The sequence below is a fragment of the Leptosomus discolor genome, chromosome 7 (genome assembly GCF_034619465.1).
Source record: "Leptosomus discolor isolate bLepDis1 chromosome 7, bLepDis1.hap2, whole genome shotgun sequence".
Lineage (NCBI taxonomy): Eukaryota > Metazoa > Chordata > Aves > Leptosomiformes > Leptosomidae > Leptosomus > Leptosomus discolor.
In genome coordinates, this window is record NC_141397.1 from 6,106,708 (window position 1) to 6,219,183 (window position 112,476).

Genomic DNA, 112,476 nt, shown 5'->3' on the forward strand with positions numbered 1-112,476 from the left:
GGAGGTGGCCCTGCCATGGCAGGGGGGTTGGAGCTAGAGGACCTTTGAGGTCCCTCCCAACCCAAACCGTTCTGGGATTCTTGACTTCCCGAGGGACAGCAGGGCTCTCCCGCTTTCCCCCAGCCGCCGCCGTCCCGGGGCCTCCCGCAGGGACGCCCGGCCACCTCCCCGAGCGGCCATCCCTCGCCCTCCACCTCCTGCCCCCGACACGAAGCCCCGTCTTGATTAACGCCCAGGTTCGGGCCGCCCAGCAGAGGCTCTGGCGCCCGTTTCGGTGTTCGAGCGGTGCCGCCGTTTCTAAGGGACGCGCTCCTTCCCGCCGGCCGCCGAGCAACGGGACTCTAAAATGGCGGCGGCCGCCAGCGCCGGCGGGCAGGTGAGCGGAGCGGCGGCCTCCCCCCCGCCCCCGAAGCCGCGGCCGCCCCTGGCGCGGGCCCTCGCAGCCCGCCCGCCCCCGCAGCGCCCCCGGCCCAGCCCCGCAGGCGGGCGGCGCCGGTATCGCCCCCTCGCTCTGCTGCGCCGGGGGCGCGGAGGAGAGGGGCCGGCTCGCTGCCGCCCACCGAGCGAAGGCGGGCTCGGTTCTCCCGCCGCCGCGGAGGAAGGCGCGAAGCTCCCCCGCTCGCCCTGGCAGCGCGGGCCGCCTCCGGCACCCCCATGTGCGCCCCGGGGCGGCAGCGGGCGGCTCGGTTCCTCCGGGAGAGCCGGCCCCAGCCCCTGCGCGGCAGCCTGGGAAGGGTTTGGCCCGGAGGAGCCGCGCACCTGAGCTCTGCGGGAGCGGCTGCGGGCCCTGCCGGGGCCTGGGGCGGCGGGGTGGTGTGGTGGAGAGCCGGGGCTGAGTGGGGAGGGGGCTCCCCGGGTGAGGAGAGGATGGGATCTCGAGTAATGGAGTTTGAGAAATACAAAATAGCTCCCCTGTGAGGGCAGGCTGAGAGAGTTGGGGTTGTTCAGCCTGGAGAGGAGAAGGTGCCGGCGAGACCTTACAGCGGCCTTCCAGTGCTGAAAGGGGCTGCAGGAGAGATGGAGAGGGACTCTTGATCAGGGAGGGTAGGATAGGACAAGAGGTAACGGTTTCAAACTCAGAGAGGGGAGATTCAGATTAGATATTAGGACGAAGTTCTTCCCTGTGAGGGCGGTGAGGCCCTGGCCCAGGCTGCCCAGAGCAGCTGTGGCTGCACCCTCCCTGGCAGGGCTCAAGGCCAGGCTGGATGGGGCTGGGAGCGACCTGGTCTGGTGGGAGGTGTCCCTGCCCAGGGCAGGGGGGTTGGAACTGGAGATGCTCTTTATGGCCCCTTCCAACCCAAACTGTTCTATGATTCTGTGAAATCCTGCGGCGCAGTCATCTTAGCTGTCGAACGCAGCACGAGGGATTTCTGTTCCCTGAAGTAGGTGTGCATTTGTGCATTCCCCGTTGGTGTGTCCGGCAGCCGTGTGCTCTCTGCAGTCCCAGGGACGGTCATCAACACACTCGGAGCTGTCGCGCAGCTGCTTTTCTGCAGATTGCACATCTTGTTCCTCCTGTAGATTTTGTCTGTGTAGGAAGAAAAATACAGCCGTTTATCCCAGACCTTTTCCTCTACCTGACAGCCGCAGTCGGGCCGTATCGAGTTCGTGGGCAAATGCCCACTGTCCCAACATCAGCTGCGTGGAGTAAGCGGCTAGTGCGCACTGCGAGTCCCGCGAGCTCCTCGCTTGCTCTGCTCAGAAAGTGCCACAGGGCCGGCACACTTACAGGCACACCCAGAACTGGTTTTATGTATATTTAATTTGCCCGTTGGAGCGATGGTGCAGCCAACGCAGGCCGCTCTAGACGTGCCCGTCGGTGCTTCCAAGCCGTTTTGTATTTGTAAAGTTGTACCAGGTTTGTGTTTTAAATGACAGTGATCTTAATGATGTTGGGCATAATGACTTGTGTACCAAACCCATTTTTTTTCTGATAGATATTTTACTTTTTGTCAGCCACTAGTAACTGAGATCCGGAAGCCTCGTGTTATGGGGATTCATTGCTTTTACAAACTGTAGGGCATCAGTAATATACTCTGAAAAACAAAACAGCATCTGCATTTTTCAACATTATAAGCAGAGTTCTCTGCATGCATGGTTTTAAAACGTTGTGGGCATAAAATAAAGTTGCAACCGTATTGCAAGGTAAGCATTTTCTTGTTGAACCCTGTACTGGGTTGGCTGACCTGAGTGAGAAGCCCATTCTCCAGTCAATGTACATTTTTTTTTCACTCCGTGTCTATGAACTATGATTCTCCACAGGAAAAGAAAATTAGCGTAAGTGTAATATAATTGTTGGAGTGTTTTTATCCATTGAAAACAGATAATTTAATGTCTCTTTATCTCTCTTAGACTGTGTTACAGTTTGTGAGGTGCTGTAATGCATATATTAATTTTGGTGGGCATATTAATTTAGACACTGAGTATGCATACGTTATAATGTAATGAATCTATAATTATGGAGTATGTTATGCTGACAAATGTACCGTATGCTGTCAGGCAATAGAAAACCAGCTGAAGATCTGTGGCTTTAAGAGGAATGTGGATGTCTTGGTATTGTACCTGGCTGGACAGTAAGTAAAATGTTTCTTGGTTTGGCTTTTATAAAAGCAGAGCACCCAGTAAATGGTAACTTTTCATAATGCTTTCTGTATCGGATACTCTTTGAACATCATTTATATGTGAAATGTCAGTAAATCGTATTTATACCTCGTCCATACATGTTGTGAAGGAAGAAACAGTGAAGATAACGCTGACATACGCAGCAGAGCTACGCTCACAGTCAACTGCCTCAGCCCCTGATACACGATCCTTCTCCAGCAACCCAGAATCGCTCGAGGGGCTGTAAGTTCACAGAGTTGTGCATGAACTTCTACCACAGGGAGCAGAGGAGTGAGGCTTCATGGGCTGATCCCTGCCTGTCCTAACTGGCTCGTAAGGCTGGGTGGAAAGAGGCGGCAAATGAAAAAAACACAGGACCTGCCCAGTCTAAGAAGTGCCAAATTTCTGACCTCCCTGAAGAAATCTGTTATTGCAACAGCAGAACTCGCTGGTAGCCCCTTTGAAATGACCAGCATCTCCGCTGTTAAGCACTGATGGGAGGGCAGGGCACCATGAGGCGAGTACCAGAGCACTTGTCTGGGGCTGGCAGGGCTGATGGGAGAACTGATCTCCTCTGAGAGCGTGATGAACCAGCCTGAGATGTAGGGCAGATGAGGAGAAGAAAGCACGCTGAGTGAAGGAAGGCAAAGCTTTCATGAACCCGTGGGTGATCTCGGTTGGGAGAGGTGTACGTTGCAGGGTGAACATGCTAAGAGGCTACTATAGAAAGACGGATACATGACGGGGCACACTTCAAAGTTTTTGGAAAGCATACTTTGAATTTCTGGCCAGGGCATAGTTCCAAGTGTTGCATACCTGTCTGCAGCCTCACGACTACATCTGCTGTTTGTATGGTTGATATCATACCTAAAGAACTAATGTAGTTTAATAATGCAGGGACAAGGTTTTCAAGGTCTTTAGGTCTTATGAATGCAAAAAAAAAAAAATAGGGTGTTGAGAGATTTCATTGTTGTCTAGCCTGGTTTTAGTGGGAAGCGGGTGGTCTTGAAAATCTAAATGTGCCCGCTAGTATCTTTAAATTCTTTAGCACATCTGATGTACAGCAAGAAAGTATTTGATGCTTTGTGAAAAGAAAATGTAAAACTTATAGTTTCTGTCAAAATTATTGAAGTATGTATTTGAGAAAGGAGAGAACATACATAAAATCTAAGGGAGAAGTTTAAATAATGAGAATTACAAGATATTTTCTAAACAATACAATTATTGTAATGTGTATGTGTAAAAGAACTAAGTCCGTGTACAGTCTTAATAGGCACATTTTCTGATTTTAAATACTTAAATGTGTGACCTCACTGGCTTTGAATTTTTTTTTGGTATGGAATAAAAAGAAATGTTCAGATGGCAGATATAGAAGTGATCTGTCTTCCCATTAAACCGTCTTGAGAAAGGTGATGCAAGCTGCCTGATGATTGGAGAGACGCGAGTTCCTTTTATTCCATACCAATTGATATAAACCTTGAACCTCAGCCAACCTCAGTATCAGATCGTGCCTCCTTAACTGTTGGTTTGACATCATTTTCTGCTGGCTGAAGTAAAAAAAAAAAAAAAAGAAAAAATAATGATTAAAGTCAATGAAATAAGAAGGAATGAGTTTATATTTTTAAACTGCTCCTATAAAAGGGACATGAAGAAATGTACTTTTGGACACCGAAAGCTGTCGTCCGGGGGAAGCTGATTAACTTAGCAGTAGGTAGGAAAAGAGTTGCTGCAGGCCAAAACGGATCAGCTTGTAAGAGACAGGGCAGGCGTGCAGAAAGGGACAGGCGCTTTTAAAATGTTAGAGGAATTAAGCTCTACCTGGGGCAAATTAAATGCCTTAATACCAGAAAAAAAAACAACAGATCAAGGCTTGGAGATAGTCAAGGCTCTAACGAGGGAGTAAAGCCAATTAAAACGTAAACCTGTAAACTAGGTATAGAACAGCAGTGACAAAGAATGCGAGGGAAATTTTGGCTTTGCTGCCTGAGGAATAGTTCAGGGGTGTTCAGGTAGAACTAGACAGAGGAATCGGGTAGTAGCTCTGGAAGAGCTTTGTACGTCCCGTCAGCAGTCACCTGCTTGCACCTAGCTTGCATTTTGTGCTAAAGCTCGTGACAGTATTTGCAGGGTTCGTTTCTACGGACTGTTTGAGGAAGCCAAATAAACATTTTAACAGAGTAACAGCGTGGGATAATCTGATTTGCAGAAATAGAAGAGGATAAAAGTGCAGCGCCTCAACTCCGTAGGGTTTGCTCTGAACAGATGATTATTTTTTCAAACGCAAGATCAGAAAAGGCGTCTGCTCCCCCTTTGTCTGTACCTGGAGGGTTTGTTGAAAAAGAAACAACAAGCCCATGGGAAGCTAGAGCCTAGGCTGCACAGTTGGAAAACAAGCAGATCACTTTAGGCTGATGATGTGAGGTTGATTTTTATCAACCCTGTTAGTTCTCTCTGAAACACAGTCCCTAGTCTTGCAGCACGCTAAAATCCACGACGAAAGTTTTATTACGTCAATTAAAATTTGTCGTGTAAACGTCATCTGGAATTATTCTAGTGGAAATCAAGAACATTTATTTAAAGCGATGAAAAATAAGGAGGAGCAATTAGTGAAAATTACTCGGCAGCTCACTAATATGCTCTGGTTAGTAGGTAATTTGTTATTTATGGGACGCCAGCGAGCTCCGAGTGCTCGACACACAGCTAAACAAAAACCCTACCGGCACGTAGGAGTCAGTTCCAGCGTCAGTGGATGCGCGGTTTGTTTTAAAACAGGACTGTTAATGGATGTGACTAAATGCTAAGTTTATATGAGGACAGGAGAGCAGAAGGTTGAAAAAAGGGCAGAAGATTTCACAATATGCACTAATAGGAAAGGTAATAAGAACTGTACGGGGGTGCGCTCGGTGTCTGCCTTCTGCCGGTTTCTTTGGTGCTGCAGCTGGACCATCCACGCTGCACCTTCAAAGCAGTTTTCCTTTTAGATTTGTGGCCCCAGAACGCCAAACTTCTCCTCCTGTGTTCCGAGCGGTGCTACAGACTGCAAAGCACATGGGACTCATAGTCCCTGGGAAAATAAATGCTGTTATGGGAAAAAAAATTAATGTATCACTTAGTTTGTTCCCATTTCTTTACGCCAGCTGGTTTGTTATGCTTTCACGTGTGTAGGATGCTTACACTGTCTCTGCCATCGTGTTCTTTGCATCTTTCTCTGCTATGATTTCTGCAGCAGTGTGGCTTTTTAGTGCTTGTACAGTATGATTTATAAAAAGTTCAACTCTTTATAAAGTGGTTAAGCACCATTCATGTTAAGAGATGTGTTACTCTTTTTTCTTTTTCTTCCACCAGAGGACTAAGAAGTATCCCGAGTCTGTCACGGTTTCGTAGGTTAAGGTATTTGTGGATTAACAACAATAAGGTAATAAGCTATTCCTTTAAAGAGCAGAGCAATGCATCTGTACTCCCTGATTATTATTTCCTAATTTTTTTAACATAAAGTATTATATAATTGTCAAGCTAACAAATTATTTTTAATTTCCAGGCGAATCTAACTGATTTAAATACAACAGTTTTGAAGAAGCGGTATTTTGTTTTACATCACAGAGTATAAGCTGATTTTTTTTCCTTTAGATTCACAACCCATTTATAAATGTTGTGTATTTAAGAAGCTGAGTTTTTATGCTAATACCTTAGCAACAAAAAGAAAGATTGAGTGTATTTAGAACTAAGTGATTGGCAGAATTGCCTGATAGCCTCCTGACACCTGAGGTCTGGGACAGCGGTTTCCAGCGTGGCTCATGGCAAGTGTCCCCTGCCCACCAGAGCAGGCAGCCCTTGGAACAGACCGAAGGGTGACACGGCCGTGAGGTATTCGTGTAACAGCTCTGGGCTTCCTGGGTTTTCAGGAAAGGGAGTGGACCCCAGGAGCTGCGTGGCTCCTTTTCTAGGCCCTTGCAGACATGCATCGTTTATTTCCTGGCAGGCTGGTGATGGAGGTGGGACTCCTTTTTCCCCTCGTGCACACAAGAGTGACATAGAACTCGAGTGTGCTGCTCCCTGGGCGCAGGGAGGGTTAAGACAACACTCTGTCAAAATCTCTGGACACTACAGGTTCCAGCCCAGTCTAAGCACGTTGTGTCTTGCATAAAATCATCTCCTTGACATTAGAATTATCTGATTTAGAAATCTCCAGATACGTAGCCGACCATTATTAAATGGTTGAATTGGATCCAAACCTTTACCATTAGCCACTGGTAATTAAAAAGCAAGAAAAGTGATAAAAACCATGAATCTTTAACCTGCTTTTAAGTATCTTACTGTCTAATAGCTTACATGATTTTCACAATGGGCTCAAGTTCTTAAAACACCAGAATTGCTTCCTCAGGTAAATAAGTAGCTCTGTGAGCAGCAGAAAAAATAAATTGACATACCATGTCACTTGGGAGTGTGTGCATACCTGCTGCCCCAGGCTAACATCAATTGTCTAGCATCTTCTGTTGACTTCTTTGAGAGACCTGTGGTTATCCAACTGTGTTCAAAAAAAAGGCAAAAATATGGATACACTAAAAGGTTGAACCACGATCACAGGTATAATAAGGCTTTCCCTTGTATTTCTGAAGGACACTAAAGAATAAGAAGAAATGGCCTGATGACTGAGCAGAACTGGTCTTGCTGACCATACAAGATAAATAAAGCTGATTTTTGCACAGATCTCACTTTCCTACCTAAGCAGTAGCAAAGAGCCTTCTTCAGTTGTTCTATATAACTTGCGTGGAAATGTTGTTTTCTCTGTAGGTCATGTGGAGAAGCCGCTCAGTGGCTTTTCTTAGGAGAAGTCTCAGCTAAATGCCTATTTCAAATGTGAATAGAAGTAAAAGAAAATGTGAAGGCCAGTAGCTCAGTGAAATCTGTCTCCAAATACGAATATTAAATTTGTAGTTCAAAAGATTACGTAAGGCTGTACTACACGTCTTTGATGTGCAGTTAGTATTTCTAATGAAGGTTCAGCCGTCAAGAGAATCTGGACAGAAACACGGAGCTACCTATAAAGAGGTTTCAAGAGGCTGTGTTTATACTTCTCCAAAGTTACATTTAGACTGCCATATAACGGGTTTCCTAACTCTAATTTCAGATCCAAGATTTAACATTCTTGATCAAAAACTATTGCTTGACTGAACTCTATCTCAACCATAATGAGCTGACAGACGTATCAGGTACGGAGCTTCCCTTTCTAGGTTGTTGAGCAGAGGCCTGTGCTTGCTTGGCGGGGTGTTGGCATTCACTTTTATCGTCGTGGATGACAGCAAGTAACTTAACGACTGAAAGCTCCTATGTGTGCATAACAATACGTGGTAATTATTAGAGATTTAATTGTTCCAGCATGCTTGGGTGGCAATAAGGTGATCTGCTTATCTAAGGGATGAAATGTCATTCACTTTAGTGTCAGGCGTTTGTAAAATATTGTTGATCTTACATGACGATATTTCATATTGAAAATGGACCTGCAAAGCTCCTTTTACATGATGATTTGTAGTCCTCTTGCTGTACTCCATAAGCTGATAGAAGTACCTTTTGAGAGCCATTTGTGTGTGGGTGATGAAAAGCTGATAGCAATGCCGACAGACTTTACAGGGAAATAAAAAAGTAATAAATTAATAACTTGTCCCACTTGTAGGGTAGTCACTAAGGTTCTGCAGCTTCTTCATGATATGGTGACATTTATAATCAGAAGTATTTTGCAAAGTTACTGCAAAACTGTTTTATTGTAAAATTGCCTTACACTTCTGTTTCAGTTTTGGTTGCTCTTGTAGATTACAGTGGCTGCACCAGACTAGTGAGTTTGTGAATGAAAAAGCCAAAGCATATTGTGCATATCTCAGAAATCTTAAGTGTTAATATTTTACTTTTCTCTGTCCCTATAAAATGCTGGGGTGAGAAATGCTCTTGATTTGTTTCTGTGAGATTTTGAGAAAAATGAATGTTTGAAAGAAAGAAACATGAGTATGAGAGACAGCACGGGAGAGAACAAAATAGGGGTAAACGGAAGGGCAAGTATCATCGGTAGAGAAACGTGGGTGAGAAATACTGTACAGAATTTGGAGAATGAGATGTCTGGGCCTGATGTGGTGTGAGGATGTGAACACATGGTCTGGGTCAGCCACAGCAATATTTTGCAATAACTTTTTAATGCATTAATAATTATTTGAAATGGAACGATTTTCTAAGGAATTCACTGTTTATTGCTTGCGAGGCAAAGGTAGTATTAGGGATATACTACTGTTCGTGAGGCAAAGGTAATGCTAGGTCAGGGTAAAAGGAAGTGAGGACAAATTGATCAGGGATTACTGGGATATAGGAGGAAGGAAGGGAGGAAGAAGAGATGTTGATTTGTTGAGGCAAGGGTGGTGGGGACAAATGGAAGGAACTGGAATGCAAAAGGGCATCTGTTCAAAGGATGTGACTGGAAAGATGAAAGTGATATTGAAATCCCTGATAACTTTTTTTTTTTTTACTAATCTCATGCAAGGTGTTACCAAAAGGCAGGCATAGATGAGTAATTAGAATATCAAATCTGGTGTGCAGCATAACAAAATAATTATGGAATAAAGGCAGTCAGGTATGGTGAGAATAATTCATTATTTTTCATTTTATTTCAGGTGCTCTGAAACACTTGCGTGCATTACAGATTCTGTTGCTTCACAACAACCAGTTAAAACAACTTGGCAAAACAGTGAAGGAACTGAGAGGAATGATAAGCTTGCAGACCCTGAGTAATACCTTATTTTTATTTTGCAGAACAGCGAGCAGTAGTGTTTAGTGTTTCTTATCAGGATGTTTCTTGTCTGTTTCCACATCATTTGCCAATAGCTTTTGAAGCTAATTATCAATTTCAACCAAATTTGACAGAAGAAAGAGATCTCTAAGACATGAAAATCCCACAGGGAGTACTCCAACTAAGAAAAAACCTGCCAGATGAGTTCAGTAGTTAACTCTTTTGGCTGCTGGCTACCCACTCTCCTGGCTGAGTAGCTTGGAGGCAGTCAAAGCAGTTTGCTGCTGCCTTTTTGTGAGAGAACATGGGAGTGCAGTGAGATTGTCACAGAGCTGCAGGGAGCTGAGAAACGGGTGTTCTTGCTGTTAGGAGCATGATTGGTGGGTTGTAGAACCCCAACTCCTGTCTCATTAATTCTGTTGCTCATAGAACTTCCCTTCTGCGTCATTTTGGCAGACGGTGGGTGTCTAGAGTCTGAGAATAAATACACTTTAGATATTAAGTGTGACAATACCTGTTAAGTAGCATACTTTTTGATAACACTGGCTGTAAATTAAAGTAGCCTAGGCTCTGAAATTTCGAATTAACTTATATGAGACAGTGTTGGCGCCACTCAGTCACAATGTAAGAAGTAGCCTCCAGGGAAAGTAGGCTTATAGGCTATTAACCTATTGAAAATGGAAATCTAAGCAGTCTTTTTCCGTGGTTCCTAAAAGAATGTCATCGTAGGTCATGGCAAACGCTCAGTACTTTGAGAAAACAGTTTCGTGTCTTAGTGACACAGTTAATGGGGGTGAATGTCGCCAAGCCATACCTCCTCATGCGCTGGGAAAACTGAATGTCTGATTGCGGGAAAGGAATATATGGCTTGAAAAGTGCACTTCTAATCGAACCTGACACTGGGCCAAAATTAAAAAACAAATCAAGTGTTTAGGAAGACAACATACCAGCCAAATTATTGTAATTTTGCCAGTTATGCAAATATTTTGTAATAATGCCAATCTCATCCTGGGCTGCCTCAAGAGAATTGTGACCAGCAGGTCGAGGGAAGTGATTCTCCCCCTCTGCTCCGCTCTGGTGAGACCCCACCTGCAGTGCTGTGTCCAGCTCTGGGGACCCTGGTCCAGGAAAGACACAGACCTGCTCAAGCAGGTCCAGAGGAGGCCACGAAGATGCTCAGGGGGCTGGAGCAGCTCCCCTGTGAGGGCAGCCTGAGAGAGTTGGGGTTGTTCAGCCTGGGGAAGAGAAGGCTCCGGGGAGACCTTACAGCGGCTTCCAGTGCTGAGAGGGGGCTGCAGGAGAGGTGGGGAGGGACTCTTCATCAGGGGGTTTGGGAACAGGATGAGAGGTAACGGTTTCAAACTGAAAGAGGGGAGATTTAGACGAGATATTGGGAAGAAACTCTTCCCTGTGAGGGCGGTGAGGCACTGGCACAGGCTGCCCAGAGCAGCTCTGGCTGCCCCCTCCCTGGCAGTGCTCAAGGCCAGGCTGGATGGGGCTGGGAGCAACCTGGTCTGGTGGGAGGTGTCCCTGCCCATGGCAGGGGGTTGGACTAGATGATCTTTATGGTCTCTTCCAATCCAAACTGTTCTGTGATTCTATTCTATGATAATTTTTTTCATTTTATGCAAGACTGAGAAATCATCTGTTTAAAATGCAGCTCAGAAAGTGAAAACTGGGTGGACTGGCCACCACCGTAGAAAAGCAAGTGTTCATAAGAGCTATCAAACAATATATAGAATATACCAATCTGCTCTGATAAAAAAATCATTCTTTAGTTCAAAGATATGAGAGTAAATGCTAACTAGTGGAAGAAACTTAACAACCTTATCTTTACAGTCTTCCTTTTTGACCTCTGCAGACATTAAAGCATTGGCACTGGGTTTGTTTCAAAGAGATTTTATAATAACGAGCCCTCAAATTAACAGGACTCGATTGGTTTAGTAAAAGGCGCTGTCATATTTGAAGTAAATTACAGCAGTAAATGAGCAAAATAATTTTTTAAGTCATACCCTTTATATCCTGTCGTGCTACTGTATCATACGCCTCTCCGTGATACTAAGAAACGTGAAATGGGTGCAGACTTTGCACTGTGTGGCTTTGAAAAGGGCTGGGCCCATAACTCATGTTTCTAAAAGAAAAACTGTTTTGGCAATGGGAGAGTCCTCACTGCTGTGAGGTACGTCTTCTCTATTGCCGGACAACAGCGCTGCCGGGTGCATAATAACACTTTGTTAGTTTGTGGCTCTTGGGGACATTAGAACTGTGGCCTGGGGCAGGCTGGTACGCTGCTATCCTTCGCTTCAGGGGTTGCATCCAGCTGCCAAAACGTTGCGTTTCTCTTCCTTAAGGCATTCTTGTCATCTTTAGCTGCTGCCTTGCACTGGGCTTGTAGCGTAACACCGTCCTTCATCAGGCCTTGAGGGAAGACACTCAGCTTCTGAAGATTTACTGGATGGGCTGCTCCCAACGGCAGCCTTTTGGGAGATACGGAGGGTTTCTTTACGGGCTCACCTTGTGCTCCCATCTCCCCTCTGGAATCCAAGATTTTTGTTGTGTACTCTGTAAATTGCCTCAACTGATTTATTATCCGCAGCTGATAACATCTTGCTGCTAGACCTCAGAAAACTCTTTTTGTTCTTCACCATGTTTCTACCGCAGTAGTTCCTTTCTGCCCCATGTGGGATAGGCACACTGTTTTGCTACACTCCAAATAGAGAAAACAGGCAAAACTGTGGAGGAAGAAAGCATTATCCCTAATTTGTAGATGTAAAATTGCATGACCTTGACAAGAAGGTACGTAGCAGAGCCAAGAATTGATCCCAGATGTTCTGTAAAATAAGACCATCTTGATCCACACAACAGTTGGATTTATTGTAAGAATGAGTAGTAGAAAAATTCATGTACGCTAAAGCAAACCTACAAATCAGTGTTGCTGAGGAGGGACGTGCTCCGAGTAGCATCCAGATTCAGAAGTATTTAGTATCAACCCCGGTTTGTGCCTTGGAAAAATCTCTCTTGGATCTTCATTCCATTCCACTACCTGCTTTCAGAGACCTTGCTGAAACATTTTTCTCTCTGGAATGCTATCACGTATTTTCTTGACTCGAGAGCAGGCTTATCAGCTATATACCTAATATTCTTTCTGATTAACCCTTTCTAGTGAAAATAGCTGCATACTGCTTTGTTCCGTAAAAATGGAACCTTCTTTTGCTGCCACCTTGTGGGTCTTTTACTACTTCTGAGTACAGTGATTCTTTAAAATTTATTAAAGAATTAAAATATTTCAAGTTCTCCTCTGAATACATGAACAGGTGTTTTCTGTGTAAGAGACACCAAATGCCCATTCCAGCCTTACTGCACCCTCCAAATAACTGCTAAATCGCATCAGGCACCGAGCCCTCTTTGGCAGTCACACTTACCCTGAAGAACAGGAAACGGCATCTTGTAGTTTGCAAATCTGTGTGGAATATTTCCAGACTTTTTTCTTCTTCTAGTACCTCTTACTTGCTTCCCTAACACCATCTTTCCCTCCCTAACTGCTAAAATTACATATAACAGGATTTTTTACCCTAGAGTGAATATTAGCCACAGCCTTTCCTGCACAGACCAGTATAGACCTTGGTAGAAGTTGTCAAAATTATTAATTTCAGATTTTTTTTTCTCTATTCTCATCTCAAGGTGGCAGCCTCCTGATTATTTTTACTGTCTCAGAAGAACAGCATTTGTATGAGGAGAAAAGTGGCATGATTATGTTTTTCATTTAGAAAAAACCCACACCCAACACCACTTGTTTGTTTGTTTGTTTGCTTGCTTATCTGAGAAAGAGCCAATTTCTCTTTTGATCCGCCTCAGACACCACTCACATGGAACAACCTCTTTGGGCCTGTCAGCTAGGCAGATGTTCCACCTCTGGCCAAGCAGCAGCACAGCACTGGTACCTGTCTGTGTCTTGCAAAGCTTTGGTTGGTGGGGGAACGTCAACCTGAGCTGGGTGTTTCAGTTGAGTTGCCGACGGGCTTTTGGTGCTCAGTACCTCCAGTCTCAATGAAAGTTAGCGGGACCCAGGTTCTCAGGTGCTTTTAAACATTTTACTCTTTAAGTTTCTTGAGTTTTTCAACTCATCATCTGTCAAAGCATCAGGAGACTGCGTATTTACATTTTATACGGTGTCCATGAGATAGATAAAGACTTTTATCAGCTGTGAGGGTGCCTTAGGTGTCCTAAAGCCCATCTGGTCATAGTAACGCTCTCCTTCCAAATTCTGTGTCTTGCCTTTAAGCTGTCACACCTCAAAGACTATTTGTATTTAAAATAGGCATCACCTAACGATACCTAAAAGAAAACCAAAGGCAAACACGTAGTAGTTTTGTCTGTATATCTTAAAAAATAGGAAAAAAAAAACAACTCCAACGGTTTGAAGCGCACGGTGGCACCCGGACTCGGCTCTGCCTGGGGTATTTCGCGTGCTCCACAACAAGCCGGTTCGTGCAGTCCGTGCTGAGCTGAGCCGTTCTGCATGTGTGAAGAGCCTGCGCTTTGCTAGCCCGGCATGCAAACAGGTTGAATTTGATAATATTCTGTACAAAATCTGTGGCTACTAGTGATCTTTAATTTTCCTGCCTCGCTAGGTCAGTTGTTCCTCTGCGGCTGGGTTTGGGTTGTTGTGACGTTGTTTGGTTTTTCTGTGTGCGTTTTGCAGACCTGTTCCATAACCCTCTGGCACAAGACCCAAACTACCGGCTTTGTGTGATACACTCCCTTCCTTCGGTACAGCTCCTCGACAGGAAGCGTAAGGATTGCTTTCCTCTGCTCACAAAGCATTGACAGTTGCTTTTGATTTTAATCGGTTTGGAAAAGTAGGTGAATTCATCTTGCCTGTTCTTTTACATGGGTTTTTTGATATAGCGAAAGATCTAACAAACAGGTGCCCATTTTTTGCAAGATCTGTCAAGCAAATAGAGTTTGCGTGGCATAAACAGTGTACTTTGCCAAATGCTTTTCATTTCTGTCTTTTTCTTTTGAAATTTTATCTTGTATCTTGGTATATATATTTTGGTTAAGACAGATAAAAGCCTGTGCTTAGAAACGTGTACCTACGTTTGTGCTACGGTTGTGTTCAAACCGGTATATTCACACGGGTGAGTGTGTTTACTTAGATATGGATAATATCCTCAGCCATCTGCATGTTTCTGTAGAGTTTAAATAGATATATGCTTATTTCTCCATGAGGTACATGCTGACCAAGCTTTCAAACATAGACCTTCATAAATCATCAAGAGATCTTTCACAACTTGCCTAGTGTAAATTCTACAGGGACAAAAAAAATTGTCTTAAGAACAGCCAGCTGGTAAACCAGTCAATCCATAAACATGCCACAGCAGACCCAGAAAATCAACTTTGGTCATTTTTGTCAGTGGTGTTTGGAGAGCTGTGTGGTTGACAGGAGGACCGGGAAGTGCTGGAGAGGGCTGAGAAAGGTGTTGATTCCTACCCCAGCTCTACCTTACAAGAAAGTAGCAAGGAAAACCAGTGTCATCTTGAACTCCTGCTCTAGGAGGATCGGGCCGCAGGATTGAGCCAGGCAGCCACAGGACACGTGCAGGTGCTGGCAGACTGCAGCTCTGTCGTGGAGGAAGGCTGGTGGATGGTGTCAGGGCGTGATGAGGAGCTGCTGGACCCAGCCGCGTGGCCGTTTGCTTACGCGTTTGTTTTGCACTGGTACCTCCCGTCGCTCGAATGTTCGGTCTTGCGTCACACCTGCGCTTAGCGCCTCGGCCAGACTGGTTCGCCAATGATGGTTTTTGACTGGGAGCGCTGGCTGAAGCTTAACGTGCTGGGAAATAACGTGTTGCATTTGCAGCTCTAGAAACACTTCCCTAAAGCTTCCTGGGCCTCATCTCCTCCGTGCAGTTATACTGACATCAGCCCTGGATTAAGACCCGAGGCGTTGACTGATACCAGGCCGTACCCTGGGCTGCCTCTGTAGCCGGCTCGTTCTCTGATGTTACAAACCTTCTTCACCACCTGTGGAACATCACCGCAGCGCGGTCCTGGCTGTCTCCTTGAGTGCTCAGGCTTCTGTTACCTCCAGGCACGACCACTGCCGTTCCTTCCTAACTGGTCCCCAAACACCACGACTTAAAAACTTCCCTGAAGTCAAAATGCTTCCGCCACAGTTCTAAGCCTTTAGCTCGCTTCTGTGCCGTAGCTGAAGCACCAGATGAGTATCCCCGAAATTAACATCCCTTATTTGACTTAACAGTCTCAAGCTCTTTGTTTAAAATTTAAAGTTATTTTTGAGCTCAAGTACAAAACAGGGAAAATTTGAAGCTTTTCTTTTGATTGCGCTCCGATGGTTTTCTCTGTAATTAAGCAGTGGGAATTGCACTGACCTTGAACCAGGACTTGGTTTTGCTGTTCATAAAGAAACTTCCAAATCTTTACTGACTGCTGTCGTAGATTTAAGCGGTATGAACAGTCTTGTCTTCTAGTTTCTTGGTTTATAACTTCTGGTCCTACTGCACTCAAAAGAAAAAACATTATTTTAGTGGACAGGGCTTCACCCTTTGGAAGTATCCCTCCCTGTTCCCATTTTGAATTGCGAAATCGCGCAGATTTGCACCGCTGTTGTTACCAAATTGAGCACAAAAAAAGAGGTGAATCACCTTCTGCATGCAGATGGATAATACCAGCCTTTTCCGTTGGTAGAAAAAATGAAATTTTTATATCCCTTTGAACAGCAGTTACGCAACGAGAAAGGGAGTCAGCGCTTCATCTCTATAACCACGAAAGGTCTTGTGTCGTGCAGACGATAGCTTTTGGAATGAGAGTAAACGCACCCCTGGGGACTGCGGTGGGATCTAGCGGGTGTGCTCAGCCAGCCAGGAGACCGATGATGCCCCCAGGTATTTATAATCGTGTCAAGAAAATCATACATTTGTGGGTGATTTGAATTAGAAAAAGTTCATTCATCTGATAAGAAGTTGTTGGTTTTACTAATGAAGTATATAAATGCATCAGGAACTCAACCACGTTGCGCCATGTAGTAGCAGCAACAGGCAACAAGTGGATCCTTCTACTGAGGGTATTGTGGCAAGTAAGTTCCAGTCACTCCCTGTAGTTAGAGAGTTGTCTTTAAAGATAGCTGAACAGACAAGACTTCATTATTTTTTTAATATGTGTCTTCTGAGTGGTTTGTTTGAGCTTTACTTAATTAAAAGCATGTCGATACACTTCTAGGCTGGTCTCAGACGGTGATCAGCATCGTAGAGTTTTGATGCCCTCTAGTGCTTTTATAAACTCATCTTGCAGAAAGGATTTTCTTCCGGTGTTTTAAATTGCACATATCCTGCTTAGCTTTGTAAGCAGATTCTTTTTTATGCTTTCCAAGCTGAGAATTTTTTAGTGATGTCTTATAATAGCATATAAAGTAACTTTTAGAGTCTTAAAACATTCAGATCTGGAAGACAGCAGGATCCTGACACAGGGAAGCAGGTGACAACCACCTGGAACCTTGTGACCTGGGCAGCGTGACAGCCCGGAACAAACCTCGAAATCCCAGACGATCTTGTCTGCTGTGGTGATGTTTTAAAGAAAAACAGTTTTGTGTGTATATGACTGAAATGGTTGCGTTTTAAACATTAAACATCTGCAGTAGTGTAGAGGAAGTTTGGAACAATAAAGAAATAACTGATTTATTTTAAATGTAGATATCACAATAGTAAACCTGAAAGCAGAACAATAACTTTGAAAAAGTTGGGAAAAAAGGGATAGTTTAATAATATTTAGTAATGTATTTGTTTTACTGATAACTATCAAAGTAGGCATACAGTTGTCTTTACCACGCAACCATTCACATATGTAGACAGTGGCATCATTTTCCTGTGGAAGGAAAAAAAAAAATGCTTGGAAACATGTGTCTATGGGAAATCAAATACAAGAACAACTACATAAACTCAAAAAGAACCCCAGCTTCTTTCCACAGGAATTTAATAAAGGATGGCCTTGAGCATTTCAAATCATCTGCTGGTTGTCAGGCCAGCTGAACAGGGGATTTAGGCACGGGGAGGTAACCCTCAGCTAATCAAAACGCTGTACAGCCGTTAATGTCCTCACTGGAACTTTTCGTTACAGGTTGTGAGTTTGGGGATCACACAAATAAGTAAGTAAGGTTTTGGACTTTTTATTTTCTTTTGCATCTCTCAGCCATTTACTTGATTTCCTCTTTTCATGCCTAAAACCATGCCCTAACCAGGGAAAACGTCCAGTAAAAATGAGCTTTTGAAAAACGTTCTGGTCTTTCGTGCTGAGTTGCAACTCTACCCTGTTCTGATGAGACAACCTACCCACTGCTGTCTGAAGTTTAATATTGAAAGGTATTCCGCATTTGGAAATGGGTATATAAAAATGCTATTTATTTATAAGATCAAATACTGATCACTAGAAAAAGCATGTTTTAAATATTAAGGCATCAGCATAGCTGTTCTATATTATGGCCCAGGCAACTTTCTCCCGACTGGCTGCTCAAAAATACATTCTCTCTGGAAAATATTATTGACTTGTAGAATGAAACTTCTTCAGTCTGTGCTTCATGTTACTTTTACTCTGTTTGGTTTCAAAATCCTAGAAATAAATGTAAAACTGATCTCTGGTCTCTCGGAGTCCGGACTGAGGCAGTGTAAAGGTGGCATTTGAACGCGATGACATTTTTAGATGCTGTCTGAAATTACAAACTTCAGATATCAGGCTTGTTTATGCTTTCTAGCTTTACCTATGCATATATTTCAAAGACTTATTAAAGGAAATAATAAAAACTTGCATATGATGGTATCCTTTAACAATGTGATTCTATATAGCCACTCACTGTGAGTACAGCTCTTTACCATCAAGCTATTTCATGATTAAAAGTGAATTCTTTCCTGCTTTGATGCAGTGGATGCACAGCTTCCTCTCCAGCTTACTTGTGCAGGTGCTTGGGCTTTGCAAGGTACCTGAGCCCGTGACAAAGTGTGTTATACTCGCTGGAAACAGTCACATAGTTTATGTTTGGTGTGTGTTTTAAATGTATTTTAAATAATTTATAGCATGATTTTTTTCCCTTGGCATCCTGCGATTCTGACCTTTTCTCATTCTGTTTTGCTTGCTTAAATTTGGTAGAAGAAGGAAACCTTCTGAAAAATTAACATTTTCAAATCCTGCTGCTAGTGTCATCATGACTTGTAACTTCACCTCTGCACAGAGCTGCGTGGTGACCGAGCTCGCTGCAGTTCAGAGCCGTCCGGGCAACAGGCGTTTGCTGGTTGTTTTGCAGGGTGCCCTTTGAGAACCCCGAAGATGCCGTTTTGCTGCGGGCAATGGCAAGATCTCTAATGGAGTTTTCCTCTGTTGACTGGAACAAAGTAGCCACCTGCCAAGAAAGGCGGCTCGAAAACAAAGCAGCAGAACCCCATGAGAAGCTGACAGTCCGATTTAGATGAGTGCTTCTTGCCTGCAGAAAAAACCACATTCCTCTCTCCAGTGTGGTGCTAAGCCTGTTATGTAAGTTCATCTCTCTATAAAACACGTACACTGGAACATGCACCTAATTAAATGAACTTCCAGCAAAAAAAAGTGTTGGTGTAACGTTCCTTTTATCATCAGATATGTAATATGGAGGGTGAAGAAGAAAACAAATGATAAATAGTGGCAACGTTACAATAAAAGTTGCTTGAAATGCAGTTCTTGCTCTACTTTTGTTGTGAGAAATGATTAAAGCTAAACTGCAAGTTAATTTTTCAGAAAGTAAGGATAAAGGCTTTCATTCCTTGTAGTTTCTGCCGGAGAATTAGACTTACCGTGTTCACTAGCAGTAACTGGTCTTCCTCCATCAAAATAAAGATAGGAGAAAGCAACCATGAAGCTTTTCTCATTTCTGAGAGGGATTCAAGTTTCGATTTGCTGATTTGTGTGCTGCAGGAACGCGCTGAAAACTCTTCGTTTTATGAGGATGCTCATTTGGCGCCCACACAGCGGAACCCCACGCCCTTAAGGACGCCGCTCTCCAGCTGCTGCCTGCGGCTGCTGATACTCTCCCAGGATGCAGGTTTTAGGCTTCTTTTGGAGGGACAGGACTTGCCATAACCCCTGCGCCGCCCCAGGACTGCTGACTGGGCCTGACACCCCCTCTCATACCCGCGTGGGTGACGCAGGGCTGTGGCACTACACCGGACGCTTTCGGCTCCTCAAGCCCGCTCCCGCTAAGGAAGCTGGTGGGGGATGCGCATACGGGCGGGGAGTAACACGTTGCCTCACCTTCCTCCTTCCATCCTGCCCAAGGCCTAAAGGCGGTGCTGGCTGACGTACCAGGGCCCTTCTTCAGCCTGTGACTTCTCTTCTGAGGTCCTTCTTTCGCTCCTGAGTTAGCGCAGAGTCACAGGACGGTCGAGGTTGGCAGGGAGCTCTGGAGCTTGTCTAGTCCGACCTTGCCGGTGAGAGCAGGGTTGAGACGAGGTTACCCAGCGCCCTGTCGAGGCAAGTCAGACGCTTCCAGTGGAGGTGCCGCTCCAGGGAGGCGCCACCACTTCTCGATGAGTGTTCAGTTGCACTCCAGAGCATTTGTCTTCTATCCAGCTGGAATTCCACCTGCAGCAGCTTGGGCCTGGGGGCTATTTGCTGTCCTGTCACGGCGCATCCCCATCGACCTCTGGGGATCGTAAGCCTGTGATGAGACCTCCCCGCGTCTTCTTTCCTCTGGGCTGAACAAACCAAATTCCTCCAGCCCTCTGATCCTCATGCTGGCACCCTCGCTGGACCTCTCTTGTTTTTTGATGTGTCTCTCGAACCGAGTTGACCAAAAACGGGACACGGGGTTCCAGACGTGCCCTCGCGACTGCCAGCTCAAGGGGAATAGTTACGTTTTCCATCTTCTGGCTGGACTGCACTTTCGCCTTCACCGTGGCACGGCACCACGTACCTTGGGTGCTGCCAGGGCGCGCTGCTGGCTCCAGGTGAGCTTGCTGCCTACCATGACTCCCAGGTCTGTACTGCTGCTTGGCATTACCCCATCCCAGATACGGGCCTTTGTTAAATCTCCCAGTTCCTTTCACCCTTTGGACGTGAGATTCCTTCCCTTTTTATTTCAGCTTCCCTATTTTTCTTCCTTAAAGTTCCATGCATTGTGCAGGTGACCTGAAATTATGGTTTCAAAAGGTAGCTCAAGACCTTGGTTTCAGTTGGCTTTCAGGAATGTTGACTTTCTCAGGTCGAATCAGTGTACAGAGAGGCTCGACCAAACGAAGCTTCGGCTGTCATGTTTTCCTAAAGAGGCCCCCTCTCAGTGACTGTCCATTAGGATTCAGTAAGCGTAATCCCTAGTTTGCCTTGAGTCTTCTGCACTCTGACAGCTGACTACGCTCATGGACATGGTCTATGATGTAATCATTGCCCAGCAGCAATTTCACAGACCCAGAATCTGTAGATCTTACATGTTGTAATAGACATGAAAAAGGCTGAATTTAAGAGATTTTCTCCGAATGCAGACTGGATCCCATTTGGAACTTGAAGCTAGGCTAAGGTCGTAAGCAATGTCATTTCAGAGTAAATGTCATTGATTTCAAATTTTGGATAAAATTAGAGGCATGGTATTTCTGGCCTGGAATATTTTTCTGCCCCTCTCTTCTTTTGAGTAAAGAAAAATTAAGGTGAAGCGCAGAATTGGTTCAGCTTTCTGCTCAAAGAATGTGCAATGCAATATTTCAACGTAAAGAATTTTATTACAGAATCTTTTTTAACATTTTCCCCAAAGAATATAGAATTTGAAAAGAACATACACATTTTACAGGAGTAACTGTTAAGTACTTTAAGTTCCTTATAAGTAACATGTCACAAGATGTTTCCCCTGATTCACGATTGGGCCAGAGCTCGTCATTACCCCAGGTTTAGGCAGGACCTATTGGCCGTGACCTTCCCATGGAAGAGCTGTCCCAGCTCAAGCCGAGGAAGGCGGAGGCAGCCCCGGAGCCCCAGTGCGCCCCGGGACCCTAACCTGGAGCGCGGTGGCTCTCCTCCGAGACTCGCTGCCGCCTCTGCCTTTTCACGTGACCATGAGAACAAGCGCGACTCCATTGTCTGCGTCAACAACCCCACGCTTGCACCTATTTCCAATGTTCCTACTTTCCCCTGTTCCTTGGGCAGGAAAAGCAGGATTGGTGCTGGGGATTTCACCACGCTTCTGAAATCCCAAATAATTTGTCCTAAAGGGCTAGCGTTTTCAAAGAGACTTTGAAGAGCAACGCATCCCCCTGAGCCCCAAGTGCTACGTGTGGAATCCGGAACCAGCCACACTCCTGCACCCCCAGATCCCAGAGCGGACGGTGACCACATCGTGCCTCCACACCCACGTTCCAGGCACGCACCTCTCGCCAACCGTCGGGAAATTAAACCTGTGCACCCGCACTACGGGAGGCCCACGCATGTGGAATGTCACCGTGTGTCCCCAGGGGCACGAACAGATGCAGTAAACACAACTGCCACACCGCTCCCTGCTTTTAAAAAACTTCCCTTTATTCCTCACAGTTTGCTAATCCTTGAAATGAAAACACAGGTGCATCCCCTGCACGGGTGTACTGACGTATCCTCACTCTTACAGCTTTCAGAACAGGAAACAAAACCTTTCAATATATTAAATAGTAAAAAATTAATAGTACTTCTCCTCGGTTATGAGGGTGGTTCCTACTCCTCGAAGTCGAAGGATATTGCCTTGTACAAAACACCAGCTACTCATCGGGCGGTGCAGAGAATCTCCACCTTTGCCACCCTCGTGCAGCAAGCGGTACTTCTGGTTGTGGCGTTCCCACGGACGTCATGAGACACGGCAGGAAATGGGAGCGACACCAACGCAGTTAAGGGAAGCTTTTTTCCCGAAATGGCATTTAGTCAAAAGACCAAGTGAAATCCCACTTGTACCGACACACACACACGGATTTCCCCGTCTATCTCACTGTGACCAGGTTCAGCGTGAACAATATTAAGCATCTTTTCTGTTTATGAAGTAATTCATAAGCAACATCCCAGTGTGCCCAACGGCATCCTTACCTAAAAGCTGAGAGTTAGAAACCGTTATTCTTGTCAATCGAGATATTTTAAGTCATTCTGGTCTTCCCTTCAGTAGACTTTGATAAACTTGGAATATTTTTGACCAAACCAATAGTGAAATAATTCTCTTGAAACACACATTTCACAGTCGGCTTGAGACATCTGCAACAGCAGTATCATTTAATAAAATTGCCACAAAATAGACAGTAATGTTGTGCACTCACTCGTCAAAAATAGTTACAGCAATGTCATGAAAAGTTGAGAATTCCGACAAGTATCTTCAGAAGCTTAACGGCTGCTGAATTCCTTCAGATAAAGCTTTGTAAAGTGGTGTAAAAAAGCCATTTCACAGTTGGGTTTCCAATGCTTTTAACTACAGTTCTGTCGACTTGCAGAAAAACATATTTAAATCACAATTAAAATAGATTTTAGGTTCTGAAAACAGGAATAATCCAAATCAAATGCTTTTTCTTTTTCACCAAGTGGCTGATTAACCACTGATACTCATCGATTTTTACTATGCTTACCGCTGGTAGACGTACGGATGGGTCTATGCCACTCTAGTCTTTATCAGATAGTTAGTACCTACTTGGACAATCTACAACAGCACCTGAAGTATTTCTAGACAGATTAGCCAGGACTTCAACTCAGGAGGAACACAGACGTGCTGTCTTTCAAAGGGAGTCTTGCATAAGCCGTGCTGCAAGAACTCACACGTGGTCAGCATCAAAAGTACTTCAGGACCCCTGAGGTGCAGGGCCACAGCCAGAACTCTTGTCCCTTCCCACCCCGCCTCTTACTCCTCAGCATCCTGAATTTTTTGAAGAGCAATGTCAGCCAAGCGAGTCTCACTTTCCAGTGGACCCTCAGGGTGCAGGGCCAGTGCCTCCGTCGCTTTGGTCAATTCAGGTTCTTCCGTGCGGTCAGCAGCGTCATTTGGATCCACTTCTTTGGTAGCTTCTGGGCCAGGGTCTGGCTGCTCTTCGCTTGGAGAATGACCCTCGAGTAGTCGCGCTTCATCTGAACAGAAGAGAAATCGCATCGTCAGAAAACGCTGAACTCATCGGCCAGGAAACAGCTTTATTCTTCAAGAAGAATAAACACCAGGAAACTTGCCATCCCTGACAAAAGGGATTAATTTAACCAAGATCTAAGACACTCGAGTTCTGCTTAAGTTGGCGTAAGATTCCTCTGAAACTAACCCTACTCAAAGCTCATTCATTTACCTCCAATTGAGCCATGCTCCTTTTTAATACAGAGGGGCAGAGTGGGGCACTGCAGCTATTTTAACGATCGGTTCAAACACGCTTCACTGACGCTGTGCTGGCAGTCAGCTTGCCAAAGCCTGGCTGCAGGCCGGTTACACAGAAGAGTACGGGTGGGTTTTGCTTTTTGTTTTTCAAAAAAAAAAAAACAACCCCACCCCCCAAACCCCAGAGAGGCACGTACGTGGTGACACAGGAAGCATTTTTGCATACAGCAGACTGAAGCAATTATTTGCTAATGAACAGCTGACCACAACGAACTTTGGTTGAAGTGAGACATCCTAAAATGTAGGGCCTGGCTGCATGGAACAGAACCGGCTGTCGCACCTGTACTTTTCAAGCAATGTTTTCACAGAATAAAAAAAAAAAAAAGTTAAATAACTTTTTGCCCTGATTCTGCTAAGTAGGGGTTGTGTGCTGGCAATTCCGGAAAGGAAGAGGGGAAAGGCTATTTGGGAGCCCAGGCACCTTTAGAAGTAGTTCATCTTGGCTTCTTGTTCTCCGTTATGATTGACAGCCAGCTAAAACCATGCCCCAGCCCCACCAGGGTCTCCTTTGGCTACAGAGCCAACCGCCTTCGGCACAGGCTGAAGCACAGACTTCCTTAGCACTGGCCTGTGTACAGCGGAAGCTCTGAAACTCTTACTTGTAGTTGCAGCTGTGGATTTTTTTTTTTTAATTTTTATGTTTATTTTTTATTCCTGATGTTGAGGATTTCTAGGGGTGTTTATTAGCTTTTTGAAATAAAACTGCTGTTGGTACGAAGGGCTTCGCTACAGCACCACTCACAAGGTGACCCGAAGCCAAGATGAATTCCCTCCCTTGCTAACAACACACCATCTGATCAAGTCTACGGCGCGTTGGCCACGCATCTGAAGAAGTTCATGAAGATTAACGGGTAGGTAGGGCAGCAACGAAATGTGAGCTTCCCTTGCTGCGGAGGGAGGGAGAAGAGCCATCCACCGCGATCCTGTCTCTCCCTCCGAAGAGGCCAGGCCCTGGCCACCGGCTTGGCCCCTGCAGGCGAGCGTGTCTGTCCCCACGGGAGGCAGCGCCCTGCCCACTGCTTGCTGCGCTTCGCTGCGTGGGTGTGACACACCCAGGGACCTCCCGCGTCCTTGCCTCCAGCCTCCACCATCATCCTCATCCCACGTGCCAGCGGTTGGGGCTGGGGACACTAACGAATGACAGATGCTCTCTGTTAACCCCAGCAACGCTTGTTGTAACGGCATCACCACAGGAAGCCATTGGAAACTTTAGCAATTACTAATTTATTACTAATTTGTAGCCTGCTTTTAGATTCTAGAGTCCAGCTGACGTGAAGAATACTTCCCTTGTAAGACAAGGGCGATTTGTCCAGTGCACATCCTTAAAACAAGGGAAGGGGAATCTAGTGAGCTGTAAAAAAGTGGTTTCACCCCCAATTTTCCTATTATTTCACTCGCAGAAACATCGTATCAGGGTAAGCTGGGGTAGGGGTGGTGATAAGGTGTTTTTTCTGTTATTATTTGCTTACTGAAGGGAGAAAAACACGAACAGTGTAAAGACAAACGCTCGCTTCCTTCACACGCAAAGTATACAACGCGATTAACTCGATACTGTGATTATGAAAGAGGAAGCAGGACAGAGAGTTAACGCCCCCGTTAACCTTTGCAACCGGGAGGAGCGGGCTGCTTGCCGATTATCCAACTTGATAATAACAAAACTCATTACCCTGACGCCTCCCACGGAAGGCAGAGTACCGTGAAACTTCTGCACGGGCTGGATTTTGCACCAGCGCGGCGTAGTTCAGGATGCTGTAGCTGCAGAGACCTGCGCCACTCTGGCGCCAAACACCAGGCTTCAGAACACGCCCGGCACCGGCAAACCAGAAGACGGGGACTCCAGCAACCGCAGGTGTGCCCTTGCGTTACAACAAACCTCTCTTTCAACCTCTGACAACAGGTTGTCTGACCTGTTACTGCTGCTCCTTGTGGCGCCGTTAACGCAGCGCTAGTTTCAGCAAGCGAACTCTAGATCCTGACCTTTCTTTTGCCTTTTTTCTTGTTTCCTTTTTTCTTTGGCAGCTTCTAGTTCTTGTTTCTCGTGAATTTCCTTCAGGGTCTTGCAGACTTTTTTGTGGGTAAACCAGTGTATTTTCTGGCAGTTCTGGTCGCAGTACATCACCTGGAAGTTACCAGAGGGATCAATTCACCTTTGTGTACTAAAAAAATATACAATATTGTTGCATTTCTTAGTGTACTGAGTTAAATCTCCCTATGTATAATACTTAATGGTATTTTTAAGACATTTGCAAGGTCTATGGAGTGATTCTAAGCTATATAAAAAATCTATAAAGAACAGTTTGTTTTGTTAACTCCAAACATACAGAAATTTTGCTCTTTCTTTGTTCACAAACACACGCACTTGGAAATTCAAGTGCTCCTACTGGGGAGTTTCAGGCATCTCTCCCAGAAGTAGATGGCTGACACGCCGCTGGTGTCGGCGTGCATGCCATTCCCCCTACGGCGGCTACACAGCGAAGCATTCAAACCCCTCAGCACCTCAGTGGCGCTGGTTTTTGTGGTTCGTTACGACTACTGATGGGTTCTTACCATTTTACATACTGAACATCGTTTGTCTGCTCCCTTTCCCCCACAAGTCGTACAGAATTCGGCATCCACAAACCCCACCTGGCCAGTAATGGCTTGGGTAAGGACAGAGAAAGCTGTTGGATCAGAGCCCTGAAAGGCAAGACAAGAGGTGGCAAAGGGATCAAAACCCGACACCGTCCTGAAGCGGAATGCACCAGAGAAAAACCAACCCGGCCGCGCAAGCTGCCGACCGCAGCCTCGCTGAAGACGCCAGAGCAGCCAGAGCAGAGCACTAAACCACAGAACCCCAACTAACACCCTCAGCTTAACATTTATACGGTGAGATACCTTTTTGTGTATTAAGTCAACTTCGTCCTTAGCTTCTGTAGAAGGGAGGATAAAAATTATCATGTTTTTACTCTGTAAATTATGAGGAACACTATTAGGGAGCTCAGTGTTCTTTGCACACCGTCACCCGCCCGTAGCTCGTACGAGCGGACTCGTCTCCGCGCTGGCGCACAGAAAGGCGTCTCACAGTCGCCGACACGCTGTTGGGCTCAGCGTGCTGAGGCGCTACAGACCAAGTCGTCAGAACTCAAAAGCTTCAAACCAATTACTGGCATGTTATTGTCTGGATATCGTTTGCAGTATCTTTCCCATGCAATACAAGCACTGAGATTTAGTGCATTTTACCAATAACCATAAATTAAGATTATTCTTTTGGGCAATGACATAAAACATTAGAGGAAAAAAAATGCCAAGTTGCTCCAGCTCTAAGTAAATCCTTAAACTGTTCAGCTTCCATGGCATATGCACGAGCGGTACCGCTGCGACAACGCCGAGATGCCCAGCCTGACTCCAAGCAACCGGGCACGCCGAAGGCCAAAGGCTTCCAGCCAAATCAACACGTGCAGCATCTCCCCCCTTCCCGTTCTGCGGAACGCAGAGACCCACCTTAGCAACCCGCACTTGTTTAAAGGCAGAAGAGCCTGCGAGCTCTTCCGAGGGAAAAGGGACAGGAAGGAAAACGTCTCCTAATGCAGCGCGATGGCTGACGTTTTCACACTGCGCTCGTTTCCCTGGCTCGGACAAACAGTGGGGGCTGCATGAAGCCTCAGGACATTTTAGACTCAGAGCCACTTAAGACGGAGGCTATTTTTGATTCACTCAGCATAATCCAAGCACATCACAGAAATGGTCCCACTTCCCCAGCGTTAGCGCACACAGCTCTCGGAGACCAGAACGGACATTCTTAAAAAAGCACAGTCAGCATTTCTTGTGTAGATTTACTCTGAACTAATTAGTAGTGCTGTAACGAAGAGTGTGTAAGCAAAGGCGTAGGAAGAAAACTGAAGGGAGATTTTTTTATTTGTAACTTTGATTTCCTAACGTAGATACGCATTTTGCTCTGTACTGCATCATCTTGCCTCTCCCTGTGAAAAAAGGAGCTTCACAGAATGTTTCTTCTCTTCCTACCACCACGTATTACCAACTTTCTGTGTACGCCCGAAATAACGAATGCATGAAATCTAGGAAATGAGTCGATCTTAAATTGAGTTTAGACATTGTGGAAAAAAAAGGGCGTGAAATGAGTTTCATCTGTGTCTGAATCTACAATTTGTAAAAGTGAATTGGCAAAGAAAACCCGAGCAGACATCCCAGAGCAGGAAAAGAAAGCTCCGACAGAGAAACGAATCGATTCAATTGTCTGTAAAAAGCTGAGGTATTTAAGCATTCATTATGGGCACAGGAAAAAACTCCTCATTAAAGTATTTTAGAGCATTTTCCTGCAACGTGTAAAATAAAATTCCAGTTTGCCAGAGGGTTCAGGGACATCAAAACCCTTTGCTTAATATAACGCCCTGCAGAAGCTGAGAAACAGAAAGATGGCTTAGCTTAAACTGAACTGACCATGCAAGTTGCTTAGGAAGTATTTTCTTGGTAGGAAAAACTTACTATTTCAACAGGAGCAATACTTCTCACGAGCTGCTGGAGCAACGTAGCTTCACAGTAAGGGAACTTTCGGATACTTTCTCGAATTAGCTTCTCTTGATATACAGGGAAACCATCTTTCTCTCTCCCTTTCAGGAGACTAAATTTTTTAAATTGAAATCAAAGAAGAAATCACACAGTAAGTGTTCAAGAACAAATACACAGCACGCTGTACTCTTGTCCTCTTTCAAATTATAGAGGAGAATTAGAATTCAAAATAATTTGGCAACTTTATACATAAAAGTGTTCAAAATGCAAATGAAATTATTTTTATTCTAAGGCACATTCATTACGAAATATAAAATAACTAAATGCATGCTCTGAAAGTGCCAGTTACGAATTCAACCACACATCTACAGGTAGACTAGTACCTACATCCGACTAAAGCAGCAAATGCTTTGTTGTGTTTAAAAATGAGCATTGTACAACCCCACGCTGAAGGTGGCACACCCCTAAAATCCAAATTCTGCTCTACTGACGTGCCATATCGTGTCAAAGCCCTGACACCTCTGCATGTCTCTAGCTGGCTCCCACTCTTTTCTGCGGATCACTGATGAACTGTTTGATTTCAGACCGTGAAAGCCGACTTTGTAATTTATTTCCAGTATCACGCAGCAATCCATGGAGGTCTAGGGGGAAAGTCACCCTTCCAAAAGCCAGGCCGCTTTGGCACTGAAGATCAGGCAGCTGGTTTGCTGGTTTTGTAACTCCAAGTGGGTTCTGAAGATCTGTCTAAGTGATTTAAGAGTCCAAGTCTCACCCAGAGCCGGTGGGATCTGCAGTTTGCGGTTGCTTCAGTGTTTTTGAAAAGAATCTCACCCTGTATGACTGCCGGAGAGCAAAACGGCAAGAGAAACGTTCCCAGATGATCCCTATCAGGCATTGGGAAATTCTCTTTTCAAGCCTATCACTCCCCTTTTTCTCCACCACATGTTGCTCTTTGCTGCTTCGCAGCGTCTGTGGGATTGCCAAGCTCTAACCAGTTCCAGCAGGGAGCAGAAACTCTAGGAATGTTTCCTTTGCACCCCAGGAAAGGACAATGCCACTTCAGACAGAAAACAGGGAGTCGGTGCCGCCCTGAAGTGACTGCAGCTGGGATGATTTCAAAACGTACTTGGCACAGCCTTTACCCAAGACAGCCCAATCTGCCGTTACAGTTGTCTGTGAAGCTGGTCGGCACACGCGCCCTCAGCCCTCCCTGCACAAACACGTACCTTTTGATAAATCCGTCTAGTTTATCCTCTCGCTCTTTTAAAAACGTAATGCATTTCTGGAAGAGGCAACTGATGTAGTGCATTTTCATAGCCAGTACTTCATTCATATCTTTCTGCTTCATGCATTTCTCACAAATCAGATCCAGAACCCTGTAACATTTCTGCAGTGCTTCTACTTCGGCCAATAGAGGGTTCTCTTTTACCAGCATCACAATCTAGGAGAAAGATTGAAGACAATGTGAGCCAATCAGGAACTCTTAAACTTGTGCTTTAGCATTTATACAGGTTATATAGCTCATCGTGGCTAAATTTCAGTGCAGTTTCTACTATTTCTCTACTTCCATCTTCTTTTCTCAGTCACTATTTAGTATGACTATTTTATATACTGTAATCCACAGTTCCCAGACAAGACATTTAAAGTTCAGACTGCTATAAAAGCAGTAAGGATTTTGTTCAGAATAAGAACCTGAAGAATCAAAACCATTTCCAAATAAAACAGTTACAGAAACTCCCACACACTGTCCTAAAAATCTCTTTCCTTTTGAGCACCTACAATAAACTGGACTTGTATGATTTAAGCAGCTCCACAGAACACACCACCGCCTCGGAGTACTTCAGGGAGACCAGTAAAGCACCGAACTAACCAGTTTAAGAGGAAACCGATTACTCTGCTCACTAAACCAGCTGCCACCGGTGCACTACTGTTTGTATGTACTGCAGATGCCCGCCTGGCAACTCCTGACACATTCCTGCCTTATAACGGCAAGCCCAAGGAACTTGTCTTTGAATTTAGGTATATTAATTTCTCCAAACTGCACTGGAGGAATAAACCATAAGAGACATTATTTTCAGCAAATGTGCTGGGAAATACGTGTCTCTTGCCCATACTGTCAGAAACAGCAGCAGCAGTAGATGTGACTGTGGTGAATCAGGGATGAAGGCAGGAAGATACATGCCGAGACAAGCATTGAGAGAACAATGAGATTTTGTTAAGATAGGAAATGAGTTTATGTTTCCACTTCAAGTGGGGCTAGGAAAAAAAGCCAAAAAAGAAAGCTGTTTATGGTTATCAATGTAAAAAACAAGAATCTCTCCACTTAAAGGTGTTAGTTCAACAATCTGGTGTAAATAAGCACTGAAATAGCTTAATTTTTTAATCACATCTAAATGTTGAGCCTGATTCTCTCTCATTTTCAGAAGCATCTGAATTAACGCATAACACTTTTGATCTCAGCTGGACCCTCAGAGGAGCTGAACACTTTCTGACACGAAGAAACAGTTCCCACGCCAACACACACACACACGAGTTACGTGTTACCCCACCTTAACAGGATGCATGTTAGTCGTAGTAATAATTTTGTGTAGGGGCCCAGCTAATTTTACTGGCAGCTTTGGTTCTTTATCCAAGCCTTGTGGTTTAGTATAGTAGTCCAGCCTTTCCCGTGGAAAGAAGTTGTTGATGACGGTCACACAGTCATGTTGGCCTAAAGGCACACAAGAAAAAAAGAAAATCACCAATGAAATGAAAGAAAACACAAAAAAAGACCTAAACCCAAATCAAATATAAGCAATACAGGTGAGAATCACCCCCGGAGGGGCTTTGCACGGTAACGCTCTGCACTGGTCACAGAAAGCTCTTGCCACTCTTTTGTGTGTCTCTTGTACGTTCTGCCAGTGCCACTTGCTGATCCCAGCAGGGCAGGACTTTTGTTTTGAGAACTCCGTCCCCTTCCCGTACCCTCTTTCCCTGGTAATCCAAAACTAAGCGAACGGGTATTATCCCCAAAGTTACACTACACAGCAGTCTCATACTGGTGTTAAAATTTTTCAAGAGAAGCTCTCTCCACTTTGGACTTGCAAAAATTAATGACATTTGCATGGAGAATTGTAAGTTTTCAGACCTGAAACAGATAGTAGTGTGTTAACTAAAACAGAAGAAATTAAAAGAACAGAACATGCTCAAAATTTACCAAAAAAAAAAAAAAAAAAAAAGAGGACTGTGTTGAAGTAACAAGATGAGAGAATTTACACCCCGTTCTTGTTTTCTACATCTGACAATATGATGGATTACTTGGCTAAAGGGAAAGTAAAATTTAGCTTCTCTAGTTCAGGACCACATTCTTTAAACTGATTGATTTATCTTGGCCCTAATCCTATTAATCAGTAGAAGACAACACGGCCGACCAAATTCCAGCATTTAAAACCCTCCGCTGCTTTAGAAGAGACTGTTCTAAGCCAACAGAGCACAGCGCAAGGCAAAGCACAGGGGAAGAAGTGCCCCCACTTCCCACACACAGATGAATTCGTGTTGATTGGACAGAGAACAGAAAAGAGGAATGGATTCCACTGTTCAGACTTTTACAGAGTAGCGTATCTCAGTATGCCTGAAAATAGTTATTCTGTCTTGGTGATGAGATTTTAAACAAGAACTCTCCAAAATTATGTTGGAGGTAACATTCCCCATTCACTAGTAACTCAATTCAGCATCACATTGGAAAAGACTCTCCAAACCCAAAGGAGAATTAACAGGAGTGGGCTTCTCTGACACATTAAGTGAATAGCGAAGGGTTTGCTGCTTGAACCTCAAGTGAGCCACGTCGATCTTTTCCTCTTTAAAAGAACAGAATGAGGCAAGATTGAAATTGAAACCGCACTAATTCACTAGTCTAGGAAGCAGGTGTAAATGGCAAGGTAAGCTCTTGAATGCAGAACACCCAACGGACTGGCGAGGGAGTTCTCAGACATTTAAACAATACGAGAAGGTCGTGTGGAAGTGAATATACAGGTCCTCATTTTGGTTTTTGGGAAGGTCATCTGGACAGCAATAGCTGAGTCATTAAAATGTCTCTGCTTTTGCTGGTAATATTGTATCACGCCTCCTTGCTAGAAATAGGAAAAAGTGGTATATTTGGGAACCCTAATCCAGGGATCTCCCACCACTGTCAAAGTGGGTAAAGAAGTAAAAAGGGTTTCAGAAAAAAAAAAAGCCACGAAAAAGAAAAGTAACAACAGAAAACAGCCTGGTGGCACGTTTTGCCAAGGACCACGCAGCGTACTGGAACGACAGACCTTTCACCTTGTTCCAGCCCAGTTCAGGTCCGTACGCACCGACTCCCTCAGCAGTAAGTTCCGAGACTTCTCCCTCTCCCCAGCGCAGAGGGAGAAGGGCAGGAGGCACCTCGAGACGACGAGAGTCCCCGACTCCCAGCACGACGGTCGGTCCTTCCCACAAAGGAAGCTCCAGTTACGCTCCTGGCCCTGCGCTCCAGACACCTTGAGCGTTACCTGTTCCCTCTCGCTATCTGACATGTGATGACATTGTGAAAACTTGCCCACTTGGAGAACAGCAGCAGCTGTTCTTGCAGACAAGATCATTTGTCCTTTTAGGAAACGCAGCACGGGAACAGAACACAAATGGACTCCGTTACAGGATGAGACGTGGAAAAAAAAAAAGCTGAACCACGGCGTCCGTTCAGAACAGGTCATTAAATCATGTTTCCCCAACAAAAAGCATCAGAACCTCACATTTGTCTTCTGTAGGGATATAGGAAATGATAACAGACTTTCCACCTTACCCACAAAAGCGGCCATCTGAGCGGCTGTCCTTCCCACAGAGTTGACAACATCAGTCTCTGCTCCAGCCTCTAACATCATCCAGGTGATTTCTTTGTTTCCTGAATTTGGGGGGGAAGATACGGGGAACGAAAGAGAACAAACCAGAACTTGTAATTCTTTATGCTGTAGAAAAACAAGGAGTGGATTTCCTAAAGAGCAGGAATAACGCTGAGGGAAATGAATGTTCTTAAGGTCATTATTTTAAGAACGGATTAAGAGAAAGGCACAGTGCTGCCTCCTTATTTCTGGTCCCAGAGGGTCAAATCAAAGCAAAAACTAAATTCAGGCAGGGTATAACTGCTCCCTGTAATGCACATTCAGCTCCCCGTGAGCTTATGGAAGTCAGAGGCATGTAACTACAGCGAGCTTGGTCCCTCTGGGTAGCAGTATAGAAGCAAATTCTACTAATCTCGTTTGACAGTTCATCTAAAACATTTGCTATTCTAAGAAGAAAAACAAATCCAGTACTATTATGCAGCAGGAGCATAGAGAAGAGAACAGATTGTTCCTTTCTCCACAGCGGGAACTGGGTGTTCAGACTGGGATAAATACCAAGTAAAATGGAGCTAAAATTTGATGGGAAGATTAGATGACTTAATTGGTGCCCTTCAGAGACTAATAAGGACACTTGTCACCACTTGTGCTGGTTCTGCTTCCAAGGGTATTCTTACTTTATCAGTTTTTGTGCATATGCTAAGTAATGAAAAGTGAACATAAAAAAATAAGGGGGTGGTGGATGGAAACAAATGTTTCTGGTTTAAAACCAGAGGGAATTGCAGCAGTAATGCTCATGTACCTTTTGCGCCCACAGGTGAGACCTTAAAGTCAACCTTCGGAAGCATTCAAAGGCAGGATGGCAGGTTAAAAGCTCAGCTGTGAGAAAACGGTAAAACCCCAGCTTTTTCCATAAAGCTGCAGTCATTTAACAGCCTCTAAGAGTTTGTTCTGCTGCAGGCCTGATACTGCTCAATGCCACGGAACACCGTCACTTCCCAAACGTTTTTACCAAAATTTTAGCAGAAAAACAAGCTGATGATCCAGTTAAGGTTCATACTTTTCTGTACTTAGGATGACAGAAGGCAGAGTTTAAGCTCTACCTGCTAAGAAATCTTACTTCCCTAGAATCTCCTTTTGGGGAAGACATAAGTGGCCCAGTTAAAGAAGCTACTTGAAATAACCTCATATTCCCAAATCTAATCTTTACCCCAGAATGTGGGGTTTTTCTGTAGTGTCTTTTTCTCACCCAAGGAAATAATTGTTCCTTTCATCAGGGAAAAAGAACAGCAAGAGGAAAGCTGCAAACCACCACTTGAGACAGGAGAGGGCACATGCAGCTATAAGCACTCTCATGAAAAATAAAAAAATGTAAGAGAAGAGGGAAAATTATAATGTGAGAAAACATGTTTTTAAAACTTACTAAATACATTTTTTAAAGCCCACAAGATAACAGCAAAAATTATGTAGAAGAAAGGCAAAATTTGAAAAATAACTGGGTTGATGTGACAAGCCTCAAATATTACTAAAAGCTACTGATTTGTAGTCCCAAAAAGGCAGTTCGGTGCAGCATCTTTTTCAGCGTAACTCAGTCTAATTAAACAGAACGTATCCCACTGCACAAAAAAACTATCACAGGAGACTGAATTTTGAGATCTGTAACACAGGACAAAGTACAGATAGACTATATGCCTCAAAAGCACTGCACAAAATCAATTTTTATATGAAAAAAGAGCCCAAGCCTGAACAGTAGCTCTGCTATTCAACTGCCCTGGTGATGCTACTGGTCTTGAAGTATTTGCACGGTTCACACAAGTAACAGCAAACCTGAATAATAAAAGCATGTCAACATTTTCCCTTAAACTATTAATTTACGGCAAATTGTACCCATCAACGTCATAAAAATCAGTGGTCTAAGTTTAGTAAGAAGTTACCTGAAAGTCCAGCAAACATCAAGGCAGTGTATCCATGCTCATGTTCATTGCAGTTAACGTCAGCTCCGTGTCGCAAGAGCAACCTGCACATGTCTACCTTCCCTTTGTACGCTGCGTGCATTAGAGGGGTCATACCATGCTACCAACAGAAAGAGGAAGGAAGCAGCATTTTTACCTCTTGGTCTTCGGACCACTGACAATTTTTACTTGTACATGCGTATTCAGTGTAACGACCAAAACCTCACGTAATAAATTTAAGTTAGCAGCAACAGAAAAGGTCACAAAATCTTTGTGGGAAAATACAGTTACTAACATGCGGTACATTTTCCGTTTCCATGTCGCTTTTCCGACTAGGCTGGGCTATATATCTGAACACAGACCAGCGCTGAAGAAGTGAAAACCATTTACCACCGATTTGTCACTGGCCTTTTGTGCAAGACATCGGTGTTAAAGACAACTAATGCTTCCACTAGCAGGAAACGCTCATCTGGGAGAATTCGTTACGTTCCCAAGTCAGCTCTTTTCTCCCCGGCACTATACAAAAAGCGACAAGAAAATTAGGAATGGGCTCTTGGTTTTGCCATTACAAAGAGCTGCAGTTTCTGAAACCCACCTCGCTCGGTTTTAGTCAGGATTACTGGAAACGGAGCTGCCCTCCTCTCTCCCGTTTATTCACCCTGTGGCCTGTGACCTCCCGTCAGCCAGAGCTCTGGCAGCCCTCGTAAAGGTGCGCAGCTCCCACCACGCAGCCTCAAACCTCGCCTTCTGATAAGCTGCACCAGCACCAAACAGAGGCTCTGAGCTGTTGTTAGAGCTGCGCTGGTGGAACTTTAAATGCAGACCTGGGCAGACGTGGGGAAAGCTTCAGGACCAGGGTGAATTGTCAGCGTGGGCTCTCTCCCTCGCAGAAGGCAGCGAGAAGCTCATTTCTGTTTGAGGAAACTGCACGACATTGTGTTTTCAGAATCTGATACGCTGCTTCCAACGGGCTGTTTATTTCCTCTTAACATCAAGTCAGTGCCCAAGAACACTCTCCCACACTGAACACGAGGGAGTGTGCTTTAGTTTGTCCCTGGAGGAAATCAAAATGGCCTTTTCTTCCCTTTTTTGCAGGCTAAGGCTCTGGCATGAATACACTGATGCACCCCATTACTGCAGCTCCGCAAACACTTGGTGACGTGATGCTCTGAAATAATGTAATCGTCAGTTAGAGCCTTAATGTATTTCTTGTCTCAATTTATGACAGAATAAAACTCAGTTGAGTTAAATCTATCAGTATAATTTTCAAAAAATTCCTAAAGGTGAGGGAAATTGGGAAAGTTATACTTATAGTAACAATTTTTAAGTACTATATTTTCATTCTTCCCCATCCTAACTGAAAACAATAAAAAAAATGATTGCTTGATGCATTGTATTTTAGTAACCTGAAATATTGTGCTAAACTGCAGTATAAACTGCCATTAAAGAAACAAAAGACCCGAAGAGATCGCTTCACAGGCACAAAACAAATTTGTGGTCGTTTTTGCTAGCTTTCATTTGCAGTCCTATAAAGGTAAAGGTTTTCTATCTATATGATATCATATTATATTATATCATGAACACAGTAAGCGTATTGACTGGAGAAGGAACTTTAAGAAAACGATGTCTTCAAGTTCGATTATATCTTGAATGCCAGTTGGGCTTTTTTGTCATCCCCCTCCTCCTGGGAAACTTTTTAAAAAGCTTTTGATTAAATTTTGAAAGTGTCAGGCTGTGGCGTGGATAAAAAAAAAAACCATATTGAGCAGAAAACACATGGACAGTTCCTAGAAAACTGCATTTAAAGTCACGCTAATATCAACCCTTCACATTCACAGCAAACAAAAGAGGGACAGGCTAGGCACAAGCTGAGCTGGAAAAGCCTGGTATCCTGGATTATGTCCTGAAATGACTGAAGAGACTAAAATCCCCTTCTCAGGCTGAATATCAGAGACAGGTCCAGCAACAGTCTGTTTTCTGACAGATGACATTCAGATTGTCAATACAACCTAGCCTTAAAAGACTACGCTAGCAGCCAGTTTATTAAGCATACAGATGAAACGAATCATTTCTTGCTCCTGTATGGAACACAGGGTGAAGAACTCGTTTTCTAGCAGCTACTGTGTAACATTCTTCTGATCAAATATCCAGTCTTTTAACCTCCTTCCCTAGGTCAAAAATGAGTCTTTCCCAGTTTCTGGTTTGCTTTGCAGGGATGTTACGTGGTTTACAAGAGCAAAATTAACAGCTGCTGCCTTGTGCAGGGCTGCAAGTATTCCCTCCATGTCTGACCGCACAAGGGGAATAGTTTGCAGCGCCCTTCGATACTGCTGGGCACCTCGCTTGGCCAGGTTCTTCAGCTCCTCAGCCCACGGGGGCTCCCCGGCACAATGGGGCTGTGCCTCAGGGCGCAGCCAGCCCAGCCGTGGCACGCCACCCTTCCCAGTTCCTGATGCTGAAAATACACCAGAAGCAGACGGAGAGGTGTAGATTCCAAGAGCTAAGCTGACCTAATGCTGCCATGGTGGGGGAGCCAACTGAAGAAAAAATACTACGGGGTGAGTGGGCTGAATCCACTAATATGGGAAGAAAAGGATGCGTGGGGAGGCAGGAGGGGCAGGTGAGCACCAGAACCAGGGAGGGGTTGGACTCCACCACCAGAAGCAGGGGAAGAAGAAAGCAGGTCAGTCCATCTCTCTTCAGCACCTGGGAGGGGTGTTTTTGTTCATCCTGTGGACACACAAGTCTTTAAAGATTATAAACTGGAAAAGCAACCTTCTGCCTTCTAGGAACTACGGAGGAAGTTTTCAGCCACACTCGTTTCTCAGCCTTCGTTGACCAGAGGCATGGGGGAGCGTGGGGCAGCCAGGGAACAAACAAACAACACACACAGAGACCATCTTGCATCCCAGTGCCCTGTGCCTATCTGGCAGAAAACCAGACTGTGTTGCGAGTACTCTGAGCACTCAGGCTGACCATGTAACACCACAGACATGACATTTATATTTTTAAAAGCCATTGTTTTGTGGAAAACATGCTGATTATTGGCTACTGAAGCAGCCACACAGTCTCATGCTGCTCAGAGAAAAAAGGAATCCAAGTGGTCCCGACATTCCCAGTGTCCTATTTTATTCTTTCCATTCAGGCAACTATACCAGTTCTATTAATTCAGAAAAATTACAAACTAAACACAGACTGTAGGTTTGGCTTTTATTTGAGACAATATTTGGGAATTTACTAAAAAGGAAACAAATGATGCAAAAATAGCAGGTGCCACAAGGAACACAGAAGTACGAGTTGATGTATGTCTTCACAATCAACTCTCCTAAACAAAAAGGAACAGCACTACGGAAATTAGACCAACTCATTAAGACAGGTTCAGGTGGGTATTTGGAAAATTGGATTGTAAAAATGTCTCTGACATGGTACTGAATGCTGCCAGTCTAGAAATGCACGACTTGAACTTGCATTGGACTCAAGCCTTTAGAAGTTTCACCCTTACAGCTTTTGAATAAGGTTGCCCTTACCTATCTTAAACTTACTGTGAGCAGGATTTGGAAGGTAGTCAACAGACACATGCATGCACAGTGTCAGCAATAGCTAAGTATGAACTAATTGGAAGAGGAAATACTGTTAGTGAGGGCTGGTCATAGCTCTAGTTCTCCTCCTCTATAGTCACCCTGAGCCAAGCGGTTGCTTTCACGTATGTAACCCATTACATTCCTCTGATGAACCTTCTGTTCACCTGCAGTGATGAAAAGTTAAAGTCTCCAACAGTCAGCGACCTGAACTGAAACCAGATCATTCTTAATAGCTGTTGAACTTGTGTATTTTGACATACTATGTAAAAAACATCAAAAGACAGAACTCTTTCCTCAACAAAGGCCAAGGATCCAGTATTTCCTGCTAGCACAGGAAGTCCACACTAGAATAGCAAGACAGGTTAACTGAAGAACTCTCCATGGAACATAATCAGTACGAGTAAAGCTATCTCATAGGCTAATAAGCAGGCTGCTGCTGTAATTCCCAGCAAGTATTCAGTTCCGTAATTAGCACATAGAAGTGGACTGTTTCCAAAAGATGTGTTTTATCACAGAAGTGAGCAGCTGAATTACCAAGCTAGAGGGAAAAAGTAATGCTGCTAATGCCAAATGACAGTTCTGTACATAAGAAGATTATGAACGACCTTAAAATTATTTTAAACACAGAAAAGCTGTGAAGCCTTTTCAGGTCAAGTTGTTCTGCTTGATCTGCAGAAAATACAGGACTGTAGTACTACAGTGCTCCTTTGCAACCGTAACAACCAGCATGGCTGGAGGAAACTTCCACAGCTAGAGAAACCATGTGCTTCCTCTAGACTGCCTTTCCAGAATAACCTGAAAGATCTCGGCTCGCCCTGCAAACGGGTGGAGTTAAAGTCAGCGAACAGCCAACACGAAGTTACAACACTATTTACAAGCTCTGTACTCCCAGGGGAAAGGAAATTCCTCAACACTTTCCTCCATACATTTCCAAATTGGCAACCACTCTGTCTAAAAGAGGACAAAAAAAAATGACTAAGCAGTGTGCATTGAAATGAAAGAGATTTGTGTTTATTTTGCATCCATTTCCACGGCCCTTGTATTTGTCATAATAACTTGGGACACCTGAGCTTAAATGCCCCTGAAGTTTTAAAGCTGCCAGTTGAACTGTTAAAGACCAATTCTGCGGAAGAGCTATGTATATCTTCATTTTCATAAAGAGAGTGATTAAGCCTAAATACCCTTCCTTTCTTACCTGAAGGCACAAAGAAAAAACAACAACAAAAAAATTGGTTTGGTCAGAAAGGATGGCAGGAAAAAACAAGACAGTATCTGCTGGGTATCTACACCCTTCTGGAAGATGGGCAGCTGTGAAATTGATTTGAATAAAGAGTCTTACTCTGCTTTCAAGTGACCTACAGCTCCCAGTGGAGCACTGCAGGCAGGAGGAGGTGAAGGGTGAGTGAGTCTTGGCACACGGGCAGGAAAAGCAAAGAGACTTAGAGGAGCCATTTTTGGGTGTTTAAATACATGTAACAACAGCAGATGCAACACTGGAATACTGTATCCAGCTCATGCCTACATTTTTTGAAGGGAGAAGCTGAGACAACTGGAAAAGACTCTGAAAACTCATGATTATAGCTCAGGTGCTGAAGAAACGCAACTCTGGGCAAGATACTCAAAAAGTCAATGCATTGATGTTAAAGACGTGAGTCCTTGCCTAAAGGTACAGAGAGAAAAAAAGACTGCTGATTGTTGGTAGTGTTTAACCTAGAAGACAGTAGATGTGAGCAGTTAGAATATACAGTCAAACCCAAAAATAAAGGGACATCTTACATGCTTATGTTTTGAAACCAGGAATCGCAGTATGTCACAGCCTCCTTCTGGACACTGTGGGTTCTCCAGCCTGTCGAAATTATTAAACTGTGACTGCATGTTTGCTGTACCACACATAGAAGAGAGAATCACATTAAACCTCTGCTCCTTCTGTGGATTCTCTCATGTAAAAAGGACTTTAAGGAAGCAAAGGAGTTCTTAGTTCCCAACTGAATTGTGCTCCCATTTCAGCATCTAAGCATTCAGTTTTCAGGGCTGCTTCCTCATTTCTTAACATTAATAAAAATAAGTAACAGTAATAATATAAATAATAATGTGAATTTCAGGACAAACAGCTAAGGCAGCAGAGGAAGAAAATAAGACCCAACGCATTCAAAGCCGTCTCCAGCTGTGGCAACGTTGAGTAACAGATGAAGCTCATGTTTAACTGGGGTTTCACACACTCTATTTATGGATAGATATTAAAATAACACATTAGAGGCAAAATGTTTTACAATACAAAAAATCTTAAAAGTTGATGTGAGATGACTGATGGATTAAGAATCCTAAGGAAATGCAAACCCTTTCCTGTTCAATAGGCATCATTACACACCACTCTCAGGGATAAAAAGGGGACTGCAAGAAGTCCATTGCTTGAACTTCTTAAGTCCTATGTGCCTTGGATGTAGTCAGCTGTGAGCATTAGGCAAGTATTGTTAATACGATTTCTTCTTTAACAATAGCCTGAGGCATAACTCAGTTATGGTTTCTATTAATAAACCACATCCTCCCAGCAGTAATTCTGCAGGACAGTCGTACAGCACTAGTTCAGCAACGGCATTAAAGAAAAGCTTGTAAAATCCACACAATAAAGCACATTTGCAAAGAGACTTACACTGTATCTCGGGTTTCTAAAGTTTACAGTAAAGCTTAGCTTGACTAGTTTGTCAGAAGCTTGTTGAAATTCACACATTAGAAATTATGGTTTAAACATCTAACTGTATTTAAGAACAATCAGAAAATGGATCCGTTGGCAGCACAAAAAAGACTAACAATGTTCCTCGAAGATACCCAGTTGAAGAAGTGATAATTTCTCCTGTTCAGCATTCATGAGATCACATCTACAACACCCTGTCCAATTTTGGGCCTTCCAGTACAACAAAGACATGGATAAACTGCAGCGAGTTTCGCAGAGTCCCACCAAGATACGGTGGGAACTTTAGCACTCGTGCAGTGAAGAGAGGCTGCAGGAACTGGGCTTGGTCAGCCTGGAGAAGAGACGGCTTTGTGGGACCCACCAGCAGCCTGCCTGTGCCTACAGGAAAATCATGGAGAAGACAGAGCCAAGCTCTTCAGTTACGATGGCAGGAGGGCAAGAGACAACGAGCCTAAGATGAAACAGGAGTTCAGACAGAAGAGAAAGACATTTTCACCGTCAGCCCAGCAAGGCAGTGGAACAAGTTGTGCAGTCTCCACCCTCAGAGGTTTACAAGGCCAGAGAGGATAAAGCTCGAAGCAACCTCATGTGACCTCGAAACTGAAGCTGCTTTGAGTGGGAGCCTGAACTAGAGACTTTCTGAGGTCCCTTCCAGCCTGAAATTCCCAGAGATCCTATGAAATTATAAAGCTGGGAAAGAAACCACAAACTGCCATTTACATGGGTAACTTATCTAACACACGTGGTGGGCAATTACAGCTTTTCTTCCACGTTACGCTTCGTGTTAACGTTGCACGCTTTAGAAAAACATTGTAAAAAGACAAAGAGGAAACATATGAACATCACACAAGGTTCCTCTCTCTACGAACTTCCTCCCATCTTCACGCAGCACTTAAAGATCGGACCTTCTACGTGTCCATCACATCCACCTCTGCCAAAGACTGTGTTTTCCACTTCTGCCCTAACTGCTCGCTCTCTGAGCACGTTTATGGTTCTGCAAAGATCAGGCTTTGGGTGACGAGAGGCAGGCATGAGAGAGGGACAGGTATTCTTTATCCACACTGTCTGCTTTACCTAAGCAGAGGGACTATAGGTTGGTGAGGTGACAAGAGGTCAGGGAGCACCCCCACGTGTCTTGCTGCAGCGTTCATCTTACCTTACAGACACCAAAGCTCATGCTGGAACTTGAAAGAAAATACAAACAGTGTAGTACTTTAAGTAACATCAATCATTAAATTTGCTTTTTTTAAAAAAAATAAAAGCTCTTCAAAGGTTCATTACTCAGCTGCAAGCTGGAAGCATCTTCAGAATAACTCTGATTACCAGTAGGCTGTACAGCAACGTTATTGAACAACAAGGCCTTCAGACCCAGTATTCTCCTTGCTAAATCCAGCATAACGCTCCTACAGTTTCACTGTACCTCGTCCAAGCAATTGACACGGACATTCTTGCTGCCCAGTAGCCTTCCAGCCTCTTCGGTGTTTCCTTTAATCAGAGAAAGAAAAAAAAAAAAAAAAAAAAAAAGACACAAAGAGAGAGAAAAGGGGTGAGAAAGGAAATAAATTGAGCATCAAAAGGAAAAAGATCAGTTCCATTCCTAATTTGATTCACAATCTTTGTAGATTAACCACTTGGGATGGAGGTGAACCACCAATAAATCAGTAGCACTTAGTGAAGAGCCTTAGGGATGAACAGTGTTCTGTTCCAGGACCTAAAAGCCAAGAAGTTATAACATCAAAGTGTAGTCTGAGAGTATACACTAGAAGTAAACATTATTTTTCGTGAAATAACTGATCTACACACACACAAGAACAGGACATCAATAAGTCTCTTCATAAACAGCACCAGAACAATTCTGAACAAGGAAAATGACACTAAGCATTTTAACACATTCTGTACTTTGACCCCTTTTGGAGCATCTTACGTCTAAAAGCGCTATCTAAATTCTCACCAAAGGAAGTTATCCCATTTCAAAGACTTTTCTGGTCTGAACGAAACATGCTTTATTATTTACTCGCACCTCCTTTCCTGTTCAAATTTGAAATTTGCAACATTCCACCTCCCAGGTCCACAAAAGTGGAAGGAATTTGCTTTTGGCAACAGGGAATAGAGGCGGAAAGGACAAGGACAAAGGTAGCTTGATCGCTGATGTTTCTGAAAACTGCCAAACGCATGAGCAGGCTGAAGTCTGAACAAAATCTGTGCAAGGAAAAATAAGCCCTAACTTTGTATTTTTCAATGTGCTACAAGAATCCTTTCAGCTAAGCCACAGATCTGAGAACCTGATTTACAGCCCGTTGAAAGACTACTCACTAACGTCACTGCAGCTTCAACAGGCAAACAAGTAGAAATAAGAGAACATTCAGAGTCTAAATTTGGGGAATGACGTTTACTGCAAATCAACAGAAACTTCTGATCACTGATTCAATCGTAAGCAAAGCTCTTTGAGCAGTGATGTGCTTAATAAAAATAAGCAGTACACCCCTGATTTTAATGACAGGCTTCATGTTTATCTTCCCTGTATCACAGGGAGGTGCTCTTCCAGCAGATTTTCAGGAAAGCAGCTCTTGCAACTTCAGTTTTGGCTCATTTTCTTTCAAAAAAACATTGCAAACACTAACAGTAATTTATTTTCATAAAGCTTTTGGTGTGTTTTAACTACACTAAAGAGGTTTCTTTCTTTATTTTTTTTTTAATTAATTATTTTAGGGGAAAAACGCCAGTCACGCGAGTCATCTCATACACTTGATACAGACCCAGTAAAACACACTGACTGACAGCCAGGGCACTGTCAACTAGCCTACTCCCCCCAGATAAATATTTTTTTTATTATATGTTTATTTTTTAAACCTGTGAGAAGCTTCTTAGGACCTGGAGTGGTTTTCAGAAGAACATCCCAGCAAAAGAGCACACATCAGAAAGAGCCAGTCTCCGAGGGGTGAGCTTCAAAGTAAATTTGAATGTAAGCAAAGCAAAGTCACATTTACAAGTTCAGAGTTCTGTGTAACAAAACGCTGAAGGATTTCCAAACAAGACAGCAAACTGACAGAACTCAGACTTTGAGAATTGGCTAGAGCTTAAAGCTGGAGCCAGGCTGTTCATAGCGGGGTGGGGTAGGAGGCCAAGAGACAACAGGCAGAAGTGGAAAGAAAAAGAAGCTTCGGACTGGATACAAGGAAAGACATTTTCACTATGAGCCCAGTCAGGCAGCGGAACACGTTGCCCAGAGACACAGTGCAGTCTCCATCCCTGGAGGTTTTCAAGGCCTGATAGGATCAAGGCCTGAGCAATCTCGTTTGACCTCACAGCTGACCTGTTTTGAGCAAGAGGTTGGCCTAGAGACCTCCTGAGGTCCCTTCCAACCTGAATTATCCCATGACCCTAATCATAAGCATCAGGTAAGTTAGACAGAAATGTCTGCAAGACAAAGGTCTGAAACTCTGATTAAAGTGAGTCAATCAAACCAATTCTGATCCACAATAAATTCACTGCTGACTGTCCTATGCTTGTGTCTCTGATACAGAGGAACATTTTAATCAGAGTGAAGCCCCAAAATCATAAATAAGATTTCTTATGGGTTCAAATTGCCAGGAAACTATATATAGAAATTCATGAAGCACATTGGGTGGTTTTAGTCTACGTCCAACTAGCAAACATCGCTCACAATTTTCAAAATACCATTTAGAGCATAACTATTTAGACAGGGCTGTGAAATTCACGTTGCTGGACCATGAAAACCCAACTGTTACACCAAGTGTGACAGAAAGCCCCCCAGCAATAAGCATATGCACCACATAATGTGGTGAAACTGCAACGCTTACATGAAATGCAAAATAAAAATGTAGTGGATAAGAGGTGCATGATACCCTGGACAAGCTCAAGTTCTGTTAATTTAAGAATATCCTGACTGCAAGGACATCCTGGTTTGGCAAGAGCACACAGGCAAACCTGTTAACAGGCTAAAGAATTGGATCCTCCCCAGGAAAACATTATTTTGCAGAGCCCATTAATACACTTCATTAGATAAACGTCAACGTACATTACTAATACACACAAGATGCAAGCTTTCCTTGGCACAGCTCCTCGCAGTTGGGCTTCCCCAGCCCGACCTGCACAGCAAGGCGCACCCGCCCCGGCAAGCAGCCCCCCCCGCAAGCAGCCCCCCTGGCAAGCAGCCCCCCTGGCACCCCCTGATGGCACCGGCCTGCCCCCACGAACTGCCCGGGCGCGACCGAAGCGCACTCTCGCTCCCAGGGGAACAGCCATCTTCCCCGTTAGGGAGAAGGGGGACGGCGCCCAGAGGCGGCGGCTGGAGGGCAGCCGGGCCCGCAGCACGGGCCCCCGAGAACAGCGGCCCGACGAGCCCCGCCGTCCTCACGGCCTGGGGCCGAGGGGAGCCCGCGGCGCGGCCGGTAGCGGCCTGCCCTTCGCCCGCGGCCTACCCTTCCCCCGCCGCCACCAGCGGATGCGAGAGCAAAGCCCTCCCGGCGGGGGGACCGCCCGGGCTCTGCGAGGCCCGCCGGGGCAGCGCTGCCGCCCACCGCCGCGGAGGGGCGAGGGCCGGGCCGGGCTCACCTGTGGCGATCACTCCCAGCAAGTCCTTCTCCTCCGGGCTCAGGTCACCTCTCCTGGGGGGAGCCATCGCGTCCCGCTGCCTTCCCGCGGACCGGTCAGGTGGACACGGAACGGTGCCGCCCGGCGAGGCCGAGCTCAGCCCGGGCCCAACGACCGCCCGGGCCCGGCAGCGCCCCGTAAGCGCCCCCTCCCTGCCGCCCGCCCAGCAGCGCCCGCCCCCGCCCCGCTCCTCATGGCGACTTCCTCCCACAGCTCCGCCCTGCCAGAGGCCGGCCGCGGGGTAAACCATCCCCGCCGAGGCGGGGGGGAAGATGGGATTCCCCTTCCCTCCGCCAACTTCCCAGCTCGGCGCTGGCGGAGAGAAAAAGCCTGTTCCTCTCTTATCCCTCGGTTTGAAGCCGAGAGCGTTTGTTTTTCTTTTGTCTGCGCTTTCTGCCTTCCCAGCGGCTCCTCCTCAGTATCTACCCCCCCCCCCGGGGAGGTGCCGGGAGTGGTGCGGCCTGGCGGAGGGGGCGGCCGCAGAGGCGCCCGTGTGTCAATGTGTCTGTCCTTCACTCCTCCATTGTCTGCTGCCGCTGCCGCCGCCGCCGCCACCGCCGCGCCTGCCCTCCCCTCCCCGGACCGCGCAACCACCGGACAGGTGCGGCGGGCGGGCGGGCTCCCCTCACGGCCGAGCCGCCCCTTACGGCCGGGCCGACCCGCCGAGAGCGCGGCCGCTCCGGGGCGGGAGCGGCGCCTCAGCCCCGCGGCGGTGCTGCCCGGGCGGGCGGGCGGCGGGGCAGCTCCCGGCGGGCGGGCGAGGGTGAGGGGCGGCGCGGGGCCTGTGCGCGGCGGCCATCGCGTGTCCGGGCGGCACCGACCGGGTGCTGGCGGGGGAAGCCCGCCCGTGGAAATGCCGCCGTGCGGGGGTTTGCGCGGCCCCGGTCGCCCTCGCTTGTCCGGCCCCTGCGAGGGGCGAAGCGTCCCTGGCGTTAGGCGGGCGCGGGGGTCGCCTGCCGCGGGGGAGCCCGCTGGAAAGCCCCGGAGCGGGCGGCGGTGGGTCTGCGGGCGGGGCGGGGCGGGCTGGCACCCGCGGGTGGCCCACCCGGGTGCCCCGCGGTCCTCCTTTCCTTCCGCGGGGACGGCGCGCTGGCCTGTTCATGGCGTGGGTTTGGTGGCGTGGGGTTTTTCCCCGGCAGGAAAAGCTGTTTGTTTGGCTAAAGCGGCCGAATGAAAGGCCCGGTTGTGTCACGGCGTCGTGTCTCCGAAAGGAAACGGACTTTGATAAACTGGGAAGAGAAACAGCGCGTTTGGGGTATTGAGAGCGGTGCCTTTTGTTAGCGCCTTTCTAAAATTAAACCGTCGGTGGAAAAATGATCTTTGTTACGGATCCAACTTTCCACTCCTCCGGTTGAAGCTCGGTAGGCACAGGGATGATCCTGCGGATCCCCAGTATGGGACAGAGACTGGGGTTTAGCCTTGATTTCTGTGCGAGCGAGAAAAGCAAACCTTAGTACTTGGTGCTGACTTTTTATCCTCTTTGTCCTGCTTCGTCAATGTGTATTTTTTGTATCCTTTCTTCTAAGGAACCCGTTTCTTTCTGTAACTGGTGTTTGAAAGTGTAGCTTTATCAGCAAGCTGATTCTTTTCTCTCTTTAGTACTTGCAGGTCGTCTCATGGCTACTTATGTATTGGACTCTCTCTCTCAAATACTAATCTTGTTCTCTGTTTTCACATTTGTTAGTTGCTTGACTGACTTGCAGGAGTGTGAAGTCCTGTCGTTTCCTTCCTGGTCTGTAGAAGAACTCGATCTCTGAATCTAGTGTATCTTCACGTGCCACAGTGCAAAAGCAAATAGTGATATGGTTTTATTGTAACAAAGCAGACAAATTCTGTATGTTTTCCTGATTTTAAAAATCATGGAAATACAGGGATGTACCAACGTCTAATTTTATTTGGATCAACAAGTATAAATAAGAGAGATTGCTTTGAACTTTAGATTATAACATTCCCTTGGCTTTTTTTTTTTTTTGTGGGAAACCAAAAATGTCTTGAAGGAAATGCCCTCAAGACAAAAGTGCTTTTTATGTTCTGGTCCAGAAAGATATCCCGGTGTAGTGCTAACAGAAATCTGTCACTGACTCAACCATGAAGGCTGAAATTAGGGTTTAAGTCGTCTTTCACTGGTTCGCTGCAGGATGTGACTTTTACCTGCTGTGAACAAATTTTGTGATATTATATTACACTGATAATGTCTCTGGCACTGCTACATTACAAGCACCTACAAGTTTCCTTTCCTATTCCAAAAAAGATCTATCAGGCATTCAGTGTACAAAAGTATGCATATTACATTCCTTTTTTTTTAAAGTGAGACTGTCAGTACTGTCGTTGCACCCTAGTTCACAGAGTGAACAGGCAAACGCAATTTTTCCATGGCGGCCTCGCTGGAGCTCACTTGGTGACTAAGGCTGCAGGAGTGCTCCGTCTGCAAGGGTAATGAAATACTTTTAACACCAGTTCAAAATGTTTCTTACGCTCACCTAGGACAGGCTTCTGTGTGACCTTCAGTCCTGTCGTGTGCAGAGATTTCACAATCTTCGGTTTATCCTTGTGAGATCGTGATGAGGTAATGAAGAGGCGTTGCCTCCATTTTATGTATGGAATTGAAGCGTGGAGGCGGGAAGTGATTTTTCCAAGGTGGCACATGGAATAGAGTGTCAGGGCAGGGAACTGGAACATGAGAATGTAGGTTCTGTATCTTTGTGTCCTGCCTCTTAATGCGTCTTCTTTTATCTACTGTATCTATTTGTATCACATACTTAAGTTGTGAGTGTTACTGTGTGGTAATTAATAATTTAAGGTTTGGATATTACAGAGGGAGAAGGAAACGTTAACCTCACAGCGACTCAATATATTGTTTAGATTTCAAATGATAAGTATTAGATATAAAGAAGTTCCTATTTCCTCATCAGGTGATACATCTGATACTTTTGATTTGTGAAGCAGGTGCCAGTGGTGACACTTTTCACCCATGGTTTGCTGGTTCTAGTGTGTGCAGGTGTGCTTGTGGGAGTTTATGGTGGCTACTGTCATCAATGTGTAGGTGATCCTAAACACATGATCTTTTCTGCAGTTGTTGAGAGCAAGATTCACGCAAGAAAATAACCAGGATTTCTTTAGTTGAGTAACATTCACTTTTGGTGAATGTACAAAACAATAAACTTTTTCTTGGGTCGAGCTAGGGGAGAAGAGACTGCCTTATGCCTTAGAGGGTGCACCATGAAACTCTCACTAAGAAGAGGGTAAAAGGAGATGCTGAACTGGTTTCACTGGTTTCAAGCTGTTTTCTCTCAAGTGACTAATGCTCATTTGTGTCTTGGAGGCTTGCTCGAGTTACGGCCATGTTCTCTGCTGCTCTGCTGATGGTAGCATGGCTGAAAGATCCTCTTTCTGTGCCTGGGCTTGGCGTGATCAGAAACTTGGTCTGACCCACTGCATTTTACCTAGTGAAAAATAAAAAATAGGTCAAACCAGTACTGATATTCCTGTGACTTATTCTCCTAGCTCCCATCTCACTGATTCACAGCTAAGGACTTCCTCAGCAAAAAGTGGTGCATTTTGTATTTGATAACCCGCAGCGGGTTTTTCGAATTTTGGTAAACTTCGTGTCTGCAGCATCCTGTGATTACAACTTTCACAGCTGCTTGAAAAAGAAACTCTTTTTATTTGTTTTTGAACCTGCTACTTTCATTTGATTCCCCACCCCCAATCCCCAGTTCCTGTTTTGGGAGATGATGAAAAATTGTTCCCTGTTCACCCTTGATGCGTGGCCGTGCCGTGACTGAACTGTGTTATCCCCTGCTGCTGTCTTTTTGCCAAGCTGAAGTCTTAGGTCTGTTGAGTTATTGCTATATAAAAGCCGTTTCGTGGGGTTCTCAAGTGCGTTTCTGTAAAATGGTTCTATCTTCTGCTTGGCCTGGGCCTGGAAAATCTCCTTCCTTCTCGTGGAGCTGAGCCTTTCAGACAGACCTCCACTGGGTTTTGCTCCTGCTCTCTCCAGTCCTTACAGTTATATCCTGGCCAAAGTGAGGAGTATCTTATAGGATTATTCGTTTAGATCAGCTGAAGTTCATGCAAGTTCAAGGGGTTTTTACTGCTAGAGACATCCTCTGTTTTTTCCTGTCAGATCTGACAGATACTGATGTGCGGATAGGTTACTTTTTTCCCCACCAGTTGATTGGTATTGTATAACTCTTTGACTTCCTTGAGTATTTTTATTTTATTGTAAGTGGGGGGAGGTTTTTAGGTTTCATCTGTTTTTGGCTCTCAGGACAGCTGCTGGCTCTATGATACGATCTGTCAGCATTGCTAAGTCCTGTTTTGCGCCAGAAGGTAGATTATAAAAAGACCACAGAAGAATAACTGAAAGCAGCCAGGGGCTGGTGAGCGCGATACATGTTCGGACACAATCAATATATCTTTGGATGACTAGGTATTCCTATAGCCAAGGTGCTCACCTGAGACCTGGATAGAGATCTCCATCTGCTGCCAGTTCCTTGAGGGACCTTACACAAAGTTGGGTGTTCTCTACACTTGGAAATTTGGGAGCAAATCACAGCACTTGACGCTAGCTGTATCCAAAGTCTGGCAAGATGATGTCTGTGCTTGCCTCATCTTCTCTTGAACCCTGACTTGAAGGATTCTCAAGCATATGGGACAGAAGGACACCAAAGTATCCTCCAAAAGATTATCTGGTCCAGGCGACTGGGTAAGCAGGGTTGAGGTGAGCAGTGCTCTCCGGCAGGAAATACAGGACAGAGCAGTGCAAAAGTTCCAGGTTCATGTAACAGCAGGGTCCTCCGGACAGGGTGTATTACCTGGGTTTAGCCCGAGTGGTGGTGATTTACTCCTAGACTTGATCTGTTGGAGCAAAGCCAGCTTTGGTGGTTTTGCACCCAGAATATAGCCAGCGTGGCAGCCATCATAGAGAAAACTGCTCACAAGTTTATTTGTATAGGCTGCAAAGTGCATTTTCGAGTATGTGCTTTTGGTTTTGAGTCTATCTTTTAACTGCTAATCATGCAAGATCAACCCACATAATCTTCCCACAGATAGCGAGGGTTAACGGTGCATAGAAGGAATTCTGAGGCGCTCAGGTGTTGTGATGATGAGGGCAATGGGAGTGCCTTAGATGAATGTGCATCTGTACTACCTGGTTAAAGCTTCTCTTAAAAACAATCAGCATTACTTTCGTAACAAAACCAGGTATCTGTGCCCCTTCCTCCATTTATATACTCAACATTGGATCTGTAATTTAGGGAAAAGAGTAAATTGCTCCTTTGCAGGTTGATTTCCTATCCTCCTAGTTGTTCTGGATGGTCCTAGCGTGAACAACTTCCTCAGACAATACATATTTTTTAGCTTTTCATATGAGGCTTTAAGTCATTATGATTCTTTTTGATTAAGAGAAACCCAAGCTTTGAACCATTTCATGCATATGAATTCCATGTAGATTGGTACTTTAATTTTTTTGAAAGTGTAATAGAAGTGGCCTACAAACAGCTTTTTTGCTGACAAAGGACTGAGGTGTGTTTAGTGACTGCAGAGCTGCATGTGTCAGGGAGCCGGCTGAGCACCTCTGCAAGACGAAGTTCTTTGCCACTTAAGCTTTGCGAGCGGTGGCAATAACCCAGTCGTGCGTTAGCACGGCTTCTGTTACGAGCTGCTTTGCAATGGCTTTTCAGACAGGTGTTGCTAAAATAAATTCAAAATTACAGAGATGTAAAGCCAATAAAATTACAAAAAGCTGCAAGGGAAGTACATCTCTGTGTAGGAGGACAGTGGAAAACTTTATAGCACATATAGACCCTCCACCACATTTTGAGAATCATGAGTGTGATACTGGGAAAAATAAAGACCCTGGGAGTGTCAGCAGCAGTTAGTGACAATTAAACCTTTTACCTGGTGAAGAACGGTGGAGGCAGTTGGGTTCAACATGTGTAATTAGATATAATTTGTGAGTAATTTTTTAACCTAGGACAAATTTATTTAAACTCTGCTTACACTCATCTACAGAGATGGAGATATATATATATATGTACCTGCTTGCAGGCTTAAGGTGCCTTTTAGCACAGAGGAAGAAGATTATGCGTTGAATGGGTCTGTGCTATTAAGTTCAGATTGCTTTAAGAGACGTCATCTTTTACTCCTCGGCTTGTTTTCTGTCCTCATTCCTCCTGTTCAAATCAAAAATTCTTATATCTGTGTTGCACGTAAGGCAACAGGCTGTCACCATGTCTGTCTCGCTGCCTGAGCCTCCAGGTGAAGTAATTCCATTCTGATATGTCATGTGCAATAAATTTCGCCTGCGAATTGCCCATTAAACTGTGGATTCGATTTCTGATACTGTTTCTTTTTCGCTGTGATCCATTGTTGATTAAATATGAGTCCTCCCCTCAACTGCAGCAGTACTTTTTAATTTAAAATAGTAATTATCTGTTCAAAGATAACTCAGATACTCAAGGATCACTCAGAGGTAACGCTTTTGTAAGAGGAAAATTGACAAATGGAAAAATCTATCGGTTCTCTCTGGAGAGAAGTCTGTGGAGTGCGATAATACTCCGCCATGCCTGAAAATGCTTTTGAATTTGCTGTACCATGCTTCTCAAGTCTAGCTGTAGGTCTTGTGAGAGACTGCAAAAATCAAAAGCTATTCCAAAATAAAAAGCAAAATAAAGAGAGAGTCCGGTGACCAAAGGGATGGGTACAGTGGTGTGGTGGCCATATTTACGGCACCATCGTGCTCCTCAAGATCCTTACGTGCTGTAAAGCTGAGCACAGAATGAAATACTTTTCAGGGTTTAACAATTTCGGTCTTCTGTAAAGTGTGGTTGTACAGTGTAAGCCAAATAAAGGGAAATCGTCTATTTATGGCATATTGCTGGGGAACCTTCTGACTTGGATCACCGTTTTGTGATGGGGTTGGGTAGGTGCAAGCAGCAGTTGGTATAGATCAGGTTGCCAGGCTAGGAGGCACTTGGTGTGTACTTCCTAGGCCGAGGGAAGGTAGCTAAGAGGTAAGCTGGCCGTGAGTCAGTACGGAGGTTGAAACCTGGGTAATGGCTGATGCACATGGTAGGAGCTTTTTTCCCTGTTGTTCAGTCTTGTGCCCACTCCAGCTTCAGATACGCTTTTATCACTAAGTACATTTTATTACAAGAAAAAAAACGTCCTCACGTGTGCCATATAAAACAAATAATCTTTTGTGGAGTTAAGTATTCTGGTTTTTAAATTCCTAGAAGTCAGGAAAATATTTCCAGGAAGTAAGTCAGTAGTAGCGCCTACTGTAACAGGGACCTTGTCTGTGAGAGCTGTTGGTTGCTATGTGTCTAAGAGCTTTTAAAATTAGGAATGCAGTTTTTCCTAGTACAGAAACTATAGACTTTTCTGTAGGAATTTTAAAATTCATTGAGTACTTCGTGCATAGGCATATTTTGGAGTCCTGTGTAAGGGTTTGCTCTGCCAAATCTGAGTTGTTCTTAGGTCGGATGGAGAAGTTTTGAGTAGTGATTGCTTGCAGTTATTGCAGACTCATAGTAGCAGACAAAGATTATTGCTTTCAGTCAGCCTGTAAGAAGGATGGATTACCCCTGGTGAGAATTAGAATTGAGGACAGACAGGTCAGGCAAGGAAAATGCTAGACACAGTCTGGGACGGAGAGGTTGGTCAGGGACACGGGAAGGAAGCATCTTCTGTGATGTCTTGAATCCCGACGAGTTACACCCTTCTCCAACTCCTTCAACTACTGCAGGCAGAACAATTAAAATTGGCTTTGGGGTGGTACTTCATTGTAATAACTTCTATTTCATGTGTTTTCCTTAAATGTGTTTTCATGCAGAAACAGAAGTCTAAGCAGTTCAACAGTTTGTAATTTGCAAGCTTAAGTGATCCTTTCATTTTAGGTTTTATTTCCATAAATAAAATCCTCCTCTTCTCTAGAGATGAGGGGAAATTTGTTCAGTGCATTCAAGTTATACATTAGTCATTTTTCTCCTGGTAAGGCACAGGGGTGAAGTCTTAGGAAGGTGTTATTGAGCCTTAGCAGATACAGGGCTCGTCATTTATTTTCAGTACCATTTCATGCCTCAAGCAATAGAAAATCAGAAAACCAGAGTATGTTATTTTTTCAAATACTCAAGGAGAAGTCAACACTTCAGAAAAAAGAGGGAAAGGTGAATTTCTTTTCAATCTACGACCTTCTCTATATGCACCAATGTTGATAGGAGTTTGGTTAGAGTCTTGTTGCTGGTTTTGTCATGTGTCTCTGCACCTCTCTGAGGTTGCTCCTGAAGCCGGTGCTGTTAAGTGTCTTTTCTGTCTCAGATCTGCTTTGACTGTATTGTCTTAATGCATGACTTCCTGCCACTGAGACCTGAGGATCCCCAAACTGTCTGCCAGCGTTATGGAAGCCTGGTGGTGTGCTGTTGAATCTGATAGTCTGTCCGAGATGGTGGGTTTTTTCCCTACATTTTGTGGCAAAAGGAGGCCCAAGTCAACGTGTCCCCAGGGCTGCCTGAATCCTTTGGGATTCATTGTCCTGCGCATCAGTCTCGGCTCCCTCCCCAGCCCAGGGAAACACCTGCTTCTCCTGGGCTCAAGGACGCGGATGTCTTTTGCCAGGTTTTGAGTTTGGCTCTCTTGTTTTGAGAATTTCATTAGAAGACTTTTCCTTAAATTAGAGAAAGGAAAACTTACTCATAATTTACTTTTCTAAAAGAGTCAAGGGAAGGGCTTTATATTTTCCAATTGTTTTATTCCTGTTAAAATGTGTATTGGTCTGTATGCTGAAAAGTGCCTTCTTCCCAATGTGCCCTGCCATCAGGATGTCCATTTATTTGCGTTGCTCTTGTGCCTCCAAGATCCTTCGTTACGATAATGGACTGATGCTTTGGTGACCTACACCTCTAAATTATCAAGGCATCGTCAGACTGTCAGGTCTTTCCTGTGATGAAGTTGTGTGATTCTTGAACTTCCATCTGTAAGCAGTGGGCCACAGCTCCCTGAAGCCCAATGTGTCAAGCCAAAGCATTTCATGGGTAACCTGTTTGATGCTAGGATTAATTTAGTAGCTTAATGCCTTCCCGGAGTTGTTTAAGTTCCTGGGTATAGGGAGGCCTGATTCTTTCCCCATTTTCCTTTGTCTTGTCATGTCAGTTTAAACAGTTGTTGACCTTTTCAGTCTGACCTGGTAGATGTATCAGCGCTGCAAAGGCAGTGTTACGGTATGAGGAGACAACACAAAAGAAAATCTTTTGGAGCTGAGGGAAAAAAGGATGTTAGTGATGGGGAAAAGGGCACCATGTTCCTAGTGTAGACCAAATGGTCCCCATTTATCCTTTTCAACATCCTTGTTACTTATTTGTACTCCCAGCAGGAATTACTCACTTCCTGTTACAACTAGGTTGCTGGATTGCTGAATAGCCACCTTAATTAGTGTTCTTAACAATTGGAATAATAAATGTTCATATCAACATACTCTTAGCCTCAAATAGCAGCTCTGCTTTTGCAGCGTTGTCAAGAATAAAGGAAAAATGCCACCTATTGCAAAGCCCCTGATTGAGCGTCGTGTTGAATATCTGCTTGCTTTTGTTTCAGATTTTTAAAAAAATAAATTTACGTTGGCACTTCTGCTACTTTTGCATTTTATCTTCCATTAGCAAAGAACATATGTCAGGTTTTCTAGTTCTTCAGCGGTACAGAGCACATAAAACTAGGGAGAGCGACGTTTGAGGTGGGATGCAAATGCCTTGGTCTGCACGGACTTTAACAGTCAGTTCATTGACTTTGAGAGTTTGGCTGTAGCCATGACTGAACAGATCTACGTTTTGGGATTTAACATCAGTTCACTTCTTAAAATTAGAGATATTTTTTTTTTTTAAATTTTCCTTATTGTATAAGCAGTAGCTGTTCCTAGATTTTTGCCTGTTGAAGAACTTCTGTTCCTTTCAAAAAGGCAGGAGGTGTAGCATTGAAATGTATATGCCCCTTTTTCACCGAAAGTTAATGTATTTTGTAGAATCCTTTCCTAGATCCACATTTAAGAGCCCTGGGTTAACTGGCATGTCTTTCTGAAGTCCTCAGAAGCCTTTCAGTTGTCTTCATCTAGGACAAAAAAAATCCCTTAGCTGTCTTGTTACTAAACCTTTTAGAGTCTTCATATCTTGCATCTTCATAGGAAGTGGGTTGTAGAAATCTAACGTAACTTTTATTGGCGTTCTTACCCTCTTGTATGTACGTGTGCATGCACCTACAGACATACGTCCCGTGGAACCTGTATTAGGTTATCTGCAGAAGTAGGCTGCTGGTATTGGTCTTTCCAGGGCATGAGCAATGATGCTGTAAACAAGAAAATAGATTTTTCCTATTAATAGTGTCAAATATCACTGTGCTGAGCTGACATCGATAGAGCCCAATCAACCGCAAAGCGGAGGTGTGCTTTTTCTGCCGCAGGAAGCCAGGCTGGATGGCGGCGTGATGTTCTATGCCCGTTAAAAAAGACATTGAACCTATTCCAGTTAGAAATCCGTAACGCCTGCAGTAATGCTTGGCTTCAGAAACTGGGTTGGGTGCGGTGAGTTGTAGTCTGACGCTGAGCCTGTTCTCTCAGCGTGTTTGTGGTACGCTGGGTTTTGAAACCTCTCAGCCAACAATGTGTGTCATTATGGAAAGATAAACAAGCAGGTCTACTGCATTAACTATAGAACTGAATAATATACCATTAGTAATTGTCTTATTGCTGATTTTGGGTGTGTAATTAACTCTGCCTGAGATGTATTTAGGTGTCACTGTTCTATAGACTTTCACCCAGATTGCCAGTCTGCAGGTGTGAATTTCTGTCGTAGAAACCGATGGAGGAAGTTTGGTCTAGTTCAAATATCTAAAAAGTGCCTAAAGCTGAAGCTGTGAAGCTGCTCACAAGAACCTCCCTTAAGATCTCGCCCCAAGATGAGCAAGCAGAGTATTTTAGATAAGCTATTTTCTGGGAATGTTTACATTTTTCCATTGATGGGGAAAAGAGAAAAGGATCACGGGGTCAGACTTACATGTCTGTTCTCATTCATTTTTAAAGTGAGGTGAAATGCACCCCGATTTTGGGTTCTGATAGTTGGCTGTTTGGTCGAGAACAATGGTTATGGGTTTTGCTTTAGCTGATTGCTTCCTAAAGTGATTAGCAGTGAAACAGCTAGTGGTTCTCACAACCAATAGCATCAATTAAATGGTCTGGTTTTGCATCAAACTGAGCTGACTGACAGCTGTCCGTGCTTCCATGTCCAGTGTGTGGGCACGAAGTGCTTCAGGAACTGCCGCAGTCTAAGTGCCCGCAGGTGGGGTTTGCTGTCTCTGTGGTGGAGTGGGGTGAAATACGATGTACCTGCTCTAGTCCACATTGGGGTGAAACAGATGTCTCTCGCTCAGGAAGTTCTATTAGCTTTTGATAATGTGATTATGCTGTTAGCGCATGACACTAATACTGGAAAATAGATACAAATTAGTGAAGCAATGGTCTAATTGCTCTATTTTTTCTAGCTTGGGTGATTTATGTTGCTACTTTATTTGACTCCCTTTCATGGCAACGCTTCTTAATTCTGAGATTCTGGACACTGTGTATATAAATGTATTTTTGAGAACGGAGTTTTGATCTGATTGCAATTATGATCACGACTGCTTATAAATGTATCTTTTTGAGGAGCGAAACTATGGAGATGCATTGATAATATTCATAATAGCCATTGCTTGCAATGCTGTGTTTATAGATAGATTGTGAATTCCTTGGGTTAGTTTGATGGACTTTGGAGTCTCCTGAATCTGGATTACCAGCAAAGACATATTCTTGCTTTTATGCATTTATATTTTCATGTAAGTGTTGCATTTAGTGTCATTTATGTCCAGATACAGCATGGAAGACTAAGAAAAGGGAAGCTGAACTGTGGAAATTGAGAGAAGATGCGGTATTTTGACCACTTCCATGACTGCATCCATGCATGGTGTATCAAAATAGAGGAAACTTTGCCATACGTGATTGTTTAGCGTTAGCCAACCAAGACTGATATCCCAGTTTGTTCTGATGTGGCCATTTCTTTCTTTCATGCTCTTGTCGTACATTCACCCATTTTCAGCTTAGAAGGTTGTATCATCCCTGTGTTTAATAGCCCTTGATAGACTCTTCTTCCATGAATGCATCTAAGAGCTTTCAGGCTTCCACACAGAGGTGAAAAAGTGCCTTTCTGAAGTAAGACAGAGCGCGCTGGTGTGTGAGCTGCCAAGCAGTGAGTAGGATAGCAAGTGTGTGCCCCCTCTCTGCGTGTTCAGTCTGTAATAGCTGTTTTTCTGACTCACCTAGGATACTAGTTGATTGTGTAGGCACCCCATGCCATACACCCATACATGCTGGGTGGGGTTTGGCGTTGTTTTTTTCCCAACGCCGAACTTGTGGATATGAATCAATATCTACTGCCGTAGAATTAGCTCAGTCTGGTCTGAGAGCGGCTGTATCCATCACTGCCTAGAAAGTGAGTATTTGCAGGTTGAAGCAATCCGAGCGTTGGCTACTTTTATCCCCTGCTCCAGGAATCAGTTCACCAAAACTAGTGTGCTCTGTCAAAATGTTCAACTCGAGGAGGAAGCAGCCGCAGGGAACGTGGGACTGCTTTTGGGATGCAGAGTGGTACAAGTCAGTTATGGACTCCATTTCTGGCCAAGTGAATGCTGCTAACAGCGTAATCAGTGTTAGCTGGTATGTTTGGAATAGCTGACATGGTGCAAAGCATTGTGCATTTCCACTGCTGGCTCTTTGTGCCGTCTCCTTTTAGCCCGAAATGTCAGAATTAGAAGCTGATTCACTGTCCTGCAGGTAAAAAGTCGTGGGTTAACTTGGTCAACTCCTTTCTCTTGCACATGCTTTGAAGAAATAGTTAGGATGTTTGAAGGTAAAACTAGCTTTACTGCTTACAGCAGTTGTCATTTTATTGAAGCCAAGGCCTTCACCACTTGCAAGTGTGTAGGAGGTGCTGGCTATTAATACCTCCCCCCTCCGATTACTGTATTTAGTTCATGAAATAGTAAACCGTTAGCAACTGGGAGGCATTGCTTTCTGGAGAACACACACTTTGTATTTGTTTGTTTGTTTTTAAGCTTAGCCCTTGTAATTTTGAAGGCAGTTTATGGGTTTTCAAATGCCGCAGCGCTGTATCTTGGAGACACTGGTGCTCTTCCTGTGCTTTTGCTGCTGCTCAGAGCTTTGAGGTAGCAAGAGAAATGGAAGTGGCACATCTTCTGGTTTTTCTGTAGTGATATTTCAATTGTATGAGTAGGGTCAACACTGTATAAAGACTTGCAGTGGGCTGATACGTTAAAAAAAGAGAAGCAGGGAGGAGTTGAGCAGAGGAGGAGGACTCTACATGAGAAAGCTGCTATTCGTGCGCTGGCCTTCATTACTGAGCTCTTCTTGGGTTGTCTTGTGTCTGACAGACTTCGTTGCTCTCTGGTAATTTTTTTAGGACATTTTCTTCCAAATACTTGCATTTATTGGTTTATTGGAGACCTGGCTCAGGGGGACCCTATAAAGTAACTCCACTAATGATTTCTTCCAAGTATACTGTGGACAATGGACAGTACAACTCTCTCTGCCAAACATTAATGAAGGATTGAGCTGAAATGCAGCATTACCTTTATAATCACATTATTGCAGAATTTCAGCTGCACTGTTTTTCCTTTAGCAGCGTCATCTCATATGGTGTTTGCTGAGCTGGTTATATTTTTCAGGATAAACAGCACATCCAGTGTCCCTCCGAATTCAAGAATCCTGTTCAAACATCTGCACAGTTTGTTGAAAGTGGTGTCTCGTGTAAGGAAAAAACCTTATTAGCTTTGGAAGAGTACCTTCTTCTGCTTTTTTTTTGTAATTTCACCTGACCCTGATCCCTGCCGATCCTTTTTATTGCCTTCTTTTTCAAAGAGGTTTTTGTGCTGGCAAGGCATGCAAGCTTGGAGTTGGATGGCTAGCCATCACCTTAAAATGGATGGTAATTGGGCATGAACTGATCTGTAGCAATACAGCTTCTCCACTATCTCAGGGTACTCCAGTTAGGAGCACAGCAGCCTGAAAGAGCTCTCAACAGTCTGAATAAAGCCCCTACTAATACCTTGTCCTTGAGGAATTTTATCTAATTGTTCCTCGTAGTTGCTGAAAGAAACCTTGTTACCGAAAGATAACTTTTTTGTGTGTGTTTCAACTCAAGTGTATGATTTTATTTTCTTGACTTGTGTTTTCACCTGTCAATGATTAAGAATTTTTTTTCTCTGATTTTTTTTTTTTTCCACTGACTGCCCTGACTCATGCATTTTTCATATGGTGACTGATTATGAGACAGAGAAGTCTGTTGCCTCGGTGGCTCAGTTTATGGTCTCTTGACCTTGTGAAGTGCATCTGGAGTGCTTTGGTTGTGGAGGGTTTCTGTCTTTTTTTTACCTTGTTTATCAGCTGAGCTGCTTCTGTACAAACTCTAGGTTAGTGACCTAATAAATTACCTGTTCTCCTGAAGTACATGCAGTGAGCTGTATCTGATGCAGTGTGTGATTGTACATTAATTGGTGACAGTGGGGGTTTTTTGACTGTTTTTCAAGAAACATCTTCCAGTGCATCCCAGCTTAGTAGTTAGGTGATGAGATTTATGGTACAAATTTTGGTGAGTTTGTCTTGTTTTTTTCTGGGCTTAGTATTTCTCAGCTGGGTAAATACTCACACAGGTGGCACACTCAATTCTTGGCTGGAGAATCTTGCATGAGCACAATTTTTAATTTTTTATTTTTGATGTGTGGTAAGCTTCATTCTCTATTGGTATTTGTTTGCACTTGCTGCAGAATGAAGCCGATTCCACTTGTTTCATCTCTTTGTTTTTTCGCTTCCGCTAGGCATGCTAATAAGGGACTTTTATGGGAGTGGACACTTACTCTTTACTGTGGAAAACCAGTGTCCTGTGAGTAAAAAAAAAAAAAAAAAAAAAAAAAAGATTAAGGGCCTTAAGAGGTTCTTGAAGGCTCTTTTGGGAAAAACAGGGCATTCAATGCATGTTGAAAACCTGCTACAACGCTATCTTAAGCTACTACACCTGATAGCCACTGGTGACTAGGGCGTGCTTCCAAGTATGAAATCAAAGGTCAGTATCTAGTTGCTTCATGTACTGTAATGTCATAAGCAAAATAAAAAAATAATGGAAGATGTGTTTTTCAGCAATAAATGTGGATTAGCAGTGTCCTTTTTTCATGTAGACTTTGAAACATGAGGTCGATTGTATTTACCCTGGACATCGTTATGTGACTGCTCAGTCCCCTGTGTGTTGCCACTGAGGTCATTCATGCAATAAAATCAACGAGGGAATTTTAAGGTGGGGAGAGCCTGGCTTTGGCTTTACTGTTTGTAACAACTGGGACCTTCCGGAGAAAGGTTTCATATTGGTTGTAACTCTGCTGCTGGCCTCTGGGCAAAATAGCAAGATAAACCTTCCGGCTGCCAGCGCTGCCCTTCCTGCTGCTTGGTGCCACGGTTGAAGTTACAGATCTCAGGTCATTAGTCACTTCTTAAAACAACTGTTTTAGGAACAGAGAGCAGGAGTCGGAAAATAGTGATGAAATAGCACAAGCCGACCTACGTAAAGAAAACCGGCGTGTCTCACTAAGCGCGGGGGCTTGGTCTTGCCAGCTCCCCAGATGTGCAGTGAAAGAGAGAGGAGAGGTGGCTTCTTAGCGCTGCTGTGGTCCCGTCCTCAGCAGGAGGTCTTCCTGCTGCTTCTAGCCACAGGGTCCTTTACCAGAGCTGTTCAGGCAAACGGGGCTCACAGGATGCTGAGCAGTTTTAACTCAACTAACGAGTTGGTTTGGTTTGGTTTTGGCCAAGTTAGCGAGCTAAAGCAGCTCACGGAGCTTTGGATGCTTCCCCCCCCAGCCCCCAAAGGTATGTAGATGGCTAGCAGCAGGGCTTGAAAGGGGAGGTTCATGCAAATAAAGAGTGGGAGCTGGCATTGCCTTTTGTATTGGTTTAATATCTCAGGAAAATAAAGCCCGTATTTATGCTAGATTGAGGATCGTGAGCAGCATAAAACGAGCATAAAAGCATATTTTTGAGTGTTCCAGTGAGCTTGACGTGTATGAGGTACCATACTAATGCCTACTTTGGATGGAATTTATAGTGCCGTGCCAGTCCCTACTGCGATGCACAGATCTGGTCCCGTCCTCAGCACTTGGGACCCTGGGAAGCAGCAAATAGAGCTGCTTATTTCCTTATTTTTCAACAGCATCAAAGTGAGCTTTAGCAGGAGGCAGGGAGCATTGCCACTGCTCTTCACATTGCGGGCTAGCCGTCGTACCGCCTCGGATGTGTAAGGAAAGAGCTTTTCCTTCACGTTGACCGAACCTGGGAAATGTCGGCAGCCAAGGTGGATTTCCCAGCCTTACGAGGGTGTGAAAACCGCATTAAAGCGGAAAACGCTTCACAGCTGCGGCGGCAGTGAACGCTGCAGCAGCCGTGCAGGCTGCGTGAGCGATGTGCGTGGCGGTCGCTCGCCTCCTGACGCACCCGGGCGTTAGGAAGCGCCTGTGGAAAAAGAGGAGCTGTGAGAGAGTCCTTGCAGGGACTCGGTGTCCGGATGGAAAGTGGGAAGCCTGATGAGGATTTGGCAAGAACCGTAGGCTGCATTGCATCCGCTCTGTCCTGTCATCCCCTTACGTCGCTCTGCTCCTCTGTACTGGTAGTGATTTATGAGTTTTCCACCTACAGATTTTGTTAGTTCATAATCTAGCTGCCTGCTGCCTTCCCGGGGAGCGGAGACAGCTGCTGGCTGTGTGCTGACATGTTTCCTCTCCAGCAGAAGCGCAAGGGCAGCTCTTCCTCCATGCTGCTCGAGTTCAGTAGTTTGCTTTCAACATAACTCCTTGGCTTGCTGCTGAAAGAAGAGGAAAACCCTCTTTAGGTTTTCATCCTACGCCTGGAACCATAACAGTGAGAGGATGAAAACGCCTAGTAACGTTGGTGGATGAAAAAGACCCGATAAAGCTTTTTAATGTCCTGGATATTCCACTTCTTGGGGGGAAAAAAGATTGACCTTGATATATGGGTTGGGGTTTTTCCTTCACAGAAACTCTCCCCATCTATGCTTTTACTTTATTTGACTTTGTAATGAGTGGTCCTGTCTTGCATGATGTCTGAGCAAGAGAAGGAGATGGGAATAATTCCTGCCAAGCATCTGTTCCTGCGAAAGCTGGTGGTGCTGTGTTGGTGGTGCTCTGGCAGCTCTCTCCACCACCCTGTCATTCAAACGCCGTCGGCGCGAGTCCCCTCAGCAGCATCCCGTGGAGCAGTGCCGCTGGAGCCCGCCGGTGGGCTGCCCAAGGGGTCGCCGCCTGCCCCCGTGGGCTCCTTCACCACTGCTACAGGGCCCTGCGTACACAGAGCCATAAAATCTTGGTAGGGAGTTGTACTGAATGGTGGTTGTTTTTCTGATCTTCTCTGGCATTGCCGTCCCTCTCTCCGTAACTAGGGCAGTGAAGTTTCGCTGCTGGGAAGCGACTCATAATTCATCATGAGCATGTTAATGTTCAAAGATGATTTTGAGATTTCGGTTAAAAGAAGTGTAAAATTATGCTTGGAAAAATAGTATTGGTTTGGATAAAGGTTTTCAGTATTTAATTTTTTTTTTTTTTTTTCAATTTGAGCAATCTGTTTCCAAAAACAAATGTTTCCAGTATTTTAGCTGAGTAGAAACTTCAGCCCTATCAAGGCTTTAAATAATTCAGGAGTTAATCATCATAAGAATTTCCCTGTGGTATGGATAAAAGACTGCGTTTTTCTAACTTGTTAAGCAAGTTCAAACTTGCTGAAGCTCTGAAGTAACTTCTACTTCATCTGTTGCTGGTCTTATAAATTAATTTTATTAAGTAATGCTGGTTTTATTAATTAAATCTGTTACAGTTTTTATTAATTGTGTGAGAAGGATCGGTCGATTATAGAAACTGCTATATCATATATGTCTAGATACCTACAACTGTAGATGTCCCTCAGTTTTGTTTTAACTGTGTGGAGTGTTTAGCATGTAGAAGAGAACCAGCTGTAGAGAGAGCTGAACTTGTGGACTTCAAGCAGTTTCAGGAGAATGTACCAACTCAAAAACTTGTGTATTTTTAAAGTATGAATCTCTTTTGTAGAAGCCTGTTAACAAGAGTGGGAGTGAAATTTGAGAAACTGTTTTAAGTCATGCATTTTTTAATTTTTCTGGTGAATTTTGTAGCAGCAAGTTAGTTGTCAGCAGGCTTAGACATTTTGAGATTTGTATGGAAAATGAGCCCACTCTGGAGTGTGGTGCCTGGGTCTGTACTGCTCTCTGACGTTTCCCACTTCAGTCAGCCCAGCCCAGCTTCTGACTTACCTGCTTATGGAATAGAAAGTATTCAGGTATGAGTTTTCTACAAGAGGTTTTCTGGATCCTAAAGGGAGAATCAAGAGTAAAGCATCTATTGCTGAGTCTCTCCCATCTTCTGTAGACAAGTGGCATCTGTTGAAAGGAGGGTGCTGTGGAGCTATCATTTCCACATCTCTTGCTCTCTTTCCTGCTGCCAATTTGTATGTATCCTGGAGGATCTTGGGCTGCAAGATTTAAGTTTGACTGGTGGTTTGGGTTCTCTTTTTCAGGCTATTTCCTTCCTACCGTAACCCATCCTATCCTTAACCCATCTTTACTCCTCTGAAACAATTACGACTTCTCTAGCTGGCATTTCATAACTTGCCTTTGGCTTTGACCTACCCAGATCCTGTACCTTTCAAAATGGAGAATATATGTAGTAATTCAAGGTCTTTTATGCTTTCAAGGCTTTATAGCTACACGACACCTGAGAGGCAGGCTGTACCACAGTGCAATCAAATGTGCTGTGCAAGTTTATGTGCTGCCACCCTGAATTTACAACCTTCAGCCATCACTTTTGTGCTGTTGTCGATGCGTTCTTGATTTAAAAAACAGAAGGTTTTGCATTGCGTTCACTGTTGTAAATTTTGAACTATCATCCAGGCACCTGTTGTGGTGGCAACAGCACTTTAAAATCTCATTTGCAGTAGCTGGTGTCATTTGTAGGATAGATACCTCCTGGGCTGTTGTATAGATCACTGGGTTGGTTTTGCTCAGGCTCGTGCTGCAGTTTCGTGATGAAAGTGCCTGTGCTCTCCCTGGGCCAGTGCTTGAGAGAGTGCCTTATAAAGCCTGGCCCTCACTCGAGCAGATTAGAGTGCAGTGCATTTAAAGCTAAATATAGAAGAAGGCAGATCCTGTGTTCCTAGTAATTAACTATTCAAGAGTCTCTTCTGTTGCGCTGAACCTCTAGTCATTAAGTCTGCCACAAGTGGTAAGCCTTACTTTAACTGTTTTTGGGTTTTTTTAAATCTTATTCCCAGCTGTCTTAAAGGGCATATTTCATATTCACAGGGAACAGTTTTAGAACCCAACAGTCAAGCTTCAGGTGCAGGCAACTCTTCTCCCAGTTAAAAACACACTGCATCAAAGGAAAGGAGAAGTCTAGTGCTAGGTACTTGTCGTGCATTTATATCTTTTACTGCAACTAGGAAACCATACCAGCTGAGGTGAGGGTTGGGTGTCATTCATTTCATTGCCCCCAAGGCTTCTGTGTGTTCATTAAGGAAGGGGGCAGTGTGGATCCCAGCCCAACAGCAGTTTGTGCTTTGAAAGAGCTGTGACAAGGGGATTAACTCTTACCTGCTGCATGGCTTGCTTGACCATTTCTTTCCAAACCTCGTGGGCTCCTCCGTTGTAATGAACATCTTTAGACCCAGAACAAGGTGTAAGGTACTGGGGCCAAGCATAACACCAATCAAAAATACCTGGGCGAATGTTATGTAGTGTAGATCAGTCTCTTACAAATGACTGAAGGTCAGAAAGACAAACCAGATAAATACGTCAAATCTATCCAGTCACTGGCTAGAGGCTGGGCTGTCGCTTATCCCTGCTGACTGCTAGATTATCTGCCTAATTAACTCGTAAAGCACCTCCTGTTCCTCTGCCACCGAGAGAGCTAAGTGGGGGAAAGAGACTTTTGAGCTGTGCTGTGAAGGGAGGCTTGGATCCTACAGCGCTTTAAAAGATCCCATGGTTTGCTATTTTTACCTCTCTTTACAGATGGGCAAATTGTTTTTCCAGAAGGCTATTTAATGTTGTTGTTTCAAAATGGTCTGTTAAAACCGTATCTTTAAGTCTCAGTGATAAACGTGAACCTCTCAGTTTAACTGCTTGTTGCGTCTTTGTATTTTTTATGACTTGCAAGAAGCAAAGCCAGTCTTGAGTCTGAACTTTACTGGCTATTTCCAGTGCGTGCAGGCTGTTTTTGACTTCGGCTAAGTGGGAGACCTAGACTTGAAAGCAGTGGCTTGCCAAGTTAAACATTTGAAACGCTGCAGAAGTGGCCAGCTAGTGATGCTGCAACTCGGAGTCGTAGTCTGGTGAATGGGAACATGCTGTATAGCTGGAGCGTTGCTCACAGAGCTGCTAAATGAGCTTTCAGGGGTAGAGAGAGCGTTACTTGGATAGCAACGTGTGATTAATGGCATCTTTCTAGCTGCGGAGCTTGAGTTTCTCGTTGCTCATGGTAGGAAGAAGTGTTGGCAAATGTATGTATCGTTAAACCAGACGTGCAGGGTCCACAATGAAGAAATACAAATAGTACACTTTTTTGCAAAACTAAAGGTTATTGGGAGAACATGCCCAAAGGACAAAGCTTCTTGCGTGGTGAGGCTTGATTCTGGACGAGCAAGTCATACGTAACAGTGACCTAATGACCTACGGGGTGTGAAATAGGTGGCCTGTCCGTCTCAGTGCTGGCACTTGCCGTTGGCAGGACAGGGAGGTGCCCCGTGCTGATTGCCACGTGCTGCAAAGCTTCCTTGTGTTCGGCTGTCGGTCGAGCTGCTCAGTACACAAGCTATGTCTCGTGTGATTAAACTAATTGTATCCAGAGCTGAAAAACAGTTTTGTTTTCTTTAGATAAAATGGCATTAATATATGATCACTTCCCAAATATTTTGAAGTTGCATGTTGAGATTCGACATTAAGGTCTGAAGTAATATAAGCCCAATATTTTCCTACTGTGGTTTTTGTTAATATATGATGTGCTATGTAGGTCCTTAACTACGTGTTTATATGCAAAGCTGGTGGGGGGAGTGATTTGATTATCTTTTATTATTTTTACAACACCTACATGTTTTTAAGAACTAAAAGTTATTAAGATATAGCGATGCTTGGAAGAAACATTTTAGCAGGATTTGATGGTTAAAACATTGTCTTTGGGGTTAGACGGCAGTCACGCCTTCAGCAGGACGGCGTGTAGCCCTGGGAGTCCGTCTGCCTGGTGAACGTGCTGGAGGGTGGGACCTGTGCCGTGCCGAGCCCCACCAGGAGAGTTCCCAGTCCTGTGCCCCCGAGCGTCCCCGGGAGCTGCGCGGGCAGCGCTGCTGTACCCCTGCCCCGGCAGTAGGGGCACAGGCTCCATCACCCTCCTGCTTGGGTTTGAACCTTCAGGGGTTTTTCAGAGGGATGCTAAGAGCCAGGTTTTGAGAGAAGCACATCTCATCAAAGTTGTTCTTGGATTGTAGTGCTCTTCGTCTTTAAGATAACATGAATTATTCTTTGAGTATACATCAGAAACTTCCTTTCCTTTCCCTTTCACATGTCGGGATTTTACTACACTGAATGTTGATTTTGCTTTTAGGTTAAACTATTGTCTGTAAATGCCATAAATGCCATAGTAAAAATATTTTTTTCTCTTTTTTTTTTTTTTTTTTTTTCCCTCCAGAAATTTTATGAATAAGAATCAGAAGCCGGTGCTAACAGGCCAGAGGTTCAAAACTAGGAAGAGGGGTAGGTTACGTTACATTTTTAACTTAATTTTCCTCTTTGTTAAAATGACTAGAAATGTGGCAGGTAGATTAACTGAAAGTTCAATAGGATTAAAGTTTTTTTTTTCCCCCTTCTCTTCAGCCTTGTTAAGAATGCAGATGTTAATTTCAACTAAGCTCTACAAGTTTTATTATTTTCTCTATATATACTTAGGATTCCTGTAAAGTTTGGGTTTGTTAGCTATTAAGTCTTGTAGAAGCCTCAGTTAAAAAATTAGATTCTAACTGAGTTTATAGTATATTTACATATGAGGAAGAAAACTTATGTTTGTTTTGATTGTTCTTAAAATGTCCTTTTCAACTAAGAAAGCAAAATATGAGATTTTATTTAAAAGTTGTGTAAAGAAAATTATCTCGCTTTTTTGGCTTTGATTTTTTTTGTTGTTTTTTTTATTCCTTTGACTCAATCAATGCCATCTCTGTGAATGAACCTTTCACATGTAAAAGGAATTCTCTCACCTTGCTTCTCCGTGAGATGGTCGGATCATCTCATTGGCCCCGCTTTCTGTAATGACAGAGGTCAGAAAGCTCTTTTTTCACAAATACTTATTTCTGCTGTGTTAGTGTAGTTTGGTTTTTTTTTATTGTTAAAATAAAATAATTGCCATTGAGTAAGTCCTATTTTACTCATTGTGATACTGATTTTCTGTACACGTGACCAACACTCACTTCCCTTATGTACAATTTTGCATCATTTTTTTAAGAAAACGAAGTGGTGCTAATCATAGCGACCTTCCAGGTATTCGGTACAGCAAGCGTCATCCTGACGTGCTTGCTCATCCTATACTCAGTGTTCGTGTGTCATGGTTTAGGTGTCTGAGATGAATGCCCAAGACTCTGAGGCAGAGAGAAGAAAAATGTGTAATAAATTATTATTTTTTTTCCCCAGGGAAAAAAAGGTCTGGTTTGTGAAAAGAAGGCTTAGATTTTTTGCAGTTGCAATAGCGGATTATTACAGCACATACCAGTGGGGTTCCACTCTGTCATGGAACAGACTTTTTCCATCTTGACTTTCCTGTTTCTGATTGAAAGCTAACACCTGGTCTTAACGCCTTGTGACAGAAAATGTAGACAAGAGCATTTTCTCAGTGTGGATGAGAGAAACAAAAAGAGTTGGTAACCTTTCTCAGAAAATTACAAACCCTATGACGCGTCTGAAGAGCTGAGTGAGTGTCTTAAGATCTAGGATGATCACGAAGCTTGGATGAGAATTGCAAAATAGTTCCAGTCGTGTTCAAAAGCAGTGCCAGCTTTCTCTCGTCTTTCCTCCTTTGCACACATCCCTTCCTCAGTTCGTTTGACTGGTGCCGTCTCTTAAATGGAAAATGTCCTTTCTATGATGCACGTACAACACTTGTAGGTATAACTAATTAAATAGAGAAACCTATATTGTTTGTAATTAAATGTCATGATGCTCCAGTAATTAGAGGGATTAACTTTTTATCAGCATAGTCCACGACGTTATGCAGTAGGAACTGTACACTGCATTAACTAGCAACAGCACAGACGTAGCTAGAGGAGTGGAATTAACAGTCCCTAAAGAAATACCTCTGTCAGATCAAGCAGTAGAAGCAGTCAAGTATGCATACTGCTGGGTTGATCCAATGTGTTACTTAGTCTACGTCAGTCAGTTATGGTACGTACGTTATTTGATAAAATTGTCTTGGAAAACGTTCTCTCTCTCATGAAGACTATCTTTTCAGTCCGTGTCTTGCATTGTATTTGGCATAATGAGTCCTAATACAGATTTGGTTTTGACTCCTATTTAGTACAAGTAATAATTAGAATAAAGAAAGAGACTTTATTTGTAATTTTGTGCCTATCTCTTGAGTTTCTGTTACAGTGATTGGAAGTGGCACTTGATAGCTTGTTGACTACATGGAAGAAGGAAAAGACTTGGGGGGGCTGTGTCTGCATCTCACAGTTCCATATCAAGTTTTTAGCAATCTGGGCAAAGAAAGTAGTTTGGTTAGTTCTTAATACAACCTCTGTACCTGTTGAAGGGTCAGCAGTCGCTGGCATCTGGCCAGTATTTGTGCTTATGGAGCAGATACATGAGGTGTGGGTTGTATTGACTGCATGCGTGCAAGCTGATGGTTCTGAAATGGGAGAGGAAGAAGAAGGAGTAGCAAAACTGCCGGTAGATAGTACGGAAAATCTGTGTATCCAGACAGTTGACAAATACCGACAGGACAAAAAGCTTCCCAAAGCATTAGCAGGAGCAAACAGTGAGTACTGTTTAAAGCGAGGTGACAGGCGATACCTGACCCCCCAGTTTGTTCCCGTGGTACGGATAACACAGAGTTAATATCTGCTCAAAAACTGGTGCGAAAAGGTAAATGGCAGCATAGAAAGAAGTGAAGCAAAACGATACATATGACTTTCTTTCAGGAGGAAAAATATCTAATAAGAAGTTGATATTAACACCTTTACGTTAACATGAAGTCAGAAGAGAGGCCAAACGGGGCACCTCATTTTTCTTCCACAGAAATGAAGTTGTGGGCCTTCTGTTGAGGAGTTAAGATTAATTCTTAAGCAGAGGGGTGTAAATGTACTTTGTGATTTCCTTAGAAGCGAAAGAAAGGAAATAAGGATCTGGAAACATGATGAAAATTAAAAGCTGTTACAGCACTGCTGCATTGGCTATTGTATGCATCACATCTGCAAGCTACACCTGCCTCCACTAGCCCGTGATTGAAACTGTGCTTGTTTAGTAATTGTGTGCTTGACAGCTCAACATGCTGTCACCACTTCTTGATGAGGGCTTCTTAATCACCCTGTTGTACTACATCAGCATATTCCTCTTCAGTGCATTAGCTTGGTAGGAAAATGTTTCAATAAAATCATAAATCGTTTTTCATGCAGTGAGTTCACCTCCTCTTCCTGTGTAAATTTTTAGATCATGATAGACAAGAAAATAGTAGGGTACTCCAGATGAGAGGAGGACTTCTGGGGCAGGAGAAGAATCTCTTTAAAATAGCCAAGAAATGTTAATCACGGTGTTTGTGTTTGTACAGAGCACTGTGTCCCCATGATACCAAGCATGCAACACCTTTCAGTTTAGATGTGAACATCTCAAATTGTTAGACAAAATACATTTGAAAAAGTAAAATAGGATTTTTTTTTTTTTAACTCCTCTCTTAAGACAGAGTTCAATTTTCTTTCTGGTTAATGAGTCATCAAGCTTTTTTTTTTTTTTTTTTACCCTGCAAATAATACATACTTACTTGGTAACCCAAACAAGAATAATTATACTCAGATACTTGCTTATGGGTGGAGCTGGGTGTCTTGCGCACGAGTAAAACTTCCTGAAGTGCACAACCTGAAGTATTTAACTTCAGTAAAAGACTTGTTCGTGTGTGGGTTTGTTGGGTTGTTGCTTGTTTCGAGTTGGTTTAGTACTTCAAGTTAGAAGAGAGCTGCAACTGAGTATTTGGTAACCAACCTGATAGCTCAGATGGGATTCCAGTAGGATGCTTCTCCATAGGCGTTTCCCCAGAGCAAAGGCATGTTCTTCAGTTTCCCCACTCGACCCTCTCTGGTTTGACCACCACGGGCATGCCCTGCAGATATCACAGAATGTTAGGGTTTGGAAGGGACCTTGAAAGATCATCTAGTCCAACCCCCCTGCCAGAGCAGGACCACCTAGAGTAGGTATGAGAGATGCTTGCTCAGATGGCAGACCTCAGGTCTTCATCACAGCTGGAAGCAGAGGTAACACAGCTGAGAGCCTGAATAGCTCCAAGGTCTGGGGTGAAGCAGAAGCCTGGGAAGAAGTCACTTGCAGTCCAGAGAAGGGGCATATTGAGTCGTCTATTGGGTGATGAGAGCAAAGTTGGCAGTATGGTTGTGTGCATCGCTTCAGGACACGCTGGGGCTGGGAGCAGGTGGGTTCATGGGCATATATATGGTTATCCTTGGAGCTGAGCATAATCCTCAGCTTTGGTCTGAGGAGGTCAGATTTGGGGGATGGGGCAGCAAGCCACATGGACATGGGTCATAGAGTCAACAAGCCACTGAAAGCTGGGCATGGCAAGGGATTTCTGGAAAATAAGGTGGTGCCTCATTTTTCCAGTGCTTCTGAGCGCTTGACAGACAGCCCTGGAGCTGCTGTTGGCTGTGTGCTGCCGGGCTCCTTGGAAGAACCAGTTGACTAGTCCCCTGAGCTTCCCAGTGGCCTGTGACACTGAGTGGAAGGGACTGCTTTGTGCCTTCCAGATACAACTGTTACAGGGGAAGGGGGCGCGTTGGAAGAGGGGGAGAATGTGCAAGTGATGCACTGAAGGTGGTAGAACGAGTGCACCCCGGGTACAGGCAGGGGAGCGAGAGGAGGGAGAAACTTTTCTGTATTAGAAATAATAAAGCTAGTAAAAGTAGGCATTGTGTGTAAAATAATTATTTAATTGTTGTAAGACTATTGTGGTAGGAGGAAAGAGATTGGGGAAAGTGCCACAGAACAGCTCACAGATTCGTTTCTGAGGTTCAGAGTTATTTTGATGGTAACAAGTATTTCATATGTGCTCTTACATAAAGCCAGGATGTGTTTTGTTAAGAAGCTTCAAGTGTCTGTGGTAAGCTGTTAACAGCCTGCAAGAAAAAGCAGCAGGAGGGATGGGTAAATCCACCTAGCTTTATCTGGAGGCTGCAGTTACATCTGCTGTGGCTAATGGCCGTCTGGGGGTCGGACTGTACCTTAATTGAGTTCAGCCAGGGACAGCTGTAGAAAACGCAGTGTCAGAGCTGTATTTCTGTGTTCCTAGTGCTGCTGAAGTCTGTCAGTATGAAAGATTCCTGGTTACACTGTGTTGCCTGGTCCTAAATGTTCATGCAAAACCTATTTTTATTAATACCTTGATCTTCCCTTTTCTGGACGACTTGTCTTTTGAAAGCAGTTCAAATATGTGACCATAGTTCTTTAGAGAAAAATATCAAGAAATGAAAGATGGAGTGTTCCTACAGCGAGATTATGCACATGTAACTGACATTCCCTTTACTCTGCTGTCAGATTTAGCAATGCATAGTGATACACACATTCGATAATATCTTCAACAAAAGAAGTAAAGGATGAATTTGAAAACAATTTCAATAGTTGCTTTTCCTCCCCTTTATTTATTCCTGTATGTTTGGGGGTGTTTTGGTATTGAGGGGTGAGCAGGAAAGGGAAGTGAGGGTAAAGACTGAAAAATTTCCAGAGGCAATAAAAGCCAAACAAACAAACTTTTGATCTGTTGCCCAGAATGGGAAGAATACGTTTAGGTGCTGTGGTCATTTCAATTGCTGGCTGATAGGGGATTTTAACAGAAAGTTTAAAAACTGACTCGCCCTCCTTCTCCTTTATCTCTGTTCCAGATGAAAAGGAGAAATTTGAACCCACAGTCTTCAGGGATACGATTGTGCAAGGCCTCAATGAAGCTGGGAGTGACCTGGAGGCTATAGCCAAGTTCCTGGATGCAACAGGCTCACGGCTTGATTATCGCCGCTATGCCGACACGCTCTTTGATATTTTGGTCGCTGGCAGCATGCTAGGTAACCTGCCGTGTACCTGACACTGAATTTTGATGATCAGCCTTGCTTCCTTTAAGATGCTGTCTTCCTTTACAAAGTGGGAATTATAAACTGTGTTACCGTTTCACGTATCGAGATGCTTCTTTCATCTCACGTCCTAGCGTTGTTTATTGTTCGTAGTGCAGTCATACCTAGGGGCCTGATTGTGTGAGGCATTCGGCAAATACCACAGAAAGTGGATGCTGCTCTGAGAAGCCTTCAGTCTGAGCTGAAACAGCGTATAAAATCAACAGCAAAGAAAATGAGAGATGCTAACTAGGGGAAACAGAGGAATTTGTTAGCATAAAAAGGTGTAGTACAGCCCTCCAGGTTATTGGCTGTTGCAAAGCTTTTTTTGTAGACATTGCAACAAAGGCTAGGTAAGAGGAGAAGGGAAGGATAATGAGGAGTGCTTTGTGGATGTTCATGGGGCATTTGTCCCAGGTATCAGTGGCAGCTTGGGCAAAAACCTGCCTTTCGCCTTCTTCTGTATTTTGAATAAGTTGGCTCTTTTTCCTGGTCATGTTGGTTTGATTCCTGCTTCCTGCTCTTTGTTATGTAAGAAGAAAAGATGTTTTTGTGGGACTTGAGGTAATGCAGGACACAAAAGCCAGTAGAAATAATTAGGAAAAAAGCTGTCAGCAAAATAAGCCAGGAGAAAACTTTTGCAGCAGCGTTTTGAATGTTTACATGGGCCTGGTAAGCATTAGAGGGGTTAGGAGGATGTTCCAAGTCCTCAAATTAATAACAGAGTGCTAATACTTTTCCCTTTGGAAAGGATTTACGTTATCGTGGTGTTTAAAATAGTAGTTAAAATATACACAAGGGTTATGCTCCAGCCCATGGTTATTTGATCACACTCAGTGCTCTCAAAACCAGCTAAGATTCCTTAGTGTGAGCGGAATCTCTCAGTCCTGGGAGGCCTGTGTGATCTGAGGTGCAGCGTATCAGCCAGCCCTCCCTTCTGTCAGGTGCCACCACAGCCTTGTAAAGCTCGGGCTCCCTCTGCTCCTCCCTCTCCCCTGCTAGTTCTTACACGTGCCTTTTGCCTCGGTAGTACGAACTTATTAGGCTAATTACATCTTATAATTATACAGTGCTCTCTAAAGTGAGAAATTGTTTCTTGCCTTTTTTTTTTTTCTTTTTTTTTTTTCTTTTAGCTCCTGGAGGCACACGCATAGATGACAATGACAAGACCAAGATGACCAACCACTGTGTATTTTTTGCAGATGAAGATCATGATGCCATCCGAAATTATGCTCAGGTCAGTAAAGGCGTGGTTCATTACTGCTTCCCGTTGGTGTATCAAAAGGGATTACAGTGGAACATCTGCAGACTGCCTGGGCTGCAACAGGCTAGTTACAGGGCAGTTGAAAATGCAGTTAATCCGCCCTAACCTCTACATTTTGGCCAAGAAAATAGGATGTCTAAGATAATCTGATCACAGCTGGCAATGCTTTCTTTTGCAGAAAGCAGTCTTACTTATTTCAGTCTGCTGTTGGTTCAGTGTATTTTTTGACACCATCCTTATTATTTTTGTTGACCTTTTCTGTGTGCAGCCTGAAAGATTTGTATGAACATATTTTTAGAAACACATGAAGTATATGAGTGACAAAAAATACCAAGTTTACGCCTCCAACCTTTAGTTGTAAAACTAGTTAGGAATCGGGCTTGTATTCCAGGAGCTTTCATTTCTGCTATGTATGTGATATATAATTCCTTTTTTGCAGAAGGAAGGCTTGCACAAATAGGCCTATGTGAAATTAAAGCAAAAAAAAAATCAATGAAGTCCAAAACATTATTGGAGAGAAGCTAATGTTGCATAACTTCTTAATGGAAGATAATAATTACATGAGAAAATACAGTCAGAATTCTATTGAAAGTTCAAAGCCACCCTGCAATTCTGGGTACAAGTAGGACTGCATAAAAATGCAACACTGCTGAAACTCCCATATGTCAAAAGTCTATTGTAATTAACAGACTTGTCTTTTTAAATAACTAGTAGTTGTTGGGATGCTAAAGGCAGTAGGTGAAAGCATAAAAGCCGCTGTCCCTGCTAAGGTATTGAGGGTGGTAAGTTGCTGAAGAGGTGCATGGTGGATCTAAAGGGTGCTGGGATCAGAATGTGCATCGGTAAGAAATGTTTGCTGAAAAGCAGAAAGCTCCTTTAAAAACACATCTTTAATAATCTGAAGAAGTGAAACATCCTTATTTCTGGAAAGGGAGTCAATGTATCTTGTGTATCAGCTTTATCATCTCTTAAAAACAGGGTATTCTACTTCATGAAAATCTCCATTATTGGCAAAAACATTGATTCTGTCTTCTTGAATTTTAGTATTTTAATGGTTTGATAATAAAAATTGACAGTACCAGTCCTTCAAGGAGAAATTTAGCTTTAGAGTAAAAGGTTGAATGTTGGACAATGGAAGTGAAGGCTTCAGGATTTGAAGCAGTGGAATTTTCAATGTATTCTCTGCATTTCAAGCCAAAAGCCGCCAAAAGAAGTGAACATTTGTAGTTAATGCCTGAAGAGGTGTATCCTTTTGTAGATCTCACCAGTTTTTTTCATGCATAATGGGAAATGGATCTCTTACTGTGTTATGAAAAAGCGGAGTTAGGCTAAAATAGTGTTTAGAGCTTCCATATCGTCTAGGTAATTTCTTGCTCTGACTCCCAAATGAACCAGTAGTGTGGCTATTTTTTGTGGGTTTAGTCATAGAAACAATTCAGAGAGTGAAAAATCTTCGAGAAAAAACTAAAGCTAGTGGTTACATTTTAACGGAGTATTTGCTTAGGAAGTGTACTTCTGTCATTTACAGGGACTTATAAAAATATACAAAATTTTGTTTAGAAATACGGACAAGGTGTTAGCTTACGTTTTCATCTTACACCTTATTTTATTAGAATTCTGTGGGGCTCTGCCTTTCAGCATGGCCACAACTTGATTTTCACTTGTTCTGAGCCAAAATACTACCGTTGAGGATGTTTGGATGTATTTTACGTTCTCTGAAAAGTGAACTGAAACTTTCTAAGCTTAATTTCTTCCCCCACCACCGTCCAGCCTGACAATAATGCCGTTTGTTCCCCATGTAAACCTTTTCACCTGTGACATTGAGTCACATGTTTTGTGCCCTTTGTACGGTAGCGAGGGCAGTCCTTTATTTATTTGATTTCTTATCTCTCCTTTCTTGCATCTGAATGCACCCTGCGCCTGTGCTGCTTCTGCTTTCATCATCCGTGGTCGCACGGTGGGAAACAAATGACAAAAACTGGAGAACAAGCGCTTCCAAGAACATCCTTGTTGTGAAGGCTTTGTCAAACGTTCTTCCTCTTTCCCTGCCAGTAGTGTGTTTTGTTGTAAGCGGTCGTGTCAGTGGGCTTGACAAAGATCCTGCATCTACTGCAGATGCCCAGCAGTGCTGCCTGGCTGCCTTGCTCCATCAGCTTACACCTAACAGCTTCCCCAGAGAGCTGCATGACCGGGGGAAGGGTGCAGAGCTAACCTCCTTCTCCTCCTTTCCGCTGCTTTTGATCTATGGATAGGGTGGAAAGTAGAGCAGGCATTAAATTTTGAGAAATACGAAAAAGACACTCAAACTGCTGTAAATTCTCCGATTCAAACATTGCTCTATGAAGCAAGAATTGCAAAGCTCATTTTTTTTCCACTTGTGAACAAACTAATAGAGAAGGGTGTTTCGTGGTCTGCCGTCAGACAGACAATGCAACAGGCAACGGCAGAAATACCATTCTGCTGGCTGCTTATTTCCTGGAAACAGTGTCTAAAGGAAAACTGTGCAGTGGAACGTTAGAGTGTGAGAAGCCAACTGTGCTTCCTACTTTTTCTTTCCTGCTGCGTCTTGTTTCCCTTTGCCTTTTTTGTCAAGGATGGCTGCAATTGTTATGGTTTTTTGAGTTAATCTGTGTTTATCTTTAGGTCTTCAATAAACTTATCAGGAGATACAAATATCTGGAGAAAGCATTTGAAGATGAAATCAAAAAGGTAATGTTGGTGTCAGTCTCCTCTTGAGCATTACTATTTTTTACCCTGTGTCTGATGTAGTCGTGTGTGTACACGTGTGGCGCTGGCATGTATTTTGTCTAGCTCTGCTGGATGAGAGGGTGGAATCTACAGGTGGCAGCTTTAGTCTGCAAATTTTGGTCTGTGGGAATACTGCTGGCGGCACTTGATGTAGAGTAATTCTGCATCAATGCTTCCTTTGGTCACTTTGACCAAACTCACCTTCTGATCCCAGGCTTTTTTGTGCGGAACTTTGATGTGCTTTGGTGTATAGTTCTTAATGAGAGGTGATGTTACGATCCTGCTAATAGAACAGCGCTCGGTGGCTTTTCCATAGAATAAATGCAAATCTGCTGTGCAGGATGTCACTTGATGTATGAGTATTAAACTACTCCTGCATTGTGGAATGAATCCTAACCACAAGTTTTTGTATTCGAGGCCATAGGTATTTGCACAAGGAAGTTGTCGCCGCTGGCAGAGTGCTCAGGATTTGCCTGTTAGACTGTAGTGGATGTTTGTGGATACTGTTTTGTTTTGTGGTACTGAATCCTAAGGAGACAGGGGAAACCTGGGCAGAAATTTTTGAAAAACAAAATACAGATTTTTTTTGTCTATTTTGAGTTCCTAGTAACAGATGTAAATATCTTTTTCTAATGGCCTGAATAAGTAAAAAACACTGCTGTGCTGTAAGTTAACAGGCATGCTGATAATGGCAAAACCTGTCCAATGACTAAAATACCGTGTTTGTTAAAAGTAAAAGTCTGTTTCCAGTTACTTAAACATTAGAAAGATTGCTGCAAGGGTCAAGTGAGGGTAAGTCTGGAGCATGATGCCCCACCACCACCTCTTGTGGCTGAATAAATTTGGCTCCGACTTCTACATTCTTGCTCATATAGGAAATTATTTTTGCACTTGTGGCCAGCATGCCTATTAACTGATGCTGATTGCTCAATACATCACTCTAAAGACCTAAATTTACCTCTGTCCCCACACAAATCCAGTGTTCTTGCTGTTAATTACTATAATCATTGACATGAGAAGCGCTGACTCATAGCATTCAAGTTTCAGAGTGTTCAGCATATTAAGCAAATGCCATGTCAATTCAAGCCGCCTCCTCTCTCTCCTGTAACTTGCTTGGTTTTGAATCCTCTAAGTTTCTAAGAATTCACTTTGTACACTTGGTGACAAGATGAAACTGTGGTTAATACATAATGATTTAACTCTTCAGTTGAGGAACAAGTGCCTCTGGTGTGCAGTTCAGCCATACGCTAGCTTGAGAGAAAGCAGTAATTTGAGGTACAGCGTGGCTGGACTCATGCTGCTCATTTAAGGCTGTTGGAAGCATCCTGGCCATGGCACCACGGGCTCAGGGTGGGCTGGTTCACCTCCCAGACTGCAAATCTCCATTTTATGGACGTGCTTCTTGTACAGTTTTCAGCGTCGGATGACCTCTTGTGCGACAAACCACGAGATCAGGTTTGCATAGCGGTCCTGGGCTGAGGGGAAATCTTTCCATCTGCCCTTCCATCGCCACCCCGTGCGCTGGGGCGAGTCTTGGTGTGGCGCCTGGGGACCTGACCGTTCGGCGCGGGTGGGTGCTGGGTGCGCTCTCTTCCTCGGTTAATGCAGCGTATCTGAGAATTGGCCACTAGGAAGGTGGTTGTGAAGGTGTTTGGGACTGTGTGTCACACCTGCACTGTCACTGCCTTGAGGACTATTTGTAGATGCCTTTTCCTTACCTTCTCCCTCTCCCTGCTTGTGTGAACCCACCAAGCAACTGTCTTCTCGCTGATGAGGCTGCTGGGGTTTTAACTGTTTAATGCTTTAATCCCTGGGTGCAGTAGCTTGTATGAGCGTAGCTGCTCATAGAGGGTCAGCAGATAAGATACATTAGTATTTCTGGGAGGTGTTTCTGCGAGATTTAGTAGTTCAAAGACTACTGCAGTTAGTTGGTGGTTAGAAAAGCAAGGGAGCAACTGCTTGAGGTTGTTTCATGGGTCACTGTCCCAGCAATGAAAGTGATTTTTTTGGCAGATTCATTAGGCAGCTAGAGCACTTGGAGGAAAATTAGCTCTTCTCACAGAAAAAGTCGTGCTAAAAAAAAACAAGGCAGTACCAGCAGTTTCACTCTAAAGAAGCAGATGGTATCAGTGGGACTTCTTGAAAGAGAGATTGTCTTAAATGGCAGTATTTGTACAAGTATTTGCTTTATGTCTTCTAGTTCATGATTTTGTCGGTAGGACATTATTATTTCCCAGCACCTTTCCCTTTTTTGTCTGCTTCTAGCTTTCAAATGTTTTATCTCTTAACTCTCTCCCCCCAAAATTGCCAGTTATTCTTTCCTCTAGTGACGTAAGCAAACCATACATCTAAATTTTTACATCTAAATTATTTTGTGCAAGAAATTTCAACAGAAGACAAAGATGTTTAAGTGCGTTGCTCACAGCTGGTTTTTTTTAGGCAGCTTAAGTTCGTATCAGTGCTGCCCAGTGTACTGGCACAGACCTGTGACAACATTTAGCAGTAATTTCAGTAAAATTCTCAGTTCCAAATTTGCATTCTTCTTTCTTAGATAGGTATTTCTGTTCAGGTCAGTGGATGGAGAATGCTGTATTAGCTGTCTATATAGCGTGTTTGCATGTTTAAGTAGCATTCTATATAGGTTTTTGGATTATCAAAATTGGGATAAAGTGTGGATAAGTGTATTTTTGGTCTTAACAGTGGTAAATATTACTGAGTCATATGGGAGATGTTATGAAGTCCTTTGTTTGTGTTCCTGTTTTCCTAATCAAAGAACCCTAAATCAAGCTGGAAATTATGAAATGAGAGGAGACTAACATTCTGAGATCAGATGGTGAGTACAGAGATGCAGGTAAATGAAAGGCAAGAAGCAGTCAGAGGGTACCTGTTATGTTAGCTGCCTTCTCTCTCACTGACAATTCAGTGCTGCCTACAGATGTGACAAATGTCAGATGCTGAAGCAACAGGGCACTTCAGGTAGTGAAGATATAAAAGACACCACACTCCCTGTGTGGATAAAACTCCTTAATTTTCCCTGTTAAGGTTTCCACATCGCAAGAGGAGAGCAGAAGCACTTCTTTCTCTTGTATGCTTTTTAATTTTGCATGCACGTCTACTTGTGCGTGTCTTTTATGCCCAGAATTTGTGCCTAAAAGACTTTTTCTTTAAAGACAAAAATAGCATGGAACAGCACATTAGGTCTGGTCTTGTGCTTATTAGGCATTCTGAACTCCCACTTAAATAGGTGGGAGTTCTTATAGCTATGATAGAAATACAAAATTGTGAGCCAGAACTGCTCATTTTATGCCTGGAATCGGTCTGTATCTCTAACAAAAGCAGTAATGGCAGTGCTTGGCTAACGGCAGGGAAGCATCGGCTTGGAGAACTTTCTGTGGGCGGTTTGGTACTGTTCTGAAGTGACTTGGACATTTTGTGACTTCCCTGCTGACGTTTTTAATCATGATGGTAAAAGAAGAGCTCTTAAAGTAATCAACGATAAAAACCTGAAACAACAGCTTTGAGCTGAACGTTTTGTTCTTTCTGATGGTTTTTAAGTGGGTTTATTAAAGGTTTTGATTCTTCCTATCACCCAGCCTCCCCCTAAATTAGACTGTATTTCAAAATTGCTTGAAAGTGTAGAATAATATCCTTGAACAGCAGAAAATGACATGTATAAGTTTATTTGAGCTGCTTTTCAAAAATATTAGCAAAGCAAAAATTATGCTAGTAGCACCAACAATACTTTAAATAGTGAGAGACGTGAAGAAGACGAGGATCCTGCTCAAAACATCCTGCAGTGGGGTGCAGTTCAAGAACACCATAATTCAGATTCATACGAAGAGACTTTCGAGAAACATGTTTCAAAGGATAGGGAAGAGGATGAGGCGTTGAGCTTCATAGGTAACGTGATTTCAGACCTTCTAAAACGTTAGAACAAATACAGATTTCTCAAAGCTAGAGTTGATAGATATTTGGATGTCCTCTTAGAATCCCTCTCCACCTTGGACTGCATAACTCTGGCTTTGCAGCTGGATTTCCTCCCGTTGTTGCTTTCGAATCTGACGTGAGTGGGTATAACTGTTCATGACCTACCCATTACTGACAAACCCCAGTGGAGGTTACAGCTCAGAATATGTCAAAACATGCTCTGTCATGTTAAAGTAGTCAGCATGACCACTTTCTAATCAAAATCCTCATCTGTTGCTTATGTGGGAGCAGAAGGGAAAAGAGTTAAGTAGGCGGCATAGAGATCTAAAGTGGTTTCCTCTTCATTAACATTCTCAGTCTCAGTACTTACAGTAAAGAGCAAAAGGTCTAATTCTCTTTTTTTTTTTTTTTTTTTCCATGTGCTGATCTGCTTTTGGTACAGTATCGTTGCTAAAGTTTGTATAAAAAAAAGCTTTAAATCCCCAGGTCTCCATTTTACACCAGGCTTATATTGAAAATCTGTAAAAATATTTTCAATCTTCCCATGAAATGTGGCCCTGGAGTTGCTTTACCTGCACCATTGTATATACCAGTTAATTGCTGCATTTGGAAACACAGCACACCGCTTGTTTCTCATCCATGTATTTAGAAATAAGAATTCCATTCATCTGCGTCTCAAATTTTTGTACATTTTTTGGTTGTGAGTCACAGTTTGTTGAAATAAAATGACACCTTGAGATTTTATGGTTTCATAATTTTTCTTTTAAGCTAAAACTGCATGTTGCACTCATTTGGCTGAAGCCCGCAAAAAAAAAAAAAAAAAAGCCCGAATGATTTGTCTGTGGTTTAATCATTCAGGCCTGTGTAAGCTGTAATTTAAAGCTGATGTTATTATGTAAGTAGTACCATATGAATGAGGTGGTTTTTTCAGTTCTGTTCACTGATACAGAGCAGAGCTATTCATAAAACACTGCGTGAGTTTTAATAACTTACTTGGTTAGTTATCCGGATTTTTAACATACCGCTGCACTCGGAGAGCTCTACAGTTATCGATAAGCTGCTTAGGTGTCTTGGAGAAGAGCTCTCGCTGGCCGGGGTAACAAACAAGGGCAGCGACACGTGTGATACCGTGTCCCCTTGTGGGGGTAGGATTTGGTAGTGAAGAAGCACCCTTAATTTGGAAACCAGGTGGGAATTTTCCATCGGAATGAGCTGTTCTGCTGTGATTGCATCTATTGCTCATTTGGAGGAGGAAAAAGGGTGTCTTGACAGCAGAAGGTGGCTGAATAAAGCACTGGTAGCTGGAGAAGGAAATGAGAATTCCTTTTTACCTCCAGAAATGGGTGTTTGCAGTCTGTTTTTCCTTCTTTTTTTTTTTTTTTTCCCTTCTTTGCAGTGACAGTAAATTTGTAAGCTAGCTTCTGATCGAGTCAGCAGCTTTTTGCAACGAATGAGGCTGCCCTTTGCTGTCTAGCCTCCTTTTTCCCATCACCCGTGTTGTGATTGCTAACAACAAGTGAAGAAAACATTTTTAACAGTAATGCTACTGACAGAATCTCATTTTGCATGTTTTTACTGATGTAAAGGAAAAGAGGTGTAATGTACTTCAGTATGCTTTCAAGTCATTCATTTTAGCCTATGAAATAAAGATATTTAAAATAGTCTTAATTGCCATTTTTAGACTTTTAGGAGGTAAATATGTAGTTCGGATCTTCAAGCACTTAAGATGGCGAGATTTGTAATTTTTTCTCAAGCTGTTTGTTTCCTCTTGTAATTAGTAGTGGGAATGGTGAGGTCTTAAAACAGCCTTCGTTCCTGTCTGTCCTTTGTCAGCCTTATCAAGAATGTCTGAACTTGAAATACATTTCTTATTTTAGCCAATAGAAAATCTGTTGTGATTGTGCTGTGTTCCTTTCCCCAAAAGGAAAACAGGAAACTTTTTCATCCTTTTATTGTTGGCATGAGGAATAGCTTTTGTAACCTAGAAAATGAACTGCAACTGTGTGGGGCTTAGTCCAAAGACTGAAGATGTGAATGGGCAGGCTCCTGTCAGCCCGATGAAATCAGCAAGTCTGTGATCCTGTAATTTCTGTGGGTTTCAAGCCTTTAACAAGCACTTTTATTTTTACACGTATATACATATATTTGGAGAAGACAGGCCTTGTCTCCCTGAGTAAGGCCGTATTCCACGTGCTTGTGTCCTTATAGAAAGCGAAATTATAAGTGATCGGTGAGATGGCGCTGCCATGCTTCAGGATAGATTTTGATGTGATTGCTATTAATTACAGTGGGACTTCTTGAGAAATAAGAAATTAAACTATCTGCCAATATTCATCTCTACCTGTTATCATTGCTTATGGCTCAAATCTGTGTTCTTTTCTTTTTTTCTCGTCTGACCCACAGCTTCTGCTGTTTCTCAAAGCCTTTACTGAGACGGAACAGACAAAGCTGGCAATGCTTTCTGGCATCCTGTTAGCCAACGGGACTCTTCCTGCTACAATTTTAACAAGCCTCTTCACTGACAATATAGTCAAAGAAGGTAATTTTCTATGTGATCTTTTTTCTTACGTTAGCTTTAATAGGAGATGTGTTCTATTGCAACGTATTTTATGTGTTGGAAGCCTGTACCTGTACAACAGAAATCAGTATTTTAAAGCAGAAGCAAGGGCCAACTTTGTGAAATCCAATAAGAGGACAGTCAAACATAGGAAAAAAGCAACAGAAAGCAAAAACAAACCCCAAAGGATTTGTGTTTCTTGGAAGTTATACATGTGCGTGCAAAACTGTGGCATATCCGTGTTACTGTGATACTATAAAAGTGTGAAGTATAACCTCTATTTCTGAGATGTGTCTACTAGCATTTTTTTAAGGTGTTGCCAGTATCTTGCGCACGTGAGCATGAAGTGGGACAGAGAGCACGTGCACTGGATATTGCAGAAGGAGGAAGAAAAAAAAAATTCAAACCCTGTGGTGGGTTGACCCTGGCTGGACACCAGGTGCCCACCAAAGCCGCTCTGTCACTCCCCTGCTCAGCTGGGCAAGGGAGAGAAAATACGATGAAAGGCTCATGGGTCGCGATAAGGACAGGGAGATCACCCAGCAATTACTGTCATGGGCAAAACAGACTCAGCTTGAGGAAATGAGTTTAATACATTACCAATATCAGAATAGGATGATGAGAAAATGAAAACTAAATTTTAAAACACCTTCCCCCTACCCCTCCCTTCTTCCTGGGCTTAACTGCATTCCTGATTTCTCTACCTCCTCCCCCTGAGCGGTACAGGGGGACGGGGAATGGGGGTTGCGGTCAGTTCATCACACGCTGTCTCTGCCGCTCCTTCCTCCTCAAGGGGAGGACTCCTCACACTGTTCCCCTGCTCTGGCATGCAAGGGGACATTTGCTCCACCTTGGATCTCCACGGGCTGCAGGGGGACAGCCTGCCTCACCGTGGTCTTCCTAGGCTGCAGGGGAATCTCTGCTCCAGCAGCTGGAGAACCTCCTCCCCCTCCTCCTTCACCGACCTTGGTGTCTGCAGTTGCTTCTCTCACATATTCTCGCTCCCCTCAGGCTGCAATTGCTCCTGCGCAGTAACTTTTCCCTTTCTTAAACACGTCACCCCAGAGGCGCTACCACCGTCCCTGATGGGCTCGGCCTTGGCCAGCGGTGGGTCCATCTTGGAGCCGCTGGAGCTGGCTCTGTTGGACACAGGGGAAGCTTCTAGCAGCTCCTCAGAGAGGACACCCCTGTAGCTCCCCCGCTGCCAAAACCTTGCCACGCAAACCTAGTGCAAACCCTCGTTTTGCCTTCATACCAGCAGTGATCAGTGATTGACGCACTTTTCCCGTGGGCTTGCGTTTACCGTGTGATGAGTAACTGTTCTTTCGGTCTGAGGGTATAATGCCTCTTCGAGGTGACTTTTTTTTTTCCTTTTTTTGAGGGTTTTTATTTAGATATTTATAGCCATCTACCTTGGCATCCTGATTTTCTAAACGCTTGCTCAACGATGTCTTTCTCTGCCAGTTACTGACTGCCTGGAATAATTCCAAATGCACTGTCAGTTTGAACAGTTTTCATGAAATCTTGGTTTCGTTAAAGAGCTATATATTAGCTATAAATGTATTCTAACTTTCATTTAAAAAAAAAAAAGTATTCTATCTTCATGTTCTCGTTTCCAGCATGCTAACCATTCCATTTGTTTTCTAAATGCTGCAGAAAGAACAGCCACAGCTGCAGCTTTGCTCTGTCATCACCCACAGCTTTTGGAATCAGAATTAAACTAGGAGAAAATTCAAACAAAAGCACTAATCCATGTCTTAGGGTGATTGCCTGCAAAGTGTTTAAATCAAAGTCTGTTCCTAGTTATGGGAAGACAAGAGGCATCTGAAAACTCGGAGATTTAAAACTCAAGTAATTTGTTACATTTTAGGCATACAATTGTTATGTATAAATCCTAGAACAAATGCCATTTGCATTATGAACTTATATTGTAGAAGCCCTAAACTTTTGTCAGGAGCTTCCATGTGCTTCTGGTTCTTGGTTTATATCTGCTAAAAATGTACCTGTGTCAGCATTTGAGGAAAAGATCGTTCAATCAATGTTCTACAATAGATCTTTTATGGAAGAATAATTAAAGATGCCAAGATAATTGACAAGCAGGACAAAGAGCAAGGTGTAAGCCAGGTAGATCATATAAGAATTAACTTGGTACTTCCTTTGATTTACAAAAAGCAATGCTGCAGGCAGGTGAGGTTAAAATACGTGTGGAAACAATTAAGTGAGCTGAGGGCGTTGTTGCTCAGCGTGGGAATTGTGACATTGGCAAAGTGGCTGAAAGTGAGATAAGGGTAGATTGTGCGGACAGGAGAACTGTCAAATTTGAGGGCAAATACCTAATTCATTTTAGGATTACCCTTTTCTAGTGTTGTCATTACCTTTTCTGTGATACATAGATGGAAAAAAAATGTCTTTTGGGGGTGTCTGATGTATTTCTAGCAGAGACAGCAGAAGGACTAGGCAGTGGTGGAACCTCAGCAGGATTAAGTGTACCCTTCTTGACACCTATGCTGAAAAACCATTGCAAATGCAAAGAGCAGCTAACAGGGTTAATCAATAAAATGAATGGCTGGAGTTACTTTCTGTAAATAGGAAAACAAAACAAAAAAAAAAACCCAAACCAGAAAAAGAGAAGAGCTATTGAAAGGAAAAGACGGTGGCAGCACATGAATAGAATATAGGATGGCCAATGATAAATTTGGGCTGTAAATTAGAAGTAAGTTTGAGAACCGAAGTGGGTAGTGAAGCCCTAGAACAACCTCCCTCTAATATTGGTACTGGCATAAAGCTTGTTTTAAGCTAAAACTTGAAAAAGAGTTTAGGACAGGGGTATTGGCACAGTGCTTGGTGACAGACCATTCCATTCAGTTTTGGTACCGAACACAAGCACATGTTGGACGTGCTGAACTGGGTTTGCGGGTTCAGAAATTACAGGTGGCAGTTCCACCTAGGTCCCCTGTTGGTTGACCAGGCTTTGTCAGTCTTGACTAGTCAGCCAGGAGTACTTACGATCACTGCATCATGCTGGTTTCACTTGGAAACACTTGTACAACACTTGAAACAAGCCCAAAGTAGTATTTGAAGGCCTCTCTTGGCATGGCGTTGTGCATCCAGTACTTCTCTAAGGATCATGCCTTACAGCTAAGCTCAGGGTCGCCAAAACTGTCATAACAGTCAAGGTCTGTAATGAGTGTTAACAAAGTTTACCCTGCTCTGGGAATAATCTCTTTGTTCTTATTTGATGACTCATTTAGTCACTGTATCCTAGAAATAAAAAAAGTGGATGTTATCTATAAAGCGGCTAAGAATGATGAAGCTACTTCCTACCAGTAGGTCCCATCCAGCTCTCAGAGCCTCAGGACTGTGTGGAGGTGAAATGAAAATGATAACAACTGGCTGTAGCGTGTTGTACCGTTATCATTGTCATCACCACCCTCAATAGCACTGCAAATACTGGTGTGAGTGGGGTTCGGGGAAGCGTAACTGGCCTACAGGGGACCTTCCTCAAGGCTGGGCTGGGTCTCTGTCTCTGAGACCTTTCATCTGCTTTCAGCTCCCTGCGCTCGCCACTCGCGGCCGAGAACCTGGAGCAGAGCCGTGGCTTTGCTGCTCCGGGAAATAGGAGGTGTGGGGCTAGGCTCATGGGAAGGCTACAGCTAGCGGAGGTAGCGTTCGTTTGATTTAATGCACAAAGTTGTGATTTGAGGAGGGAATTTTTCCACTTAAAATAGTATTTGTGCCTGGTCCTACCAGCTACTAAATGCCCCCTAGGAGGTTGGGATACAATCAGATACCTTGAAGTTCCAAAGTTACTATTACTGGGGTACTGAAGTCCCCTGTTCCAGGACTTGCTAAAAAGCCCCTTGAAGATAATGTGTTTTCAGGTCTTGTTCCTGACTATCCTTTATTATTTTGTGCCTTTGTTTCCCAACTGATTTAACGCACAGTTTTGCCTTTTGCACTGGCCTTGTTCTGTAAATTGGGGAGGTAGGAAAAATAATTGCAAAGAAAATCTTGGAACAATTGAATGGAGGTGGGTGATACAGAATGAAAAGATTTTTCAAACAATCTGGCATACTTCAGAAAATTAATACTGCAATATAGGAAAAAAATCAGCATTTCAGCTCTACGTGTCAGTCCCGTTGTCATAAATGTGTTTTCATTCCGTATTTTTGTAATCATTTGGTAACCTTGTAATTCTTATAGCCGTCTCTAAATTCATGTTGAAAATTGCTGAAGCGTGTTTTGTGTTTTTTCTCAAACAGGGATTGCAGCCTCTTTCGCTGTAAAGCTTTTTAAAGCATGGATGGCAGAGAAAGATGCCAATTCTGTTACCTCTGCTTTAAGAAAAGCCAACCTCGATAAGAGATTGCTAGTAAGTACGATATATTTCCAATAATCCTTATCTCTCTTTGAGAAAGAGAAGGAAATAAAATGCAGATGGTAGTTTGCTGTAAGCATGTTAACTCCCCCTCAGACTCTCTTAGCATTTTTTAAATATTTTGAATCACAGCAATATTGTTATGGCTGTAGCATTGGTACAGGTTCAGAAATATTAAATATCACATGTTTTTACATTCTGTCTCTATTTTTCCTGTAGTTAAATGCCTTCTGAAAGACTGTATATATGGGGCTTGGGAATGAAATGATTTATTTCTTTCCTAACCACTGCTAGCAAGAGACACGCCACCGGCAGCTGTGCGTGTGGACTTTTAATTTTTTGAAATCTGTTTTACTGTTGTAAATAATAAATAAAGTATAAAGGGTTATGATTAGAATATAAGTTTCCAAAGTGACAGTGTTTAAGCATAGCAAAAGCACAGTAAGCTAGTTTTCTGCAGCAGTAGCCATCTGGGTAGCATAAATGGTCCTGCAGTGATGACAGCAGACCTAAAAGGAGCAATGCAAGAAGGCTTTTTCAGCCTTTGGGCTCAAAACCTGTGTTCTGGGCAACGGCCTGAGGTATTTACAGTATCTATGAATATGCAGCAATGTCATGTGCCTTTCCTCTCCAGTGCCTTTCCGACATCAATAGGGGGTTTTTTAATCCTCCAAAAGATTGCTGCTGCGATAATCCAATCAAATCCGCTACATCCTGTGTGGCACCGCCTGGAGAATTTCAGCAATATTTCCTGTTTCTGCCTCAATAATTTATGATTAAGCAAGAATCTTTCAAAAGTGATGCAGCCTCTCACACCCCTTCATCTCTTCAATTTGTGTTTGATTTTAAGAGTCCAAGTCATAAATAATTTGCCATAAAGCTGGGAAATGGGCTAATTACACTGTTAATTAAAGAGGGGGAAAAAGCAAACCGCATCTTATTTCTATTTCAAACTTGACTGACTGAAACTTTCAGCTGTTGGCTCTCATTATGCTGCTATATTAAACAACCATAAAGTATCAGATGATGTTGGCTTGCATAGATGCCTTCATGAAAGTTTCTTCTTAATCTCATTTTCAGTAAGTAAAGGGATTGAGGGTCTCTAGCTTCCTTGTTTAAAAAAAAAAACCAAACCTTATCCGTCCCACAAATCATTGTCAGACACCAAGAACTGGATGGTCAGCAAACGTGATTGAATCCTTGCCAAGACGGGGCATTTGCCTTAGTAATTTTTAAGAAAAATTTTACCTTTTCTAAGTAGCTGAACTTTCATAAATCATAGATGACGGTGTCTTTGAATTGGAAATGCCTACAGGAGTTAACGTTAACAGTACATAGTGGATTTTGTGATTTTTGTTAAATGATGCATTAGTGGCAGTTGTTGCTCAGCAGGGTAGTGACGTCGGACCAGGGTGCCTGGGCCACTTAGTATTGCTGGGTGTGCTTCTCTTCAGACATGGCTGTGGATGCACTGGGAGGGCACGGGAAACGTGGATGCGATGGCTTTACCATCTCTGCCTTTGTACTTTCTCTACAAGGCTCTTGGAATCTGGAAGAGGTATAGTTTCTCTGAGGACTGTTTTGAGCAGCCTCTGAAGCTCACGGCTGTTCACAAGCACGTGCACTTCACGTGGAGTGGGTTTTAGGGTTTTTGTGTAACTGGCCATCATTTTTTCCCTCCGCTATAATGAAACACAACAACACGAATTGAGACGTTTCCAGTGTTTATACAAGCATTGACTGGGTTTTTTTAAGCGCGGTACCAGGTGATTCCCACTGTTCATTCTTAAGAAATGCTCCTTCCATTCTGTCAAGGGTCATAGTTGATGATTTATTTAACAGAGAGCATCCCTGTCTTTTTAGGAACTATTTCCAGCCAACCGGCAGAATGTGGACCATTTTGCCAAGTATTTTACTGAAGCAGGTCTAAAAGAGCTCTCAGATTTCCTTAGAGTTCAGCAGTCACTGGGGACTCGTAAAGAACTTCAAAAAGAGCTACAAGAACGTCTCTCTCAGGAATGCCCAATTAAAGAGGTAAAGAGTGGTATGGTTTTGGTTTTGGGATTTTTTTTTACAACTTTCTGTTTATATAATCATAGTCAAAGACTTAAATCAACACTAGGTAGAGGGGAACAGATATGAGCACATCGTAGATTTCCTCTGGTTTTCGTTAATTTATTCATCACTTCACTCTGTGCTTAAGACTAAAGCAACAAAACATCCTCTGGATTTACAAGTGCAGCTGACTACAGGGGATTTTTTTGTTCGTTTATGCTTGATGAGAATGTGTTTCATTTAACTGGGTTAGCTGTTAGGTTGGAGGGGAGGGACAACACTTGTAGTCAAGTTACAGTAATGTTCTAAATAAAAGCATGCTAAATGCTTCCTTCTTATTATTCTTGTTCTAATTTTGTTTCTTATTACTTCTATACCGTGGTGTTATTTGTAAGTGCCTGCAAGTATTTCGTAAGTCAGCGTTGTTTCTGGTTGACTGGAAATGTTGCTTAAGACAGCCGTTTCTTTCCTGCTCCAGGTAGTGCTTTATGTAAAAGAGGAAATGAAAAGAAATGAGCTACCAGAGCCGGCAGTGATTGGTCTCCTGTGGACCTGTGTTATGAATGCTGTGGAATGGAACAAGAAAGAAGAGCTGGTTGCAGAGCAAGCCCTCAAACATCTAAAGGTGCGTGCACGGGTGAAGAGAGGAAGGGCTGCTGTGAATGACCAGAGTAGGTTCTTCAGCTGTCGATTTTCACCTGTTTAAACCCAGGAGATGGAGAGTTTTGAGGGCTGACAACGGAGCACACCAAGCATTGTGTATAGTCCCTTCTCCTTTAGTCAAATGAGCGCAGAATCGAGGTAGCTCAGATTGTTGAATGCCCTGAGGCGTACGGCGCGGAGAGCCAGGGCAAGCGGAGGCGGTCACAGCCTGAGCTGGGCTGTGCTTTCTCAGTGCGCTAGATCCCGAGAGGCTCCTTGCACTGGGGACAACGTTAAGCAAATGCTGAGAGTCAGCTCTGCTCAGACCTGGCTCAGACCTGGCTAGTAAGCCTGCAGGAGCTGCCTTTGCAATGTCTTTGCCAGAAGCAAAGAAGTTCTGGGAGCACGGCGAAGGCGGCACCTGTGCTGGCTTTGCGCAGAGCGGGTTAGATCCGGGCAGGACTGCTGAGCTCAGAATCTGGGAAACGGTTGTTGCCGGTGTTGGCTGTGGGAGCTGGATACTCAGCGACTTGTCAGCTACTCAGCCAGGAGCTGGCTTGAGAGCACGTGCTGTGTATAGTGTGGCTGCTCTCTGATCCAGGTGCTGTCCTTGTGGATGGGAGAACTGAAGGCGTAGAAAGACGGGATGTAGTTTGCTTAGTGTCACAATTGCGTGTTGGTACCAAAACCCTTAAGATCTTGGAGTGGAAAAAAGACCCAAAACCAATGCAGAGGCATTGGAGTCATTCCTATGGTTCGTATTCCTCATCTAAGTCTGAAGGAATTGCGCAGTGAAAGACACTTGGACTGAGAACAGAGGCAGAGAGGCTTTTCAGCAGAATTAGTACTTTTAAGCTGGTAAACCATCATGAGCAAGAGCATACTCCCTTATAGCTAGGGCTGCAAAGATTTGCCCTAGGACAGAGGCAATCTGTACTTTATTCGTTATGGTAAAATGGATCTGAAGCTTGATCTCAATTCCTTTCTTCTTCATGTTGGCTGCCTCTCCATACTTGGAATTCCCACGTTGGTTTAGCTCCTACTACTGCTGTCCTTTCATCTGAATTTGGTTTCCCAATCACTGTTCCTAGAAATGTTGTCGCTTGGGATCTTGTGTAGTCTTTGATGGCAAAACTGAATGCCTTAAAGTCTTCTTAGGTGACCTAAATAGCAGTAGAAGGACGAGGCAGTTTCCGGAAGGAGGAGAGACATTGTTTTTCTTGTTCTTTTGATGTAAAAATTTATTATATCTCTTTGAATTGTAACAGGGCATCCATTGAGATTTATTGTCTAGTACTGCAGGGCAAATTATCAAACAGTTTTTGGAATATTTTAACGTTGTGAAAAGAGAAACACAGCTGGCTTTGTACAAATATTGTTGACTGGATGCTTAGCCCTATGCATCTCACTGACCCAAGCCATCAGTTATGTATCTTAACACCACTGAGTTGTGTAAGGCATCTTGCTTATACAAGATAAGCGTCTTTCTAGCTACATCCACTGTTTTTAACAGCGGACAAATCTGTGTGGGGTATTTGCTGTTTGCACTTCCAGGTAAGATTTTTAACAGAACCAGTAGAAATAGCAAATTTAGACTTTGCCAGCTGCCGCTTTACGTCTCGGTGTTCAAAACTGAACAGCGTTTGTTTCACATCCTGCCTCTATGGGTAGGTAGAGAAAGATCTTAGATCCCTGTCTTTGGGCTCTCAGCTGACCCAATGCGTGAGCCAACTCCAGAAATCAGATTAACGCTGTTAGCGTGACAGAGCCTCGTTCCTGTGTCCTTAAACAATCTTGGAGTTGTTGTGCCCTGCTGGCGTGAGTCAGGATGCGTATAAATACGTACTTGACACGGGACATGCCAGGTGGTGAGATTTATTCTTGTATGGCTGTAGCTGACAGGTAACTTTCACAAAGCACAGTTCCCAGCGCTTTGACATCTGGGTACCAGTCTCTTTAGCTTATTAGATTTCTTTTAGTAAGCTGTATACATACAAAGCGCCCTGAAAAAATGTATCAAGGCACAGAATATTCACCTAGTTTACAGTTCTTGACAAGCCTTACTGGGTGGGTGGCTTCCTAATGGAGGTGGTGGGCAGCCGTGAACCAGCCTACTCAGGCAGCGCAGTAAATGTCATGTGTGCCATCCCTATGGCAGGGCTGGCAGGAGCTGAGCTCGGGAGGAGATGGGGCAAGCTGTTAAACCCTGTCTCTGACCATATAAGCTCCTGACTGTCCCAGTAACCTCACTATGACATTAGGGCTTAGCCCCTAGGCCACCTCCAGCGCAGAGAAGAGATGTTCCCCGTGGGTGGGGAGAATCCTCCAGACAATTCGCTCTGCAGGCAAGGCTGTGGTGTGACGCTGCAGCTGCTGACCTGCTGCTGCCTAACCTGAGGCAAATGGAAAATAATGCCACTTAGCTCAGCCAGCAATGAGAGGAAGCGAATGGTGTGGTTCCTTAGTCAGTCAGGCACTTGTGGCACTTACAACTGTAAGTCTGTACCAGGTGGGGAGTGAGAGGAATGCGAAGGGCGTCAGCCCGATGTGGGAAAATGAAGGTATCGTCCTCCTAAACTGGACAGATAGGGTTTTTATTATAAATTACTTAGTGCTTATCGACAGCAGCACTTCACAAACCCGTGGATGGCGGCGGGTTCTGCTGAGGCTATTAAACAAACGAACTGCAGGGTATATTGTCCTGCCTCCCTGCAACTTGCTGAGGTACCGGGTGGGTGCTTCAAGGGCCAAAAGAGGAAAAAGAGGATGTCTTGCTACCCAGAGGCCGCTCAAGTTTTGCAGTGTTTTTACCAAAACAGTAACGTGTCTAAACATGTGGCTGTGCCTTCAAGAAGGGGAAAAACTCAGCCTCTGGTGTTAACGACACCTCATCATTTCTTGTAGTTACTTTGTAAGGGAGTTTCTTCCAGAGGAATAATACTGTCTGCGTGCCTAGCTGCCCTTGTTACAGTTGCTGTGTGATTTCTTGCTCTCTCTTTCTTTAAGTTAATAGCTGATAATTATTTTGCAAAAGACATTCTTTAAAATTTCAGTTGGTTTTAATACCTTTTAATAGTTTGTTTTTTTTTTTTTTTACCATGGATCATAAACCCTCAGGATTTAGCCTTTTGTAGAGAAGTCCTGAAGCGTACGTACTTTCACCGTACTTTCGGTGCTGCTGGTGGTGGGCGCTTTGTTACCCGACTGCGTCCACTGGCAGCCCTGGTCTCACAGACCAGACCTCCGCTGTGCCATGGCATTGTAAATCCAGCTGAAAAATGCCAAACTGGGAGTGTTACTGAAAACTGATGAAGAAAGGCTGAGCTGATCAGTGCAAGAACAATTTAAAAAGTAACCTTACTGTATATTTGGCCAAGGGCTCTGAAGATCAAGGGTAATTTGTCTTTCCTTCAGCTCTGAAAAATGCTCTTAATATTACCTTAAATTTAAGGTTGCAGTCTTAGCTGGACTTGTCACAGGCTAAGACAAAAGGCAATTGGAGAGATGGATATGAGCAATGTAGTTCTTACGGAAAGAGTGAACAGGATGTGGTCCTTTTAATGTAGTTTCTAATTTTAATGTCTGAAATAAGAGGGAAAAAATGCCTAACAAAAAAGTTCTTGCTTTATCTTTTATTATATTAAGAAACTCCAGAGAAAGACAATGAAAGGTACTGCTGCTGTCTTGTCAGAATAACATTAGCCGTTAATACTGTGCTTTGAAAACATTGCTGTTTACCAAAGCAAAGGTTGTCATGATACTCTGATTGTAATAATGCGAAAAAAATAATGACACGTGATCACAGTTAACCTGGAATAATTTAATTTAATTCAGTTTCCTGGGACTTCGGAAACTAGAGATGTGCGTTTTCATGCACTTTGGCGTTGGATGTCTTTCATTACAAACATCAATGGAGCATCACTCCTGAGTCATGCTACCTTGTGAAATGTGTAAACAGCAGCACTTCGAGACGTGAACTTTATAAATTGACTTTTCCAAATTCAGTATCGATAAGTGGTACTGAACTTCAGCTCACAGCATGCAGCACATCTTACCAAAGCTCATGGGTATTTAAGTATATGCATTGTAGGTGTTTAAGTAAATGCAGTTGGCATCTAAGGTTTCTGTGAGACAAATTTTCAGGGATAAAATTCACGATGCGTACATTAAAAATTGTTATTTGCTTGTTTTTATTTTCAGTATACCTACATGCATTTTGGTTTTTACCCTCTCTTCCTTTCAGCAATACGCCCCCCTGCTTGCTGTGTTCAGCACTCAAGGCCAGTCAGAGTTGATCCTTCTCCAGAAGGTGCAGGAGTACTGTTATGACAACATCCACTTCATGAAAGCCTTTCAGAAGATAGTGGTACTCTTTTACAAAGGTAAAAGCCTATATCCACTGTTGTATCCTGGGCGTGGGTTCTCTGCGCCAGCCGCTCACCTATGATGTAACAGGAAACAGACGTTCTCCAGGTCTTGCGTATGAGCAGGTTGTGTTGGAGCTGAACTCCTGAAATACCTCATGCTTTGACGGTTCGAAGGAGCGTGGCAGCAGGGAAAGCTGAAACCAGCCCTTCTCCCTCTCTTGCGTTGATCCTGTAGTCAAGAAGCATGAGCAGGATCCAAGCACCGTCCGCGGTCTGTTCGAGTGCAGTTTAGTCCTTGTATAAAACCAGTTCTGGGAAGACATTTCTATAAATTCCTGGCAGATTTAAAAAGTAGATTAGAGCTTGGTTTTAAGGAGCCTTGAAGGTGCAAACTGTCTTGGAAGGAGTATTTTTTTCAGATTGTTTGTTATTCCCTCCCCGCCAGAAGGAGCTTGCTTTATTCTTCTGTCCCTTTTCCTTTCCCTGCCAGTTTCTTGGGGGTGCCATACTTGGAGAGATTTCATCTTTATTGTGAAGTTAGCTTCTTTGCCAGTTTATTCTGATCGGGTTGTCATAGAGACTAATGGTCTTGCACTGTGTGTGATGGGTGAGTGCCAAACAGTTTGTTCTGACATTCTTGCTATAAATAGTTGAAGGAGAAAAATCAGCAGGAGTAGAAACCCAATATTGATCTTTCTTCACCCTGTTGTGCCCAGGTACATGTTCAAGGCAAATAAATTCAGACTTAAAATCATTTCATGGCTTCAGAAGGCAGAAGTAAGTGAATCATGTGGATTTATTTCCGTCCTTGCGTCAGTATCGTGTGGCCTCAATGATCAAATGACAGAGCAACACACCTTGTCCCTTTGCCCTCAATTTCTGCAATTTGTAAACACTATTAATGACTGAGGACAAACTTGAAACTGCCTCCTGCAGCAAGCACATTATTCAGTTTTCTTTGGAAAAGAAAATTCACTTTGGACATGGTGATTGAGCACGGTAACTGCTGGCACTCAGAGCATAAGTGATGATAAAACCAGAAATAGTCTTGTGTAGGATTCCCTTCAAAATTTTTGTAAATTCATTACTGCATTAGCCTGCAAGAGCAATCCTGACATTCTGAAGTATGTAAAAAAAAAAAAAAAAAAAAAAGAAATGACTAAATTGTACATTGAATTTGTCCAAGAACTCAATTCCCATCTGCTCTGGTCGCCCCACGTGCTCTTGTTCTGACTCTGTGGAGATGTACTTGGGCGGGCTCGTTAGGAAGGGGGAGAAGACTTTAGCCTCAGCACTGCAAGTCCCACAATATTATTTAGGATTCTCACAACGTCTAGAAGAGTGTTTGGAGCTACCATGTGGCCTGTCCAGCATGTGCAATACTCGCTGTGCCCCTGTTCCCGCCTGGAATAGCTCGGGCAGGCGTGCCGGAGCACCTGCCCCTCTGCCATCCGACGCAGTCACGCGGTGGCACAGCTGCCAGCCCTTCCTGGCCCCGTTGGAGCCCTGAAGCTGGATCTGCCCTGTTTGGCAGACTTAGTGCTGCCTGCTGGCAACTGCTCGCCTGACTTTGCAGCCACCAGCCTTCCCAGCGCTGGGCACAGTAAGGAAGTCCTCAGCTCCGTCTGTTGAAGGCAGCTTTGGAGTGAAACAGTGCCCATTAGGTGAGGACACGCTACTGGGTTAACCAGGGGAGATCCTGGGAGTGCTGGTCCTCCCAATTCCTGGTTCTCCCAGGTGATGTTGTTGAGCTTTAATGGCTCGTGGCTTTGGCTTGTCGAGAGCTGTGCTGCCTGCCTCTGCTTTCTTTTGGTGCTGGTAGATCTCTGTCCTTCTCCCTAGTTCATACTTATCCACTAGAAACAAGCCATTAAGGCTTTTTAGAGACATGCACTTTATTGTAGGTAAGTTGCTGATGACAGCGTATCTTCTGTTTCCTAATAGTCAAGGAAAAGAGCCCCCAAAAGCTATTACTGGCTATGTCAGTGGTGAGGGAACAGCAGACACCCATGTTCCCCTTTCTGTGGTGCTTCAAGTGTAACCTGCACAGGATCTGGAGAGGTTTCAGGGTACCTGACGAAATTTTTCCAGTGACAAATAAGGCATCTGAAGTATCTGCGGATGGGCAGACAGAAATGCAGCTGTCTACCAGCGTGAATGTGGACAAAAACACAAGTTTGTTGCTTATTACTCGTTATGAGGGAGTGCTTCCTGGGCATGAAGGTAGTCATCAGTGATAACACACACCAAATGCCACTCGTGCTTTGACAAATTTAGTTGTATGACTACTCTCATCAGCAAGTCCAACATCTTGCATTTAAGTTCTTCCCATATTTCCATCATAAAGTAGCCCTTGGATTACTTTCCTGGGAATTACATGGAAATCCCTAAACATATTAACAGGAACAGTGGGGCTCATTAGCCCCTAGAAGGTCTTGAAAGCCTGTGTCATTGGGGTTTTTTTAGTCTGTCTCTAAATAAGGAGGAATAGCCACTTTTCCCCCAATGGAAGCCCAAGCCCTGTTTTCCCTTATGCGGTAGCAGCTTCTTACCAGCTTGTAGGTATAATTTGCAAAAGCAGTTCTGTAATCAGTTAAAGCTTGTTGACATCATTATTCTAATATCTTTGTGTTCCTGGTACAGTATAGAGAAAAATAAGCTGTCTAGTTCTGTACCGATCCCTGGCTATGATGTTGCTTCTCTGGTTCTCGCTTAAAGCCAGTGCAGCTGTAGATCTGCCAGTTGCAGAATTAGAATTACTGAATTCTCCTGAGTGACACCTAATAAGTTTGCCAGCCCCCTTGCTACTTAAGCTTGCACTGCAAGATGTGTGTTGGTTTTTAGTCCATTCCATGTTGAAGTGTGTCCCTTAGCTGCAGGTAGAATAAGCATTGTTGTTACTGGGTTACATGCTACCTATCATATTCACTTGCAGAATCTCTGTTCTTTTAGTTTATGTCCAACCTGGATATTTCAAATGTGAAATCTTGGTGCTGTTAAAGTAAGAACCATTCCTTTTGTGAGCACCAGGATTTCACCCTTTGACCAGTAAACACCTTTAGCAGGCACAAAGCCTCTGTGTACTTTTGCATTAGAATTCAAGACAGCATTTACAAAATCCCAGGAAAAAACCCCAACACATAAGTACACGTGAAGGAGTACTCTGGTTTGCAGCAGCATAATTAGGCCTCAGAGCTACTCTTCTGCAGTACAGAGATCTTGTACCCGGGCGATGCAGCGTGTCTTCTCAAACGCTGCAGGAATCCTGCACTTAACAAGAGCTGAATCTTCACGTGCCACTTGGGTTTGGTTTTTGATGAAACGCAATTATCTTTAAATATCTTCATTATTCAAGTACTTTCTTCTGGTACTGGATGTAAAATTTTCCCAGCAACATATATATACACCATAAAGACCGTAACTGTACCGTGGTGACATTCCTTGCAGCGAAAGAGCCCTTGCCTTAAGGCTCTGTCCTCCCAGCTGGGTTAGCTGCAGCAGGGTTGGATTTTGCAGATGGAGTGCTTGTGTTGGCAAGGTGTGCTCTTCCCCTTACTGCCCGTGGCTGTGCGGGTGATTTAGTGCAAAGCCGAGACCTGAACTTCAAGTAACTTTCCAGTTAACCCCGCGGTGAAGATGCTGGGCTCTCTCCGCTCTGCAGCTTCTCCCTTTCACGAGGGCTGTCCCTGGAGGCTCTGGCCGTGGGTGGTTTGAGTGGCAGTTGGCTGCACCTGCAGGAAAACCAGCTCTCTGGGGCTGCCATCACCTGGGACTGCAGTGAGAGTGATGTGCACACACCCACAAACCACAGTGTTCAGCTTCAGCCGTTAAAATACATCTATAATGAACTTTAATGAGAAATAGCTATATATATATATACAAAATGAATCATTCCCTTCCTCCTCTCGTCCCCCCCAGTGTTCCCGTTGCTTCAAAGCAACCTAGAGGTATGATTAACTACACCCTGTCCTGCACGATTGTTTGATTGAGCATCTCTGTGCTGACAGGAGAAGATCATCTCTTAGGAGCACTGGAGGCATGAATGTATTCCAAATGACGTTGCTCAGAAATGAAAGGAGAGTTGCAGTTATCCTTTTCGTAGCTGAATGCACTCTGTTCCTCTCTGTTAGTGTAGGAGGCTCATTGCTATGGAGTTAGATACAGGCAAATGTTTCATCCACCTGACTTGAGAACGTTTTAACCTTCAAGGCACACGGTGAGATTGCATGCTGCTATTATCAGGTTTGGGGTTTTGCGGAGGGAGGGAGGGAGAAGTTCCCCCTTCCTCTTTGGCAACAAATCCATTGAGCTTACAGTCTGCAAATCAAAAAAAAAATAAAATTTAAATCCTATTACTCTTGGATTGTGCCTACCTGGAGGCACTTCCTTGTACGGTATCGTAACATGGACTGTAATGCAGCAACGGGCTTCTGCAGCTTCTGCGAGGCGGCGGCTGCGTGGTTTTAAAAGTCCACCACCCCCAAGAGCCAGCTCGAGCCCTGGGAGGGGGTTGTTCTACTCTTCTGGTTTTTTCTTTCTTTTTTTTTTTTTTTTCCTGAAATCTGTCCTGATTTTCTTTGCCTGTCCCTAACGAGCATAATACATGTCACACCCTGAGTAATTCTGCAGATGTAGTTGTGTGAACTTCAGGACTCTGTGGTGAACGTAAGCTTTTTTCATGCAGGGATTAAACTGCAGTTTCGTGAGAGTCCACATGAAATATGTTCACGTTTGCTAAATGAAAATCCTGATTTGTTAAATGCTGTAGTTGAGCTGCTGCTAAGGACTACTGGCAAGTATTTAATGCAGCATGTTTGAAACCTCTTCCTTAGCTCCAGTGCTTCTGTTGCGTTGGAGAAAAAGTTCATTGTGGTGGGTTGTGATTTCAGGAAGATGCAGCTTTATGTGCCACTTGTAGGGTTCCCTAAGCTCAACTTCATAAGCAGTGAAAAAAAGCCCCGCGGCAGCGCAGTCCTGTGTTCCCTGCAGTTTCAGCTTACTGTCAGCTGCAGCAAACTGCCAAAGGGGTTTTGTTGTGGAAAAGTGACCGAGAGACAAGGTAACTGCCAGTCACACACACTCACTAAATTCCAAGTTTTCAGGGAGACTTTCATATTCACTTACTGTTGGATTTGATTAGGTTCAAATGTATCCCTGGTTGTTTCCATCTGTTTGTTTATTATTCAACAGCGTCTGTGAAATGCGTCTGCTCTTCTGATCAGATGCTTTGGGGTTTCAGTGTCATTTATTTGAGATTGGCGCCTGCCCTTCCCTGCACATCTGCTGTACCCTTTAGGCTGGAGCAGAAGGTGACGGTCAGGGTCGGCGCTTTGGGTGCCGGATGGGTGGGAGGGCACCAAGGGGCTCGAGGAAGCAGTGAAGAACTCAACGTAAAGGCGTTGGGTTGGCAGAGCAAGGGAGGGTAGTTTGTTCAAAGACAAAAAGAATGGAAATTTTAATGAGATGTGGAAAGCTGTCTTTAGTCTTTTTATAGAACAAATACGGTTTGATTTATTTTTTGTTGTTGTTCTTGCCTCTTGCATTATGCAACTGCCAAAACGCCATTGTGGATCCCAGATTTTGCCTCCACAGCCATCAATTACTGAGATATTTGACTTGGCTGGATCTCAGGAGCTTTGTTCCTGGGGCTAGAGGTCTGTTGCTAGACCTAAATTTGCATCTGTTGGAAACAATAAGTGTCCTTGCTGTTTATTAGGATTTCTTTATACTGAACCGTACTCAGCCTCACGTTGCCTCACCGACAGCGATTTTGGTCCTGATGCTTGACATGAAAATGTCAGCTGTGCTGTCCATCTGAGCCAGTCCCTTAAATTGGGTGGTCTGAATACCGACCTTAAAACTTATTAGCTAAAAACAATATAAAACCCTTAGGGAGAAAGGATTGCAAAAAATCCCTACTGGCTGTCTTTTACGTGTTCAATCAGGAGGTGTCTGTCACTTCGCATTTCGAGAGCCACACACAGTTCTATGATCCAACGGCAAGAAAAAGCATGGTATTTCTTATTGTGGTAACTTCTAGGATGTGCAGAGTGATTGATTGATTGATTGATTGATTTAATCCAACTGTTTTACCTGGTGTATTTAAAACAGGTGAATAGAGCGTTGTCCTTTACAGGAGCACAATAGTTGGTACTTCACTTTAAGCTTAACACATTACATGTTTTATTGCATCTGGAATCCCTTATGTGCATCAGATACTCTGTAGTTGGAGCCTAACATAGTTCACGCAAAGCTTGTTCCACTGCGATCATATTAACTTATTTTATGCTGCCATTAAAAATAAAATCTTTCTTCTCTTGTGTTCAAAATCTTCGAACCTCTAAAAAATACATTGATTTTTTTACAAACACTGATCTGTATTTCAGCTGACGTCCTGAGTGAAGAAGCTATCCTCAAGTGGTATAAAGAAGCGCACGTTGCTAAAGGCAAAAGTGTTTTTCTTGACCAGATGAAGAAATTTGTGGAGTGGCTGCAAAACGCTGAAGAAGGTACGGCTTCATTTCAAGAGCTGTGGTAGACTCTTCACAAATCAAATTTGTTTTTCCAGGTTTTAGTAGTGCCAGGCGTAGGTAGTACACAGACTTAGAAAGCAGCAGGCGTGACTGCTCCCAGTTGTTTCCAGCCCTGCCCAAGCCTAACAACCCTTGCTGCTTTTTAAACGTTTGCGGTGTCCTTACCAAGTCCTTAAGTCATCAGGTACCACTTGTCCGTCCGTCAGGGCTTGAAGCTGCCCTGATGACAGCGTGAAGGACCTCGCTGTTAGCACGCGCTGCCTGGCAGGGTTCTGGAGCGGTGCCTTTTCCGCTGCCATCACCCGTGCTGGTGCCGTGGACGTGGCACAAGCCTGCCTGTGCCGCTGCACTTGGACCTGCCTTTAGCTGCATGGTCAGAATTTACTGCTTTAAAGCAGTTACCGGGGAGGGGAACGAGTTTCTTTAGTCCCCAGCGTTGTTTTTCTCATGTTCTGAGTAGGAAAATACTTTGGTTTGTACTGAATAAATAGGTTATCTCATGGAAAAGGACACCTCAAATGGAAGAGCAATCAATGTGTAATAGACAGGGATATAATTATCAGCGTTCAGTTGCATCCATTTAATGTTAATGGTTTTAGAAGCTTGGAGGGAGTATGTAGTAATGCCAAGGAGCAGGTAAGACTGCAGCAATTCACACGTGCAGGCAGCAGTATGAAAATGGTGGCTCCTTTCACACTTGAGACTTCACACTAGCAATGCTGGTCTAATGAAGCTTTTTTTTTATCCCCTTTTAATCTTCTGCTTGCATGCCTTTTGGTTGCTCTTTATTTTTAACCTTTCCTGCATGTCCCCTCTGCCAGATGTCCTTGATTACAAAGTCCAGTACAAACGGAGACAAAATATTGCTGTAAGAACACATAGACCATGTTTGCTCTGAGAAATCTGACCTGATGTGTAATACTTGTTGGCAGCAAGCCCTTTCCTGTCAGGTGAACACAGACAGAAATACAGCGTGATGCAAAGCAGCTTTAGGTGACAAAAACACTGTGAATGTTCCTACTTCCAAATTATTTCTACTTTTCTTACTTCTCCTTCTACTTTGAAATTACTTTTATCTCATGCTATACAAATCATAGAAAGTTTTGTTTGTGCCGTAGGGTAACACCGCGTATGCCTTTCTGGGTAGGCTGGATGATGATGATGATGATATTTGCAGAGCCAACAGTTTAAAGGGTGCTTCCTGGATGACAGCTGTACAACCTATCAGAGAGAGTAGAAGGGCGAGCAAATAATGCTGATCCTAATTAAACTCAGCTCAGATAGGCATTGCATGGCGCTGCAGATGAGGACTAGGATAATTCCTAGTGACCTGGTTAAAATTCTAGTGAGGGCTCTGTAAATGAAGGGCTCCGCTGTGGAGGGTAGCAGAGCACATCTTCCATCTTCTGAAGCTGTGCTCTTCTTTCTGGCCAACCTTTCCTCGGAAGCACTGGGCGTGATGATAATTTTCATTTGCGTTTTGGCAGGATATCTTGTTATTTTTGTGGGATTACTCACGTCGCTGTCCTTGTGCAACCTACATTAAGTGTTTTACTTCTCTTCTAGAGTCGGAGTCTGAAGGGGAGGAGAATTGAGACGGTTCAACAAAGCACAGTCTCAGTCTAGGTTAATGCCAAATGCGCTTGGGAATGCCGTACTGTTCAAGCAAAGAGGCTTTACTTCAGTGTCATACAGAAAACTATAGGCTAGGCTTTCCTTTTGTTTAGAAGAATAAAGGTTTTTAATGGAGCCCTGAGGCATTAGATGCTTTACTTGGGACTCTACCTCTGGCTCATTGTACACTAACTTAGGCAAAGACGTTCAGCAAGGAGCCATATAGAAAAAGTGAAATTAAATACTTATGGACTCCTTTTTATTAACGGTCTTTTTCAGGTACTATGGTATATGAACACTCCAATTTCTGTTTATAGAACTGTTTGGTCTGTGTTTGTAGCTCAATATTGGCTTGTGTATGTGATTTGACACCACCACATTTTTTTGAATAAATGGCTTTTATATCTTAGTTTCGTGGTGTTAGTGTGTACGTTTTCTAAATTTGGTTTGTCGAAGTTTTTACAATTCTTGAGTGAAAATTACACAAGAATGTCAGTAGACTGTTCTCATACTTCTTAATGACAAAATCAGCATCCGTAGTTAATTCGGATCACTGCCTAATCTTTATTCCCATATTTCCATATAACTTTGGACAGATTAACCAGATTCCATAGCAAATGTTGATTCATTCAATTTATTAGTTCAAAGAAAATACAAAGTCCCAATTGTGCATGTACAAAATTGATGCAAATGGTAAGCAGAATAACACACTTTTCTGGCTTCAGAAAAGTTAATGGGGATGGATAAGTTTTGCAAGAAAACACATCTCATTTTAGAAGCTTTAGCTTCAAAACATACATGACTAAAGTCATTACATCTGAAACCTGAAATTATTTACATTAGCGTGATGTTACAATTAGCTATTTGACTGAAATACATACATGAATTTATGAACTTCCCAAGACCTATCCAACTTTCTTTAATATTCCCCTTGCGCCTTGATGTGATGCCATGTACAATTCCAGCGCCCCGGGACCTGGTTAGGATGTTGCATCAACAGAGCCGGCGTGCAGGTCTGTACGCGCGTGCAAGCCTCAAAACCCAAGCGCAGAGCTAGAGGCCTGACGTTGTGGGAACGCTCAGCCCCAGCGCTCGGGATCAGAGTTCCTGGAGTCCTGCGTGGTGCCCTGTGGCTGTGAACTCGACAGCAAAGGTCCAGTGCAGCACCATCTCCCGACTTGCACTTTTTTGTCACGCAGCAGTTGCTGCCGTTTTATTTCTCACGAGTCCAGGTACTTTGGAAGTAGCCTTCTGCCCCACTCCCCCCTTTGCTGCCCACGCCTCTGACCATGCTGGTGGCCCAGAACGACGAGGGCAGCGAGTCAGCTGGCCGATACTTTGCACCGCTCTGGTTCCCCTTCTCTTTAAGAATACGTTATTTGAAACACGCTGCATCCTTCCCTTTAAACATAGAGTTAAATCCACGTGAAATACAAGTGGTTGGGATTAGTAAGGCTTAGAAAAGACAGGGGGAAAAGCATAATTAACTAATGAAGTGTGTTTTGTCATTAGAAACCAATAAGCTAACAGATAACACAGATTTTTCTATGGAAAAGTCAACGTTTCATGTAAACCACAGATCGCAGGGTTGTAAATGTACGTAGCTTTACTGGAAATAGCAAGTAGCAAGTGGCAGTCAAGGGCTGTTGAGTGCCAGCTTGCTGTCTACAAGAGCATTTATTTTTGTAACGGGTATTGATCTTTGGAAGGGGAAATAGGTCATGTGGATATTTCCAGTAACTTAGAGGAGACAGGAAGATAGTCATATTAAAAAGCAGAAATGATGCATTAGCGGCCTGCTTTCTATTTCAGGCTTTGTCATTACAGAAAATGCATTTGCCAGGCACTACTGACCTGGGACCAGCTCTTCACAAACTGCAGCTGTGAATTGGTGGTGGTGAGTCGTTACCGATATGGAGCCACTACTGTTAAAACCATCTCAAATTCAAAGTGGCAGTTTTCTAAGGTACTAATGAACATTCAGTTGGGTGTACGTAGAACTACTTTTCTGTCTAACCCCAAACTCAGACTGATTTCGAAGGTGCCGCTCTAGAAGAAGGTGCAGAGGACACCGTGACACGTACCTGCGGCGGGGCTGCAAGACGAGGGTGGCTGCGGGCTGGCTGGGCCATCTGCTGGAGAGGGAAACCATCCTCGGCAGGAGAAGGCAGCAAGTCTTGGATCCCTGCTGCGTCTGCGACCTCAGCGGATACAAGCAAAGCTCCCTCTCCTGCTCGGTGGGATCCGCTGCACTGAAGCTGAGGTACCTACAAGCCAGGCACACACCGAGTTGGACTCTGATCCTCACAGGTCCCTTCCAGCTTGAGATATTCTGTGATTGCTGACGCAGTTGGCCCGGGCTCCATTTGTAGATGTGTTGGAGAGAAACGGGTGGTTTTAGGACAGGGCCGCTGGCCAAGCTGAGATCTGTGATTGTAGCTGCACTCGGGACTGACGGTAGTTGCCCAATTTTCAGTCACCCAGCTCGCAAAACCCAACGTCTTCTGCGGTCGCGTTTAGCTCCTGGGAGCCCCTCTCGGCTTGCCCTCCCCCAGCAGTGTGATTTGTTACTTTGCTTAGGCATCAAGTGTTCCCGAATCTAGTTTTCAGGAATTTTCCCCACTTAATCTTTGAGATCAGTTCAGATGGGGCCTTCTCATGTACATGTGTATTGTCATCCAGCATTTCACATACACGCTGGTAACCGACCTAGGCAGGGGCACAAATACAAACCGACCTGGTTTGCATCAGGCTGAATTTCAGTGTAAACACGTGTAATGATTAGGCTGTTCAAGAAACCTGTGGTTTAGAAGCCGGGCAGGACTTCTGATGTGACTCTCTTCAGGCAAAGCACCCTTCACAAAGTCTGCATTTCAGTTAAAAGCATCCCCGACCCAAAGCATTTTTTTAACATGGCCTTTGAACTCGTACCTGTCTGCTAGAGAAACAGAAGTCACAGTCAAAGCTAAATACGTTCTTCAAATATGGAATCGGTTGTCTTATCAGAATAAAAAGATGTGCTTCACATAATATATTGCTTTTCATTTTGAAACATCAGTGGAATCTAAAGGCCAGAGCTGTACGTGTCTCTCCTACTCCACACTAAATTGCAATGGGATGCACTTTAGCATGGGGATTATTGAATTTGAAGGTGATTCCTCCCTTCTGGCCTCCCCCTTCTGAAATGATGCTGCGGTTTTAACTGAGAGCGCCATTTATATTGCTTTAAAACATCCTTCCAGTACGCAGGCGCTCTCCAGGAGAGGGACCGCATGGTCCCTGGGCTGCCACAGTGAGGCAGGTTTTAGGGTCTCCTTGGTTAAAGCGCTGGTTAGAAATTCGGAATGGTGTTGATGCCATTCCTCTTTCTTACTGCTGCGACTCCCCAGCTGCGCTGCAGGCTTGTCTGACCGGGCCAGGCCCTGCACCCCGCGGCGGTTCGTAATCCCACAGACCACAAACCGTCATCGAGCCAACGCTCCCTTCAGCGTTTTCACCAGCAACCTGCTCTCACCCTTCCTCCCTCTTGGCTGATAGAGCTTTACCCCCCAGGACATGTGGTGATGACCTTCCACGCCGGCGTCCCTCTTGCCTGCGTGGCCAGCACATCCCACACCCAGTGGCCAGACCCGTGCCCAAAGGAGTGGGGGAAAAGTCCCCGAGCTCGTCCCTGGGGCAGCTCCGGGCTGGCTGAGCGAGGAGGAGGCTTTCCCACCTGGAGAAACCACTATCTACCCGTGAGACCCTCTGCAGGGTCCCGGGGTCCTGTCTGTGACCACACTTGGGAGAGGGAGGGACACACGGGTGGGTTTGTGGGGGTGTGGGCACAATTAAGAGTTTCACACAAAAGCGGCTCTCGATAATTCTAGCAACCAGTTGGCAAATTAAAGGTTTGGCTTTTCCCTTTGTTCTTTTAGGATATATTTGAGTTTTGTTGAGATTATTATCGGCTTCACTCAAAAAGTTTTGCCCATGATGATAACTGCTGGGTGATCTCCCTGTCCTTATCGCGACCCACGAGCCTTTCGATGTATTTTCTCACCCCTGCCCAGCTGAGGAGGGGAGTGATAGAGCGGCTTTGGTGGGCACCTGGTGTCCAGCCAGGGTCAACCCACCACAGAGCGGCACAATTTTTTTCAGGACAGCTTGGGCACTTCAGCAATCAAGGCAAGTAAAGAGAGAGAGAGAGAGAGAGAGAGACCTCCAGTGTTGGAAGGGTGTGGGGCTGCTGAACTCTGGTTGCTGTTTTGAACACCTTCCTCAAAAGGTGAGCTTTCAGAAGCGGGGGGGGTCAGCCCTAGAGCGGTGGCAGACGTTGGGCACATGAAGATTCAGCCTCGCTGGGTTTGTCTGAACAGCACGTGGAGAACAAAACCTGTTGCTCTCAAATGTGCCCTTACTGCGGCGCTGGCAAACTGCCTGGTAATCGTAACGGGTCTCCTCTGGCATCTCAAAGGCTTTAAGTTCCTGTCACATTCATGGACAAGAATAACCACCTTTAAAAATCACGTTTGCACTTAAAAATGGGGCTTTTGATGACCCAAATTAAGGCTTGTGGGCTGACTTAAGACAAACGAGTCCTTTCTCAAAAAGAGCCACAAATAATATTACATGGGTTAAGTTCAGCCAACCATTCAGTGCTGGCTGAGCTGCGCTGGTTATTAAGAACCAAAACGAGGACCAATTACATAAGCATGTATTTTCCAAAAAAAAAAAAAAAAGCCACATCTTTTGATTTTGGAGGGGGAAAGAGCAACTCTTCAGGGCTGGCTTCTTCCACTTCCCCACCAGGCTTTTGGTTCTGTGCTATGATATTTAAGGAAAAGTTAATTCCTGCTCCCGACCAGCCATGTGGTCCTTTAGAGCGTTATGTAAACAGAAACAAATCCGGGGAGGGGACGTTACGCCAGCACCTGCGGAAGACACGATTCAGGCAGGCGAGCGCTCCCAGGCTCTTGTGTGCAAACCTATATTTGGCCCTTGGCAGGGAGCTGCTGCGCTGGCGTCCCGGCTGCCCTGCTCAACTGCTATTTTTTCCTGGCAGGAATCCGATTACCAGCCCAACGGCAGCCGCCGTTTCCTCCCACAGAGGCCTGGCTGCTCATGTCACCCCACGCGCCAGCAGGGCTTTCAGACGCTCGGCCCCTTCTGGGTTTCTCCTTTCCAGTTCACCCACGTTATTCTCTGATGGGAAGGAAAGTCCTGAGCTTACAAGGGACCTCAGGAGCTTTGGTGGGAGCTTGTGCAGGTTGGAGACTCACCTCACCACTGCTCCCCGCTGCCCTGGGGCACCAGGGGCCACGCTGGGACAGCAGGGTCCTTCGCGCCCCTCTGAGGCGACCCAGACGAGGAGGAGAGTGGAGAGTGTGTGCTTGCCTTCCCGCTGCGCCGCCCACGAGGATGCAAGAGAGAAATGCACTTGTCGGTCTCAGCTCCGTCCTGCAGACATACAGGACACGTCCCCCACCCACTGCACAGGCGGTGCTGGACGGTATCTACCAAGATCCACCATCATCTCCCAGGCAGCACGAGGGAAGAGGCCGGTGCTGGAACTGCTGGTACAACACAGCCGCAGGCTGACAGGTGACATTTTGGTGCTTGGATCTGTCACTGCCGTGGCTGCTGGCTGCCAGAAACTCAATTACCTCAGTCCAAGTGCCTCATTTAACGGTTCAACGTTAACAACTGCCGCTGTCTCCCACACTCATCACTAGCACTTCTGCTGATGGCGTTACCAGACGAGTGGCTGCTTCCGTACCATCCAGCACCCTTCACCCTCCGGGACTGCAGGGAAACTGCAAGCTGCTCTGGAACGCCTCTAACAGGGAGAAACACACCCGTGAACACCAAATGTCTCTGATTTAGGAACAGACAGGAATAAAAAATAGACAGATTCGGTCCTGAAAGAACAAATGACTGTATCATGGCAACTTCATAAAGATAAGATGCATTTGCATTGCAGTCTCTTCCAGCACATCAGTTGCCCGATATTTTCCTGTTTATTTTTCCCTGATGAAGTTTAGGAACATTGCTGGCAGGGCAACATAACTCTCTCTGTATCATCACCAGTTATTGCTGGGATATTTGCATAACCCTGACAGCCATAAATTATGCCAGAAGAAATAACAAAACAGTATTGTTGATGTAGCCAAGGATATGACCAAAATAAGGTTTGCAGGCAGACCTATGTTATTAGACCCTCTAGTCTAGCTGGGAAAAATCAATAAGCTTTCCAGCACGTCAGTCCATCTCCAGGTCCAAAATAGAAGCAGCAGCCTTGAAAAAATAAAAACCGATTGAGAACAACTGCTCCAAAATTTAGTTAGATTTGTATCAATAAGACCACCCGACAGAAAATAGATGGTATCTGTGATACAGAAGGATATTCTAAAGGGAAGTGGGCAGGCAGATAATTTATAGTTTGTGGAATAAGTAGGACATGTCAGTGGAAGAAAAGGTTAAAAGATGTCACAGAATCTCTCTCTTTTACTGTGTGGATGACCTAAAGAAGTTCAAATATAGGAGATTAAGACTTTTCCACCCTTGCTCAAGGGTCACAGACACCGCTACAGTAGCTGGGAAAAAATGGTACTTACCATGTGGCTGTGTGCCCATCCCTGCATCAAGTCTGTCCCTCTCTGTCTTCTGCCAGAGCCTGGAGATGAGACTATATTTCTACAACCAGAAATTTCTCTTACAAGAGATGGAAGCAGTGTATGAACAGACCTGGAAGATGACACTTTTCCCACCTTTTGAAAATAAAGACATTTTTTCTGCGGTTTTATCAAGACAGGGGGATTCTGGGGTTAACAGAAATAATGTTATATTTCTTCTTGCTATCACGGACTTCACCTCTCCTGCATTTTGCTTTGAGCTTAAGAAATTAGTGATTCTAGAAACCTCTGAACCTGTAAGGCTGTTCCAGAAGAAACCATTAAGGCTGATTCCTGATCAAAGGGTATCTCCTCCTGCACCCAGCTGAGAGCGTCCTCAATTCTCTCTCCCCTCACAAAACACACGTAATTCAGTAAATCCAACACGTAAACCCTTTCTGCTCCCAGACAGATCACCTCTCGCTTACCACAGTATCTCACCTTCCTCTCCCTCAGAGGTTGGCCCAGGTTTCTGAAAAGACTGGGAAAACGTTTTGTCACCCTCGGCTCAACTTCTGGACCTGCAGTCAGAGCCGTCTGCCTGCCCAAGCGCCTGACCAAGGGCCAGGGCTTCGGACCCCCCCTCGGTGCCCCTCCAGCCACGTCCGCTGGCCCAGTTCCTCCGCTCCTCAGGGAAACCTGCGTGGGGTGCCAAAATAATCACAGCAGCCGGCTTCGTAGGGATGCGCTCTCCAGAGACCTCAGACAGGCCAGTAGCTTGTCAGGGGTAACGCCAGGACCTGGGAACGCTGCAGAGACAGAGGGGGAGAAGTACCAGTCCCGAGAGAAGCGCAGGGTACCAAAAAACAGGACAGAAAGAGAATTCAGAATAACTGCACAGATCAGGGCCGCGTGCTGTCACTGCTGCACCAAGCAGCGTGTACGCGCGGCTCTCACGTGCTGCTCCTCTTACGCTCACAGCCAGGTTACCCACGAGCAGAGATTGCTCTGTCTCAATTTGTTCCCTTTTATTTCAGCTTTCAACTGCATTTTGGGCATAATCACGATCACAGCTTCCTTTACATTTTTTCTTAGGTTCGTTTGCATGGGTGAGTTTTAATATTTTTATAACAACTGGTTATAGTTTAGTGATTTATGTAGCATCTATGCCATTATATTTATGTTATAATTTAGTGGCTGTTACAGCAACTGAAATGCCTTTATTTTTTTAAAGAAACCTTCCTGAAAGCAGCAGGTGGTGCTCCTTTAATGGAAGAATTCTGAGGGGAAAATGCGGTTCAAATGACACGGGCACACATCAGGTTGATTTATTCAAACTTGAATAACACGATCCTTCCTTCAAGGACTAGAAAAGCAAATAGCCACTTGTTTGTGCTCTGCCTGTGGGCAAACTCACCCTTATACATTACTAAACTTAAGTAGAATAGATGAAATGCAAGAATCAGATGCAGGCAAGAAGAATCAGCACGGATAAATCCAAGATGCATGAATATATCTACTAAAGAAGTCCTAAAGCAACTGGTTCTCATGACCCTGAACTCCGGACAGTTTCCACAGGGCCTGGGAGAGGTCTGAAAGCTGTAAGCAGACACATGGACAACTGACTGAAGAGGAACACATGGTGGTGCTGATGTTGCAAAGCTACCCTGAATTTTTAACGTGAAGGAGGCACAGAGGAGAAGCGTGGTCTTTGGGGGAATACTAATCCTCAGAAAGGAAGAAAAAAGACAACTTCTTCCCCTATCAAGGGAAGAATCCACTAGGGACAACTTTAATAGTACAGATGGGAACCTAAAAGTAAACTAGAGGAAAAGCACAAAAGCACAGACTTCTACAAACGTAAAAGGGAGCAGAGCAACAACCTGCCAGTTGAAGTCCTGCAACAGTGGGAGGGTCTGAGCCCTGCTGTAGATGACATTCAAGCTGGAATCTTGTTCCCATTATGAAATTCATGATAACTGTTCTCACAAATATTCACTTAAAATATGAGGAACCCAGAGATATTCTGGAATTCCCAGGGGTTCTTACTCTACCCCATAAAATGGAAATGCTGGAAATCCAGATATTCCAGCAAGATGCAGGCATCAGAACCAGAAACTCCTTCCAGTTTTGGAGAAGGTTTTTGGGGGGAAGTACCTCTCACCAGCCATCTTTCACTGCTGTGCCAGCCTGTGACGTGCGGAAACATATTCTTCTTTAGAAGCAAACAAAAAACCGTAAATCACCCAGCTCAGTAAAATAATAACAGATAATGTGTGGGGAAAAAAAAAAAACCAACCAATTATTGAATAAAAATATCAAATGTGCTCTAATCCCCAAAGACAGAG

The 112,476-nt window shown here is 44.0% G+C and overlaps 3 protein-coding genes across 4 annotated transcripts; 2 read left to right on the forward strand and 1 right to left on the reverse strand.

Annotated features, from left to right (window-relative positions):
• The first annotated feature begins 346 nt into the window (after positions 1 to 346).
• Positions 347 to 18,849, forward strand: LRRC72 (leucine rich repeat containing 72). Its single transcript, XM_086468464.1, has 9 exons — positions 347 to 376; positions 2,500 to 2,573; positions 5,947 to 6,016; positions 7,730 to 7,811; positions 9,255 to 9,368; positions 14,073 to 14,162; positions 16,114 to 16,278; positions 17,507 to 17,534; positions 18,684 to 18,849. The coding sequence occupies exons 1-9, from the start codon at positions 347 to 349 to the stop codon at positions 18,847 to 18,849; spliced, it is 819 nt and encodes a 272-aa protein (XP_086324590.1).
• Positions 18,850 to 22,597: 3,748 nt separating this feature from the next.
• ANKMY2 (ankyrin repeat and MYND domain containing 2) lies at positions 22,598 to 45,996 on the reverse strand. Its single transcript, XM_086468194.1, has 10 exons — positions 45,898 to 45,996; positions 42,743 to 42,807; positions 35,032 to 35,170; positions 33,064 to 33,162; positions 30,812 to 30,972; positions 29,489 to 29,703; positions 28,239 to 28,374; positions 26,304 to 26,432; positions 25,734 to 25,875; positions 22,598 to 23,464 (listed from the first exon to the last, which is right to left on the reverse strand). The coding sequence occupies exons 1-10, from the start codon at positions 45,962 to 45,964 to the stop codon at positions 23,241 to 23,243; spliced, it is 1,377 nt and encodes a 458-aa protein (XP_086324320.1). The 5' UTR covers positions 45,965 to 45,996; the 3' UTR covers positions 22,598 to 23,240.
• A 21,787-nt stretch (positions 45,997 to 67,783) lies between these two features.
• On the forward strand, positions 67,784 to 103,787 carry BZW2 (basic leucine zipper and W2 domains 2). 2 transcript variants are annotated; one of them, XM_086467774.1, is made up of 11 exons: positions 67,784 to 67,841; positions 73,229 to 73,405; positions 74,584 to 74,687; positions 77,358 to 77,423; positions 83,793 to 83,928; positions 88,209 to 88,318; positions 90,188 to 90,358; positions 90,858 to 91,004; positions 95,265 to 95,403; positions 101,775 to 101,897; positions 103,488 to 103,787. In XM_086467774.1, the coding sequence occupies exons 1-11, from the start codon at positions 67,784 to 67,786 to the stop codon at positions 103,514 to 103,516; spliced, it is 1,260 nt and encodes a 419-aa protein (XP_086323900.1). In that variant the 3' UTR covers positions 103,517 to 103,787. The 2 variants fall into 2 exon arrangements, with proteins under 2 accessions (XP_086323900.1, XP_086323901.1); XM_086467775.1 differs by lacking the exon at positions 73,229 to 73,405.
• Positions 103,788 to 112,476: the final 8,689 nt, after the last annotated feature.

Bases quoted from the DNA above. Each gene is read 5' to 3' on its own strand.
- ANKMY2 (XM_086468194.1), bottom strand. From the start codon at position 45,964: ATGGCTCCCCCCAGGAGAGGTGACCTGAGCCCGGAGGAGAAGGACTTG. The intron at 42,808-45,897 runs GTGAGCCCGGCC...CTCTGATTAAAG, and splicing joins GCTGGGAGTGATCGCCACAG to GAAACACCGAAGAGGCTGGA. The intron at 25,876-26,303 runs GTAAGAACCCAT...GGTAACTTCCAG, and splicing joins GATGTTCAGTATGTAAAATG to GTGATGTACTGCGACCAGAA.
- LRRC72 (XM_086468464.1), top strand. From the start codon at position 347: ATGGCGGCGGCCGCCAGCGCCGGCGGGCAG. The intron at 9,369-14,072 runs GTAATACCTTAT...TGCGTTTTGCAG, and splicing joins GATAAGCTTGCAGACCCTGA to ACCTGTTCCATAACCCTCTG. The intron at 17,535-18,683 runs GTAAGTAAGGTT...GTTGTTTTGCAG, and splicing joins TTTGGGGATCACACAAATAA to GGTGCCCTTTGAGAACCCCG.
- BZW2 (XM_086467774.1), top strand. From the start codon at position 67,784: ATGAATAAGAATCAGAAGCCGGTGCTAACAGGCCAGAGGTTCAAAACT. The intron at 90,359-90,857 runs GTAAAGAGTGGT...TTCCTGCTCCAG, and splicing joins AGGAATGCCCAATTAAAGAG to GTAGTGCTTTATGTAAAAGA. The intron at 91,005-95,264 runs GTGCGTGCACGG...TCTTCCTTTCAG, and splicing joins AAGCCCTCAAACATCTAAAG to CAATACGCCCCCCTGCTTGC.